Raw genomic sequence first — 131,446 nt, 5'->3', positions numbered from 1 at the left:
CGATGTTTCTAACTCTCTATCCCTAACCCTTCCTCTCTGTAAAAAACCAGTAAAATATATTTTAAAAAAATAGAACATGTGTATGCTCCCACCCATTTTAAGAAATTGAATCTTGGTGCCCCTTATATGCTCCTGTCATAGCAGGGCCTTCTCTCTTCCCCGGGGGTTTCTTGGTGATGTCCCTTTGTTGTTGTTGTTAATCCTCACTCAAGGATATGTTTTCCATTGATTTTTTTTTCCTTTTTAGAGAGTGGAAAGGAGGCAGGGCAGAGAGAGAGAGAGAGAGAGAGACATCAATGGGTTGCCTCCTGTACAGAAAAAAATCTCAAGTTCCATCACCAAGAAACTAATATTGGCAGTTAGCAAACATAATTCCAGATATTTCATCAAAGGTTGAGTGTTTGATCCCCAACCAGGGATCAAATCCTCAACCTTTTGGTGTATAAGACAATGCTGCAACCAACTGAGCCACCCAGCCAGGCACTATAGTTTTTATTTATTTGAACTTTTTAAAATATATATTTTATTGATTTTTTACGGAGAGGAGGGGGAGAGGGATAGAGAGTTAGAAACATCAATGAGAGAGAAACAGATCAGCTGCCTCCTGTACACCCCCTAGTGAGGATGTGCCCGCAACCAAGGTACCTGTCCTTGACCGGAATCGAACCTGGGACCCTTGAGCCCACAGGCCGACGCTCTATCCACTGAGCCAAACCGGTTACAGCAAGGCACTATAGTTTTTAAACAAACTTTTATCGAGTTAGGGAAGTACTCTTACCTTACTATGAATTAATATCAAATTTTATGAAACGTTTTTTCTCCAGGGCCTTGATAGCCTCAGAAGTGTTTGAGATTATTCCCTCATTTTCTGTTTGTTTTTTTCAAAGTATGAGATTACCTATTCTCCAAATACTAGTATTTGGCAGCACTCACCTGAACTGGACAGGGCAAGATGCTAGGTGTTTTCTTTGTAGGAAGATAGTTATGTACTGATTCAGATCCTTAATTAATTATAGGACTTCTATTTCTCCTTGACTTAGTTTTAGTAAATAGTATTTTCATAGAAACTTATTTTCAAATAAAGGTATTCATAATATCTTATTTTTATGATTTGTTTAATGTCCGCCATTTCTGGAGTTATGTCACCATTTTGTCTCCTCTGTTTTTAATATGCATATATTTATGTTTTTATTGATTTCAGAGAAAGGAAGGGAGAGGGAGAGAGGGATAGAAACATCAATGATGGGAATCTTTGATCGGCTGCCTCTTGCACGCCCTCTACTGGGGATCGAGCCACAACCCGCTGGGCTTCTCTATTGGTTATTTGTGCTCTAGCCAACTTGCCGTAAGGTTGTCACTTTTTCACTTTTTAAAAACTTTATCTTTATAGTTGAAAGCATTACAGACGTCCCCTTCTTTTTCCTCCCATTGACCCTCTCCCCCCGGGTCCTCTCCCCCCCTCCGCCCCCCCGCCACAGGCATCACTTTTTCACTTTTAAATGAACTTCTGGCTTTATTGATTGTATTATGTTTGAATCCTAATTAATTCCTGTTCTTAGCTATATTGTTTCCTGACTTTCTAGTTTCTTTGGGGTTTATTTTGCTATTCTTTTAATGGTTTCATTAGCTTTTTATTTATTTCTTAAAACATATTTATCTTGATTTCAGAGTGGAAGGGAGAGGGAAAGAGAGATAGAAACATCAATAATGAGAATCACTGATCAGCTGCCTCCTGCACGCCCCCCACTGGGGATCGAGCCCGCAACCTGGGCATGTGCCCTTGACCGGAATAGAGCCTAGGATATTTTAGTCCGCAGGCAAAAGCTCCATCCACTGAGCCAAATCGGCTAAGCTAGCCGCTAGGGTACTCATTAGCCTTTTAGCTGTAAACACATACATTGTATTTTTTTTAAGTACGAGGAAAATAGTCTTTTATATTTGCTTAGATATTGAGCATTTTCTATGCTCTCCTTCCTTCCTGAAAGTGATTTTTCCCTCTAGCATCATTTCCCTTCAGCCTGAAGAACTTCCTTTAGCGTCTCTCATAGAGCAGTGCTGCTGGTGACACGTGACCACAGTCCTCTGCCCTCACTTCTGAAGGGTCGCTTCACTGTATATAAGATTCTGCTGTGACAGGTTTGTTGTTCTTCTAGCACTTTCAAGATGTCCGACTAATCTCCCGGCCTTCGCAGTTTCTGATAAGTTTGCAGCCTTGTGTGATTTTTCTCTGGTTGCTTTCCAGATTTTTTTTTAATCTTTGCTTTTGTTGTTAGTCCTCAAGGATATTTTTCCATTGATTTTTAGAAAGAGTGGAAGGAGAGGGAGAGACAGAGAGAGGCATGGATGTGAGAGAGACACATCGATTGGTTGCCTCCTGCACGCACCCCAACTAGGGCCAGGGAACCTGCATCCAAGGTATGTGCCCTTGACCAGAATTGAACCCAGGACCCTTCAGTCCATGGGCCGACGCTTTATCCACTGAGCCACACCGGCCAGGGCTGTCTTTGCTTTTCAATAGTTTGGCTTTTATATTCCGAGGGATCGTTTTCTTATTTATCCTGCTTGGGTTTCCCTGAGATTTCTGATTTTGTAAGTTTATGTCTTTTTTTAATGATTGTTTTCTCTTTTTAAATGTTATTACTGATTTCAGTGAAAGAGGAAAAGAGAGGGAAAAGAGAGAGAGAGCGAGAGCAAGAGAAAGAGAGAGAGAGAGAGAGAGAGAGAGAGAGAGAGAGAGAGAGACATTGATCGGTTGTCTCCCAAACATACCCCAACTGGGATCAAACCCAAAATCTGGGTATGTTCCCCGACTGGGAATCGGACCGGCGACCTTTCAGTGCACAGGACAAAGCTCACCACTGAGCCACACCAGCCAGGCCGTTATTCTTTAAAATATTTTTTTCTGCCCCATTGTTCCCTCTCCTGGCAGTCAGTAACGTGGGTTAGATTTTTTTTACTTTGCCCTATGCCTGAGGCTTTTCATCCAATCTCCTCCCCCACTTTTCCTCTTCTTTATATCATTTCTATTGATCTATCTTCAAGTTCACTGAGATTTTTTCCCCTCCTGTCATCTACTAGTATATTCTGCTATTAAGCCTATCCAGTGACCTTTTACTTATTTTTATTTTAAAAAATATGTTTTTTATTGCCCCAGTAGCCTAGCCGGTTTGGTCCAGTGGATCGAGTGTTGGCTTGAGGACTGAAGGGACCTGGGTTGGACTCCTGTCAAGAGCACGTACCTCGGTTGTAAACTCGAACCCTGGCCCTGGTCAGGGCGTTCAGGAGGCAACCAATCAATGTGTCTTTCTCACATCGATGTTTCTCTCCCTTCCCTTTCACTTTCTCTAAAAACCAATGGAAAAATATCCTCAGGGTGAGCATTTATAGCAGCAACAACAACAACAAATATATACTTATATGTTTTTATTGATTTCAGAGAGAGGAATGGAGAGGGAGAGAGAGATGGAAACATCAATGATGAGAGAGAATCATCATCTATCTGCTGCCTCTTGTACCCCCACTACTGGGGATCGAGCCACAACCGGGGCATGTGCCCTGACCAGGAATCAAACCTGAGACCTCTTGTATCCTGGCTGATGCTCAACCACTGAGTCACACCAGCCGGGCTATGTGTTTCTGTATAAAGACACCTGATTTAATATAGTATATTGTTGATTCATTATAATTAAACTCACTGTCAAAAGCATTATAACTCATGCTTTAATGAAACTTATCTAACACATATTTTCTTTTTTTAAAAAAAATATATATGTATTTTTTTACAGAGAGGAAGGGAAAGGGATAGAGAGTTAGAAACATCGATGAGAGAGAAAGATCAATTCAGCTGCCAGATGTGCCTGCAACCAAGGTACATGCCCTTGACTGGAATTGAACCTGGGACCCTTCAGCCTGCAGGCTGACACTCTATCCACTTAACCAAATCGGTTAGGGCCTAACACATATTTTCTCCATAAGATACATCACAGCCGCCCTAACCGGTTTGGTTCAGTGGATAGAGCGTCTGCCTGCGGACTGAAGGGTCCCAGGTTCGATTCCGGTCAGTGGCATGTACCTTGGTTGCGGGCACACCCCCAGTGGGGGATGTGCAGGAGGCGGCTGATCGATGTTTCTCTCTCATCGATGTTTCTAACGCTCTATCCGTCTCCCTTCCTCTCTGTAAAAAATCAATAAAATATATTTAAAAAAAAAAAAAAGGATACATCACAGCCTTCTTTCAATTAAGAACAGACAGCAGTACTTCAGTACTCCATTTGGGGACCTTTTTTTTTTTTTTTTTTTTGAAGCGCTGAGTGTTTTATTTATTTATTTTTCTCCCTTTACTTTATTTTATTATTTTTTTCCATCACCGTTTATCCATCCATATGTCCTCTTTCACCACCACCACTCCCAGTCACCACATCATTTGGGGACCATTTTCAACATCACAAACAAAAAGCAGAAAAATGTGTTCCTAAATATACCTCAAAAAGGACACGTAAGTAAGTATTAAAGCCAAAACAAGAAGGCAGAGTGTTGCCTTCTTCAACCTCAGCCTGAAAGTGAACATTGGGTGATTGAATTTTCATCAGTTTACCTGTCATGCAAATGACCGTGAAAGCATCATGAGTACTGATTTTGGCCTTACAAATAAATTTTTGGCAAGAAGGCAAATTTGAATATAGAATCAGCAAACAATAGCAGCAACTCTGTGTGTATCATGTTTATCTTTCATTCTTTTTCTGTTGAAATTTCATATCTTTTTACTCATTTTAGAAATCTATTTTTTGCCCAGCCGGTGTGGCTCAATGGTTGAGCGTCAACCTATAAACCAGCAGGTCATGGTTTGATTTCTAGTCAGGGGCACATGCCCAGGTTTCCAGCTGGATCCCCAGTAGGGGGCGTGCAGGAGGCAACTGATCAATGATTCTCTCTCATCATTGAGGTTTCTATCTCTCCCTCTCCCTTCCTCTCTGAAATCAATAAAAAAAGATTTTTTTAAAAGTATATATTTTTAGGAAAGAATATATATTTTTAAAAAGTCTTTTTTTATTGATTTTAGAGAGAGAGGAAGGGAGAGGCAGATAAACATCGACGTGAGAGAGAAACATCCATCGGGTGCCTCCCTTACGCACCCTGAGTGGGACTGAACCGGGAACCTGGGCATGTGCCGTGACTGGGATTGAACCTGCAACCTTCGTTGCACTGGACGGTGCTCAACCAACTGAGCCACACTGGCCAGGGCAAGAGTATATTTCTTTGCCTCATTGAGCGTAGTTGCAATAGCTGTTTTAAGTCTTTTTATAATAATACCAACCTTTTTCTCAAGAGAGACCTCTGTTGATTTTTCTTTTCCCTTTGAATTGTCATATTTCCTTGGTTCTATGTATGTAAAGTGATTTTGGATTGTATTTGTACATTATTTTTTTAAAATATATTTTATTGATTTTTTACAGTACATAGAGGAAAGGAGAGGGATAGAGAGTTAGAAACATGGATCAGCTGCCTCCTGCACACCTCTTACTGAGGATATGCCTGCAACCAAGGTACATGCCCTTGACCGGAATCGAACCTGGGACCTTTCAGTCCACAGGCTGGCGCTCTATCCACTGAGCCAAACCAGTCAGGGCTATTTGTACATTATTTTTTTTAAATATATTTTATTGATTTTTTACAGTACAGAGAGGAAAGGAGAGGGATAGAGAGTTAGAAACATGGATCAGCTGCCTCCTGCACACCTCTTACTGGGGATATGCCTGCAACCAAGGTACATGCCCTTGACTGGAATCGAACCTGGGACCTTTCAGTCCACAGGCCGGCGCTCTATCCACTGAGCCAAACCAGTCAGGGCTATTTGTACATTATTAATGTTATATTATGGTGACTCTGGATTCTGTAATCTATACTAATAAAAGCATAATATGCTAATTAGACCGGACGTCCTTCCAGACAACCTTCCGGCTGAAGCTGGGGCTGCGAGGGAAGCCTGGGTCCTGGGTGCCAGAGGGAATCTGGTGCTGGCAGCCGGGGGAAGGAAGGCCTACTCTTGCACGAATTTTGTGCATTGGGCCTCTAGTCTTACTCTAAAGACTGTGTACTTTTGTTTTATTAGGCAATTGACTTGGTGAGACCCAACTGCAAATATTGTCTCATCTGTGGTGGAAGGCAGAAGGAATTTTTGAGGCCAGTTATTTCAGCTTTGTTCTCACCCCAAGAGAACTCTTAGCTGTACCCCCTGCTCCCCCGATCCTCTCTGGTGAACCAGCTGACCTATGGTTTAACTTACTGCTTTTAATTACGAGGAACTACCAGCCTCCTCTTATTTGCTTACAAAATCTTCATTGTTTTAGAGAGCACCCTTAGACTTGAACTTCTCTGCACTGTTTCGAATAAAGTCAGTTCCTTTGGAGAGAGTGTCAGATCTCTCTGTTTTTATGAACGGCCTTGTCCCCTGGGGAAAATCTCTTAGCCAGTACCCTGGGTGCTGGGTTGGAGTGGTAGGTAGCCTCTGATCTTCTCAGCTGGCCTCTCCCCAGAAGGGAGCCTCTGTCCTGAGTGAGCTGAGGCGTGGACAATTGGGGCTCCGGTGTTCTTGGCCAGCCACACCTGGGATAAAGCCTCTGTCCATTGTACCTGTCCCTTGATTGGGAGCTGAGAGGAGAGGAGGTCTTGTCTTCTTGGCCACACCTGCCCAGAGCTTCCATCAAAGTGGGCTGGGGATGGAGGGGGGCGGGGTGCGGATACAGAGAGGGAGCAGCAGGTTGTGGTGCAAATGCTGTAGATCCTCACTGTTCTTACTAAGTTTTAGCAGGTTTTCTTGAATAAATGTTTCCTCACCTCTGGAATCCTCGTATGACAATCACCAGACTTTTAAACCATAATTGAAATAGCTTTCACCAGTTATATCTGTTTCACTTGGGAAGTGGTCCATAGAATTCCTCATGCTGCCATCCTGGAGGTGAAACGTCACCTTTCTTCTTGTCTTCTCCCTCTCTCTTTAAAAGTTAATAACAACTTCATTGGGATATCATTTACACATCATACACTTCTCCCATTTCAAGCGTACAATTCAATGGCTTTAGTTATATTCATAGGTATGTGCAACCATCACAATCAATTTTGGAACATTTTTATCACTTGAGAAAAAGAAACCCCATACTCTTTAGCTATTGCCCTACCCCCCTCCATCTCTAAACAACCATTTATCTGCTTTCTGTCTGAATAGGATTGCTCATTCTGAAGATCTGATATAAATGGAATCATAGAATGTGTTCATTTGGGATTGGTTTCTTTTTACCTTTTTTCTTGAAAGATAGTGTTGCTGATTTTTCAAAAATGTTTCTGTAGCCCTAGCGGGTTTGGCTTAGTGGACAGAGCGTCAGCCTGCTGACCGAAGGATCGGGTTCGATTCCGGCCAAGGGCACGTCCCTCTGTTACAGGCTCTTCCCGGGCCTTGGTTGGGGCACATGCATGATGCAACCAATCGATGTGTTTCTCTCACACAATATTTCTCTCTGTTTTTCCCTCTCTTCCACTCTCCCTAAAGGTCAATGGAAAAATACCCTTGGGTGAGGGTTAAAGTGATGTTTTTGTAGATTGCTCATGTTTTTCACATGTAAAGTTGGTATGCCTGATTTTATTTTTTAATCCTTACTCCAGGATATGTTTCTATGTTTCTTGATTCTCTCTCTCTCTCTCTCTCTCTCTCTCTCTCTCTCTCTCTCTTTCTTTTTTAGAGGGAGAGAGAAACATCAATCGATCAATTGATGGATCGCTTGCCTCTTGTATGCAGCCCAATTGGAGATCCTACTCGCAACCTAGGTATATGCCCTGACTGGGAATCGAACCCGCCACCTTTTTGGTATACGGGGTGATGCTCCAACTAACTGAGCCACCTGGCCAGGTTGCTGATTATTGAACTCTAGGTTGACAGTTATTTTCTCTCAGAACATTAAAGATTGTTCTTTTTGTCTCCTGGGTTTACCTTTTTTGCTGTTGAAAATCTAGTCATCAATCCAATTGCTTTTCCTTTGTAGGAAATCTGTCTTTTCTCTTCGGCTGTTGTAGGATTTCCGTGCCTTGGTGCGTCACAATTTCACTATGACATGTCTCAATGTGGCTTCCTTTCTATTTCTCGTGGCCCTCCTGTAATGTTGTAAGCTTTCTAGCTATGAAGATTGATATCTTTCAATAATTCTGGATAATATTACCTTTTTTTTCATTCTCTCTACTTTCTCCATCTGAAATTTGGTTAGATATATGTTAGACCTTCTTACTCTAATTGTCCATGCCACTTAATCTCTCTCTTTTTTGTTTTCTGTCACTTTATCTCTCTTGAATGCATCCTGGACAATTTCTTCAGATTTATCCTTTGATTCACTATTTTCTTTAGTTAAGCCTATTCTGTTTATTTCATTCTATTGAGTTCATTTTTATAACATATAATTTTTATGTATTTTTTCCTTTCTAGAAGTTCTGTATGGTTCTCTTTTCAAACCTTCTTATCTGCTCGGTCATTCTTATGATCAATTGATCCATTCTTATCTCTTGTTCAAATTTCCAGGCATCGTTTTCATTCCTGTAGACATATCAGTCAGGTGAAGCTAGGTTACGCTGTGGTAACAAACAACCCGAACGCCTGATTGGCTTCCAACAGCAAAGCTCTTTCCCCGCTGCAGTTTGGCTGGGCCTGTGTCCTATGTCGTTGTCCTCACTCTGGGGCCGAGGCTGATGGGGGGCCCGGCCCGGAACTTCGTTGGTTGCAGTGGCAGAGGAAGAAAGAAACTGGTGACACATGATTTGAAAAGCTTCTGTCAAAATGTGACACTTCTCTCTCAATCACATTTCACTGTGAGTCATGACTAACTCTCAGCGGGTGGCAAAGTGTAACTGGCATGCAGGGAGAGGAAGAGGTATCCGTGAATCGTAAAAATGCCCCTCATGGTGAAGAGTGTTCACTGGTCTTTCATTTCTGGGAATTATAATGAGGGAAGTCGTTGCCAGGGCTAGACCTAAGGTGAGGCAAGCAAGACACACGCACAAAATTTAAGGGGAACAAAAATCTCCTAATTAAAAATATAATTACTATTTTAAAGCAATATTTTTAAAAGCAAAATTAGTATAAAAACCCATGATGAATGAAATATCAACATTTTAAATTTACAAAGGATCAACATTAGTAACTGTTTCCCCTTTGCCTCTGCCCCAATGTTGCTCAGCACGACACTGGTCTGTAGGTGTAATTCTGCCCTCTTCCTGGCACCCCTTTGCTTGTGTGTTTTATAGCTATCGATTGTGCGTTGCTCTTTTCCCTTGGAACTTTATCTGTGCGAGAACTTTGAGTCCTTGATTGAGGGGGTGAACCGAACCTCTAGAACGAACCTGTGTCTGCTTGTGCTGGGTCCCTGGGTGCACTGCCAACAGGGAAGCCCTTTGCGTCCTGCTGTAGGTTTTCTTGGGCTCTGACGCAGTGGGCACTGGAGCACAGACCACGAAAAGGCTGGATCGTGATTTCAGGTTCTCAAGGGAGACTGCTTTTTTCTTCTGCTGAAGGTGAAGGCAGCAAGTTCCCAGGGTCCTTCCTTCCCGGAAAGGCGTTCTGGCTGCTTTTGTACGTCTTTAGACAGAGGCTGTAGGAAGTCCCGACCACATGCACAAACCTCCCACTCTCTTGGTAGGGAGAGCCCTGAGTTTTATCTCCTGCCCCCCGCATCCCAGAAAACAAGCCGTGCAAAACTCAAGGTCTCTTCTGTGGAACAGAAAGCCTTGGGAGCAAAGTGACTTTGGAACTCCCTTATCTCTTAGGCTTCCTGACTTCGCTTCGTTTTCGGCCTCTGTAGGAATACTTTTTGTGCCAGCTCAGCAGTGATTTGTTTGTTTGGTTTTCTTAATATGTTTTTATTGATTTTTACAGGGAGAGGGGAAGGGAGAGGGAGAGAGAGACAGAAACATGCAGAATTGGTTGCCTACTTACTGGCTCCATGCATGTCTCTGAGGAGTCAAACTCCGCACAGCTGCTATAGGATTTGAGCCCCCACTGCCGGCTTCCTGGGGCCCCTGGAAAGGGGGTGTTGGTTTTGCCTGCAGGAGCCCCTTTGTGGGGTGACTGACTCACCCGTTTACCTGGGACTGCAAGTCCAGGGTCCCGTAAAGGACCTCAATCCCAGGCAACCTGGAAGCGGTTACCCTGCCATCGGTGCTCGAGGACAGGCTTGGGGCAGGGGCTCTGAGTCTCTATCTTGTCCCCCCCCCCCGCCCCCCCGCCCCCAAGCCTGTGGATCTTAGCCCTTCCCCGTGCCTATAGGGGGCAGACTCTGTGCTCTGCCAGCCATGGATCTTCCTGAGCCCCTACGGCAGTGGTTCTCAACCTTCCTAATGCCGCGACCCTTTCATACAGCTCCTCATGTTGTGGTGACCCCCAATTTCATTGTTACAAATTGAACATAATTAAAGCATAGTGATTCATCACAAAAACAATATGTAATTATATATGTGTTTTCCGATGGTCTTAGGCGACCCCTGTGAAAGGGTCGTTCGACCCCCAAAGGGGTCGCGACCCACAGGTTGAGAACCGCTGCCCTGCGGCCACCTCATGGCCACCCATCAGGCTGGAAGCCAGGTGAGAGGACCGTGGTCAGGGAGCGGGACTCCTTGCTCCGCCCTTCCGAAGGCGCTTGCTGTCCTCAGACTTAGGCCGGGCCAAGCTGCAGACGCAGAGGACTGCCCTGGAGGTCAGAGCTTATCGCCAACCTTCAGAGCTGCCTTCACCCAAGTGCACCTCAGCCAGGCTGCCGCCCGCGTGCACGGCGGTCTTTCTGAGCCATGCTCTGTGCCTGTTGCTCTCAAAACATTGTGAGAAGATTAGTCTTTACCCCACCCTTTTATTTATTTATTTTTATTATTATATTTTTAGATATATTTTTATTGATTTTTTTTTTTTTTTTTACAGAGAGGAAGGGAGAGGGAGAGGGATAGAGAGTTAGAAACATCGATGAGAGAGAAACATTGATCAGCTGCCTCCTGCACACTCCCTGCTGGGGATGAGCCTGCAACCAAGCACATGCCCTTGACCGGAATCGAACCTGAGACCCTTCAGTCCGCAGGCTGATGCTCTATATCCCCTGAACCAAACCGGTCAGGGCTACCCCACCCGTTAGCAGATTCTCCGGAGAAATGCCGCCATGCAATTCATCTTAATACCAAGAGTAGGAGTTTCCCCGAGCAATCGCTTTGTTGTTAATCTCGGGGACTCTTGAAACTGTTATTGAGAAAGTCACTCTTTCTACAGTAACTGCGGGGACATCCAGGGAAGACTGGTGCCTCCCACACGAAGCAAAAGGGCATCACCAGTCTGCATTTCAGAGGTGTTTCTGGTTTGTGATGGCCCCACCTTGCTTTTTCATTCTTCTTCCTTGTTCTTTTCTTTACTGAGGGAAACTTAAATCCAATTAAGTACACAAGTCTTAAGTATACAATTGGATGAGTTTAGACAACACAAATGTCGACACCGTGTACCTTTCAAACTAACTCTGGAGGCTTTGGCTAGAAATAAATGATTAAGATCTAAAGGGTCTCAGTGTTTGCAAAGCAGAAACAGAACCAGGCAATACCCAGAGTGTTCAAAAAACGAAAGAAAGGTATGAGTTCTGACAGTGACAACAACGCTGTTGAGAAGAATCCGTCCTGCATGCTTCCCTCTGGAGCGGCCCAAGGTGTCCATCCTGCAGGTGACGGGGCCTGGATAATGGGTGTCTGGTGGTCCCAGCGCACGGACATTCCCTCCTCAGCCCTTCGGGGTAACTCGCGGGTTATCTGGGGGTTTGAGGTATATGCAGGCTTTGTTGAAGGACTGGAAAGTTCCAAAGCTTAGGTTCAACAGCTAGGGTCACAGACTAGATGAAGAGGCAAACACCAATTTGACTCATAATTGGGAGCGAAGTATCTAGTTAAAATAATAGGATCGGTTCCTCATACCTCAGCCCACTTGGTTTTAGTACTTCAGCAGCTTGATTATAATGACTCCATTTTATGTCTTCACTCTGTTCCTCAGACCTAACACCCAAATCAAAAGAAAGACCATTTCTCCCTCCCAGAAGGTTCCCTCCCTCATAGTCCTTGACAGTCAGCCCCACACCCTGAAACCGCTCTCCCCTGCTTCTGAAGTATTCTCTTACTGTTTTCCACACATTCTTTCAAATATCTTCTTCTTTTTTTTTTTTTTTTTTACATTTTTATTGATTTCAGAGAGAAAGGGAAAGGGAGAGAGTTAGAAACACCAATGATGAGAGAGAATCATTGATTGGATGCCTCCTGCACGCCCCCTACTGGGGGATCAAGCCCACAACCTGGGCATGTGCCCTTGATCGGAATCGAACCTGGGACCCTTTAGTCCGCAGGCCGACGCTCTATCCACTGAGCCGAACCAGTTAGGGTTCTTTCAAATATCTTACCTCTTCTCTTGGGCGGTGAAGGACAGCAATAACTAGGCTATTAACTTCTGGAGAAGCCCCAGCCGCGGCTCATTCCCTTACAGAGCTTACCTCCCCGTCGGGAGAATGACAGCCACAGAGCAGGGGATGCTGGGGGAGCGCCGAGGGCGGATGCCACCCTCTCTGGCCTTCGGACCAGGCCCCGCTCCCCCTCAGGTCTGGAAACGTCCTCCACCTCTTACAGTCCAGCCTGAGTGCTTCCCAGGACACCAGCTTATGGATGACTCTCGTCTTTGTTTCATCGGTCCCTCTCCATCTCTAATCATATGGACCTTCCACCTCCTTCAACCCATCCCCAAACTCAGTCTCCACAGTTCATCCAGTCAACCCTCCTTGCTATGTGCCTGTCACTGTGCCAGGTGAAGGGGGGGCCCCGAGGACTCTGTTAAATGCGGGGCTTGCTGACCCACACGTGTAAAAGTCACCTCTCACTACACCTCTCAGAAGATGACTATCACCCTAAACCTCTGCACACCAGCCTCAACCGGGGCCCCCGGGAATGTAGCAATCTGTGCTCCTCTAGTTTATTGAGCAACTCATACTATTTAGTTTATGGCTATCAGGTGCCCGGTTCCGACACTTGGGATACATCAGTAAACAAAGCAGTAAGGCCCTTGCCCTGGGAGCTCACATTTTAACGGTAGAAGACACATAATAATTGTAATAAATCGGTAAATCCGGTGGCCTGTGAGAACGCGACAATTCTATGGCAAAAAGAGAAAGAACAGGCCCAGGGGGCTGGGAGTTCGGGGCTGGGGGCCAGGATTACCTGGAGTGGCCAGGGCAGGCCTTGAGCAGGTGCTGTTGGAGCAAAGGCTTGAAGGCGGGAGGGAGAACTGCCATGGATCTCCAGGGACGGCTCATTCTAGGCCAGCGGTTCTTAACCACTGTGATTCCTCCTCTTATCCAGAGGCCTTTTGCCAGGTTAGAGATATTTTTACTCGTCACAAGTGTGTAAGTGTGTGTGTGTGTGTGTGTGTGTGTGTGTGTGTGTGTGTGTGTGTGTGTTGGGGCATCTAGTAGGGAAAGGCCTAACAGTCAATGGTGCTGGAGGTGAGAAACCCTGGTCTCGCGGAGGGAAAAGCCAGTGTGAGGACCTGCAGCAGATGTGCGCTTGGTGCTCACAGAACTGCTCAGAGCCACGGGCGGCTGGAGGGCTGGGAGCCAGGGGAGGGGGGCACTGAGGACTGCACTCCAGTGTCGTGAGGTGAGGAGCCGCTGCAGCATTTGAAGTGGGAGTGTGACATCATCTCACTGACTGTGTTAGAGGCTCCGTGGGGCTGCTGGGCACAGGCCGGGGGCGGGGTGGGAGGTTGGGGGGGTGTCAGTAGAAGCTGGAGCCACAGGAGAGCAGTGCAGTGACCCCGGGAGCCAGCTCGGCCTCCTGCTCGGGCTTCCTCCTCTCCTTAAAGCTCTGACCCGTTCCTCTCCTCCGCTCTCAGCCGATGGCCTGACCACAGACTTCATGGCAAAAGCAGAAGCTGCCAGAGGGGACTCCCACTTCACACCGCAGCTCCAGCCCTCCTCTCCCGGCCCCCCCGAGCCAGGGCGAGGGCCCAGGACCCCCCCCCCCCCCGGGGCCGTTCCCTTCTGCACTCAGGTGTGCTCTGGCATCTCCCAGGTGAAGACCAAAAATCAAATAGACAAGGCTCTCCCGCGACACAGGAAACTCAGGACGGGGCCACCACCGTGCCAACCTCCTGAAGCATGGAGGTCCTTTACTATGAAGGGCCCTAGGGGGCCCACGGATGCCGCTGTAATCACCGATTGTCATTGAATGGGAAAGGAGGAGAGGAAAGACGAGATCTGGGCATGCCATGCACACAGCTTTGCATGTAACACTCTCCAAGTCTGTCCCCACTGATTGGTGGGGGAAGGGACTAGACAGAGGCCGTTGAGACGCATGCCCAGTAAGGTCTGAGTGACATGGGAAGGTGCCTACCTGTCTGCCAGTCATACCTGAGAACAAATTAGTGGCCAGGATGGGCGTGGCCACTGCCAGCGCCCATAACCTCATCTCTCTCTCTCTTTCTCTCTCTCCCTCTCTCTTCCCTCTCATGCTCAGGGTCCCTGGCTCTCCTGTGGCAGGGGATGTCCTCCCTGGTGCCCACGTGGCGCCTGGCCGTGTTGGACTCCACACATGGGCTAATGGACTTGAGCTGGTGCTGAACTTCACCGGCTGCAACATGGAACGGCAGCCCTGGACACTGGCCCTGCCGCACGCCCAGCTGCCCCTCTTTCAGGACTGGCCTGGGGGGCCATGGGACAGTGGACACTGAGGAATGTAACTCCTCGCCAATAAAATCTTCTACCACCTCGCATCCTCCCGTCGGGCTTCTGAAACTCTTTTTCCAGGGGCACCCCCACAACCCCACTCTCATGAACAGTAGAGGTTTCCCACTCGCACACTCCGCCGGCAGCACCACCCCCTTGCTGTGTGAATTCTTATCAGGACCATGAACTTTTTCAAATAAAACAGAAAGGGCCGGGCCGGCGTGGCTCGGTGGTTGAGCGTTGACCTATGAACCAGGAGGTCACGGTTCGATTCTTGGTCAGGGTACATGCCCGGGTTGCGGGCTCGATCCCCAGTGTGGGGCCTGCAGGAGGCAGCCAATCAATGATCCTCTCTCATCAATGATGTGTCTGTCTCTCTCTCCCTCTTCCTTCCTCTCTGAAATCAATTTAAAAAAAAAAAACAGAAAGGGGAAAATTAAACATTTAACAAAAATGATTAAATGCTGTCAGGGAGGGGGAGAATTCTCCCTTCTACCTTCTTTAGTTCTGATGGTGGGACTGATACTAAAATAAAAGAATTGACACAGGCTAGATTAAGAGGCAAACACCAAGTGGATACAGGCACATGGGAGACCACATGGTGCTCACGTCATAAAATGAGGCTGAAAGAAATGATGAACTAGGCACCTTTTTATACTTTTAGACAAAGAAACAATACATTTGTGCGAAACTGATAGAACAAAGAAAGTTAGTGTTCACCCGAAAGGAATCTAAGCGAGTTTGGGGCTTGGGCGGTAAATCAGTGAAGGCCGTGCAGGGTTTGTCTGCACAGGCTGTTCGGCTCTGGGTTTTACAGCTCTGGTGATGAAGTTGTCGCAGCCCTCGAGCCGGGTGGGCACGGACATTCATTCTCTGCTTCTAGAGAGAGAGATGAGAGTCGGAGCTAGTGCTGCCTCTCACACGATTTCAGTTGGAAATAATCACCGTGCCAGTGTGAGATAACTTGGGGTGGCCTGCCCTGGGCCCCGACAGTACACTCCCTCCATCCCTGAGGGCCCCCTTCAGCGACCCGCCCTCCACACACACACACACACACACACACACACACACCCCTTGGCAGCCAAACTTCACCTTCACCCGCTGCAGCCTGGTTTCTGCCTCCATCTCCACGGAATCTATGCTCATCTCCGTGTTACGTCAGCACAGCTGGCCCCGCTCTGAGGGGGTCCTGAAGCCATGGGGCCGAGGTCCCAGCCAGCAGCGGAGGTGTCGCCTGAAATGCAGATTCTCCCTGGCAGAACCAGAAAGCCTGAGGATGGGCCCCAGCAACTGGTGTTTTTTGTTTGTTTGTTTTAAGAAGCTTAAAGAGAGGAGGGGAGGGGGGGAGAAACATCAGGTGGATGCCTCCCGTACCTGCCTCGACCAGGAATCGAACTTGCCGCCTTTTGGTAAACAGGATGATGCTCCAATCAACCACGCCACTTGGCCAGGGCGCCACGGGTGTTTTGACAAGTCCTCTAGGTCAGCGGTCGCCAACCGGTGGTCCGTGAGGTCCGAAAGGCTGGCAACCGCTGCTCTAGGTGACTCAGATGCACCCTAAAATCTGCTCTGTCACTTTAAGGAAGAGCCATGTGCAGCAGAAAAGGCAACAGGCAGAAACCAGACTCTGAGTTAGCCCTGGATTTTGTACGCTTTTGCTTTACCTCCCGAGTCTAGGTGTTTCCCCGTCTATAACATGGGGATTCTAGCACCACAGAGGTTGGTTGTGAGGATTAAGGTAAGGAACGCTGCGCATCCACGTGCCGACCGCGGCTCCTGGCGCACCACTCGGCCCGAACAGCAGCGCGCCGTTAGCATTGGGAGCGATGAGTCCTCTCGGTGGGCAGCTGTGCAAATGTGGGCGCGGCCCGGGCTCTCAGGCTCGCTGTTTTTCCTCTGTGACACGCAGATAACAACCTCCACCTCCCAGGCTTGCTTGGAGAATCAAAGACGATAAAACAGGAAAGCAGCATTTTATCTGAGCTGAAACATGAGACGATGACAGCACGAACTAAAACGCCAGATGAAAAATGTGCAACCTAAACGCCAGCACAAGACGTGACGGGGCTCGCGTGCGGGCGCGCACCCGCGGCCCCTGGGCTCCCCCGTGGGCAGGCGCCGCGTTCGGCTGTGGGGACCCAGCAGGGACCAGGCCTTTGAAGTTGCGCATAATTTAACGTTCAACTCAATTAGACCAGTGTACACTGCTCATATTTCTACAGGGAAACATATAGAATTGTGTGTGTGTGTGTGTGTGTGTGTATAACATATAATTATCTACATTTATTAAAATATAAAAATTATATTTGTATTTCTATTCATACATATATAACTACAAAATTCTCTTTACATATCTTTAATATATAAAACTTTATCTCCTCGTCGGCCTGCGGACTGAAGGGTCCCAGGTTTGCTTCTGGTCCAGGGCACATGCCCTGGTTGCGGGCTTGATCCCCAGTGTAGGGCATGCAGGAGGCAGCCGATCAATGATTCTCTCTCATCATTGATGTTTCCATTTCTCTCTCCTTCTCCCTTTCTTTCTGAAATCAATAAAAATATATTTTAAAAAAACTTTATAAGTGTGTGTTAAATAGGTGTGTATATATAGTTGCATAGATCTGAATTAGATCTAGAGTGAGGTTAGTTTTGAAAATGTACATTTAACACTAGAAAGACTGAAATTTAGTATATACCTATATTGCCCAAAAGCAGTCAAAATGACTGCATCGTGAAAGAATAATATCGGAGCACTCTTCACTTACGTTCCTTAGCTTTTCCAATAACTCACTTCTATTCGACATTTCTTTCATGAATTTAGGGCGCAAAAGAAATAAAATAAACAACTTATTAGAATAAGTATCACTGCATAAAGATTCGAATAACAAGTACTAGTTTAGCTTATTGAGCAACTGCAACTTATCAAGTATCGACAATTTATCATGTACTTGTATGTTATCATGTGACGGTAATCGAAAAAAAATGAAAACTGTTATTTCAATACAGAGCCGAACTGGTCATATAAGAAATTTACTCAATTCAATAATAAGAGTCTGAAATTTCCCCAAGCAGTCAAAATGACTGCTTTTGGGCAATATAGGTATAACACATATATATATACCGGAAATGAAGGAGGGGGAGGTAACTACAATTATTAATAAACGCATTTATATGTTGTACAAAAAGTCACAAAATTCTAAGACATTGTGTCCTTATATACATAATTGTTTTTCTAATTGAAATTAAAAAGCAGTCAAAATGACTTCCTTGGGCAATCTAGTGTTAAGAAATGTGTTGCCTGGCCAGCATGGCTCAGTGGTTGAGCATCGACCTATGAACCAGGAGGTCATGGTTTGATTCCTGGTCAAGACATACTAGTATGCCTGGGCTGCAGGCTGGATCATCGGTGTGGGGCGTGCAGGAGGCAGCCGATCAATGATTCTCTCTTATCTTTGAGGTTTCTATCTATCTCTCCCTCTCCCTTCCTCTCTGAAATAAAAAAATATATCTATTTAAAATAAATAAATAAAATAAAATGGGTGACATCAGTGTAAATATTAAAAACAAATAAACAAACAAAAGTTGTTGATAATTTCCTTCTTTTGAACAGTTAATTATTTACTTATTTAGAACAGATGAGACGTGCGTATGGAGGGAAAGTCCTTCACCACAAACCCCAGATGCCCAGTTCCTTTCTGCAGAGGAAACTGCTATTACTAATTTGTGTTTCAATCCAGGAACACAGGTTTTTGCATATACAAGATGTGTGTGTGTGTGTGTGTTACATTTTTGGGTTTTTTCCCCTTAACTTGCTTCTATGCGGTAGGTTTTGTCCATTATTTTTCTGCCACAAGCAATTCCACAATGACAAATACGCAGCTTTAAATGTGCCATGATGTGACCCCAACTCTCCACGCCAACAGAACCCCCCACACACACCCAGGCCGAAGTTCTTTTCAGCCCATTTTCCCACTTGAGAACCAGAGAGTTGGGTGGTGTTACCAAAGGCCTGAAGCCAGTGGAGACCAGAATGCAGGCTCCCCATTTCCGGACCCACCTCTGGACAAGGCCTTAGTGACTGTTGGCGGACACAGTGTATTTTTTTTTGACTGATTTCTGCATTCCTATTTGACTTCCCCAAAGGGTCTGAAGTGGCTGCCATTGAGGTCTCAGGACTTGTGTTTGCTTTCAGCACATTCTCTCCTGCTTGGAGGAAGTCCAGATGGCCTGGCCTATCACAGCCAGGCCAGAACCAAGTTAAGCTGTAGCTCAGGGCCAAGGCTGAGGCAGGTGGCAAGGGCCGGGCCAAACCCGATCGATCACATAACCGTCAGGCAATGCACCGTGTTGCCAACACAGCGAAGTCTGAGCTCAGGCCAGACAGCCAGGCCCAGGAGCGGGGTCCAGTGCGCACAGCACCTGGAAATCTGGCACCGGCTGAACTCGGGACCTGTCTGGGCCATCAGACTTCGAGGCAGATATAAAATGGATGGAGAGCTGGGAATAACAGTCTTCAAGACCAGGTCCTCGTTTCCTCTTCCAGGAAGTCATGGAACATGTGGGGAGAGAGGAGGCTGGGCATGCCCTGGAGCCCTCCCACAATCCCTCCCCCGCCCTGATGGTGCCCTGGTGGGGTCCCTAGGCCTGGCCTGCGGGGATCCGGCCGAAATGGGCTCTCCGACATCCCCCGACGGGTCCTGGATTGCGAGAGGGCGCAGGTCAGGCCGAGGGACCCCACCGGTGCACGTGCACTGGGCCTCTAGTCAATAATAAGAGAGAATTATTGATCAACTGCTTCCTGTATGTCCCCTACTGGGGATAGAGCCCCCATCTGGGCATGTGCCCTGACCAGGAATCAAACTGTGACCTCCTGGTTCAAAGGTCAACGCTCAACCACTGAGCCACGCCATGTTTTGAAATCAACATAGTAGATATTGGTTCAGGCAAGAGTCATTAATGGATGCTAACATCTTTAGGTGAAAGTTGCAGAAAACAAAGTATTTACAGAGTCTCAAAGTGTTTTTCCACAGACTATTTGTTCATTACAAAGATAAAAGAGGTAACTTTAGAGTAGAAAGCCTGGCACATGTGACCTTAACCAGGGGTCACAGTTAACATCACCAGTAATGGGATGACTTGACGTATTGTACCTCCTGATGTGAGAGGCACCAAGAAGGACCACAAAGCGTTTCTATGGCTTTCCTCACCAAAAATGCGCAACCCAAGTTTAATCATGAGAAAAAACTAAGGGACATTCTGTGATATTGTGATTCATAATAAGAAATATATATATTTTTGCCCTGGCCGGTTTTGCTCAGTGGATAGAGCGTCAGCCTGCGGACTGAAGGGTCCCGGGTTCCATTCCGGTCAGGGGCACATGCCCTGGTTGCGGGCTGGGTCCCCAGTGGGGGGCGTGCAGGAGGCAGCCGATCAATGATTCTCTCTCATCATTGATGTTTCTATCTCTCCCTCTCCCTTCCTCTCTGAAATCAATAAAAATATATTTTTTAAAAAAAGAAATATGTATTTCTGTCTTCGTCCCCAGTTCTGGCGCAGAGCTCCTAAACCCGTGGAATTTCCCAAGTGAAAAAGAGCAATCTGGGCATCTTCTACTATAATATTTGGTCTTTTGTTCTCGGTTCCTGAAAGAGCTGTGGAGCCTAAAGGTGAAAGGACTGTCTTGTGTCATAACAAGCCCCTTCCAACCACAGCTGAGTTTATGTTCATGGGGTGACTTTTGAAAAGCCTCTAAGGGTGGGGGCTGGTTGCCAGGGAAACCAACCAAGTGATTAGAGCAGGGGTGGGCAAACTTTTTGACTCAAGGGCCACAATGGGTTCTTAAACTGGACCGGAGGGCCGGAACAAAAGCATGGACGGAGTGTTTGTGTGAACTAATATAAATTCAAAGTAAACATCATTACATAAAAGGGTACGGTCTTTTATTTTTTTAGTTTTATTCATTTCAAACGGGCCAGATCCGGCCCGCGGGCCGTAGTTTGCCCACGGCTGGATTAGAGGGTTTGAACTTTCAGCCCACTCCACCCCTCCTCCAGGTGGGGAGAGGGTCTAGACCAGTGGTTCTCAACCTTGGCTGCATATTAGAATCACCTGGGACTCTTTTTAACATCCTGATTTCTGGGCCTCAATCTCCGGAAATTCTGTTTCTTTGTTATGGGGCGGTGCCACAACATTAGTAACAAAGAAACAGCATTTCCGGAGGATGAGGCCCAGAAATCAGGATGTTAAAAAGATTCCCAGGTGATTCTAATGTGCAGCCAAGGTTGAGAACCACTGGTCTAGAGATTGAGCTCAATCACCAATGGTTGATGATTTAGTCAGCTGTGCCTACCTAATGACGACTCTGCAAAAACCCGAAATGACCAGGTTCAGAAAGCTCCTGGATTGGTGAGCATGTGGAGGTGCAGGGGGACGGGGTGGGGGATGGGGGGGTGCCTGGAGAATGTGCAGAAGCTCCACGCCCCTTCCCGCACACCTTGCCCTGTGCATCTTGTCCGCCTGGCTGTTCCTGAGCTGTGTCACTTTGTAATAAACTGGCAATCTAGTAAATAAACATGGAGCTCCGTAAGCCAATCTAGCAAACGAATCAAACCTGAGGAGGAATTCGCAAGAAGCTCTGATTTATAGCGGGTTCGGGGAAGCACAGGTGACCTGGATTTGCGACTGGCACCTGAAGTCGGGAAGAGGAACAGTCTTGTAGGCCTGAGCCCTTCCCTGTGGGATTTGACCCAATCTGCAGGTAGATGGTGCTCAAGTTAAGTTAAACTGTAGGACAGGACATCCAGTTGGTGTCACGGAATTGCTCCATGTTCGGAACACCCACACAGAAGCCAAGTAGTCGGAGAGTACTGAAGAGCAGAGGAGACAGACAGAGGAAGTGAGCTTTTCTTGCACACATTCTGTAAAACAACTGGCCTGCATTCAAAAATATCCGTGTCATGATGGACAAAGAAAGGCCTAGGAACAGTTTTCAACAAAGGAGCCTAAAGGCATACTTCTACGTGTGATCCTAACTTAGAAGAAACAGTTGCCATACAGGATGTTTTTGGGACAATGGGGGACATTTGAATATCTATATTAGATGATGGTATTGTATAGATCAGGGGTCCTCAAACTTTTTAAACAGGGGGCCAGTTCACTGTCCCTCAGACCGTTGGAGGGCCGGACTATAATTTAAAAAAAAAACTATGAACAAATTCCTATGCACACTGCACATATCTTATTTTGAAGTAAAAAAAACAAAACGGGAACAAATACAATATTTGTATTTGCATGTGGCCCGCGGGCTGTAGTTTGAGGACCCCTGGTATAGATATCAAATATCCAGAATTTGGTAGTTATATTGCAGGTAAAGAAGAGATGGCCAGCAAAGCATACACAATCCCCACCCTTATAGACCATGTAAAATTCCTTTCAATGATAGTAATCAGATTGGATCTCTAAAGGAAACTCAAAAAACTTTATTTTTCCTCATTGTAATGGTAGAACATTCTAGAAGAAAAGCGTAAGAAGGCAGAGAAAAAAAAAATCACACTGGCAGACTTCCTTTCAGTATTTTTCCTACACATTTCCCAAGTCACTTCCGATCAGCATCAAAAAAATACAATTTAATTTTAATTTTGGCCGCAAACCAAGAACAAAAAAGGATAAGTGTATTGAATTAATTTTTCAAAGCCAAAGTTAAAGGTTCTGAGGGTGACCCGCTGTCTCCAAGGGTCAATCCTGTATTTTTCCATGAGCAGGTGTGAGCACAGGCCAGGCCTCGGTGGGTAAGGACTTTCCCTCTCCTCAGCAAGGCTTCCTGCTTTACACATTTTTGCTCTTTACAAATTAAAATGCTGCATTCACTTGATAACACGTGGAGTAGAACAAAGATTATGATGAAAAACAACAGAGCCTCACCCCTTCCCATCCTGTTCCACCCCCCGAATGCCTGCAGCCTAGGAGCAACCTCTTTCACAGTTTCTGTTTGTTGTTTTTATAATATGTTTTTATTGATTTCAGAGAGGAAGGGGGAGGGCTAGAGAGATAGAAACATCAACGATGAGAGAGAATTATTGATTGGCTGCCTCCTGCACACCCCACGCTGGGGATCGAGCCCGCAACCTGGGTGCCACCTGGGCATATGCCCTGAACGGGAATCGAACCGTGACTTCCTGGTTCATAGGTTGACGCTCAACCACTGAGCCACACCGGCCGGGCAACAGTTTCTGTTTTTTGTTCTCCTGAAAGTTATTTCCAAAACCCTAGCTAAAATACTCAGACTTCTATTTCTTTAGATATCAGCTTTAGTGAACATTGACTTTCCAGTATAAAGCAGGAGGCATTTAACTCACACTGCCTCTTCCTCTCCTCTCCCCAAGGATGACTAATTATTTAAGTAGTTTTGTTTTTATAGTAATTATTTCGGTTGTATAAGCAGGCCTCCATTGTTCCCTGTAGCTTTGTCAGTGTCTCTGGGGAAGGAGGCCAGCTTATAACGCCTCTTTTTCTCCACATTTCCACCTGCAGCCTTTTCTCAGCCTCACATTTACAAAGATTTTGAGTCATTACAGTCTTTTCTTTTTTTTTTTTTTAAATATATTTTATTGATTTTTTACAGAGAGGAAGGGAGAGAGAGGAAGGGAGAGAGGTAGAGAGTTAGAAACATCCATGAGAGAGAAACATCGATCAGCCACCTCCTGCACATCTCCTACTGGGGATGTGCCCGCAACCCAGGTACATGCCCCTGACCGGAATCGAACCCGGGACCCCTCAATCCGCAGGCCGACGCTCTATCCACTGAGCCAAACCGGTTTTGGCCATTACAGTCTTTTCTGCAACCACAGCCAAGTCTTCAGGATTTTTCTACGGGCGATTCTAAAAGTTGAGCCCACTGAGCAGTACTTGTATTGTGATGGCGATGTGAGTATTGGTCTAGCTCAGGCAAAACACTGGGCTGGCTTCCAGCCACTTCTCTATACACTCAATTCCACCATCCAGGAGAACGTTTCAAGCATTAAGGTCATTAATTGATACTATGTTTTGTCATATAAACTTTACTGTAATTTATTTATTCGTTTTTAATATATATTTTTATTGATTTCAGAGAAGAAGGGAGAGGGAGAGAGAAACCTCAATGATGAGAGAGAGCCATCCATGGGCTACCTCCTACAACCCCCCCTACTGGGGATCGAGTCTGAAACCCGGGCATGTTCCCTGACCTGGAATCAAAGCGTGACCTCCTGGTCCCATGCATGGGTCAGTGGTCAACCACTAAGCCACACCTGCCGGGCATTTATTTTATTTTATTTTATTGTATTGTATTTTATTTTATTTATTTTATTTTTGTTAATCCTCACCTGAGGGTATTTTCCATTGATTTTTTAGAGTGAAAGGGAGGGGAGAGAGAGGGAGAGAAACATCGATGTGAGAGAGACACATTGGTTGCCTCCAGCATGGCCCCGACGGGGGCCAGGGATCGAGCCTGCAACTGAGGTGCATGCCCTTGACCAGAATCTAATCCGAGTCTGCCAGCCAACGCTCTATCCACTGAGCCAATCCGGCTGGGCAGAATTTTTTTTTTTGTTTTTAGAAATTTTAAACATCTTCTCTCTTTTCTTTTTTTTAAAATATCTTTTTATTGATTTCAGAGAGGAAGGGAGAGGGAGAGAGGGTTAGAAACATCCATGATGAGAGAGAACCATCGATCGGCTGCCTCCTGCACACCCCCAACTGGGGACTGAGCCCGCAACCTGGGCATGTGCCCCGGACCAGAATCGAACCTGGGACCCTTCAGTCTGCAGGCCGATGCTCTATCCACTGAGCCAAGCCAACTCGGGTGTTTCCTCTATGCTTGATGTTCTAAAACTTTGTAAGGAAGAATCTAGAAGTAGATGATTTTTTTATTCCTTATCTGGAGCACGTCTCGTGTCGATTTATTTTGGTCTTTCTTTGCATGCTGCTGATTCTCCTCATATGCATGGTGGTCATTGGTAATATTTAATAAAGAATACCTAGATATCCTGGATTTCTTCTGCTGGTGTGTAAATCATACTCTTTTTCCTCTAAGTTTTTCTCTGGTGGGAATTCTGCCTAGAAATTCTTTGTGGGTCAGTTAGGACGTCAAATGGAAGGCTTCAAAATTCGATAGGAAGGGCGGATGGTCAGCGGTCAGACTGTGGGTCATCCCGGATGCTAGAATGGAAACATTTGTTCTGGACCACCAACATTACTACAGAAGCTTAACTTCCCTCAGATAATGGATTTAATTACTTTTGAGACAAGATGTCTGACACTTTGCCTGAGGGAAAATACCTTCTGGGTGAGGAAAGGCTATGAGGTCCTCAGTGGAGGCTGCTGGCCTATCTTGCAGGCTTTCAACTCCAAGTTCAGCCCTACCTCTCCCACTTCCTTTGCCGCTGACCAAGGATATTGCCTGTCCTTGGCAACCGAAATGACCAGGCTTGGCTGGCACAAGCCCCTCCATCTTTGCTTTCTTTCTCTTTTTTTTTTTTCTTCTCTACTTTTATTTCAATGGGATCTAGGAGGAGTTAGAGACAAAGGTGTGTGCCTGGCCTGGAATCAGGAACCTTGTTTTATTCTTTAAAAAAAAATTTTTGTATTCCTCACCTGAAGAGTGAGATATTTTTTGGAGAGAGTAGAAGGGAGGGGGAGGGGGGAAGAGAAACATGGATGTAACAGAGACATATCAATTGGTTGCCTCCCACAAGCAACAAAGGAGGGGTGGGCGGGGAATCCAACTTGCAGCCCAGGTAAGGGCTCCTGACCAGAATCGAACCCATGACCCTCCAGTACACAGGCTGATGCTCTAACCACTTGGCATGCTGGCCAGGGCTATTTTTTTCTACACATTCAGTACCCAGATTGATAGAGGCCCGTGGTAATGGCTCGTTCATAAAGCTCGGTAAATTTGAAGAGTTATTTACTGAATATCAGGGTCATGTTGCAAACATAGGACTTGCATGTGTATCTCAGAGTTCTGGCTTCAAGGCCCCTGGCCTTGGAGCGGAGGAGAGAGCTGGTAAACTGAGGAAGGAAACTGAATTACTTTAAGAAAGCACAGGTGTTGGCCTAACCGGTTTGGCTCAGTGGATAGAGCATCGGCCTGCGGACTCAAGGGTCCCAGGTTTGATTCCGGTCAAGGGCATGTACCTGGGTTGCGGGCACATCCCCAGTAGGGGAGTGTGCAGGAGGCAGCTGATCGATGCTTCTCTCTCATCGATGTTTCTAACTCTCTATCCCTCTCCCTTCCTCTCTGTAAAAAATCAATAAAATATATTTAAGAAAAAAAAAAAAGAAAGCACACATGTCGCCTAGCCAGTACGGCTCAGTGGCTGAGCACTGACCTATGAGCTAGGTCACGGTTCGATTCCCAGTCAGGGCACATGCCCGGGTTGCAGGCTCAGTCGCCAGTGTGGGGTGTGCAGGAGACGGCCAATCGATGATCCTATCTCATTGTTGATGTTTCTATCGCTCTCTCCCTCTCCCTTCCTCTCTAAGATAAAAAAATAAAAATAAAAAAACCACAGGTGTCACAGTTGTGTGGGTCAGATTTTTTCACCTGGATCTTTTTAATCGCCCGAAGGAAGGGAGTTAATGGCAGGCACAGACCCCCGTGATTGAAAAAACCAGGACCTTCCTCCACCCTAGGTCTGAGGACAAGAGCCAGCCTCCCTCCAGGCTGCGTACAAACTCCCTTTGTTGTGCTTTAGCTCTTCACCTGGCTCAGACAAGAGTCTCTGCCGGAGTCCATGTATTGTCTTCACTAGCTGAGTATAGACAGAGACCCCCAAAAGTTAGTAACCTTGAAGCCCTAGCAAAGGTCAGGGCTGTGTACCATCCAGTTAACCTAGATAATGGTAGCTGAAGCCACCTCCCTACCTTTAGTCATGTAAATAGCCTACGGGTCATGCTACGACAGGGGTGAGCAAACTTTTTGACTCGAGGGCCACAATGGGTTCTTAAACTGGACCGGAGGGCCGGAACAAAAGCATGGATGGAGTGTTTGTGTGAACTAATATAAATTCAAAGTAAATATCATTACATAAAAGGGTACGGTCTTTTTTTTTTTTTTAGTTTTATTCATTTCAAACGGGCGGGATCTGGCCCACGGGCCGTAGTTTGCCCACGGCTGTTTATGACCTAGTCTGTGTGTCATTGAAACCTCCTAAATAAAAGGTTGGAGCGGATGGGGGGAAGTCTCTCTCCTTGAGTCAGACTTGCCCGCCTGGTCCCCCAATATTGCAAAATTATCTCGTGTCTTTTTCTCTCATTTGTGTGCGGCCCCTCTTTCAGATACCGAACCCTACTCCACACAGAACGCGGAGGAAACTAACTCAGCAGCCTCCAGTACCAATTTGCATCTCCCTCTTCTTTCCTTGATTTTGCTCGCTCTTGCTCACTAACGTTAGGAAACTCCTTTCAACTCCATCTTCCCTTTCTTCATATCATTTGGGATGCAGCCAAATAACGCTAACCAAAGTGTGGTAAATGGGACCGTGGGCCCCTTTCCGAGCTCCCACTCCCCTCCTCCCACTCCCCCCCACCCGTGGGAGCTACAGTGAAGACCATCAGTCAGCAGACGTGAGGCCTCGGGAGGCCGGCCAGCTCCTCTCACACAGCCCGCCCCCTCCCCCGCATGCCTTGTGTTGCTCTGTTTTCTGCACTCTGTTAGAAAACCCTGTGTTGGGAAAGTCTGGGGGTGGGGGAACAATAGCACCAGCTGACCACTGCCAGTGCGGCTGGCCCACAGGCCAGATGGAACTTAGCGGTTCGACTTCACCAGTGACAGCCCGTGCGGCGGTGAACTTACCCGATTGGCCGCCACTGGTGCACATGTAAGTGCTAGTAAACCCATGTCCTTCACAGCCAGTTCTCCGGGTTATTTATGTGGAATCCACGACCAATATGGTGAGGTTTCCTGGGACCTCAGTCCTTCCATAACACTGTATCTATTAAGCACAGAATAATGACAAAGAGGCCCTTCCATCAAGGGAAAAAGAGGAGTCACAAGTTTGAAGTAAAAGTAAATTTAAATCAGTGCCATTGAGTTATATAGATCCAGAAAATGACCAGAATTCCTTCTGGGCTTTTCACCAAAATCTCCTGTGCGTCTTCTTTCCCCCTATGTTAAATGTCAACGCACTAAAATCCATTTGTCCATTCATTCATTCATTTATTCTTTTAAGAAATATTACTGAGCTCTCTCAACCATCCTGGAGTCTGTGGAGGCCTTCTGGGAATAGGACTAATAAAATATGCCTGGAGCCGAACCGGTTTGGCTCAGTGGATAGAGCGTCGGCCTGCGGACTCAAGGGTCCCGGGTTCGATTCTGGTCAAGGGCATGTACCTTGGTTGCAGGCACGTCCCCACTGGGGGGGGCATGCAGGAGGCAGCTGATCGATCTCTCTCATTGATGTTTCTGACTTTCTATCCCTCTCCCTTCTTCTCTGTAAAAAATCAATAAAATATATTTTTTTAAAAATTAAAAAAAAATGCCTGGAAAGCTATGGTTCAAGGCCATTTCTGCTGGCTTTATTTTATTATTATTTTTTAAATATATTTTTATTGATTTCAGAGAGGAAGGAAGAGGGAGAGAGAGAGAGAAAGAAATATCCATCATGAAAGAGAATCATGGTGGATCAGCTGCCTCCTGCAAGTCCCCCACTGGGGATCGAACCCACAACCCTGGCATGTGCCCTTGACCGGAATTGAACCTGGGACCTTTCAGTTCACAGGACGACGCTTTATCCACTGAGCCAAACCGGCTAGGGCTCTGCTGGCTTTAAGTGGGGTCTCTGGAACCAGAGGTTGCACACAGTTCTTAAAATTGAAGGTGCTTATTGTCAACAGGAACCTGAATTCTATCTAGGCAAGAGATGTGCTTATACGTACAAGGGAAAGAACAACACAGTGACTCCAGGTGGCAAACTGAACAAAACCTGGGGAAAGGTAACTCGTGTTCGTGGAAACAGTGGCATGGTTCATGCCGAATTCCAAAGCAACCCTCCTGCGAAGGCCATGGACACAGAGTCCATGTAGTGCTGTACCCCTCAAGGATTTAAACTTATTGAAAAGTAAATAAATAATTGGCTACATACTCACACAATCCCAATTTCTAGGAATAGATTTGTAAAAAAAAAAAAAAAAAAGAGAGAGAGAGAGAGAGATTCATTGAATGCTCGACACTGCACTAGTCATGGAGTATAAACAGAGGAAAAGACATATGTAATCCCTGTCCCCTTGGATCTTTCTGTTCAATCAACCAACAATGTTTATTAAACATCTATTATGTCCAAGGCACTGCAGTAGGTTGAAAACTGAAACCTACACTCACACAACTTATATCTATAGTAACACGGCTGTTCCATTCTCTTCATGGGCATAACTATTATTGCAAGACTTTTACATTTAAGATGAATGTTGAAAATTAATGTTATTGTTTATTCCAGGAACTTCCTGAATAGACGGCATCAACTGACCGTTTGCACTGTTAGACTGAATCCCTCACCTCAAAATCTTCATTTCTCTGTGTTCATCTTAATGATTACGCTATGACTCTGAAGCAGCCCCAAACAACCCTTTGAAGACCCCCAGCCTTTGCATATGCCCAGATCTTTGCAAATCTCCAGCCCGTATTACCTATAAAACAGTCAGACTGTTAAGGGATAAGTAATAAACTTGGTCTTGTCAACGGGTTGTTCTAGTGCTACTCAGAGAGCCAACATTTGACAAGGTTCTGGGGCTATCGTAATGAATAACGTCATCATAAAGTTTACATTCTAGAGACAGACAATGAGCACACAAACCAATAAATATGTAATTTTATATTTTACAATGTGGATGGATAGATAGTAGTCAAATCGGTCATTATAAATTGTGGTAAGTAAGAAAGAAAGGGCACCGGAATAGAGAATGAGGGAGTTGAGATCCTAATTAGAAAAGATGATCTGAAAAATTCTCAAAAGTGACTTCAGCCAGGGGTGGAGGTGGTCTGATTGCTCAGGTTCCTGAGACCCTGAAGCAGGAAAGCAGTTCAGCAGGTTCCAGAACAGAAAGGGAACCAGCAAGAGAGGAGTGTAGGGGGGAGAGGGCAGGACTGAGCAGGGGCACCGGGCACGAGGCTTCCACATTATGCAGAACCACTGCTTACGCTATTGTTTAATCATCTCTCTTGCACCAGAATTGTTTGTTTGCTTGTTTTTTTATCAGAGAGGAAGGGAAAGGGAGAGAGGGATAGAAACATCAATGGTGAGAGAGAATCATTGATTGGCTGCCTCCTGCATGTCCCCTACTGGGGATCAAGCCCACAACTGGGGCATGTGCCCTGACCGGGAATCGAACCGTGACCTCCTGGTTCCTAGATAAGCACTCAACCACAGAACCATACTAGCCAGGCCAGTGTTTTCTAATACTTCTCACTGCAAATGTGCAGAAGTGAACAGTACAGGTTAAATGAACTTGTGAGGGCCTTACTGATCACAACAGTGTTTCCATGGCAAAAAGGGTCCATCTCTTACTAAATCCCTTTACGGAGCTCTTGCGCTCCACATCGAGCTCCGGCGAGCCCTGTTACTAGCTCGTGGCCCTTGTGTTTCCAGATGTGCCTTTGGAGAACACTGACTGGGGGTGGGGGTGGTGGGGGTGGTGAGGGGGGATCTGGCATCTTTAGAGAAGTTCGCTCAACCTAGTTGCAGGACACTCAGGTTGAAATCAACTACCAATTGATTTATTGGAAGAAGTGAAAACAGGACCCATGTTAATGATGTTCTCAGGCTCTTTCCTTGTTACTTGCAGGAAAGTACTTTAGGTGCCGCTGATACAATCCCAATGTGCTTTGGTCCTCACCATGTTGACTGAGGGAATTGAAAGGGTTCACCGGAGAACACAAGGCTTGAGTCTTACAAAAATCTAACAAATGTCAAAGGGAAACTCATTCTGGAAGCCTGAGCCTTGTAAAAACATGTTCCTCTTGAGCGAATATCTTACAGGAACTTCTGAGACCACAACTCTTGCACCGACCAGATATGTGCTCAGCAGAAGCCGCCTGCAGCCCAGTCCAGATACGTACGTGCGTCAACAGAAGCCGCCTGCAGCACGGCCCCCATACAAATGTCAGCTGAAGCCTGCAGCTTTCCCCAGGCCCATAAAAAGCTTTCTCCTCCCCCCCCCATTTCGGAATTGACTCCTTTCTCAGAAGCCGCCTGACTCAGTCCACCTGCATCCAGGTGCCTTGAATAAATATCATTTTGATTACACTGAGCCTTGAGTCGGTTCTGTGCAACCCTGGCCCAACCCGGAACCTTTTAGGAATAAAAATGTAACTGGACAATCAATGGGTCCGGGCTGCTGTCACTACTTGAGCCAATTCAGCAGAGACAGGGCTGAACCTATATGAGCGTTTATCCCAGTACTACTGGTAGTGTGGGAGAGCAGCAGGTCATCCACGAAAATCTGCTCTTCCCCCCACCCCCCACCATAAGCCAGCTGCTTATATTGGGTAGAAGGACAAAGATTACCTGGGGAAGTGGGCAAAAGAAAGTTCCAAATGGGCAGTTTTACAGGTAATGCGGGCTGGAGATTTGCAAAGGCTGGGGGTCTTCAAAGGGCTGGCAGCTCTGGTTTCTGCAACAAAGTTGTTCATCTTTCCATGGAAATAGGCAGCTCCTGGGTGGGGAGGGAATGGGGAGGATGGGCCGCATTTCCAGGTGAGCTCCCAGGTCCCACGTGCAACTCCCAGCCAGGTTAGAATGTGCCGTCTTTAATCAGAACAAAACAATCACGGCTAACAGAGCATGACTAATATTTCTTACCATGATAGCTGGTCCCCAATATTCTATTTCCGCCCCGTCAATAAGACCAGCCACACACTGCCTGGTCACCTCGGTCTGGGAGCCCTAAATTAACCATCCGCTTGGGCAGGAGTTGCAGGGGTCTCGCGGCATGGCCATCTGGACAGGGACCTGGGTGGAGTTTCTGCTCATTTCAGCCTTCACTCCCTCTGGCCATCCGCCTGGAGAGCCATTGGCTACACACTCACACAAACATCACCCCTGCTTTTACACGCCCGGCCCAGGCGGTGTGTGCCTCTTCCCGGGGACTCCTCTATGGGCTCTGAGTTGAATCACCCAGAGTCCAGCTTCCTGTCCTCCTCCCTGCCCTGGGTGGTTTCTCTTGCCCCTCCTTCTGCAGCCCGGCACCCCCACCCCCAATCCCAGAGGTCCAGGATTAGAGGGGGCAGTGAAGCAGTCACTTCTTCCTATAACATTTCTAGGGAGGCAAGCAGCCCTGTAATCCCTCGGATTGGAGCCGAGATGTCCTTCGTTTCTACCACTCATTTACGGCCTTTTTGAAGTCTATCGTTGGGCTCAACAGGCCTTCCAGCTGGGTGATCAGGAATGTAAACAAGGCTGCGGTAACTAAAGAAAAAAAATGCCACTTTAAAACCTTCGGCGGCCGAAACCGGTTTGGCTCAGTGGATAGAGCGTCGGCCTGCGGACTGAAAGGTCCCAGGTTCGATTCCGGTTAAGGGCATGTGCCTTGGTTTGCGGGCACATCCCCAGTAGGAGGTGTGCAGGAGGCAGCTACAGTAGGAGGTGTGCAGGAGGCAGCTGGTCGACGTTTCTCTCTCATCGATGTTTCTAACTATCTCTCTCCCTTCCTCTCTGTAAAAAATCAATAAAATATAAAAAAAAATAATAATAATAAAACCTTCAGCGGCTGAAGTTGCCCCTGCCAGATATTCCCCTCCTCTTCCAGCCTTCATCAAAGTTATCGAAAGCAAATGAAAAAAATCTTGTGCCTTCTCTATAAAAATCGGTCATTTGGATTATGTGTATGGTCTTTATGTGATATGTGTTTGTCTGTGTATGATATGTGGTGTGTTTTTTGCCTCTAGATGGCACAACTAGGGTGTTCCTCACCTGAGGACATTTTCATTGATATTTGGAGAGAAGAAAAGAGAGAGAGAAACATCAATGATTGATCAGTTGCATGCCTCGACTGGGGCTGGGGATCAAACCCCCAACCTAAGTATGTGTCCTTACTGGGAATCAAAACCATGACCTTTGTGATGACTCTACTACTAACTGGGCCACACCGGCTAGGGGTAGGGTATAATATTTTATTGGCCTAAAGAGATTAAATACGTATATAAATTAAGCAGGACCCTGTGGTCTGGGCAAAATAATTGATATTAGAACCGGTTTAAACCATAGCTGGTTTGGCTCAGTGGATAGAGTGTCAGCCTGCGGACTGAAGGGTCCCGGGTTTGATTCTGGTCAAGGGCACATGCCCAGGTTGCGGGCTCGGTCCCCAGTGAGGAGTGTGTGGGAGGCAGCCGATCAATGATTCTCACTCATCATTGATGTTTCTATCTCTCTCTCCCTCCCTCTCTGAAATCAATAAAATATATTAAAAAAAACTGGTTTAAGTTTGATTGATGTATTTTAGAGTTATTACCATAAAATGTGTTTTACCTGGACTTACAAGAAGTTTATGTTACGATCTTTTGGTTAAGTTTGTTTGACAACCTTCCCGAAGTTTAAATTTTAAGAGACTTTTTTTTTTAACCGAGAAATTGAAACAAGTTCATTGGTCCTCACCATGTTGACTGAGGGAATAATAATGTAACTGGACAATCAATGGGTCTGGGCTGCCTGTGTTGTAATGTACCCCACGAATCACAGAAGGACGCCTCAAGAAGTCGAATTAAAGAGTCACATTTATTGCAATCCGGGACTACGAGGGGGCCTTTTGCTCTCCCAAATCTCGCAGTGCCCTCCCCAGCCCCAACACCAGATTTATACAGGCAAAGAGCATAGAGGTATTGATTACATCCCAGGGTTTGAATGAGGACCCTGGTTTGCACAAAGCAGTTACAGAAGCGAGATGGAGCCAATTAGTTATCTACATAGATTAATTATAGCTTTGGGTCTTCGGACCACTGAGTTGACAGGGACACATTATCTGGAACCCTCGGGTCTTGGGATAATTGTGCTGTCCTGGTTCCCAGGTACAGAGGAATGTGCTTTCTAAAACCAGTAAGATCACAATCAATGGGATATTCACTTTACAATCAATAAGGCATTCAATCTAATGGGATGATTTATGTAATTCAGAAAATCAAAATAACTTTTCTATTGGTAAGCCAAACAGCAGGGTTAAACTACAGTTTCTACCTGAGATGATTGCTACCCTACTTCACCTGTCACAGAGATTACTTGGGGAAGTAGGCAAAAAAGGAAAAGAATGGGTATGCAAAATGGACAGTTTACAGGCAATGCGGGCTGGGGGTCTGCAAATGCCTGGGAGTACGTAAAAGGCTGGTGCCTCAGGTTTCTGCAACAAGGTTGTTAATCTTTCCACGACAATAGGCAGCTCCGGGGTGTAGAGGATGTAGAACTCCCAGGTCCCTGTTGAGCTTCCAGGTCCCAAGCGCCACTCCCAGCCTGGTTAGAATGTGCAGAACAAAACAAGCACGGTTAACAGAGCATGATTAATGTTTCTTACAGTTATAGCTGGTCCCCAATATTCTATTTCCGCCCCTAACAAAGTGACTTTGAGTTATTCCAATAGACCCCTGGAACGCCTCAAGGATTTGTTCTCTCTCCTTATAAAAGAAGTTTTTGAACTAATTAGGCCTATTTTGATATACTTGAAATTAGAAGCATTTGGAAAGTCTACATGGGAAGATTTGCCAAATAAAATAATAGCTATGTTCTATTTGAATACATACATTTTAATTAAACTGTTCCATTATATACATATATTTTTATTCAAATGGATGTTCTAGAAATTTCAGCCTGCCTTAGCAAGGAACTTGCAAAGATTCAGAGCCAAGTTCAAACAGGGAGCTCTCAGGGGTAGAGGTGTCCTGTCAGTGCACTGGGTAAGCTGCTTCAGCAGTGAGATCTTAGAATATACCCCCTTACTCTAATTTAGAATATACCCCCCCTCCCCGCCTTTCCCTCCTCCCTCTTTTTCCCCCCACAGGCCTGTGCGCCCTAAACTCTAATGGTCCCCAGGAGACTTGCAACCAGGAAGCCAAGGGCAGCAGCAGCAGCTGGTCTGGGGCTCACCCCCTGACCCTGTCTCCAAGCCCCCCTTTTCTCTGACTTCCCAGTGAGCTAAAGCAGCCCCGCCCCGCTCACTTCTCTCTAGAACCTTCTCAGAGAACCGAAGCAGCTCAGCCTAAGGCTCTCTGGTTGCCTGTCCTTGCTATCCTCATCATCACCTGACCGTGTGTTGTTAAATCTTTCCTGCAGGAAGTCAAGAGCCCGCACAGTACTGGCTGGCCCTAGGCAGCCCCGCTCCGGCCAGGCCCCCGGCCCGGGAACAGGCAGGGCAGGTGTCTGGTAGCATGACCACCCTCACCCGGACCTGGGTGGCGTTTCTGCTCATTTCTGCCTTCATTCACTCCCTCTGCCCTCGGCCAGGAGAGCCATGGGCTGCACACCCATCTCGGACGGCTGCACACTCACAAACCTCGCCCTGCTTCTAGGCGCCCAGGCGGAGTGCGCCCGTTCGCAGGGAATCGCTCTGTGCTGAGCAGAGCGCAGTCCGCTCCGTGAGCAGCTCGAGGCAACCACACAAACAGTGTCCGGCTTCCTGTCCTCATCCCCGCCCTCCCGCCTGGTTTCCCTTGCCCCTCCCTCTCCCCAGCCCGATCCTCCCGCCGGCTCCCCCTCCCCCGATCCCTCGGGTCCCGGGATGGGGGGGCGGTGAGGCAGGAACAGCCCCCGCCCCCATGGCTGCCCGTCGGAGCCTGAGGCAGAGGGGGCGCACGGGGGAGCCGGGCACCGCCCTGCTGGCCCCACTCATGCTGGGCCTGGGCCTGGCGCTGGCCTGCCTTGGCCTCCTGCTGGCCGTGGTCAGCCTGGGGGGCCGGGCATCGTCATCTGCTCAGGTGAGGCCCTGCTGCACACCCCTCCCGGGGCGATGAGGAGCAAAATCTGCAGAGCAGTTTATGAGGCTGCGTGGGCTGAGGACAAGGGGCCAGGGAGATGGGTGGAGGGCGAGCTGTCAGGTGGAGGAGGACAGGGTGACCCTACCTCCTTCCCAGCAGGAGCCTGCCCAGGGGGAGCTGGTAGCAGAAGAGGACCAGGACCCTCTGGTGAGTGGCTGTGGGTGCTGATGGCAGGCTGCTGGGCATGGGAAGTGTGTGTGAGCTGAGGGTGCAGGGAGTGCCCTGGCTGTGTCGCCCGTTCGTAGGTCTATGGGCAAGAGAGGGTGACAGCTGTGTGGTGCTGGGTTTGTGTCAGCGGAGTGAACGTGCTATTGGCTGACCGTGAAGTGGGAGTGTGAGATACGGTGGAGGAGGGATGCTGGTTGTCTGTGTAGGGTGCTTACCCACCGTGTATTCTGAGTGTGGGCATGTGTGCAATGGGCCCATCGCTTGCAGGGTCTGCACTTGGTTGTGGGGTTGGGGAAGTGTGGCTGGTCTCTGAGAGGCGTGAGGGCTGAGACCTGACCCCAGAAACTTGCCTCCCCTTGGCCTCAGCCACTGTTGGCTGAGAGCTCCGTCCCTCCCTAAGACTCCTGTGCCCGTCTGTGCCTCTCCGAACGGCCTCTGTCGATCTCAGTTTTTGTCTCTGGGAATCCCTGGCAAGGCTCTGAGTCAGCCCTGCCCTCACTTCCCCCAGGAACTGAGTCCCCAGTCGGAGGAGGGCCAGGACCCTGTGCCTTTCCTGAATCAGCTGGTTCGGCCTCGCCGAAGTGGTGAGCATCTCTTTATCCCAACCTTAGTGGCTTCTGAATTCATTATTGCTTTTGTTCATCATAACAGCCGTATGAGTGGGCAGAGCAAAAACCATTATCCTCTTTATGAATGGAGAAACGGAGACACGGAGAATAAAGGGGGAGGAGGGTCAGAGTCACGATGTAGAGACAAAGTGGGGAAGTCAGAAGCCTAGGCCCCAGCAAGCAAAAACTTATGAATGGGATAACCATGTGACCGTATATCCAGGTTTGCGGGGGGACTGTCCTGGCTTACACCTGTTAGCTCAGTGTGATTAATAATAGCACCCTTTCTGCTCTCAGAAGCACCCAATTTGGATGATAAATTATATAGTCGCTCTGCTTATGTAGGAAGATAAGGCATGAGGTTCTGAGGCCAGAAATCTGGACAAAAATGAGGATGCCAGGGTTCTTAGAAGGGACTGGGGCTGGGGGAGTCGCTCCTGGCCCCCAGATATGTGGGGGCTGCTTCGCCCACCTGTCTTTCCTTGATTCTCAGCATCTAAAGGCCGGAAAACACGGGCTCGCAGAGTGGTTGCAGCCCACTATGAAGGTGGGTGACGGGTGAGCCGTGCCCGGGGAGGAGGGGTGAGGGGCAGGGCAGGTCGCACCAACCCTTCCTGTGTTTTACAGTTCACCCACAGCCTGGACAGGATGGAGCACAAGCAGGTAAGACGCTATCTCCACCTCTGTGCTTTTCCCTGACCCCCACAGCGCTGGCCTCCTGGAAAAGGGGCCCCTCAAAACTTTGACCACCCCCATCCCTGCCTTCAGCCTCAGAACCCCAGAAGCCAGTTCGGGAAAGTCCTCAGGGTTCGGTTCTCTCAGCCCCCAGACTTGGACTTTCTCTGGGATCCAGGCACGGGACCCCAGGGAGACTCCTTCCGCTCCCAGAACCCAGGCAGAGTCTCCCACCAAACCACCAGCCCACCTTCTCACTCTTCTTCACCTTGGATTTTTTCCTGTCCTTCCCCTCCATATCTTCATGCGCGGACCATTTTTCTCAAAATGCTTCTAGTTTCTGTTCTTCTTTTCTCTTTTGGTTGCTTTCAGAGAGGAAAGGAGAGGAAGAGAGAGATAGAAACATCAATGATGAGAGAGAATCATTGATTGGCTGCCTCCTGCAAGCCCCACACTGGGGATCGAGCCCGCAACCCAGGCACGTGCCCTGACTGGGAATCGAACTGTGACCTGGATCATAGTCAACACTCAACCACTGAGCCACGCTGGCCGGGCACTGTTCTTTTTTTCCAGCCCTACCGTACCCCCTACCTCAGCACCTTGACATTGGAATCTCAAACCCAGTCTACATCTTTCCCCATTCCAAACTCTCCTACCCCCTACTCTGTCCCACCTGTGTTGCCAAGCTAAGCGCACCCCCCCCCCCCCGCCATCTTCATTATTCCATTGTTCTCTGCCTGGCTTCCAGGCTTTCATGGTCTCAACCTCCTTTCCCTGCACATCCTTATGAATTCTCCACACGTGTTGGGCTGACTCCCCTTCCCCACCAATGTTCCTCTTCTGGACTTTGCGCATGTTGTTCCCTGACTTGGAATGCCCTTCCATGTGACAGGCCAGGAGGCAAGACATAAGGGTGAGTTGGTCTAGAGAGGTTGGCAGCTGAGGTGGAGAGCAGTAAGCATGTGGCTTGAAGATATGGCTTGCTTGTTGGTTGGCTGTGTAGGATAGGGGAAAGGGAGGAATCAGAAATGACTTCTAGATTTTTAAGTTGGGCATCTTTGGGAAGAATGATGCCATTTGCTAAGATGGGGATAATCAGGGAAGAAATAGGTTGGGAGGCATGCATATTAATAATTAAATTTGAAATCTAATACTAAACAAGCAGATAGATAATAATAAAAAGTGAGTTCCACAAATAGATGGCTGGACGTAGTAGACAAACTCGGGCTAGGCCAGGGCCAATAAAGTCAGGAGTCATTGCTATGTGGATGGTATTTAAAGCTATAGGACTGGATGAGACACCAGTGGAAAAAAGAGCCCCATGAGTGAGGCCCTTGGACACCGAGAAGTGGAGCAAAGGAGGAGAACCAGCAGAGTCTGAGAAGCGGCCAGAGAGAGGAAGAAACCCCGGGAGGGTAGTGTCATGGAACCTGAGATAAGACACGGTTTCGCCCTGGCCAGTTTGGGTCAGTGGATAGAGCGTTGGCCTGTGGACCGAAGAGTCCTGGGTTCGATTCTGGTCAAGGGCACGTACCTCGGTTGCAGGCTCCTCCCTGACCCAGGCCCTGGTCGGGGTGCATCCAGGAGGCAACCAGTTGATGTGTTTCTCTCACATTAATGTTTCTGTCTTTCCCTCTCTCTTCCACACTCTCTAAAAACCAATGGAAAAAATATCCTTGGGTGAGGATTAAAAAATAATAATAATGAAAAAAAAATGCTCTTCAAACTTAAAAAAAAAGACACCGTCTCAAGAAGGATGTGGCTGTCTGTGTTGAAGGCAGCTGAGAGGTCACATGAGATGAGAACAGAGAAATGACTGCGGGTTTGCTGATATAAAAAGTCAGCTGGTGACCTTGACCAGGGCAGTTCTGTGGCATAGTTAGGATGGAAGCCAGCATGTACTGGGTTAAGAAAAAATCTGAAGTAGGAATTGGAGACAGTGGCAACCCTTTCCAGAAGTTTCTCTGTAACAGGAGCAGAGAAATGGGCCAGTAGGTGGAGGGGGATGTGGCTGAAGGAAAGTTCCATCCTTTCAGTGGTAAGGAATACTACATGACTCTTAGTTACAGATAGTCTGATCATTTTATAGATGGAGGTCACTTAACTTGTCTGAGGTCATGACGATACGAAGTGGTGGAGCTGGGATTTGGACCCAGCTAGCGTGTGCTTGTGTGCTGGACATGGTGCATGTGAGCAAGCAAGGCTGGAAACGGAGTCACTCGGAAAGAAGAGGCTGAGAAGACTCTCTGTGAGATGTGGCCAGGGCCAGACTGGAAGGGAGATGGGACAGAGCTATTTAAGTGGCAGAGTTGCTAGCAACTGGTGATGATGGGGGAATAAAGTTGGTGAAGGAGAGGGAGACATGTACCTGGTGGGAGGTAGAACCATGAGCCAAACGTGGAATAAAGACAGTAAAGCAAGTTTGGAGTTGGGGTGCCCAGCCAGTGTGGCTCAGTGGTTGAGTGTCAACTCATGAACCAGGAACTCAGGTTCGGTTCGATTCCGATCAGGGCACATGCCTGGGCTGTGGGCTCGATCCCCAGTAGCGGGCGCGCAGGAGGCAGCCTACCAATGATTCTCATCATTGATGTTTCTATCTCTCTCTCCCTCTCCCTTCCTCTCTGAAATCAATAAAAACATTTTTTACAACCCAGGCATGTGCCCTTAACCAGAATTGAACCCCGGACCCTTCAGTCCTCAGGCCGACGCTCTATCCACTGAGCCACACCAGCATGGGCAATACAAACATTTTTTTTTTTTAAGTTTGGGGTGGCAGGCCAAGCTCAGTTTGGTTAAGATGAGTTTGGGGTGCCTGGGGCAAGTTGAGAAGGGGCTGGAGACGCAGATCCGAGTCTGTACAATAAAGGCCACAGTAACCCATAGGTGAGGGTGAAAATGCCCAGAGCGCATTACATTTTCCTTGAGACGGTAATAAGGATGTGGCGCTGGGGCTAGCAGAGGATGAGGGGTTGAGGAAGGCAGCTGCTGAGGCTGCAGAGATCAGCCATTGCGGTCCAGGAGACTGGCCTGTGGACTCAAACAAAGAGCTATCGTCCATGTTTATCTCCTTCCCTCTGTCTTCCCACCAGTGTTTGCTGGGCACCCACTCAGAGCAGGCCAAGGTCCTGGTGCAAGGACACAGTGGTGAATAGGACCGTTGTCCCTGCTCTTTTAGGGAAGTCGGACTCCAAACTGTCACATATATAAATAAACCAGATGAGCCCTAACCGTAGGCTCAGTGGAAAGAGCGTGGGCCCTCGGACTGAAGGGTCCGGGGTTCTATTCCGGTCAAGGGCATGTATTTTGGTTGTGGGCTAGATCCCCAGTAGGAGGCGTGTAGGAGGCAGCCAATCAATGACTCTCATCTATGTTTCTCTCTCTCTATCCCTCTCCCTTCCTCTCTCTAAAAAATAAATAAAAATTAAAATAAAATAAGCCAGATGGTTTCCCATGTTGGCAACTGCTATGAAAGAAACAGGGTGATGTGGTGAAGAGATTAACGGAGGCAGGGCCGAGTCTGGCTGTTTTAACCTGGGTGGCCTGGGAAGGCCTCTCAGATGGGTTGAGACCTGACCGACAGAAGATGCCGGGCAGGGCAGGGTTCTGAGAAGAGGGAAGGACAGTACAAAGCCCTGCAGCGACAAGGAACTTGGTTCTCAGCAGGAACAGAAAGAAGGCAGAGTGGGTGGAGTCTTGTGAATGGGCGGTGCCTGTGAGATTAGATTGGAGAGGGAGGTGGCGGGGCTGTGGAGAGCCTGGGAAGCCACTTGAGGTCCTGTTCTATCACTTTATTATTTATCTTCTTTGCACTTTTCTATTATCCTAGCTCTAGATTTTAAAAAAAGGTTTTTGTTAATCCTCACTCAAGGATATTTTTTCCATTGCTTTTCAGAGAGAGTGGAAGGGAGGGTGGGAGGGGAAGAAGAAGGGAGAAAGAGAGAGAGAGAGAGAGAGAGAGAGAGAGAGAGAGAGAGAGAGAGAGAGAGAGATCCCCTTGAGACACATCAACTGGTTGCTTCCTGCACCTGCCTGACCAGGGCGGGGAGTGAACCTGCAACCCAGGTATGTGCCCTTGACCAGGAATCGAACCCTGGGCCGTGCACCGACTGATGCTCTAACCACTGATCCACACGAGTCAGGGCTAGATTTTTTTTTTTTTTTGTAATGGCTTTATTGAGATAAAGGTGTTCTCACATACCATACCATTCACCCATTTAAAGTATACAATGAAATGGTTTTGAGTATATTTACACAGCTGTGCAACCATCACTACAGAAATTTTAGAACATTTTCATTTCCTCAAAAAGAAAACCTGTACCTTGTAGCCATGATCCCCTATTTCTCCGATCCCACAGGCTGCCAGTGCTAAGCAAACACTAATCTACTTTCTGTCTCTCCATGTTTGTATATTTGGATATTTCATAGAAATCATATACTATGTTGTTCTTTATGACTGAAAGCATTTAGCATAATGTTTTCATAGTTCGTAGCATTTCTTTTTAAGGCTGAATAATATCCCATTGTATGGATATATACAGTTTTCCTTATCAATGCATCCGTTGATGAATATTTGGGTACCATTTTTGAAAAAATTTTAATAATCCAAGTAATGTGTGATTCAAGTAATGTATGTGTGTACATCCTCAAAGTAAAAGAGGTGAACACTATAGACCAGGGGTGAGCAAGCTTTTTGACTCGAGGGCCACAATGGGTTCTTAAACTGGACCGGAGGGCCGGAACAAAAGCATGGATGGAGTGTTTGTGTGAACTAATATAAATTCAAAGTAAACATCATTACATAAAAGGGTACGGTCTTTTTTTTTTTTTTTTTTTTTAGTTTTATTCATTTCAAACGGGCCGTCGTTTGCCCGCGGCTGCTCTAGACTCAAAACATAAAGGCCCCCACGCTTCTCCCTCAGCCCTGCTCTTCTCCCCACAAGTGGCTGGTGACACCCTGCTGTGTATGGTTCTGGTTACCTAGGTCAGGTTTCCTCACGTAACTTCCCATGACACGATGGGCCCCCAAGGCCATGGGTCCTCCCTTGTCCTGGGCCATCTGTGGATCTTCTGGGTCAGGTGGGCCCTCAGGGTTCACAACCCGGAGGGTGCCTGGGGACCGCGCGAGCCCTGTGCGGGGACCTGCCCCTCTTTGAACGTCTGCGTTCAGGTGTGGACGGGACGGTGAGTGGCTGGGAGGAGGCCAAGATCAACAGCTCCAACCCGCTGCGCTATGACGGCCGGAGCGGGGCGTTCACAGTCACCCGGGCTGGGCTCTACTACCTGTACTGCCAGGTAAGCCCCACCTGGCTCCACGGGTGAAGCAGGAACTGAGGACGAAGGGTTGGGTGGGAGAGGGGGGCAAGCTAAAAGCGGGGTGGGGCAGTTTGGGGTTTGGGCCGGGGGTGGGGCGGGGGGGGGCATTTGGGTCTCCAAGGAAATGTGAAATGGAGACGAGGGCAAGCGAGGCCTGGACTCCGCCACCCCCTCCCCGCCCCCAGGTGCACTTTGACGAGGGAAAGGCTGTCTACCTGAAGCTGGACCTGCTCGTGGATGACACGCTGGCCCTGCGATGCCTGGAAGAGTTCTCTGCCACTGCGAGTTCCCACGGGTCTCAGCTCCGTCTCTGCCAGGTGTCTGGGCTGTTGCCCCTGCGGCCTGGGTCCTCCCTACGGATCCGAACCCTCCCCTGGGCCCATCTCAAGGCTGCCCCTTTCCTTACCTACTTTGGACTCTTCCAAGTTCACTGAGGGGCCCTGGTCTCGCAGTGGTTTTCCCAGGCTGCTGGCTCCCCACAACAACTCTCTGAGCACCCCAGTCCCCTTGGCCCCACCCCAAGCTGCTCCTCCCCTCAGACTTGCCTCTCCCTGGGTACGTTGCCAGGGCTTGTTCACGTGTTTTCCATGCAACATAAATATTCCCGTTCGTCTCTGAAGAGCCCTCCCCCCCCCCACCACCACCTCTGGTTCTCCACCTCGCTAGCTCCCAAACCCCTGATCTTCGACACCCCCATTTATCTCCTGACTCCCCACCCTGGCTGCCACCCCCCGGTACACTGTTTACTATACTCTGGGTGAGGATGGGTCCCCAGTACCCCTCTCAGGCACTAGGAGAAGCTGGATACCAGAGAGACTGGGACGAGGCCAAGAGTTCCCCGATGTGAGGGCTAAGGGACCAAGACAAGTTCCTCCCCTGATGGTTCCCTGTGGATTTTTAAAACAGATATTATTTTTATTATTATTGTGACAAAATGTTGATAAGTAGAAATTAAAGAGAATAAGTCACGGTTGCTCTCTTTATTGGGTGTGTAGGGGGCCTCCTCGGGGGAACTGCAAGCCCTGAGAAGGGGGTCTGGGCACTGGGGAGTGGGGTGCAGGACACCTGGGACTCCAGGTCCGCACGCAGGCTTGCCAGTGGGGACCCACAGGCCTCCGGCCCCCGAGGTGTGAGCAGAGCGTGGAAGGGCAAAGTGCCAGGGAACAGAATCAACCCTCTGCCCAAGGTCCAGCAGAAGTGGCCTCATTTACCTAGGAGGCGGGCTTCCTCCCGCGGGGAATCCCTGGCGGGCGGAACAGGGGCCCTTCCTCTTGGCAGCCTCGGGGCATGGGCAGGTGCTGGCACAGGGCCCCGGCTCCATGTGGGGTGGGAGCGGGCCTCAAGGAGGCTTCAGGGTCGGTCAGCAGGACACTGGGGCCCAGGAACATGGGAACCTCGACCCCGGGCTCCCGGGAGGAACCCGACCATGGCGGGGCGCTTGGGGCCGTCTCTTCTCGCTTCACCCAGAGCCTTATGTAAGAGCTTTTCTCGGGAAACAGGAAGTCGTGTTTGCCAAGTTCAGCACAGAGAGATGTGCCGGCCGTATTCCAGCACACCCGGCCCGGCCTTAACCCCAGAGCCCGGCCCGTTTCTTGCTTCAGAGACCCTGGATCTCCCCGCTGGCCTCTCCCCCCCCTTCTTGCCTTCAGTCAGTCCTAGCAAACTCCCCCAGAGATCGCTCCTCGGCCTGAGCCAGGGGGTCTTCCACCCTCATCCCTTGACCCTCCACACTGCCCAGCTTGTCCCTTCATCCCTGCTCCTGGCACCATGCCCCACCGCCAGCCAACCTTCCCTCCCCCACTGCTGGGGCCGCCCCAGGTTCCTGTGCTTTGGCCGCTCCTTCTGGGCGCCTCCTGGGTGCCACCGCAGCCCTGTGCTTCCTCGAGGGACGGGCACCACATTCTCCGGAGGCTGCAGGGTGGGGGTCTCAGCAACACTGGCCCCACAGCAGCGTGCCAGGAGCACCCAGTGCCCTAGCTTGCTTTCCTCCTCCCTCCTTTTTATTCTCAAGTTCCTTTTTATTTCTCCCTTGCGTAACGCCCTTCTCCCTTCTGCACCACTGCCTGCACCTCCTTGCCACCCACTCCTGAAGCCACCGCTGTTGGCAGGGTCCCCAGCTCATGCCAGCCTCATCTCCTTCCTTTCTAGCCCCCAAAGGGCCCCCGGGAGACATGGGGGGCCGGGGCCGAGAGCCGGCACTCTCAGTTGCCCTCTGGTTGAGTTGGGGGGCGGCTTTGGGGGCTGTGGCTTGTGCCATGGCTCTGCTGATCCAACAAACAGAGCTGCAAATCCTACGAAGAGAGGTGACCCAGCTGCAGAGGACTGGAGGGCCCTCTGGAAAGGGGGAAGGGTCCCCATGGCTGAGCCTCCAGGAGCAGGTGAGTGAGGGGAGGAGGGTGGCGGGCCAGAGGGCTTGGTGGCAGGGTTGTCTCTGGCACCCTGGGTTCCAGCCTCCGGGTCTGCAGTGTCTCCAGTGGGTACATGAGAGGGTCCCGGGTTTGGAGGTCAAGAGAGCAGCCATTCCAGTAAAGGAAATTGTTAAAGATTAATGCTTCTTGTACCTACCAGATCCTGGAGGACAGCCAGCACCAAGCCTCAGGCTGCTGGGGAAAGGTGCCCGAGAGATGTGGGCACTCCTGGGCAGGGGAGGGCCGGGGAGGGCCGGGGAGAAAGGCTGACTGGGGACCTTGCATCTTGGCCTAACCCTGACCCTCTTCCCACAAGCAGAGCCCTGACAGCCCGGGAGCCCTGGAGAACGGGGAGAGGTCCCGGAGAAAGAGAGCAGTGCTCGCCCATAAGCAGAAGAGTGAGGCCTTCGGGGTGCCGCGGGGTGGGAGGTGATTAAGCGGCATGAAGACACGGAGGTGGTCACCCCGAGTCGGGGTGAGGGTGGAGGGCCGACAGCAGGGCAAGTGGGGTAGTGGGCATTGCTGAGGTCTCCTCCTTCTTTCCTCAGGGAAGCACTCGGTTCTGCACCTTGTTCCCCTTAACATGACCTCCAAGGGTGAGCACTATTTTAAATGGCTTTTGGGGAGAGGCGAGACCTGGGAACTCTGGGGCTGGTCCCCGGCCTGAGAGAATCGTAGAGGTGAACAGTAAGGACGCACAGAAACCCTGACTGCCGCACCCCTCACCTCCAGCGGACTCTGATGTGACAGAGTTGATGTGGCAACCGGCTCTTAGGCGTGGGAGAGGTCTGGAGGCCCAAGGATACGTAGTTCGAGTCTGGGATGCTGGAGTGTATCTGCTCTATAGCCAGGTAACCCCAAACGAACGCCGAGCCCCCCACGGGGGCCTGGAAGCCTGCTCTCCCGGAGCCTGATGCTCCAATACCGAGGGCTCTCAACCCTCTTCACACCAAACTTGGGAGACCCTCCTTCATTCCTTGGCGGGGCCCTGAGGCCTCTCAGAACTGAGCCCTCCCACCCCGCTTTCCTCAGCGTCTCCCCCCTTCCCTGCCAGGTCCTGTTTCACGATGTGACTTTCACCATGGGTCAAGTGGTGTCTCGGGAGGGCCAGGGGAAGCAGGAGACCCTATTCCGCTGTATACGAAGCATGCCCTCCAACCCAGACTGGGCCTACAATAGCTGCTACAGCGCAGGTAACAGCTCTGTGGGCAGTGGGGAGAGGGAGCTGAGAGGAGCAGGGCAGATCTGCCTGGGGGCCGTGGTGGGAGGGCGATGACAGGGGGTTGTGCATGTCGAGGTGGACCTAAGCAACGAAGGAGAGAATACCGACATCCTCACAGGAAGCAGAAAAAGGTTGAGCTGGGGGAGGGCAAAACGTCGGAGCCTCTGCACAGCTGTCCTCACTGAGCACCTGCTTCCTCTGTTCTCAGGCGTCTTCCATTTACACCACGGGGACGTTCTGAGCGTCACAGTCCCCCGCGCAAGGGCCAAGCTTAGCCTCTCTCCACACGGAACCTTCCTGGGGTTCGTGAAACTGTGATTGTTACAGAAGGTGGTCCTGGGCTTGGAGGACCAGCGCGGGTCGGGTACAGCTGGGAGAAGCCAGAAGCTGACTAGACAAAGGGCAGGGAACGCGAAGCAACAGAGGTTTCTTCTGGGTTTAACTGGAACCCTCAGTTGGACAACTCATGACTCTCTGTTCCTCCCTTTTCCCTTTCCACTCCAACCCCTAGACTGTGATTTCAGGAATACAAAGGAGGGAGACTATCTTGCTTTTGTCTCTGATCTAGCCCCAGATTCTTGGGGCTGTGGAGGGCGAGGAGAGAATGCCAGGCATTGTCTCCCTGCTCCGGGCCCTGGAAGGCTTCCAGGACGGCACCGCCACCTAGCGGCGGCCCGGGAGAACCGCCCGCCGGCGGGAGTGCACAAAGCCGCCCCGCGCGAGGAAACTCCCGGCTCCTGCGCCGCACCTTCCTCGAGGCGTCCATCCTGTCTCTTCGCCGCACCCTCGCTTCCCTCCATCCACTGCGCCTTGGCTTCCATCACGAGAGGACTATTTATTACGGGACTCGGCAGGGGATGCCCGACGACGACGACGGTCCCCGTGCAGCCACGTTCCTCTTTGGGTCCCAGGTTTTGCCTTTCATGCTCGGCATCCCCCGGCGGGGCAGGCCGCTCCAAGCCCCTCTGGGCTGAGACGGGTCGCCGGGGAGCCTTGGATGAATCCACCGCACGTCTTGATGCTGGTCTTGCCTCACGCCTGAGCTCTTTGTTCTACTCAAAGTTAATAAAAGAGAATAAGTGATACCTCGGACCCATTCCCCCACCGCCTTCCCTCAGCCCCGGCTCGGGACCTCCTGCCTCCAGCACTCCCCTGGCGCCCCACGACACGAAAGGGCTCGGCCCGGGCGCTCCAGGCTGAAAGGACCGTGCCCGGCGGCGGTCGGGGCGCGCAGGCGCAACAGGGAGCGGTGGGGCGCGCGCAGCCTGGTCAGCGGGCGCGCGGAGGCGTGGGCTCGGGGGCGGGCCCGGCCCGTGGCGGCTACGTCCGTGGGGGGCGGGGCTAGGCGCGCGGGGACCGCGCCGGCGCTGTTCGCCGTGTGACGTAGTAATCGTGCGCCGCCACCGCCGGTGGGCCTGGGGCTCGCGGGAGGGGAACCAGGCGGAGGAGGGGGAGGCGGTGGAGGTGGAAGCTGAAGCAGAGCGAGAGGCGGCCGCGGCGGGGCGGCGCGCGGCCCAGAGCCGTTGGGAGCCTGGATTGAGGCGGCGGCGCCTGAGGACAGCAGGAGTGGCGGGGCCGCCGCCGTCACCGGAGAGATGAGCCGGGAAGCCTGAGGCCGGAGACGCCCGCCCTCGGGCCCGTCAGTCCGGCTTCACCGCTCCCGGTGAGGACGCCCCTGCCCTTCCCCCCCAGCCCTGCCCGGCCCTTCCTGGACCTCACTCCCACCTCACCCGGGCTCAGGGGGCCCTGGAAGGGGTTTCTCCAGGCCCCCGCGCTCCGAGAGTCCGAGCCTGTAGGACGGTGCCGCTGCTGGGACGCGTTCTGCTCCCCGGGGACCGCGGAGCGGGGGCTGGGCCAGCCTGGCCGCTCGGCTCCGTTTTTCCCCGGCGCCCGGATTCAGGTGCTTCGGCAGCCCCTGGCCCTCCTCCGGCTGCCTGTGCCATGCTTCCCTTGGCATCAGATCTACCACCTGCACCACAGCTCCGGCCTCCCGTTCCCTCCCGAGGCGGTCTGAGCATGCTCCCGCTCCCCCACTTCTTCCCTCTCTAGACCACCGTTTCCTTTTGGAAGTTGCGTTCTCATGTACCATGTCAGTGTTCCCCGGCTGAGCCATATCCTTCAGTACCACTCCTGGTGGTATTAAAACAGCGAAATAGAGCCTGAAAATTTTGGGTTTGACCAAATAAGATCCCTAAGGCCTTCTGCTTTAGCCATTCTCCTTTGCCTCTGTCTGGGAAGGGGAGAGATGATGGCACAGTTGGTAGAGGGTCCCTTGTGGACCATGTTAACCAGGAAGATCTGAAGTTAGTTTTGTGTCCCCACCCCCACTCCCACCCCCCTTCCCGTTTTGCATTTCTCTGAATCCTAGTTTATTTGTATCTGACTCCAGAACAGGCATGTTGAGGAAGAAAGGCAGGATCCGGGGTACAGGTACAGAATGTTTAGATTCTGACACTCCTTTGTTTTACAGGCTATTGGAAGATGAAAGAGACTATACAAGGGACCGGGTCTTGGGGGCCTGAGCCTTCAGGACCTGGCATAGCTCCAGCTTACTCAAGCCCTAGGCGAGAGCGTCTTCGTTGGCCCCCACCCCCCAAACCTCGACTCAAATCAGGTGGCGGGTTTGGGCCAGATCCTGGGTCAGGGAACACAGTGCCAGCCAGACGCCTCCCTGTCCCTCGGCCTTCTTTTGATGCCTCAGCTAGTGAAGAGGAAGAAGAGGAGGAGGAGGAAGATGAGGAAGACGAAGTGGCAGCTTGGAGGCTGCCCCCCAGATGGGGTCAGCTGGGAGCCATTCAGCGCCCTCGCCCTCCCCGCCCTACTCATCGAAAAACCTGCTCACAGCGCCGTCGTAGAGCTATGAGAGCCTTCCAGATGCTGCTCTACTCAAAAAGCACCTCGCTGACATTCCACTGGAAGATTTGGGGGCGCCACCGGGGCCGGCGGCGGAGCCTTGCACACCCCAAGAACCATCTTTCACCCCAGGAAGGGGGTGCGACACCACAGGTGCCATCCCCCTGCTGTCGTTTTGACTCCCCCAGGGGGCCACCTCCCCCTCGGCTGGGTCTGCTAGGTGCTCTCATGGCTGAGGATGGGGTGAGAGGGTCTCCACCAGTGCCCTCTGGGCCCCCCATGGAGGAAGATGGATTAAGGTGGACTCCAAAGTCTCCTCTGGACCCTAACTCGGGTAAGGTGGGAATGGGTGGAGGAAGGGTTGGGGTGGGCTCAGATTCTAGAGAACCAGGAGCCTCTGGCTGTGATGAAAACGGCCTAAGGAAAGTAGGGTGGCAGAGTGAGGGCGAGGGTAGTGGTGGTGGTGGTGTCCAGAATAGCTGTGAAATGTCTTAAGCCCCACTTTCAAAAGGAACTAAGGGGAGGTAGTCAAGGCTGGGATACAGAATCCTTAGATAGGTGTTCATTCTGTGCAGAGATGAAAAGGGAGACATGGTTTAGAAAGGTCAGTCTTGTCCACTTGAAATCCCTCTTCTTCATTCAGTCTTTGAGGATAAAGGCCCTGCGGGTGCATCTCCAGAGGGTGCCGTTCTCATAGTGGTGGGATGGGAGCTCAGCTGTGGAGTATACATCACCTGTATGGTTGTGTGTGGCATTCTCATTCAGAATATTTCTCTTTAGGAGAATCACACTAAACAATTTGGGCTGTGTTTTTACTAATTGTTTATTGAGAGCCTTTGCTATATATGTCAGGTACTGTGCTAGGTGCATCTCTCCGACTCCCTAGTCTTGCTTTTCTCCTATGAGTATGGTTAACCCTTAATACAGATTTTAACAGTGTGAGTCCACTTATATTTGAAGTTGGCCCTCCATGTCTGTGAGTTTCACATCTGGGGATTCAAACATTCATGAATCAAAGACCTTTTTTTGTTTTGTTTATCCTCACCTGAGGATATTTTTTAAAAAATTTTGTTGTTGAGAGAATGAAAGGGAGAGGGAGAGACAGAAGCATCAATGTGAGAGAGACATATTGATTGGTTGCCTCCCACTTGTGCCCCCCAACCGGGTCCTGGGGCTGAATTTGCATCTGCAATCGAATTAAGTGCTCTTGACCAGAATCAAACCACAACCCTTCAGTCCTCAAGCCAATGCTCTAACCACTGAGCTAATGGCTAGAGTTCAGAGACTATTTTCAGTACGCAGTTGGGAATCCACAGATGCAAAAGCCTGATTATATGCATTGTGCTCTACCATTTTACATAAGGGGTTTGAGCATATGTGAATTTTAAATTTTTTTTTTAAATATATGTTTTATTGATTTTTTACAGAGAGGAAGGGAGAGAGATAGTCAGAAACATCAATGAAAGAGAAACATCGATCAGCTGCCTCCTGCACAACCTCCCACTGGGGACGTGCCCGCAACCCAGGTACATGCCCTTGACCAGAATCAAACCCGGGACCCTTCAGTCCGCAGGCCGATGCTCTATCCACTGAGCCAAACCGGTTTCGGCCACATATGTGAATTTTAGTATCCACAGAGATCCTGGGATCAATCCCCCATAGATACTGTGGGACAGCTGAGTTTTGGGGGGAGTTAAAAGTTATACATGTGTGAGGGGGATGTAGTCTCCTTAACCCCCACATAGTTCAAAGGTTAACTAGTAACTCTTCCTCTCTATCCCTATGTAACCTCTTGGACATGCTTATCTCATGCTTTAGGTTCTCCTTAAGAGTTTATATTGACTTCCCATTGTCCTTTGATCTGAACCAGTTTTTCATCCCCATCCTGTTCCCCTGCCCTACAGGCCTCCTCTCTTGTACCCTGCCCAACGGCTTTGGAGGATCATCTGGGCCAGAAGGGGACCGAAGTCTGGCACCCCCTGATGCCAGCATCCTCATCAGTAATGTGTGCAGCATCGGGGACCATGTGGCCCAGGAGCTTTTTCAGGGCTCAGATGTGGACACTGCAGAAGAGGCAGAGCGGCCCGGGGAGAAAACTGGCCAGCATAGCCCCCTACGGGAGGAGCATGTGACCTGCGTGCAGAGTAAGGAACCCTAGGGGACCTAGTCTCTTCCCTAACAGACTCCTAGATCAGAGTCTGGAAGTCTTACCCTAGACTCTTTCCCTCCTGCATTCAGGCATCTTAGATGAATTCCTTCAAACTTACGGCAGCCTCATCCCCCTTAGCACTGATGAGGTGGTAGAGAAATTGGAGGACATTTTCCAGCAGGAGTTTTCTACGCCTTCCAGGTGAGGCATCAAAGCGATGCCCTTTAGAAGAGGGCTGGGATTTAGGGGGTGGGCAGAGAACGCTGCTTTTTCCGTCAGAGGGATGTACTTGGGAAGGAGGAGGAAGCTAGAACTAAAGCAGGGTAATGTGCAGGCAAAGTGCCTGGGAGGGTCTTTACCTGGAATCCTGAAATACTGTGTATACCTGAGTATTCATGTGCTTCTTTCTGAGGAGTGGGCCTTTAGCAGGTCTCAAAAGGGACCCATGACCCAGAAAAGGGGGGAAGATTAGACTCTTATCCTAGACAACAGAAGGGACTTCTGTGTGCCCTAGCCCCCTTGTCTTTTGAGTGACTCCATCCTTGGCCTACTCAGGAAGGGCCTGGTGCTACAGCTGATCCAGTCCTACCAGCGGATGCCAGGCAATGCCATGGTGAGGGGCTTCCGAGTGGCTTATAAGCGGCATGTGCTGACCATGGATGACTTGGGGACCTTGTATGGACAGAACTGGCTCAATGACCAGGTGAGGAGGAGAGAAACAGGCCCAAGAGGGGGCAGGGTGTCTGGGGCCCTCTTCATGGGAAGACCCCTGTACCCATATCACACCCTCCATGGCAAGTTGCCTCCCATCTTTTCCCCAGGTGATGAACATGTATGGAGACCTGGTCATGGACACAGTCCCTGAAAAGGTAGGCCTAACCAGGTACTTCAGTTCCCAGGGGAATTTCCACAGTTCTGAGCAGCTTCTCAGTCCCTTTCATCTCCCATTTTACATAAAGAGGGTCCTAGTTTCTGGGTAGAAGGTAATCTGTTAAATTCAAATCTATAGTCTTGGTCCTGAATTGAACAAGTCTATTTCTTTCCCCCAGTCTTTAGTGTTTTTCCCCTATGGCTAACCCACAAATTGGGATAGGAAGCTCTAAGATAAAGGTACAAACATGTTTGGGGTTTTTTCTCTCTCTGGCAATTGGGATACAGGTTGTTGAAAGCAGTCTTTAGAGCCATAATGAAAGGAGAGGACACTGGAGGCCTGAGGTTTTTAATTCCATCCAGCTCTTTTCTATCATTGGCACAGGTGCATTTCTTCAACAGTTTCTTTTACGATAAACTCCGCACCAAGGGTTATGATGGGGTGAAAAGGTGGACCAAAAACGTGAGTTATGAATTTACATCTACTTATGTTAACACCTTGCCTTTAAAGAATTAGAGTTCTATTTTTATGAACTCTTTCCTCAACCTGTTTATTCAATCTTTCAATATTTATCAAATGTCTTCTGTGTGCTAGGTACCATTCCAGGCACTGAGGATACAGTGTTAAGGAAAACTTCATTGCCTTTATAGGGTGAGAATAAATAAGCAAGTTAAGTTTCAGCTGGTGCTAAATGCTATAAACAGATTAAAACAGAGTAACGTAGTAGCGTGGGAAGTGGGAACTTCATATTGGGTTATCTGGGAAGGCCTCCATTAGCTGGACTTGATGACCCAGCCAAGTGCAGATTTGGGGGAAGAGTGTTCTAGGCAAAGGGAACAGCAAGTACATGGGATACAGAGTGAGAGAGAACATTTGAGGACCAGGGCCTGTGTGGTTGAAACAGCAAGGGAAAATGATACAAAATTTGGTTAGAGAATAGATCATGTAAGGCATGGAGGATAGGGTGGATTTTATTCCATGTATACTGAGAAGCCATTGAAGAGTTTTAAGCAGGCTGTGAAGTGCTTCATGTTTTGAACTCTTATTTCAATGATGAGATGAAAGGGAGCAAGAGTGGAAGCAGGCAGATTAACTTAGAGAGTAGCACAGAAGCCCACCTGAGAAACGGAGCAGTGTGGTAATGGTAGAAATAGAAGTAGTTTTATCTAGGATAAAGTTTTGTAAGTAGAACCAATAGGACTTTCTGACAGATTGGATGTGGGAAGTGAAGAAAAGAGGGAAGTCAAGGATGATGCCTGTTACGGGGAAAGTATTATCTGCCTGTATTTGAGTCCCACCTCTACATTTTTTTCTGTGACCTTGGGCGAGTTACTTTACTTTTTCAAGCTGCAGTTATCTCGTTGTTCGGTTGAACAGAACATCCTTGAAGGATTGTTGTGTTAACTGATGAACATTTACTAGGTGCCATACATTGTTTTTAGTGCATTATGGATATTTAGTTTAATCCTCATAACAAATAGGTGATATAGGTGCTGTTATTTTCACCCCAGATAAGGGAACTGAGGTATAAAGAGTTACTCCCCCTGTCCCATAATAATAGTAGCAGTTAATGAATATAATTTGTCCCATAATAGTAGCAAAAGAAAATATAGAATGCAACATTTATTATCAAAAAACTATATTACATTAAACAATAATTTAAAAATAGTAGTCCTAACTTTTATTTTGAGTGTTCAGATAGTTTCTGGATTTTTCTATAATTTCGTTACTGCATTTTAAACTTGTAGGGAGGACCCCTTGGCTGCGAAGCTCTGCTTTCCCTGTGTGCGTGAGCTTAAAGTTATTGGAGCCACCGTTCTTCATTGCTTCCAGCATAACTTGTTGAAGTGACAGAAACGTATTATCCAGTGTTTCGGGAAAAATATTATCAAAGGCTAATATGGTGCCTCTTCTGCTAAGAGGAATATGTCTAAGTTTTTCAAGTTTTTCTCCATAATCTTTGCATTGATGTCCACAGTTTTGTTTTTTCAAAGAATCAACATTAGCATAAGATTCTCCTTGAAAATTATTTTTGGAAGCACGTTTCCAAATTCTTTTTTTTAATATATTTTATTGATTTTTTACAGAGAGGAAGGGAGAGAGATAGAGAGAAACATCGATGAGAGAGAAACATTGATGAGAGAGAAACATTGATGAGCCGCCTCCTGCACATCTCCTACTGGGGATGTGCCCGTAACCCAGGTACATGCCCTTGACCGGAATCGAACCTGGGACCTTTCAGTTCACAGACCGACGCTCTATCCACTGAGCCAAACCGGTTATGGCTCCAAATTCTTGATGTGGTCATTCTGTTGCACTTAAATTGTTTTGCAGCTAATGTAATTGCACCTTTCTGCAACTTTCCCTTTTTCTTTTGATGCACCAAGAACTGGACAATCGCAACTCCATCTTTGCTTGAAAACTCTTTTTTTCATCTTTTACAATGGGTTGATATTCAACTGAAATAAAACAATTGATTTCGATCAGCGGATGAAATAAGAAAAATAGTAATAATTCGTAATAATTAAATTAACCTAAAAATTGAAAGATGCGTCAAAACAAATGACAGATGTCATGAAACATTGATTTTGATTGAAGGCTTCGCAATTTTGCACTACAACATAACTTACAGCTGCATTCGCCAGTAATTCCCGTTTAAATATTCACTTGCTGCTATTATTATGGGACAGAGGGAATATTAAGTAGCTTGCCAAGGTCACAAGCTAGTAAATGGAGAAGTGGATTTGAACCCTGGCAGTCTGGTTCTAGAACCCTGAGCCTGGGTGTTTAGCTACTAAGCACTTGTACCTTTAACATGTGAAAAATAACTGGCCATTCTGGGCTGCTGAGTGTTTGTTCTGATACCACTTTCTCTGTCTTGCTTTCCTCCCTAAGCCAAGAATCTAGACATCAGACGTTGAGCCTTGCCTCGCACTCCAGGGACAGTCTTGTGTTCCCCCATGTGGCTCCTCGCCTGTTCCTCCATTCTTTTTCTTTTTCTTCTCTTTAAATTTAATATCTTTTTATTGATTTCAGAGAGGAAAGAAGAGGGAGGGAGAAACATCAATGATGAGAGAATCAGAGGTCAGCTGCCTCCTACATGCCCCCCCACTAGGGACTGAGCCTGCAAGGTGGGCATGTGTCCTGACCGGGAATTGAACTGTGACCTCCTGGTTCATAGGTCGACACTCAGCCCCTGAGACATGCCAGCCAGGTTCTCCATTCTTTAGAACCTCATGGCAGTAGGCAGGACTCATGTGCTGTCTGATCTGATCTCTGACACTGCCTCCTTAGGTGGACATCTTTAATAAGGAGCTGCTGCTAATCCCCATCCACCTGGAGGTGCATTGGTCCCTCATCTCTGTTGATGTGAGGCGACGCACCATCACCTATTTTGACTCGCAGCGCACCCTAAACCGCCGCTGCCCTAAGGTTTGTGAGGGAAGGGGATAGATGGGTAGAATTGGGAAGGACATCCAGTGGCAAGGCATTCCAGGCAGACAGGCGGGTTTGGAGGTCTCTGGAGAAGCAACCTGGGCTTGGTGCCTGACCACCACACCATGAGTTCAACTTCTTCTATTTCTCTATGTGCATAGCATATTGCCAAGTATCTACAGGCAGAGGCAGTGAAGAAAGACCGGCTGGATTTCCATCAAGGTTGGAAAGGTTACTTCAAAATGGTAAGTTTCTAGAGGAAGGGGCATGGAGTTAATGATGGGGATAGTGGTAGGAGGCAGAAGTTGAAGTCACATCCCTAGCAGTCACCAGGTAAAGGCCCTACCTTCTTTCTGTTCTCTAGAACGTGGCCAGGCAGAATAATGACAGTGATTGTGGCGCCTTTGTGTTGCAGGTAAGCAGATGACAGTTGGATTAAAGGGTTGGGAGGGAGATGGGAGGCTCTTCTACATCCCTTACTTGTCTCACAGCCACTTGTGGAGCAGGGCGTAATCTTGTGTGTTCGAATGCAGAAATCCTGGTTTCATTGGTTCTTTTCTGGCTTCACATCCCACACTGGCCTCATCCTTGGTCTCTGGCATATACCTGCTTTCTCACCCCCATTGCAAAGTGTTTTCTTTTTAATACTAGGTATGTCATGTACCAAATAAGCATCTTGGATTTAGAGTCAGACTTTTTCTGAGTCCCAGGCTATAGGGCCTTGGATTCTTCTATTTGTGAAATGTTCTCTGAGAGATCAAATGAGATACATGTCATGTGAAATGTGTAGCACAGGTCCTGACTTAGGGCGATACTCAGGAGGTGGTTCTCACGGCCTGCTTTGTTAACACCTAGTACTGCAAGCACCTGGCCCTGTCTCAGCCATTCAGCTTCACCCAGCAGGACATGCCCAAACTTCGTCGGCAGATCTACAAGGAGCTGTGTCACTGCAAACTCACTGTGTGAGCCTCGTATCCCAGGCCTCAAGCCCATTCGTTAATGGGCAGGGGGACATGGGAGGCCCTTCTTCCCAAGAAACTTCAATTCCTTTCCTCTCCTGCCTCTCCCACCCAATTCCCTTTGGTTTTTCATATTTAAATGTTTTAATTGATTTCTGTATTTTTTTTTTCTTTGAGAGAATACTTGTTGTTTTCTGACGTCAGGGGGTGGCCGTGGAAAAGCCCCTTTTCCCCTCCTCTGCAGCGGACTATTGTGGCCTGGGTGGGGCAGTGATCCTCCTTCCATGTGTATGGGTGGGCCCAGGAAAATCTGCTGGGGTGGCGGGCGGGCAAAGGGATTCCTGCCTGCCAGATCTTCAAACTTTTTTTTACATATATATATAAACGCCACGGTCCTGCTCTGGTCAATAAAGGATCCTTTGGAGATACATGGTGGTGGTCTTCCTTCAGGGATATGCTCTACCTCAGGCTTTCCTCCCGCTGGTGCTGTCAGCTACCCTTTTGTGGGTCTTGAGACTGAAGGGGCCAGTTTGCCATCCCTGGCTCAGACAGTGCCAGCACCACGTCTTAGTCACCACAAAGAACCCCCACCCAGAGGAGCAAAGGATGGAAGAAGGAGCATAGGTAATCCTCAAAAATAGGGGAGCCTGAGAGGTCCTGAAGTTGGGGAACAGGACACTTAAGGGAAGGGAGCAGCCAGGATTCGAGACAGCAACCCCAGTGCTCTTAAGCCCGGAAGTCAGTTATCCCATCCCTCCCCCTCCAGCCAGGGGAGCCCTCCCAGCCGCCGGGGTATGGCTCCTGATCCCATCCTCCCTGCACACTTGGAACACATCCGGTTTGTCCAGTCTCTGCTGGAGAACAAAATATGGGTCCAGAGAACACCTGGGGCAGGAGGCCAAGGGAAGTGGTAGTCCCGGGAGCCCGGAAGTCCCCAGAGGCAGAAACCTCGCCCCCTTTACATGATAGGGTCTACGAGGCCACATGACAGGCACTAGCACCTCCGCACGTGTTGAGGTGCAGGGCCCCAAGATGGCTGCCTGGCCTCGAGGCCAGAGTCCTGTATGTCACTTCCGTACCGGTGAGAAGGGCGGGCCCAGTAGCCAATGAGGCTGTGGGGCGGGTCACCAACTTGATAGGCGCTCCAATTACCCAATGGTGGCTACGTGCCAGAGCGCCTACAAACTAACGTCACGCCGAGTTGCTAAACGCCGGCAGGCGGGGCCCAGGCGGCCAAGCCAATGCGATGGCTGGGGCGGGGTCGGGCGCTCTATAAGTTGTCGATAGGCGGGCACTCCGCCCTAGTTTCTAAGGATCATGTCTGCGAGTCAAGATCCCCGGTAAGGAAGGCGTTTGCTCGAGCTGGGGGCTACTTACCCTGCCGTTCCCTTCCGAGGCCCCCGCGGTGGGGCGGGGAGAGCTGAGGCCCACCGGGTGCGGGGAACCAAGCCAGGAAGACCGGTCCTGGGGGGGACGGGGCAGATCCACGGCGGAGGGCGAACACCGCCTGGCTGTCGGGGCCTGGAGTGGAGGTTTGTTAGGCCTCGACCCGAGAGGGTGCCGAGCCCTGGCGCGGAGTGGCGGCGCGAGGTCGCGACCCAGCGTGAGAAAGGGAGGCGGAGGCGGTCGCCGCCGCGCGTGGCCCGGAGCCGGGCGGCCCGGTGGCTTCTGCCGGAGGGAGGTCTGGCGCGCGCTGGATTCCGCCGGATTCTGGCGGAACCACTGGCCAAGGCGGGGGAGGGCCCGGGTCCTCAGTCCAGTCGTGGCGTCGCGTTGAGACACCGGTCGGGGGGAAAGCAGCCGGCCGTTCAATGCTGGTTTTCTTGGCGGCCCGGATTGAGCCTCAGCCCGGGGAGCAGCCGCGTGAGCCGCCAGGAGCCCACCCGGCACCGGGCGGGCGGGTCCATTTTGCCGCACAAGCCGGGCAATTGGCAAACTGCGGATGGGCAGGTCCACTTTCCTTCGGGGGTGAGCGCCCTGAAGTATGGGGAGGGCGACGCCATTTCGCGACGGGGGTGGGCAGGGTGTGGGTGGTTCCATGGTGGGGGGGTTACGCCGCCGGGTGGTCGAGGGAGCGAGCACATGGCGGCCTGATGTCCTCCCCTCCCCCAGCCCGCTTCGCCTTTAAGTGTTGTGCAATCTCCCCATTAGCTAGCTCGGCTGGGGCTCATTGTGCGCGAGGCCGCCACCGCCCGCGGCCTCCCACATCCGGGCACCGCGAGGGAGGGGGGAGATGGGCTGCAGGGGGTGGGGGAGGGCGCCAACGCAGTGACGTGGGGGGAAGGGGATGTCCTACTCAACTGGGAGGTGAAGGGCGGGACTTCCGGATCGTCGGGGCGGTGGTGGGAGGTGCACCAGCTTGGCCTCGGAGCGGCCCGGCCCGAAGCACGTGGGCCCGGCGGCAACCACCACCTCCAGGCCTCCGGGTTTCTCTAGGCGAGTTAGCCCATCATGTCGGAATGGCATGCCCTGAGCCGCTCCTGGGAAGGGGCGGAGGCCTGATGCAGTTACAGATGTAACTGCTGTGTCTCTAGGAACTAGTAGGGGTTGGGTGAGGGAGCGAAGATGGCATCATGCAAGGTGGGTTGCTGGTAGGAAGAGCCGGCTACCAAGATTTGTCTGGTGCCTCAGTCAGTATACTCATATTTTAAACCAACAGATCCAGAGACAATGGCCCCGATGGAATGGAGCCTGAAGGCGTCATCGAGGTGAGAACAGAGCCCTATCACCATTATCCTTCGTTTGGGGGAGCGGCAGTGTTCCCTGGTGTCTGGACCATACCCCGGGATTCGTCTTTAATGCATAGCCTAACTCTGAGTAGTTAAGCTCTTCTCACTGGGAGTCTTAATTTTTATATATAATTTGTTTAAAATATTTGTGTCCCTGAGAATATGTGTGAAATGTCATTCAAATTGGTCCTGTTATCCCTTCTACAAGCACCAGCCTCACAGTTTTCAAGTGGACTGGTCCCTAGAGTGATTTCCTAGGCAATGTAGAATCATCTGGCTTCCCTGGAGGGGGTGGGAGGAGGTTGTTGACTCTGAAGCTTTGAGGGCACAAGCTCCTATTTGCTCCAGTGTAGAGCCCTGTTTATACTACTTTAATCCCTTTCCATCCTACAGAGTAACTGGAATGAGATCGTTGACAGCTTTGATGACATGAACCTCTCAGAGTCCCTCCTCCGCGGCATCTACGCCTATGGTTTTGAGAAGCCCTCTGCCATCCAGCAGCGAGCCATTCTTCCTTGTATCAAGGGTAAGATCTCTGCTCCAGAACATGTTCTGAACTGTCCCTGGGTAGAGTTGCACGTGTTTGGTGGTGCTTGTCTCATTAGCCAGGGACAAAATAACTCCTTTATTTACACTAGCTTGGCTTTTGGTCTGTGCTGTAAGAGGGGTAGTATTTTAGCCAGCTCATAACTTTCTCTTTGCAGCTATATTTCTAGCCTATTTCAAATGCAGTACTAAATGAGTTAACCAGATCTGTTCCCGTTAGAGTACTGGTTGTGGTAGAATAAAGTCTGAAGTGCTTTGTGCTTGGCACATAGCTCTCTTCGGTGCTTATTGATAGTGTTTTGCAAGACCTTGAATGTCTCATGATCCCAGAGTGTATGCTCTCTACCATAGCGAGTCTTTCTCCTGATTTTAGGTTATGATGTGATCGCTCAAGCCCAATCTGGGACAGGAAAAACAGCCACTTTTGCCATATCGATTCTGCAACAGATTGAATTGGATCTAAAGGCCACTCAGGCCTTGGTCCTGGCACCTACTAGAGAATTGGCACAGCAGGTGAGCGTGTAGTTTATTTCTCCTCCCCTGAAAGACTGATTTAGAAATAATTAGCACAATCCAAAAATCTGAGTATGCTCCCCAACCACTACCACTACCACCACCACCTTGGAAGAAGTGAGGTATCTACCCAAACCCAATAAACATCATTTCCTCCTCCCATTTCCTGAGTCAAATGGGAAGGCTCCTGGGTGGAGCCTAGCTGGCTGAGCAAGTCTGGCAGCTGTTTTATGGACAAACCCCCTGGCAATGGGCAAGGAGACACCTGATTGGTGGTGTTGCTCTTATATCAGTCAGGGGCAAAGCAGATGTACAGTCCTTAGTTCATCCTAGCTTGATGCCTGTGTCGGTGGCCAGAGCTGTTTCATGCCTGAGGCACATAAAATGATAATTGCTAGGTCTTAGAGGGGAAAAGATCAGAAACACTGGTCTCAAGTAAATTACTAATATTAACAGGCTTAGGGGTGTAGTTTTATTAAAGTTTGTGGAGCTGTGATTGCTCTAGTAACTTGTAGATTAACAGTAAGCAGGTAGTTCTAGTACAACTCCATTAAGAGTGAACATGCCACATAACAGTTCTAGTGGCGTGGATATATGTTATTCTGCACATAAAACTGGGTGCTATGAGAATAATAAGTGGGTCACTATTTGCTTCCAGAAAATTGGGTGGGGATCTAGTATGGTGATATTGGAATTATTTCAGAGGGCAGTTACTGTGGATCATGTATTCTCAGGAGCCAGAATGTTCAATCCTGAGTCTCTGCCACTTAACTGTCAGTGTGATCTTAGATGCATTTAACCTGCCTGTTTCTCGCCTGAAAAGTGAGTTTTAATAATAGTGCATATAAGTTGGAAAAAAAATAAAACATGAGAAGCACTTAAAATGGAGCCTGGCACAGTTGTAGCTAATAATAATAATATATGAGCACCTATCTTTTTCTGGGTTCAGATACAGAAGGTAGTCATGGCTTTAGGAGATTACATGGGTGCCTCCTGCCATGCCTGCATTGGTGGTACCAACGTGCGTGCAGAGGTGCAGAAGCTGCAGATGGAAGCTCCCCATATCATCGTGGGCACCCCAGGACGTGTGTTTGACATGCTTAATCGCAGATACCTGTGTGAGTATCTTAATTTTCTGGTCCTCTAGGTCACTTGCCTCTTCTGCATGCTTCCCCAGTCTTTCCACTGGCCACAGTCTTGTTGCCAGTGAAGCTCGTTTTCCCCTGAAAGAGTTGCTCTATGATGAACCCCATGCGTGTCATCTGAGCCTGGCTTCCCTGTCTCAGCCCAGGTAGTGTTCTACTTCCCAGGGCTATTGTCTGGCCTGGCAAGGGGGGTCCCTGGCAAAGGATCAGAATTTGAATTCTGAGAGCAGACCACCTATCCATTTCTGGTTCTTCATTGGGAGAGTTAAGCATATATCACGTTTCCCTCATTACCACTTGTCTTTCCCTCCCTCCCCCCGTTCTGTAGCTCCCAAATACATCAAGATGTTTGTACTGGATGAAGCTGATGAAATGTTAAGCCGTGGGTTCAAGGACCAGATCTATGACATATTCCAAAAGCTCAACAGCAACACCCAGGTGAGAGACATTTAGTGTTGCCTTTATGGCTGATCCTTCATAGGTTGGCACCTTGAGACTAGAATTCTCTGGCACCTCATTCTTGTTCTACCACCCCAACCCCAGAGAATTCTAGTCTCGAACCTTTTTATGCACTAGCTTGTTTTAGGCGGCATGGAGTAGCTCCTATCCTAGACTTGCTATTTTTTCCCCCTTAGGTGGTATTGCTGTCGGCTACAATGCCTTCCGATGTGCTTGAGGTGACCAAGAAGTTCATGAGGGACCCCATTCGGATTCTTGTCAAGAAGGAAGAGTTGACTCTGGAGGGTATCCGTCAATTCTACATCAATGTGGAAAGAGAGGTGGGGCCCAGTGCAGGAGGCGGACCTGGTAGTAAGTTGTTGGGTATAGCCCCCTGACTGATTTTTCTTCGACTTCACCCCCAGGAGTGGAAGCTGGACACATTGTGTGACTTATATGAAACCCTCACCATCACCCAGGCAGTCATCTTCATCAACACGCGAAGAAAGGTTGATTGGCTCACTGAGAAGATGCACGCCCGAGACTTCACCGTCTCTGCCATGGTGAGATTGCCCCTCTTACCGACCAGCCGTGTGTAGCCCACTTAAGCCAGTTTTCAGAACCAATGTGCCTACACTCCTCTTTCCCATCCTAGCATGGAGATATGGACCAAAAGGAACGAGATGTAATCATGAGGGAGTTCCGCTCTGGCTCTAGCAGAGTATTGATTACCACTGACCTGCTGGTAAGTAAGGGGAGGATTTAGACAAAACAGAAGGGAGAAACCAAGGTGATTCCCTCTCCAAGGGGACTAATAGTGCCCCCTTCAGGAAAGTAGCAACTTGGAATAGAATCTGGCGTGCCTCAGGTTTTCAGGGGAGGTGATACATCATTTCCTTGGCCTTCCTTTGGCTGCCTACATGTATACTCAGGTCCCAAGTTCCTTCTGGGTGGCTTATGCCCTCTTCTCACTCACGTGCTGAAGCTGTCTTGTTTTCTTGCCATAGGCCAGAGGCATTGATGTGCAGCAGGTTTCTTTAGTCATCAACTATGACCTTCCCACCAACAGGGAAAACTATATCCACAGGTGAGTGTGTTTACCCAGCCCCTCGTGCCCAGTCCTCGCTGGGCTGAAGCTTGCTTTCTCTTTACTGCGTCCCCGTGTATCCTGAGGTGTCCTTCTTTTCCAGAATCGGTCGGGGTGGACGTTTTGGCCGTAAGGGTGTGGCTATTAACATGGTGACAGAAGAAGACAAGAGGACTCTTCGAGACATTGAGACCTTCTACAACACCTCCATCGAGGAGATGCCCCTCAATGTTGCTGACCTCATCTGAGGGGGGCTGGCCTGCTGCCTCATCCCAGCCAGGGTTCTCAGTCCTGGGCAGGCTGAGGAGGAGCAGGAGGGGGGAGGGAAGGGAGCCAAGGGATGGACATCTTGTCAATTTTTTTTCTTTTTTCTTTTTTTCCCTTTGAATAAATGTCACTTTTTGAGGCAAAGAAGGAACCGTGAACAATTTAGATACCCTTTTCTTTGGGGTAGGCTCATGCCCCAGGCGCCGTCTCTTCTCCCAAAAACACTAATCCACTTCCCTAACCTAGTCAACCTCCAAACCCAAGACTCCCTGCTCCAGCCAAATTCCTCTGAAAATGATTCTTCAAGGGGGCTATGTCACTCAACCTCATTTACTGGACCAAATCTGGAGGGAGAACCCTTGAGTTAGGTGGCCCAGGGGATTGTCCCCATGTGGGGGGAGCAGGGGAGAAAAAATAGTAGCCATTTTTACATTGTTTTGTATAGTATTTATTGATTCAGGAAACAAAATTCTGAATAAAATTACTTGGAAACTGCCTGTTTGGGCTTCTCATTTCTTCCCCTTCCCACCTGCTATGGGGTATATATCCCCTCCCCCAAGCTGACATTTTACCCCAGTGGTTCTCAACCTTCTGGCCCTTTAAATAACAGTTCCTCATGTTGTGACCCAACCATAAAATTATTTTCATCACTACATAACTGTAATGTTGCTACTGTTGTGAATCGTAATGTAAAGATGTAATAAGCAAGATGGTCTTAGGCGACCCTTATGAAAGGGTCATTCGACCACCAAAGGGGTCGCGACCCACAGGTTGAACCGCCGTTTTACCCTTCTGTGATACGTCATTAACAGTGTGACCCTTCTGTAGGGTTGGGCAATCCCCATCACAAGTGCCTCACATGTCTCAGTCAAGAGGAAGTGATGGAGGGAGGGGGAAATGGGACTGGTAACCTGATTTTTACATTGTTTTCTGGGAAACGTTTTCTTTGGAAATCAGAGAGGGGCTGCATTTCAACTGGTTCCATAATCATTTGCCAGAACTGTTGGGTTTTGTTGAGGTAGACAAATGGGTCCCCAAGGATCAACACTTATTCTCCCCACATGATGGTCTTGACTCTGACGACTCCCACTTCGGTGAAGCCAGGGCCAATCATAGAGTGACAGAAACTTAATGACTAAGTGGTTGGGGCTGAGGTGCCTGAGTCAGGTTGTGGGGCAGGGCTATCTTAGTTACAGGAAGTTAAGACTTTCATTTCCTCCTTTTCCAAAAGGAGGCAGGGAATAGGGTAGACTTGGGTGAGCAGCTGATACTGACACTACAAAGAACTTGGGCTGTTCCGCCATGAAGGTTGCTGTGCTTTTCCTGGGGGCCGTGCTGGGACTACTAGCAGGTAAGGACAAAGGGGGCTAAAGGAGAGAGAGCCCCCCCCCCCCCCCGCGCCCCCAGGAAGGAGCCTGTCCCTGGGTTGCTAACCAGTCTTTCTTCCGCTGAAAGCCCAGGGGACGGGGAATGACTGTCCTCATAAGAAGTCTGCCACTCTGGTACCATCCTTCACGGTGACACCTACAGCTACAGAAAGCACAACAAGCCCTGGAACAACCAGCCACAGAACTACCAGGAGCCACAGAACCACCAGGAGCCACAGAACCACCACCACAAGCACCAGCCACGGACCCACAACAGCCACTCACAATCCTGTCAGCACGACGAGCCACGGAAATACCACAGTTCATCCAACGAGCAACAGCACTGCCACCAGCCCAACGAGCAACAGCACTGCCACCAGCCCAGGATCCTTCACCAGCTCACCCCACCCAGGACCACCTACACCCTCGCCAAGTCCTAGCCCAGGCTCCAAGGCAGCTGTAGGAGACTACATTTGGACTAATGGTTCCCTGCCCTGTGTCCATCTCCAAGCCCAGATTCAGATTCGAATTCTGTACCCAACCCAAGGTGGAAGACAGGTAAAGCTAAAAGGGGTGGGGGGATATGACTGGTTCAGAAGGGAAGAAGGAAGAGTGGAGAAGGGGACCAACACAAGGTGGGGTTGAAAAAAAGGTATTTTATTTATTTTTTATAATTAAAAATTTTTTTAAAATTGATTTTAGAGAAGGGAGAGGGAGAGAGAGACAAAAACATCAATAATGAAAATCACTGGGGCCGGTGGGTGACGCCGGGAGAGCGCATGGGCAAACTGTACGTCCGTTTGTCCGGAGTGGAGGGTTAAGTTGCTTTTACAGAATTAACAGGTCTCCAAGAAATAATAAAAAGCATACTATCTTCTAGATCTATCCAAGTTGTCACAAATGGCTTTAGAAAAAAAGACCAAAAGCACTAAGGAGAAAAGGGCCAAAGAAGCAATGCAGCTCTAATTGGACAACTTCTGACAAGTTAACCTGTGTCTTGAAACCTAAATAAATATAAGTGAAAGTGGGGGAAAAAAATAATAATGAAAATCACTGATGGGCTGCCTCCTGCATGCCCCCAACTGGAGATGGAGCCTGCAACCCAGGCATGTGCCCTTGACCAGAATCGAACCTGGGACTCTAGTCTGCAGGCCAACACTCTATCCACTGAGCCAAACCAGCTAGGGCGAAAGAAACGGTATTTTAGATGGCACAGCTGTGTAGCCTTATGACTTACTTTTCTTTAACTTCCACAGGCCTGGGGCATCTCTGTACTGAACCCTAACAAAACCACGCCCCAGAGAGGCTGTGAGGGTGCCCATCCCCACTTGCTTCTCTCATTCCCCTATGGACAGCTCAGCTTCGGATTCAAGCAGGTACCTCACCCCTCATCCCTCACTCTCCAAGTGCCCTTTCCCTATTGATCGCTTGCCACATCCCTCCTCTGTGGCCATGAACACCACTCTCCCCCGTTACCCTGAGCTTTCCTGGTCACCTCCGCAGGAACCACTGCAGAGCACTGTGTACCTGAACTACGTGGCTGTGGAGTACAATGTGTCCTTCCCGCAAGCAACACGTGAGTTAACCTTCCCTTTCTCGTCACTGCAGTAGATGTCTGGACTCCTGAAGGGACCTAAGCCGGGGGCTGGGGATGTGGATGTAGAGCTGATCCTTCCTCACTCTTAGAATGGACATTCTCGGTTCAAAATTCATCTCTTCGAGAACTCCAAGCCCCGTTGGGCCAGAGCTTCAGTTGCAGAAATGCAAGCATCATTCTTTCACCGGCTTTCCACCTCGACCTGCTCTTCCTGAAGCTACAAGCTGCTCGCCTACCCCCTACAGGGGCCTTTGGGCCAAGTAAGACTGACTTCTTGCCTCCTCAAACTCTCCCACCGCATTAAAGCCCCACTCCCGGCGACTCCCTCCCTTCCTCTACATTACCCATTCTGCCTTCATTTACTGCTGTCATCTAGGCGAGTTTCTCACCAACTGCCTACTTCCTAACATCCCCATGTTCCTTCCTCCCACCTGTATCCCACCACCATCATTGTGATACTTGCCTTGTCTTTCTGCCAGGTTTTTCTTGTCCCAGTGACCAGTCCATATTGCTGCCCCTTATCATCGGCCTGATCGCCCTCGGCCTCCTCACCTTGGTGCTTGTTATCTTTTGCATCTCCCGGAGACGCGCACCCGCCTACCAGCCCCTCTGAGCCTTTGTCCCAACGCCCAGGGCACCACTCAACTGACTCAGAGACAAAGTTATCTTCCTTCCCTCTCTGTCTTGAAGAAGAAAATCAAAGATAATGCCACTGGGAGAACCGAAGGGAGGTGTTTATTAAATAGGACATTCTCCCTCTCCCTCCCCCAATGGGAGAATAGTAAAGCCTACTTAAATCTTTGTCTTTGGTTTTCCTTGTCCTTCCTGCCAGGATTAAAAGCCGTTGAGTTTCTTGCCATAATGCTTTCTGTGCCTTACATGGCTGAGTCTAAGGGAGCTGGTGAGGAGGGGTGAAAATGTCAACGTGCAGCCAGATATCCTCATGGGTTCATCCCCCAAAGCCTGGTGCAGCTGGTGTTGAATCTGCTCACCTCCCTTCCTCATTCTGGGGCCCTTGGCCCCAGCTCCTCCTCGCCAATCCAGTAGTCACCCAACCTGGAGGCCTTCCTGACCCTTACATGCAATTACAGGTGAAGCAGGCGGCGATAGCAGTGAGTGTGGGTGGGAAGGTCACACCTGTGTCATTTTGTTTCCAAAGGATGTGCTAGTGGCTCCTTAGCAACAGAATGCCTGCCCCGCCCACCTTGTTGATGAAACCCTTACTGCACCTAGGATGCTAGCAAAGGGTTTCATCAACAATGGGAGCAGTGGGTACACAGCCTCCACATACAATTAACCTCTGTGCTCCCGGGAACAACATCCCTCCAGCGGGGGCCACCCAGGGAGCCAACCCTGATGTTCCAAGTGATGGTGTACTTGGTGGTGGTGGGTGGCAGCCCCAGGGCAGCCAGTCTAGAAAGGGCCTGCCAGACAGCCTGCACCATCACTCAGTGCCACTCCCTTCACAGTGCAATTGCTGGGGGCCAGAATAGGACCCTCACGCTACAGAAAGTAGCCCCTGGGACCTAGAGACCCACCCCATTGTGGGCAGCCCCCATGTGGCAGCGTCCCAACAGCCCCACCCTGGCCTCACAGACATGCCCTCCCACCGTGCAGACTGTGGCCTGAGAGTCACTGAAGGGCTGCAAGACAGTGTGGTTGGTGCTAGTAGCCGGGCATGAAGGCCAGTCCCACCACCGGGATGGCCAAGAGCAGCGGCTCTCAACCCTGGCTGCACGTTAGAATCACCTGGGAATCTTTAAAATCCTGGTTTCTGGGCCTCAGACTCCAGAATTTGTTTCTTTGTTATGGGGCGGGGCCACACTAGTAACAAAGAAACAATTTCCGGAGAATGAGGCCCAGAAATCAGGATTTTAAAAAGATTCCCAGGTGATTCGAATGTGCAGCCAAGGTTGAGAACCACCGGCCAAGAGTTAGTGTCCCGGCGCTGGGTGGCCGAGGGCATCACCCGCCAGGTAGTCCGGGTGCCGTTTCCCAACAGGAGCTGCTGGGCGGTTGGCCTGGCTTCAGCCCTTGCTCGGGATGTGGTCACAAAAGGCCGGCGCGGTGGAGGGGAACTCACGGGGCCCCGCCGGGGCTTCTGGGGGCCTGCCAGGGCTGGGCTCCGCAGGGGCAGGGGTGCCATTCCCTGAACATGGACTCGTCTTCCCCGCCTCCGCCTCCCGCTTCCCTGTCCCGGGCCAGCAGCGGCTGGCGCACCCATTCGCCCGGGCCCGGGTTCACAAGCGGGGAGGGAAGCTCCCGCCAGCGCCGTTCCCACTGGAGACGCCGAGAGAACTAAAGTGAGAGAAGGCACAGCGCCCCCACCCAACGCCATTTTGGAGACTCGGCTCCTCTCTTCAATTTTGAACAGTCGAGTCAGCAGAGAGGAGAAGATGGCGCCGAGCGGGAGAAGCGGTGAAAAGCAGGACGATAAATCCTGCTTCCAAACTGGAAGGGTAAACAACGGTGCGAAACAAGGAAGTGCGCAGGCGTACAGCTTTCGCTGCTTTAAAACTCAAACAGCAGGGAGGGTGGGCCCACACCGTGGTCGCGGGACGAGACCTATTTTACGCTGAGAAGGCGCGGAGCGGAGCGGCGGGGCGGCTCGGGCGCGGGAGGCGGGAGTCCAGGGCGCGCATGCGCACCGCAGGTCACTGAGGCTCCGAAGGAACTGGCGGAAACGACCTTTACAAGATGGCGGCCAAGGCGGACGGGCTGCTCAAACGGGTGCTGGTGCCGATTCTTTTACCTGAGAAATGCTACGACCAATTTTTCGTCCAGTGGGATTTGCTTCACGGTGAGTCTTGTTCGGCATCTGGTCAGAGTCCTGCTGGAGCGCCAAAGTGGGGCGTGACTGCGGATAAGTGATGGCGGTGACCACTGCATGGCTCGCTGGGCGGAAATTACTGCGGAGAGGGGCGGAAGTGTCTCGGACTCCGTACAGAGAGTGCGCCATTTTGGGGTGGGAGAACGGGGGGCGGGGGCAGGGGGTCGCCGGGTGGAAGTAATTCTCTGTGAAGTTTATGCTTTAGAAAACGGAAAGCCAAACGACTCAAATTTTATAAAACAAAGTTAAAATATAACCCAGTAGTTCCCACCTTTAAGAGGTCGCTATACCTTCAGGAGCAAGGCCAAATTTGATCGCAGGCCTCATGAATCCAGGCCGTCAGCCGCACCCCCAAAGGTTTCTGCCGCCCTGACGATGCTTTCCCTCCGGCCTCCACGTTTGTTCGCGGTCTGATGTCGGAATCACTTGACTTCCTTCCACGTTCTACGCGGCAGTCGCACCGCGAGGCCCCTCTGAGACCCAGACGCGCCGGGAAGCGTTCCCAGCCTGCCCCTCGGGTCGCGGCACCCACGGTGCTGCTGAAACACTTCGTTTTAGCCGCTTTCATGACCCGTGAGGACCTTGCCACCCACTGGGCCGAGCTCCTTGAGGAGAACACTTCCAGGCTGGAGAAGACGTGGGCGCCCTGGGAGGGCAGGGCCAGGGCCGGCGGGTGCGGAATGAGTGGCAAAGACGAGGCCCAAGCGGAGCGGATCGCCAGGTGCCTATGAGGGGGAATAAGGGAGCAGAGAACCCTCGGGCATCGTGCAGCTTGATACAGGGAGAGCTTTGGAAGTAAGACCACGGAGTGTATTTAATTCTCACCTGAGGACATGCTTAGAGAGAGGACGGAAGAGAGAGAGACATCGGTCAGTTGCCTTCACTATGCTCCCCGACTGGGGACCAAACCCGAAACCCAGGCATGTGCCCTGGCCCGGAATCAGATCGGCACCAACACTCAACCAACGGAGCCACGCATGGCTGGCAGGACCAAGGAGCGTGGAGGTCATCTTCAGGGAGTGGAAAATGGGGTTGGAGAGAAGGAATGGTGAAAGCTGTTTTGGAGAAGTTACCTCATCTGAGCATGACATAATCTGGCAGGGAAGGGCCAGGCCTTGTCCGCCTGCCTCCGGACACCCGGCTTCCTTGTGTGGGTGCGTGCCAGTCTTGCGGAGCAGTGGCAGCCGCAGGAGGCTGTAAGTCTGTAGGCCTGGACCGGCGCCGGGAAGCGCTGGCCTGGGTTCCTGAGACCCCCTCTCTGCTTCTCCCTTTTTCTCTCCTCAGTCCCCTGCCTGAAGATTCTCCTCAGCAAAGGCCTGGGGCTGGGCATTGTAGCTGGGTCGCTGCTGGGTATGTATTTCATCTTCCTTTTCCTGCTGTTGGGGGGATGGGGATTGAGTACGAAAATGCCACGAAGGGGATGGGTCCCTTAACCAGAAGCGGGGTAACATGCTTCCAAGGGATAGCAGCTCTTCAACCCTGCCCTTCTCGTCCTTTCTCAGTGAAACTGCCTCAGGTGTTAAAAATCCTCGGAGCCAAGAGTGCGGAAGGGCTGAGTCTGCAGTCAGTCATGCTGGAGCTGGTGGCATTGACTGGGACCATGGTCTACAGCATTGTCAACCACTTCCCCTTCAGGTGAGGGGCTTGCCCTTTGTCCCGAAGGGTAAATACCCACAACTCTAGTGGGGTCGGGTGAGGGAGGTGAAAGGGCAGGAAAGGCTTAGCCCTTTTGGAAACAGTCACCACCTACGGAGCTGATGAGGAGGCGAGCATCCCGTGAGTGCTCAAGATTCAGAGTGAGTCCATCAGAGGTGGAGGCAGTGGTGCTGGGAGGCAGGAGGCAGGAACCAGTAGGGCCCTGGAGGACAGGGAGTAACCAGATCATTGTGTCTCCAGATGGACGGGCTATGGAGGCTTTTCCTGCCTCTTTCCAGGCCCGCCTTTCTTCCTTCCAACTCTTGACTCTGCAGCTCTTGGGGTGAAGCACTATTCCTGATGCTCCAGACAGTCACCATCTGCTTCCTGGTCCTGCACTACAGAGGACAAACTGCGAAAGGTGCTGGGATTTACCCAAGAGCAGGCTGTGGCTCTGGAGAGCCCTGCCGGGTGGAACTCCACGTGGGGAAGCCAGAGGACTCCTGAGGTTGATGAGGACTCCTCGTCTCTCACTCCTAGGTGTGGCTTTCCTAGTGTGTTACGCTCTGGTCCTGCTGATACTGCTTTCACCACTGATGCCCCTGGGCGTGATCACCATACTCCAGGCCTCCAATATGCCTTCTGTGGTGGTGGGGAAGGTGGGTACTGGGAGCAAGGAAAGGAATATTGGGAGGAGGGACTCGGTGAGGAGCAGACTGGAAGCTGTGTATGGGAATATTAGACTGGGGGGAATCTGATGGGAACATGGGAAGAATTCAGATGATAGAACAAAGGGTCTCAACTCCTGTTCTAGCTGCTCCAAGCAGCCACCAACTACCGCAATGGGCACACGGGCCAGCTCTCAGCCATCACAGTCCTTTTGCTCTTTGGGGGCTCCCTGGCCCGAATCTTCACCTCCATTCAGGTGAGTTCACCTGCTCCCCTCTAGGGGGCACTAAAACATCTTACCTCCCACCTGAGGACTTAAAGCTGTCTGGTCTCTGGAACCTTTTGGGGGGGTGGGGGTGGGGGTAGGGGGGCGTTTAAGAGTGACCCTAGTTCTGTTTCTTGCATTTAGGAAACTGGAGATCCTCTCATGGCTGGAACCTTTGTGGTCTCTTCCCTCTGTAACGGCCTTATTGCTGCCCAGCTTCTCTTCTACTGGAATGTAAAGGCTCCTCACAAGAAGAAAAAAGAGTAGTAGGGCTGATCCAGCTACTAGAGTCCATTCCATGTTTCTATTCATCCACCTAATCTCAGGGTCCTTCTGAGCCAGCCTGCTGGTGTGACTTTTAATCATTCCCCATTTCTCTGCAGATGCAACTTTTTGAGCCAGCATTTGTGTTTCCGTGGAAAGGCATAGAGCAGGGGTCTTCAAACTACGGCCCATGAGCCACATGCAAATACAAATATTGTATTTGTTCCCGTTTTGTTTTTTTACTTCAAAATAAGATATGTGCAGTGTGCATAGGAATTTGTTCATAGTTTTTTTTTTAAACTATAGTCCGGCCCTCCAACGGTCAGAGGGACAGTGAACTGGCCCCCTGTTTAAAAAGTTTGAGGACCCCCGGCATAGATGGTAGACCCAATCCTTAGAAAGGAAATGGGGTAGAGATTTTCAGGCTGACATGATATTAATTGTGCACTGTCCTGTGTGTGCACTATTAACTAATTTAACCATTTGCTGAACTTCTTTTAGCAATTTCTAGCTACTTACCTCTCCTGGGCAAAAGTCTTGCCTGCCCTCCCATCTCCCCACTTTCCTTTTGGCTTTAAGAGGACAAAGCCTGGACAGTGCAAGGGACTAGGGGCTTATGGCTGCCTCCCTCCCCCAGCCTGGCTGGGACTGTCTCCTGGACCCCAGTGCTGGGTGGGAGGCAGGGGAAGGGGGATGGAGAATGACTCAGTCAGGGCCCCAGGGTGGGGTGAGGAGGTTCCTGCTCTGGCAGGTCCAGGCAAAAGGGAGTGGAGATGATGCTGGTTCCTGTTGTAGTGAGGGGGAACAGAGATGGGGCAATAAAGACGCAGAGACATGGCTTAATTGTACAAAACCGTGTTTGTCCTACAAAAAATATAAAAAGTTATGTTGCTCCCTCTGGATGGGGGTGGGGGGAGAGGGCTGGACTGCAGGCCTCCTCTAACCTGTGGTCCAACAGTGCAAAAGGAGGGTTTGCCGTTTGGAAGTAAGGGGATAGTTCTGGGTGAAAAAGAGGTTGGAGCCCTTCCTGGGAGGTCTATACCCATGATTATTAGAGGTGGGCCAGGGGCATGGGGGCCCCTGAGAGGGGAGGGTTGTAGGGAGTAGGAGAGCCTGGGGGTGGATAGGGATTGTAGTGGGGGAGCAGTTCCCCCTGGAGCCTAGGGTTACTCTGATGGAGGGAGCACGTTGAGGCCTCTGGTTTAGAGTGGGAAGAGCTGCAAAGAGAGAAATACGGGTTAGAAGGCACTTTCCTAGGTTGGTGATGCCAGGCAGGGTCCCCAGTGTGCATGTGAGGGCAGGTCTGACCGGTTCTGGGTAGACAAATAGAACCTAGCCATCCGTGGCTATTTGGGCCCATTAGGTACTGCAGGTCCAGAACCAGACCCAAGGCTAGCTTAGAGAGCAGGGCAGCCTTGTTGGGGCAGGCTCACCAGCGAGCTTGCGTGCTGTGCGCCTGTTTTCCTCTTTCGGGGCAGCAGGCCAGAAAGGGGCAGAATTGGGATTAGCCTCTCCTTGCCCTGGGGGCTGAGAGGAAGTCAGGTCACACCAGGGCCAGAAGCCGGTGGGGGGCGGGGGGTGGGGGGTGGAGGGCAATGGCAGGAAATCCAGATCGGTAAGTGGGACAAGGGCAACATCTAGGGACCTGTAGTCTGCCCCTCTCCGGGCCCCCACTGCCAGGTTGGTGGGAAAGCCCTCCAGGAAAACCCTGGGCCACCAGAACCCTCCCAAAAGAGCTGCGAGTGCTGGTAATGGTGCTGCCCAAATCGTCGCGGCAGTCCCTAAACCCCAAGGGGGTGACCTCAGCTTTGTTGGGTTCAGGCCCCTTGTCAGCCAGGCCCTCTGGTATGCGTCCCATCCAGGCTCAGGGAGGGAGGACGGCCTCTCCTTCCTCACCCCCCTCCCAGCCACTTACCTGAAACCGCGAGGCAAGTAGGATGTCGAGTAGTTGGGGGGCTGGTACCCAAAGCCTCTGCTCCCCTGGGTGGTCACGTATCCTGGTCCCCAGACCGGCCCGCTGACAGCCACACAGCCGCTTCCCTGGCCGAAATGGGGCAGCCCAGCTGCCGCGCTTTTAGTCTTGCGCCGTGGCCGGTACTTGTAATCGGGGTAGTCGCGCAGGTGTCGGGCCCGCAGCCGCTTGGCCTCCTCCACGAATGGCCGCTTCTCGTCCTCGCCCAGCAGCTTCCACTGCGCGCCCAGGCGCTTGGAGATCTCCGAGTTGTGCATCTTTGGGTTTTGCTGCGCCATCTGGCGGCGCTGAGCGGAGCTCCACACCATGAAGGCGTTCATGGGTCGCTTCACCTTCTCCAGGGGAAGGCCCCCGGAGACCACGGGGCTCTCGGCGTCCTCCCGCTCCTGGGAGCCCGAGGATGAGGAGGCAGGGGCCGTGGGAGTAGGCGGTTCCAGGCTCCAAGCCTGGTCTTGTGAGAGGCCTGGTAGCGCCATGGGGATGGAGGGAAGCCTTGAAGAGGGCGCCTACACGCCCTCTCCTCTAAAGCGAAACGTTGATCTCCAAACCCGGTATCCTTAAAATGTAAGTGTCTTCCTAGTATGGAGTCGTTCTAGAGAATCTCGTGTCCTTAGAAAGTATATATCTCGTCCCCGAGTTCAGAGTCCTTATTCTGGAGCCCCGCTCGCTACCGGATCGATCCTGCACCCTGAAGGAGAGTGGAGTGCAAAATCTGTACAGGGCGGGCTGCTTTCTCCTTTCCTGGCTGCGGTGCAGCGTCGGACCCAGTCCCGCTCCTACCTTTGGCTGGTCGGTCTTTGGTGGAGGCCGTAAACTTCCTGCTCAGACTCCAGTATTGGAGCAGCCGGCGGGGCAGCGCAGCCCGGGTACCACAGCACTCGCACCTGGCCTTCGCGGGTGAGTCAGGGCCCGGAACAGCTTTTAACGACTGACTCCTCCCCACTCCCTCCCAGCAGGCCGCGCCTCCTTAAGAGCGCCAGCATCACCTAGGCTAGGGCCTCGTAGGCAGACCCAGGGATCCTGCTCTTCCCAGCCCCCAACACCCCCTCAGGGCACCACGCCCCCTCCCCACCCAAGACCCAGATGTCAAGCCTCCCAGCCCCTGTAGCTCTTCGAGTCTTCCCCTCCCTTCTTAAGCTTTGGCAATTTAAAGTCAATTCCTTTGCACAATGGAAGCAAACACCCAAATCAAAAGCCCTCAGGGTCAATTGTGCTAGGACAAACTGGAATACCCCACACCCACCCCAAACCCTTTTCTTGTGCCCAGTGCCCCTCAAAACCCAGTCTGCCCCTGGGGCAAGAAGTCAGGGCAGTTACAGGGAGGCAGGCCATTCTTGTTGCCTGAGTCATCCCAGCAGGTGCTTGGGTGGTGATTCAACACCACTCCAGGTGAGAAAACTTAAACTCTCCCAACTCCAGCCCCCAAACAAAGGTTTCTCCACACACATTTTATCTTCAAACTTTGTCAGAGTCTGAAGGCAGGGAGCCAGGAACCCCAGGACAGCTCCCCTGGGGTTGAGAGATCAGTGACATGGATGCTGGAAGAAAAAAAAGGTCTGATTCCAGGGCAGGAAATGAGGGCTGGACATCAAGGTCCCACTCTGCCCAAGACCCAGCCCAAGCCCCAGGCCTCAGGTAATCCGATTAAGCTGCCAGTCTTGGCTCTTGGCTCTTGGCAGGAACAGTTCCAGCTTGGGCAGCCCTACCTAGCCAGCTGTGACTCAGGTACAGGAGTGGCCCAGCTCCCTCCAGCAGCAAACTTGGGGGGAGGAGAGAAGCAGCAAGACAAAAGCCACTCTCCTCGACCAGGAGGGTACCTGGGCCTAGGGAACTTAAGACTGTCCAGAATTCCCAAAGTAGACCATCTTTGGAACACTAGAGCCAGATGCTGAGAAACAGAAGGTAAGGTCCAGGAACCAGGACGGATCAGTCTTAGGAAAACAGCTGGACCAAACTGGGCACAAGGAAGACACAAGAACCAGAGAGCCGTTTGGATTTTTTAATTCTCTTTTTAAATACTGTACAGTGAAAAATAAATACGCCTTCTCATCCACCAGATAAGGTTGGTCCCCCTTCCCCTGGGGGACCTTGTCACCCCCTTCATACACACCCCTGGTTCTACTCCAAAACCTTCCCCATGCCTCCCACCCACTTAAACCCTTACTATCCCCGTCTTCCACAGTGATGAGGCCCCAGAAATCGGGGGTACAGGATGGTAGGAGGGATAGCAGGGGAACCCCCCTGAACTGTCAAATCTGGGTGGGTCAAGAAGCACCCCGCACCAAAGGCGGAGAATGGGGGTGTTCAGAGAGAGATTGGGGCTTTAGAGGATAAAGGCACATCCAGTCTGATGGGGAAGGAAAGGCTCCCCTCACCCTGGGGTAGGGTGGACAAGAGGGAGGTGGGTATGACCCTGTTACACACCCTCCACTAGCTCCTGGAGGTTGGGGGGGGGGACCCAAGCTTCTGTGCCACCCCCCTCCCCCCTAGATAAGAGCAGCTCCAGCGCAGGTCAGTCGGGCCTGTGAGGGCCATGGTGTTGGGCAGCAAGCGAGATGGAGAAGGGAGGGATGCAGGCTGGAGGTTTTATGAAACCCCATTCACCAAACTACCCAACTCCAGGGGAACGGAGAGCTCCCCATTCTCTGAGGGGCCCTTAGGAAGCTTGCTGACAGAGTCACCCTGAGGGGAAAGTGGGAAAGAAAATGGAGAGGAAAAAGTGGTCAGTAGAAATTCAGGGAATGACATTCCCTACCATCCTAGCACTCCTGGCATCTGGTGACCCAGGGATTGGTCCTTGAACTAAGTCACTCTCAGTGGGACCCATAAAATATGAACCAATCTTTCCTGGAAACTTATTTCAAATTTTCCACTATTCTAAATATAGTCTAAACTCCATCAGACATAGTCTTCTCTGCCATTTAGCAAGAGATTTCTTTGTGCAATTTCTTGTGTCCCTTGCCCCTAAAGAACAAAAAAGGGGGGAGGAGTAAATTACATCTTGCTTGCCTACCTTCTTCTGTCCTGAAAGAGAGTCCTCTAAGGGTTTAGTGCGCTCCAGGGTTGGCCGCTGGCGGCTCTGAGACTCTGCTCGGGAGATATAGTCAGCCACAGTCACTGGGGAAGGCAGAGGACCAAGAGTTTCAGAAGGAACCCAGGTATCCAGCCCCTAGATACCCAATGAACCCCAATCCCTGGCTATAGGGTAGGAGGCATCCCATTCTCTCAGCTCTAAGAAAAGATGCTGGTACCCAGTGTTAGCTGACCTGGTTGGCGGTCTCCACTGACAGAACCATCAGTACGGTTACCGCGGTTACGGCGGCGGCGGCTCCTATTTCGACGCTGAGGTCTGGACTCATCTTCTGTGGGGCAGGGGAAAATTCAAACTATGCATCCAAACTCCCATCCCTCAGTTCTTGCCCAGCTCTAATTTTAAACACCCCTTACCCAAGCCATTTTCTGTCGTGCTAAGCCCATCAGATTCCAGGCCTCCATCCATGATAGTCCTGTCTTCATCAGTGCGCCGGCGGCGGGAGCGGCGCCGCCTGGCACTTGCTGGGGGGGGTTCCCCAGGCTCTGAATCAATTGGAGGCTCTGGTTCAGATGTGTCCAGTAGGCTGTAGGGATTACTGTCTGGATCCTTCAGCACTGGTTAGAGAAGGAACAATTGGGAGTCAGGTGCCCACCAACTTTCCCTTTGTCCTACATTCACAAACCCAGCTGTCTGGTACTAGTACCTGAGCTAATAGATGAAGAGTTGTATCTCGAAGTAGGCCGGGGAGCAGGTGGAGGTCCCCTACCCCGGCCCCCAATTGGCCGCCTCCGGCTTTCTTCCCCCCGGGTTGGGGGATCTCGATCTCCTGTCCCAGCTCGGATAGGCTCTTCCCTCTTCTCAGACTCGGTCTCAGAAGCTGTAGATGGGTCTGAGCTGGGGCCTAAAGAACACAGGGAGTTGAATCAAGTCACTCCCCCCACCCAGTCCCAGGGTCCATCACTGTCCCCAAACTGGAAGACTTCTCACTCACCAGTCCCCCAGCCACTGTCATCTCCATCACCCTTTCCTCAATCTTCCACTCAGACCTTTGCCTCTCCTCGCAAGCCCCACCACTGTTCGCCTCCCTCTCCCATAGCTTTCTTACCATAGGCAGGACCACCTGTCCTCCGGCCCCGGCCACGGCCCCCATAGCTGCCCCCATAGGTTCGGGTCGTATGCAGGGAGGAGGAGCTCTCATCCGTGGTATATCCAGCTTTGTCGCTGCCTCCGGTGCCCCGCCCACTCCCAGGAGGGCGGAAGCCCAGCCCAATCTGCCGAAGTTGTTCATCAATTTGTAGCCTCTCTAAGCGAAGTTGTTCCACCTCCTGGTTGGGTAAAAAATAAAGGAAGATATGGAAGGAAGAATAAGTTTAAGATCAATGAACAGTTTCCTTTCATGTTTCTCTGCCCCAACCATCCCTACATATCTTGACTCTCAGGAATGTAAGAGGCAGGCATTGGTTAAATCAAAAATATTCTGGGATCCAACCCCACAGCCCCAAATTCCCACCCAGTAGTTTCTATTCTACTCAGAGACAAACTGGGCACAATCCTAACTTGATCCACCAGCAGTCTTCGCCCCTTGCTAGACTCAGATCTTTGCTCTCCCAGGTTTCTAGCTTGGGTACCTGCAGGTAGGAGAGGTGATATTCCAGCAGAGCCTGAGCATTGCTGATATTCTCTCGAGTGCCAACAAATATGAAGGGAACCATTCCCTGGAGAATAGAGGGAAAGGCAGATGGATTAGAAGGAGAGTCAAATGGGAGTATTAACTCTACCCTATCTCCCCTAGAAGCCCAACCAATGGGATTATTCACACACACACACACACACACAGAGGGAGGGAGAGAGAAAGAGAAAGAAAGAGGAAGAAACACCAATTTTGCTGTTCCACTTACTTATCACTCCTTGGTTGATTCTTGTACGTGCCCTGACCGGGGATCCAACCCACAACCTTGGCATATGGGGATGACTCTCTAACCAACTGAGCTACCAGGCCAGGGCCCAGTGCAATCTTTCTGGCTCTACATTGAGGGGGAAACAAATGCTCTACCACCCCCCCCCCACCCCTAGAAATCCCAGCCCTCAGAGAATGGCTTTGGGAGCAATCCCATCTCCTTCTGGACACCCATCTCTAGGCATAGTTGCCCATACCTCCTCCCTGGGGTTCTTCTTGTCATTATCACCTTCTACTCGAACCCTCACCACACCAGATTTATCCACGATCTCCTGGATTACTTTTCCATTCTTTCCAATCACTTTGCCTGAATGGGTGAAGGAGAATTTAGACCTTTTTTTTTTTTTTTTAAGGAGAGAAAGAAGAGTCAAAACAGTTAAGATAAACAGTCTTTCAGCTTCTGTATATAGATTTTGTTTAATACTCTATTGTATCTAGTTTCCTATTGAGTTTTCACAGGACAAAATATTACAATCCCTAGAAATCTGTTCTTCCATTTTTGTCACTCCTAGTATAGATCATTCTGTCCTTATGAAACTAAAGTCCATAGGGAGGTGCCAAGCCCAGAATCACTTAAGAGAATTTCACTTCTGGCCCCCCACTGTATTCTCTTTTATAATATATACACACCCCCAACTCACCAACCAGGTTCCTAGGCACTTGCACAGAGTCCTCAGAAAACTCAAGGTAGCTTCGGGCCTGTCGGCATGCCTCTGGAGTCTAAGAAGAGTGGGGAGTCATTACTAAAACAGAGAACGTGGATCTCAAACAATAATCTTTCTGCCACTCTTCATCTTTGGAAAAATTACTACCACCAAAGTCAGGGAGGGATATCAACATGACTCAGGTTTCCTTTCTACTTCACCCTCTCTTTTCTGTATCCCCTGAGAGATCTAGAAAACAGACATCTTTTGCTGACCTCCCCGTAGATGCGGAAAGTACAGGTCTCTTCACCCAACTCAATGGCCGTCACCCCAGGTACTTTTCGGGCCTGCTGGATGTTGGCACCATGAGTCCCAATTGCCAGTCCCATCAGGTCTTCTCGCACTGTGAACTCCTCTTGGAATGCTGCTGCCAACTGCTTACTGGTCTGAAAGGAAAAGGCACTGTAGGAATCATAATGGCGGAATCTCAGAAGACCTGTCCCAGGCACCTGATGCTTTGCAAGCCAGAACCACCCTGGAGTGTGCTGCCATCAGAACCTGTGTGGAAAATTCAGGAACTTTAAATTCCACTCCTACCTTCCAAATACCAATGGCTTAGGGGAAAGGGGAGAAAATGAGAGCAGAGTTTGGGCTTGGAGCCACCAAAGTTCTAGATTTAGCTCTACCACTATCTGGTTGTGTGACCCTAAACAAAACACACACACTGTGCCTCCATTCTATCATCTGCTAGATGATTACACCTGGCCCACCCCATCCCCAAACAATCGAGAAGGTTAAATAAGACTGGTGAGAGATAACTTTTCACAAGGTAAATGCAAGTATAAGAAACTATGACTATTACTTAACCAAACTAATATCAATTCCCAAAATAAAAACTGAAAAGTTGAGCAGAAAGCAACAGGTCAAGAAAAGCATAAAAGGAGCCTATGGAACACCATACTACTTCACTTTTTTTTTTTTTTTTCCAGACAAAAAATTTTAATTTAATTTTATTATTATTATTATTTTTTTCAGTTGATCAGTAGCCTAGCCAGGTTCTCTAGCCAAGTTCTAGCCAGGATCTCCAGCCAGGTTCTCTACTTCACTTCTTAACCAGTCCTTTGTGGGATCCCTGGGTACAAAAGACAGGAAGGCAGGAAAGATTCTAGAAGAGCCCTAACCGGTTTAGCCCAGTGGATAGAGCGTCGGCCTGCAGACTGAAAGGTCCCAGGTTCGATTCCGGTCAAGGGCATGTACCTTGGATGCGGGCAACATCCCCAGTAGGGAGTGTGCAGGAGGCAGCTGATCCATGTTTCTCTCTCATCAATGTTTCTAACTTTCTATCCCTCTCCCTTCCTCTCTGTAAAAAATCAATAAAATATAAATTAAAAAAAAGATTCTAGAAGAGAGAGTCTTAGGTAAAAAGCACCAAATAGGAAAGATATCTAAAGGGGACATTCCCAAATTACAATCCATGACTTCCTGCTTCCAAAACAGATGAGATTGAGTTATAGCAAGGATTTACACTAGACAAGAAGAAAAGGCTGGATAAAATAACTAAGTTGGGTGTTCAAAATAACTTGGGGAGGGAGAGGAAAGGATCTAACTGGATTTACAAGTATCTTCTAGAGAAGTATACCAAGGGTGTTATATTATTTTATCATCCTTTATATCAACACTAATAAAAGAGAAAAATGGTAATTGGCATACTACGATACCCTTTTCATTGGCTAATCAGGGCTATATGCAAATTAACTGCCAACTAAGATTGGCAGTTAACTGCCAACAAGATGGCGGTTAATTTGCATATGTAGGCACAATGCAGGGAGGCGAAAGGGAAAGCAGGAAGAAGCCCCCTGCCACTGACAGTGATCGGAAGCCCAGGGGGGAGCTAAGAGCTGGGGGGCAGGGCAAAGGCGGCCCTGGGGCGGCCTTTGCCCTGCCCCCCAGCCATAATCGGAGAATCAGGCGCCTTTTCCGCCCTGGCCAGTGATAGCAGGAAGTAGGGGTGGAGCCAGCGATGGGAGCTGGGCACGGTCGAAGCTGGCAGTCCCAGGAGCTAGGGGCCCCTTGCCTGGGCCTAAAGCGAAGCCCACGATCGTGGGGCTGCTGCAGCTGTGGGTCCCCGCTGCCCGGGCCGGACGCCTAGGCCAGAGGCATCAGGCCTGGGCAAGGGGGCGATCCTGCGATTGGAGGGTGATGGGGGTCAACGCCTGAGGGCTCCCAGTATGTGAGAGGGGGCAGGCTGGGCTGAGGGACACTCCCCCACACACACACCCAGTGCACGAATTTCGTGCACCGGGCCCCTAGTATTCAATATTTTAATAATAATTTTAAAAAACAAAACACAAGCCATGGCTGGTTTGGCTCAGCGGATAGAGCATCAGCCTGCGGATTGAAGGGTCCCAGGTTCGATTCTGGTAAGGGCACATGCCTGGGTTGCAGGCTCAATACCCAGTAGGGTGTGCAGGAGGCAGCCCATCAGTGATTCTATCTCATCATTGATGCTTCTCTCTCTCCCCACCCCCTCTCCCTTCCTCTCTGCAATCAATAAAAAATATATTAAAAAAAACACAAGATTTCTCAAAACCAAGAGCATGTCCTGATTCTTAAGACCTTGCACCTATGGTTAACTTAGCTATCTGGTACACTTTATCATACAGATCAACACAGCCAAGTCCTAGAGGAGTTAAACATTCTACCTTTGTCACCAGGAAACCTGTTCATGGAGAAATGAAGCAGATGTAGTTTTTATTATCTGGAGGTAATGGTGAATTTTTATTTACTTATTTTTAAATATATTTTTATTGATTTTTAGAGAGAGAAGAAAAGAGAGGGAGAGAGAGATAGAAACACCAATAATGAGAGAGAATCAGCTGCCTCCTGCACACCCCCTACTGGGGATCAGCCTTGCAACTCGGGCATGTGCCCTGGCCGGGAATCAAACCAGCAACCTCTTGGTTTCTGGATCGATGCTCCACTGCTGAGCCACACCGACCAGGCAAAATTTTAACTGCAGTGCCCTGAATAACATCCCTAGAGAAGTGAAAGATTACCATGATCCAGAATTTGCACAGGCTCAGAGAAAAGCTCCCAAAAAGACCAGTTTACTTGATAAATGGAAATGCATATTCAAATACAAACACATACCCTACTCATTTAGAATGGAATAATACCTAAGAAAAGGAAACGTAACCATCATAAGATGTGAGAGCTAAATTCTCAGAAATACACTGGTGGGCAAAAGATTTACAGTTGCAATACAAATAATATGAATAACTTTTGCATAGTCACAACTGTAAACCTACTTTTGCCCACCCCTGTATTTTAGTCTAACCTCATTGTCACAAATGAAGATAAAAGTTCAGTAAAATAGGACTCTCATTGCCAGTTAGCCTGGAGGTCAAATCACCCCCGGTATTGCCATCAACAATCAAGGCTTAACTACAACAAGACTGCACACAAAGACCACTAGGGGGTGTACCAAGAAAGCATAAAAAATGCAGAGACAAAGAAACAGGACAAAACTGTCAATGGAGGATATTGAGTTCAGAACCACACTTTTAAGATCTCTTAAGAACTGTCTAGAAGCCGCCAATAAATGTAGTGAGATCCTCAAGAAAACTAATGAGACCCTCGATGTTATGATAAAGAACCAACTAGAAATTAAGCATACACGGACTGAAATAAGGAATACTATACAGACTCCCAACAGCAGACCAAAGGAGCGCAAGAATCAAGGCAAAGATTTGAAATGCGAAGAAGCAAAAAACACCCAACCAGAAAAGCAAAATGAAAAAAGAATCCGAATATACGAAGATAGTGTAAGGAGCCTCTGGAACAGCTTCAAGCGTAACAACATCAGAATTATAGGGGTGCCAGAAGATGAGAGAGAGCAAGATATTGAAAACCTATTTGAAGAAATAATGACAGAAAACTTCCCCCACCTGGTGAAAGAAATAGACTTACAGGTCCAGGAAGTGCAGAGAACCCCAAACAAAAGGAATCCAAAGAGGACCACACCAAGACACATCATAATTAAAATGCCAAGAGCAAAAGACAAAGAGAGAATCTTAAAAGCAGCAAGAGAAAGAAACCCAGTTACCTACAAGGGAATACCCATATGGCTGTCAGCTGATTTCTCAACAGAAACTTTGCAGGCCAGAAGGGAATGGCAAGAAATATTCAAAGTGATGAATACCAAGAACCTAGAACCAAGATTACTTTATCCAGCAAAGCTATCATTCAGAACTGAAGGTCAGATAAAGAGCTTCACAGATAAGGAAAAGCTAAAGGAGTTCATCACCACTAAACCAGGATTATATGAAATGCTGAAAGGTATCCTTTAAGAAGAGGAAGAAGAAGAAAAAGGTAAAGATACAAATTATGAACAACAAACATGCATCTATCAACAAGTGAATCTAAGAATCAAGTGAATAAATAATCTGGTGATCGTAATAGAATCAGGGACATAGAAAGGGAATGGACTGACTATTCTTGGGGGGGAAAGGGGTGTGGGAGATGCGGGAAGAGACTGGACAAAAATCGTGCACCTATGGATGAGGACAGTGGGTGGGGAGTGAGGGCGGAGGGTGGGGCGGGAACTGGGAGGAGGGGAGTTATGGGGGGGAAAAAGAGGAACAAATGTAATAATCTGAACAATAAAGATTTAATTAAAAAAAAAAAAGTTCAGTAAAATAAAATGATTTGCCAAAGGTCAATTATTTGACAAAGCAAGACTTAGGATCCCAAGTTCAGTTGTCTTTCCAGAGTACAAATGGTTCTCAAATATATCCCTCAAAGTGTTTTGGTTCTGAGGTAATTTGAGGGATGCCAGCAGAAGAAAACACCCGCTCCACTGCTCTGATTGATGTTTTATGCCCTGTGCTTTCAAGTAAGTATATTTCACTTAATCAGAGTCCCATGGCTCAAAAAGAGTTTGTAAACAACTGTACTATAACATGATGGAGCTCTGCCATCTGGAGGAGTCTGGGATAAAATAGCAGATCAGGTATAATGGCCCACAAAGGCCTTCGTCTTTGTGTTCTGTAAACATAAGAACATGGGTAAAGGATGGGACAAGGGAGGAGGACAATAATCCTATCCTATGTAATAAAAGACAAAAAGGGGAATTAACCGTACCTCCGCTACGCTTCCCATTGGCTAATCAGTGAGATATGCAAAGTAACTGCCAACAAAGATGGCGGTCGGCAGCCACGCAGCTGAAGTGAGCAGGAGGTTTGCTTGCTCCAGTGATGGAGGAAGCCAAGGTTCTCCGCCTGCCATGGCCTGGCTCTGAGCTCCAAAAGCAACAGCTCCAAAAGCAACAAAGTTTCGATTATAGAAGCTAAACAAACCCCAGATACCTGCTTTCAGCCAGCCGCGGCCTCAGAGCTGGGAGCGCCAGTGACGGCAACAGAGTTTCAATTATAGAAGATAAATAAATCCCAGAATAAAAAAAAAAAAGAAAAAAAGGAGAGGCTGGGAGCTTCAGTCACAGGCCAGCCTGAAAACGGCCCTCAGCCCCTCACCATGACTGGCCAGGCACCCCAGTGGGGACCCCCACCCTGAAGGGGGTGTGGCCAGCCTGAAAAGAGCCATCAGCCCCTCATCCAGGCTGGCCAGGCACCCAAGCGGGACCCCCACCCTGATCCGGGACACCCTTCAGGGCAAACCAGCCGGCCCCCACCTGTGCACCAGGCCTCTATCCTATATAGTAAAAGGGTAATATGCAAACTGACTCTAACAGCAGAAAGACTGCGAATGACTGGTCACTATGACACACACTGACCATCAGGGGGCAGACGCTCAATGCAGAAGCTGCCCTCTGGTGGTCAGTGCACTCCCACATGGGGTAGCTCTGCTCAGCCACAAGCCAGGCTGATGGCTGCCAGTATAGTGGTGGTGGTGGGAGCCTCTCCTGCCTCCTCAGCAGTGCTAAGGATGTCTGACTGCAGCTTAGGTCTGCTCCCCACTGGCAAGTGGACATCCCCCAGGGGCTGCCAGGCTGCCAGAGGGATGTCTGATTGCCAGCTTAGGCCCAATCCCCCCAGGGAGCAGGCCTAAGCCAGCAGGTGGTCATCCCCTGAGGGGTGCCAGACTGTGAGAGGGCACAGGCCGGGCTGAGGGACCTCCGCCCCCCCCCCCCAGTGCACAAATTTTTGTGCACCGGGCCTCTAGTCCTATATAATAAAAGGCTAATACGCAAATTATCCAATCAGGAGTTTGACTGCTTGCTATGATGTGCACTGACCACCAGGGGTGGCGCAGAATGAAGGAAGGCCCCAGCCGGCAGCCAGCAGCCGGGGGAAGGCAGGCTCCAATCAGCCCTGATCACCGGCCAGGCCTAGGGACCCAACCTGTGCACAGATTTCATGCACTGAGCCTCTAGTACCAATATAACAGCAGTAAAGAGTAAAGCCAAAATCTACCTCTAGGTGTTTCGTAGCTTCTTCATTTCGAGACATGAGTAGCAGTTTAGTGCGCAGGCTTCGAAAATGCATATCACCCAGGAGGGATGCACGCTTCACAGGGGCTTCTGAGGTTGACTGGGAATAAACCAACGAAGTCATTAAAATTGACTCTAAGGCCCTAGCTGGTTTGGCTCAGTAGATAGAGTGTCGGTCTGCGGACTAAAGGGTCCTGGGTTCAATTATGGTCAAGGGCACATGCCTGGGTTGTGGGCTTGATCCCCAGTAGGGGGCATGCAGGAGGCAGCCAATAGATGATTCTCTCTCATCATTGATGTTTCTCTCTCTCTCCCTCTCCCTTCCTCTCTGAAATAATTAAAAATATGTATTTTTTAAAAACTGACTTTGAATAAATACTCGGGGAGAGCCAGCAACTGGGAATCAGGATGTCTGGTCTCTGGACAAGGGTGGAAGTTAAAAAATAAAGCTAGGGAAGAGGAAAATCATTGTTAGCCTCACAGGGTGTACTCTCTGGGTGCCTAAGGGGAGAGATTTTAGCCAGCAGACACAGGTGAGAACTGTACAGTCTATTTTTTAGAGTTTAAATATACAAGAGAGGGTCCTAGCCCAGACTGCAATATAAGGACCAGGTTTAAAAAAAAAAATTTTTGCCCTAGCCAGTTTGGTTCAGTGGATAAAGCGTTGGCCTGCGGACCCAAGGGTCCCGGGTTAGATTGCGGTCAAGGGCACGTACCTCAGTTGCAGGCTCCTCCCCGGTTCAGGCCCTGGTCAGGGACGTTAGGAGGCAACCAATCGATGTGTTTCTCTCACATTGATATTTCTCTGTCTTTCCCTCTTTCTCCTGCTCTAAAAATCAATGGAAAAATATCCCCTGGTGAGGAATAAAAAAAATTTTTTAATTCAAGGTCTGACATAAGGAAGACTAAGGAAAGGTAGGGCTACCTGGGCACACAGAGGTCAGGAGCAATAAAGTCCTCTCTGACAAATAAATATAAGCACATGCTCCTCCATTTCTACAAAGAAGTTAAAACGGGAGAAGGAAAAATTGCTGAAAGGGTTTACACGAATAAACTCACCAGGATGAAAAGCTCACTATTTGTAATGTTGAGAAAGATGCAGTTCGCTCCCAATGCTTTCTTAAACTCTTTATGAACATTTTCATTGGAACAGCTGCAGAGAAAGAGAAGTGTTCAGAGGGCAGAGTGTAGAGTGCAGGCAAAGGTTCAGGAGAGCCCTGGTTGGTGGTTCAATGGTTAGAGCGCACCAAAGCATCAGGGGTTTAATTCCCGGTCAAGGGCATATACTTAGGTTGCAGGTTCATCCCCAGCCCCATTCGGGGCATGAGCAGGAGGCAACTAATCGATGTGTCTTGTTTTTATATTTATTTATTTATTTCTCTCTCTCTCCCCCCGCCCCACACCAACCCTCCCTTCACTCTCTCTAAAAAAAAAAAAAATCAATGGAAAAAATATCCTCAGGTAAGGATTAAAAAAAAGAGGGGGGGGGTGCGTTTTAAGGGATGAAGAAAAACAAGAACTGGGAGCAAGAAGGGCTCTAGAGGGCCAAGAAAACAATAGACAAGACTGAAACTGGGAGAAATAGGGCAGAAATGAGGGCTGTAAAGAGAGCCTGGGCCCACCACTACTCCCTACATCCCTAACACTTACGCTTCTCTCAGATCCTCAGGAACAGCCATGGTAACCTTGAAGAAGCTGCCTTTGGTTGCAAGGGGATTGGGATTAACTGGCCGAAGTCGTTCCAGGGTGACAATCTCATTGTAAGTGGCATCACAGGCAGCATATTCAATGACATAGAACTGACCAAAGGAAAGAAAGGAGAAGTTGTTGGATGACCTGAGTTTCTACCTCCCACCTTTCAATAACTAAAATATTTGTTTCAGCAGTTCTCCAAGGGCCTTCACAATCACTCACATCTCCCTTCATCATCCGCACCCGGGCCAGCCACCAGCCACAAGGCTCTTGCTCATTGGCTCGAGAATAAACCTGAAGGGAAGATAAAAATAAAAAAGACACTGAAGACCATCCACAAACATCAAGAATGGAATAAGCATTAAAATACTTGGGAGGTATCCTTAAACCAAGATAAAAGAAACTGGAGGAAGGAGCTGCTAATTAGAAATCAGAGAGCATTAGAATTTACATGCCGCTATAATAAATGAAAGGTAAATAATCCTCTGAAACTAGGAAACTCCCTGAGAGTTTGGTTGTTCACAACAGAAACGGGCAGGGAACTGCTGCATTTCACTTGTCCATAGGCTACCTGGCTGGATGTAGTAGCTTAGCTTGGGGAGTAAGGAGAGTAAACCAACCAGGAAGGAGCCTAGGATACTGATATCAGGGTAAGGGTGATGCAGTGAGAAAAATGAAAGTTAGAAAGGGTGGACTCCATGGGCCTTACCTCCACCTCATCCCCTTCTGTGATCTCCTTATTATAGTCAGCTGGAGGTGGTAGCCGCACATCCCCAAAAGGAATTTGTCTCTCACTCTGCCAGCTGCAAATGAAACGGTGATATGAAAGCTATTCAGGCTAATGTGGTTGCCCATTTCTTCAGGATTAGGTTATTGCCTCAAATTGCTGGGCAATTTCTACCTTCCCTGGTGATGAGAAGCTAAACCCCAGGCCTTGCTCCATAATGGTAGCTTCCATCTCTTGCTACCATCTAAATACTGGATCAAATGCTCCCCTGCCCTCACTAAATTTTAGCCCTTTCCTCTCCTTCGATCCATATAAAGTTGCCCACCCAAACCCTTGGCTATCCCCTACCTATTTGCCTCATGGGATTCAGCCACGCCCTCTTCAGGAGAGCCCTGGTTGGTGGTTCTCCTTCTAGGACCTAATATGCTAGATTCTCTATTCCCGAGGTCTTACTTGTTTTCAAAGAAGATGGTGACAGAGTCTTCATGGACATCCTTCACAAAGCCCTAGAATAAATTTTAAAACAAAGTAAAAAAAAAAAAAAGAAAATAACAATTTACCACTATCTTAGCCATTAAGGGAACAAAGACATTGAGAGGCCCTTAAAAATACAGTTTTAGATGGGGACACAAGCAATCTAAAGACAGGCCAGAAAAGAGCTGTACTGGAGAAAGAATATGAATATTGAGGTAGAGATAAAGGAGTGATATCAGCATGGAAAGAGATGTGGCAAAATCCACAAATAAGATGAGACAGAAAGTAGAGGGGGGCAAATCACTTGTATCAAAACAGCCTGGAAGCCCTAGCTGGTTTAGCTCAGTGGATAGAGCATCAGCAGTTCTATTCTGATAGATAAAGGGTTTGGTTGCAGGCTCCTCCCCGACCTGGGCCCTGGTTGGGTCGTGTGTGGGAGGCAACCAATTGATGTGTTTCCCTCACATAGAAGTTTCTCTCTGGCCGGAACCGGTTTGGCTCAGTGGATAGAGCGTCGACCTGCGGACTGAAAGGTCCCAGGTTCGATTCCGGTCAAGGGCATGTACCTTGGTTGCGGGCACATCCCCAGTGGGGGATGTGCAGGAGGCAGCTGATCGATGTTTCTCTCTCGTTGATGTTTCTGGCTCTCTATCTCTCTTCCTTCCACTCTGTAAAAAATCAATAAAATATATTTAAAAAAAAAAAAAAAAAAAAGAGGTTTCTCTCTGTCTTTCCCTTTCTCTTCCACTCTGCCTAAAAATCAATAGAAAAATATCCTCAGGTGAGGATTAACAAAAACAACAACAAACAAAAACTAGCCTGGAAACTGGTGGTCTACTATGGCTACCACAGGGGACTTCCTATCTGTCTGATTTCTGTTGTGCTGAGTAGCTTGCCAGAATTCAATTAAAATACCAACAACATTCAGCAAGGCTAAGAATATCCCATGAGACAGCGTGAGGCTGTCCTGGAACACCTAGAGGACATCAGGATCTGCCAAGAAGAGAGAAGGGTCTAGCTCCCCCATAGAGCAAGAGACCTGAGCACAATTGGTGCCTTGATGCCCAGGTCTTAATAAACAGAACATTGGAAAAATTAAAAATGATAACCACAATTTACAGAAGAAAAAATTAGAACTTGAGATGTGAGATTTCTGAATGCTAGACTGTAATACTGCTAAGCATTTGAAAAGAATAATAAAATTTGTAGAAGACCCTAATCTTAAGATCATGATAAGGGAGAACAGGGATGAGTAAATAGCTGGTCTACCTCCTACTTTCTATGTCCTCACTGCAGATGCCAAAGCTATGTGTCCTATGCTCCCAATTTCTGTACCTTCTCTTCCTATTTTCACATACTCAAAATTAAGGACAGTTAATTTTTATAGTCCAATTCATTAATTTTTAATTTTATGACTGAGCTTTTGGTTTCATGTCTAAGAAATCTTTGTCTAATCTAAGACCACAAAGGTATATGTTTATGTCTTCTAGAAGTTTTATAGTTTTTATTTTACATTTAGGTTTATCATCTATTTTGAGTTAAATTTTGTATATGATGCAAGATTATTAATAACAAAGTTCATTTTTACTTAAAGATATCCAGTTGTTTAAAAGACTATCCTTTCTATAGTGAATTGCCTTTAACTTCTGTGAAAAATCAGGAAATGTGCCCTAGCCAGTGTGGCTCAGTTGGTTGAGCATCATTCCATGCTCACTGGTTCGATTCCCAGTCAGGCATATGCCAGGTTGCAGGTTCGATCCCCAGTAGAGAGCGTACAGGAGGCGAATCAATGTTTCTCTCTTTGATGTTTCTCTCTCTAAACTCAATAAAAAACATTAAAATTTTTTTTTAATAAAAAAATAATCAGGAAATGCAATTAATGTATGACAGAAAGTAGATGAGTGATTGGTGGAAGACTTGTGGGAGTGACAGGAACTGTTCATTATCCTGATTGTAGAAATGGATTATTATCCTATCTAATAAAAGAGAAACATAGTAATTGGCGTACGACCGCTACGCTTCCCATTGGCTAATCAGGGCAATATGCAAATTAACTGCCAGCCAAGATGGTGGCCGGCAGCCAGGCAGCTTAAAGTGAACATGAGGCTTGCTTGCTTCAGTGATGGAGGACTGCAATGTTCCCCGCCTGCGGCTGCCGGCCTCTGAGCTGCAACTCTAAGCAACTATGTTACAAATATAGAAGCTAAACAAAACCCCAGAAACCTGCTTTAGTCGCCGGGCTTCATCCAGCAGGATTGCAACATTGTTTCGAATAAGAGCTGGAGACAAGCCTCAGGGCTAAAGCTGGCCCAGAATAAAAAGAAAAAAGAAAAAAAGGAGCGGTTGGGAGCTTCCGTCACCTGCCAGCCTGAAAACAGCCCTCAGCCCTTCACCCAGACTGGCCAGGCACCCCAGTGGGGACCCCCACCCTGAAGGGGGTGTGACCAGCTGCAAACAGCCATCATCCCCTCATCCAGGCTAGCCAGGCACCCCAGTGGGGATCCCCACCCTGATCCGGGACACCCTTCAGGGCAAACCAGCCGGCCCCTACCCATGCACCAGGCCTCTATCCTATATAGTAAAAGGGTAATATGCCTCCCAGCACCGGGATCAGCGGAGCCGTGAGGCCTCCCGGCACCAGGATCAGCGTGACAGGGGGCAGCGCCAAAACCCCCTGATCGCCCTGCAGCTGTGTGTGTGACAGGGGGTGGGGCCACAACCTCCCTATCGGCCCTGCTCTGTTCGTGACAGGGGAAGGCGCCCCAACCCCCTGATCAGCCCTGCTCTGTGCCTGATAGGGGGGAGCTCCCCAACCGATTGCCCTGCGGCTCTGTGTGTGACAGGCTGCGGTGCCCCAACCCCCTGATCGGCCCTGCTCTGTGTGTGACAGGGTGCGGCGCCCCAAACCCCCAATCGGCCCTACCCTGAGCATGACTGAGGGTGGCATCGCAACTTGCCGATCCGCCCTGCTCTGTGCATGACAGGGGCGGCGCCCCAACTCCCCAATCAGCCCTGCTCTGAGCCCGACCAGGGGCTGCACCTAGGGATTGGGCCTGCCCTCTGTCACCCAGGAGCAGGCCTAAGCCAGCAGGTCGTTATCTCCTGAGGGGTCCCAGACTGCGAGAGGGCACAGGCTGGGCTGAGGGACCCCCCCTTCCCCCCGAGTGCACAAATTTTTGTGCACCGGGCCTCTAGTCCTATATAATAAAAGGCTAATATGCAAATTGCCCCCACGGGCAAGAGTTTGACAGACTGGGAGTTAGACATGCGCTGACCACCAGGGGGTGGCGTGGAACATGACGGGTATCAGCAATGTGGCACCGGCAGTGGGCAGCAGTGAAGGCACTGCCAGTCCCAATGACCCCTTACGAGAGCGGGACCATGGCGGGATGATGGAGCAGGTGAGCGGGTGGCACCAGGCCAAGGCAGGTGTGAGTAGGGGCCCCGATCACCCTGCCAGTCACCCCACAGATCAGCCCTGACTGCCAGCCAGGCCTAGGGACTCTACCCGTGCACAAATTTTGTGCACCAGGCCTCTACCTCTAGGGTGTGTGTGTGTGTGTGTGTGTGTACACACACACACACATATATATGTATATATATTTGTATCTATACATATGTTAAAACCTAACAAATTGTACAATATAGATATATGTACTTCATTGTATGCCAATTACACCTCAATAAAGCAGTTAAAAAAATTAGAGGATTCGGCCTGGCTGGACTGGCTCAGTTGGTTGAATGTCCTCCTGTGCACTGAAAGATTGCCAGTTTTATTCCTGGTTGGGGCACATGCATGGGTTGCAGGTTTAACCCTCGGTCTGGGAGTATACAGAAGGCAGCTGATTGATTCTCATTCTCTCTCTCTCTCTCTCTCTTCCAATCTCTATGCATGTGTTCAGGTAAGGATTTAAAAAAAAATTTTTAGGGGGTTCCAGCTTTGGTGTGACTCAGAGCATCATCCATACACTGAAAGGACCCAGGTTCAATTCCCAGTCAGGGCACATATGCAGGTTTCAGGCTGATCAATGTTTCTCTCTCACATCAATGTTTTCCTTTCTTTCTCTCTCTAAAATCAATGAAAACATCCTCGAGTGAAATATTTTTTTCTTAATTAGAGGGTTCAAAAGGCTATTCCTAAACTTTGCAGCTAGGGACAAAAGATTAGGAGAGAAAACAACAAAAACACACATTGTATCACTCCCACCTCATAGAACTAATCAATCATAAACACTTATTATATTGCTGTTTCCTTATGGTGGGAAAATCTTAACCTAAATTTCACTTTTAAAATATATATATTTTTTATTGATTTTAGAGAAAGGGAGAGGGATAGAGATAGAAACAGCAATGAGAGAGAAACATCATTGGTTGGCTGCCTCCTGTATGCCCCCCCGCCCCACCCCAATGGGGATTGAGCCCTCAATCCAGGCATGTGCCCTAACCAGGAATCGAATGGGTGATCTCTTGGTTCCTGGGTCAATGCTCAACCGCTGAGTCACACCTGTGGGGCTAAATTTCACTCTTAATACGAGCCATCTCTCTTTTTTCAGATTGGATCTTATTATGGAACCTTACTGCTGCCCAAGGCATTAGTACTACTGGTACTATCTGGCCCCTTCCTTATCCATGCTTTAACTCTTTTCTACTCTTCATTCAGCTCCATCAATGCCCACTCCTACTATTCCCCATTCAAGTCTTCTGAAGCATTTTTATTCCTCACTACTTGCATGAGTCCCTCTTCCTTTTCAGTTCTTCTCTTAGCTCCTTAAGTTTCCTCCTCCGTCATCGACTAAAAAAAGTAGATTTTAAATAACTGTATCCCAGCCCTAACCAGTTTGGCTCAGTGGATAGAGCGTTGGCCTGCGGACTGAAAGGTCCCAGGTTCGATTCCGGCCAAGGACATGTACCTTGGTTGCAGGCACATCCCCAATAGGGAGTGTGCAACAGGCAGCTGATCGATGTTTCTCTCTCATCGATGTTTCTAACTCTCTATCCCTCTCTCTTCCTCTCTGTAAAAAATCAATAAAATATATTAAATAAATAAATAAATAAATACTGTATCCTGCCCTAGCCAGTTTGGCTCAATGGAAAGAGCGTCAACCTGCGGACTGAAGGGTCCCGGGTTCGATTCCAGTCAAGGGCACATGCCTGGGTTGTGGGTTTGATCCCCCAAGAAACATCAACCGGTCTCTTCAGCTGACTTCATTCAATTCTTTATCCAAAATGTTTATCTCCAAGCTTTAGAAATAGTTTATAAAGAGAGTTAGCTATTCTCAAAACATTTTAGGGGTGAGATAAAAGGAGTGGAAGAGATAGAAGAAAATTACTTGCCTACCTCTTTTGTAAAGAGATAACCACGCCTAGATATACCTATTCACAAAGTATATGCCTAAAGTTCTAACCCAATTCTTCTCCAACATATCAGAGTTGACCCTCAGGTGGAGGTAGCAATGACACCCTGGTTTTTCTAGCTACCATGATCCCCAAAGCCGATCAATGATTAATGTAGAAATCAGAATGGAGTTTTCCCTCACATTACTCAGCAATTCAACCAAATGCCATTTACTCTTATATTTCCAGGGTCTTTTTCCTTCAAACATTTTCCAAGTTTTTACCTTAACTCCATTCATATTTCATTCCAGTCTCTGCTCCTTAATTCCACCAACATCCCCCTAGTTTTTTCCTCCAAATATACTAGTGGTAGACAGTGAGATCCCAGTTCAGCTTAATGCATGCCCATTGGGAAGATAAGCAGGTGAGTCTCTAAAGGATAACTCAATTCAGTGGCTATGGCATATCCTGGCTTTGGTTAATAAGAGCCTAGGACTAGACAGAAGGAGAAAGAGCCCTAGGTTCTTAGGTACTTTAGTTTCCTCAACATCTAAAAGATATGAAATTGATCTTGCCTTCAACCTATCTTCTAGTCCTGGGCTCTCAAAAGAGAGGGAGTTCTAGCAGAAAAGCAGTAAGGGTCTGGATAAAAACCATGTGTTGAAGCTGAGAAAAGAATGGGAATTAGGATTTCCAGGGAAGGTCTGGAAAGTTGGATGATTGCCCTGGAAGGTGAACAGATATTTCATTTAGGAGAGCATAACTGAAAGAATAAAATACATTAAATTCTGACAGAAAAGAAAGAATTGACAAAAATAACTTAGATCCCAAACCTGACATTTTCAGTTCTTTCATGGTAGATCGAAAATAGGACCAAATTCTGAGAGCAGAAAAGGACCTTCCCAAATTTACAGTTCCAGAAGCAATATACACACTTCTTGACCCACACACTAAAGTATGCTGAGTCACGAATATTAAATCGGTAGCAAGGTCAGAATGGGTAAGTATATGGCACTGAAAGCTGAAGAAAAATTAGTCTGAATTTAGGGATTTTTTTGTTGTTTTTAACTAAGGCATGGGGCAGAAAATTCTAAAGTGGCCAGAATAAAAAAATCTGCATTACCTGGCTTTGTGTCAACTCTAATAATCTCTACTCCCTGATTCAAAGTATCCTGTCCCCCAATTCACCCAAGTCTACCATTGCCATAGCCACCAAGAGAAAAGGGAAAGATTCAGAAAAGAGATTTTCTACTGGGTACGTATGTAGACAGGGAAACATCCCCCTTCCCAGTTGTCTCACAGTTCATTTGAACTGGATACCAATCTTTCCCAGCTGTGCTTGGCTCCCATGCTTCCTAGAACAAAAGCAAACATCATATCTTGAGCTCAGACTCAATTTAAGAATCTAAGAATCTGGGGGTGGGAAAGACCTAGGTAAAAGGATAAGATACTGGGGGAAATGGGGCTAAAATCTTATGAGGAAAGGTACTATAACAAAAGTAATGCAAGTTTTGGGGAAAAGTATGAGACAAATGCACTCTCAGAATCAGAAAGGAATTAGAGATTTTGCCAAAGAAAACAGAAATGCTATGGAGGCAGCCTAGAAGAAAAAGTCCCATGAGTTAGAAAGAATGCAGAAAAAAATGACAAGAGATCAGCTGGGAGCTTCCTTCAGACACTGAATAAGGTGGTTCCTGGGGATTACACAGGAATATAGAAATATCAGGATAAAAAGGCAAAGACTTAAAGAGAGAATATGACAGATAAATATGGGTACCCACAGGCACTGAATATAAAGAAATATGGCCTGGCTGGTATAGCTCAGTGGTTGAGCATAGACCCATGCAACGAAAGGCTGCTGATTCGATTCCCGGTCAGGGGACATGCCCAGGTTGCGGACTCGATCCCCTGTGAGAGGTGTGCAGGAGGCAGCCAATCAATGTTTCATTCTCACATCAGTATTTCTCTCTCTCCCTCTCCCTCCCTCTCCCTCTCTAAAAATCAATTTTTTTAAATCTTAAAAAAAGAAATCTGGTGAGGGTAGTAAGAGAGAAATAGGCATTTGGAGTGGGTAAAGAATGACTACGCTGAACTTATCAATTGAAGCTGGGGTAGAAACCTTCCATTCCAAGGGCAAACAGGAGACCCTTTCCATGGTAAGATATGACTTCACAGGGAAGGAGTTGGAGAAAGTCATTTCCAAGGGCAGGAAGGTGGAGAGTTCTATTATGGGATAAAGGCTTAAGAGGAAGTGAAGGAAATGCAGCTCTTCTCACAAGTGATGTTATCAGGAGTTATCTCTGCTCTTGCTCCTCAGGGTAAAATAAAAGAATAAGACAGGAATCAAAAGCCTGAGCATAATTCCAAGCATAAAGTCCAAAATGTTTCAAAATAACAAGTCACACAAAGAAAAAATCCTGAGACAAGAGGAGTCTCTTTCTGGCTTAATCTAAGAGTTAAAAAAAATGTCCTAGAAAGTGGATTCAGGACAAAGAAGGTGGTAGTGAAAGAAGTTCTAAAGAACCAAAATCCTGGGAAAGGGCAAGATAGTCCCCTTCTTCAAAAAAGGCTTTATCAGTCCGGCCAGCATGGCTCAGTGAGCGCTGACCTATGAACCAGGAGGTCACGGTTCGATTCCCGGGCAGGGCAGGGCACATGCCCGGGTTGCAGGCTCGACCCCCAGTGCGTGTGCAGGAGGCAGCCAATCAATGATTCTCGCTCATCATTGATGTTTCTATCTCTCTCCCTCTCCCTTCCTCTCTGACATCAATAAAAATAAATTATTTAAAAAAACAACAACATTACATGAGATTCCCAAATGGGGAGAGTTGGCCGTAAGTCTTCTAGAAGTGGAAATCCTTAAGAAGATAAACGGAATCCTCATGAATCCCCCATCTCTTTTACAGACCTTAAATATCAAACTTACATTCCTCAAGATGAAGAAACTACATGAATGACTTCAATGTATCTGAGATCAAAGTGACATGATGAAGACAAATCCATCCTTGGCTTAGAATGGTAGACCAGCTAGCTCTCGGATAAAGGGGTGGGGTGGCATACTTGTGCAAAGATGCCACCTTCTGGCTAAGAGGCAACTTGACGGGTACAATCCACAGTTCCCGAGGTCAAAGATACCAAATGTCACAGACTTTGACAATTTACCCTTCCGTGGGTCGGGAACAGAAATGTAAGGTGAAAGTGGGGTGCCTTCCAGCGCCAGGAGGTAAAGGCCTCTGGAGGAAGATAGATAAAAGGATACAATGTAGAACGGCCTTCCCATGGGGGCTATAGAGAAAGAATAAAGAGAATTCTCCATGTGCTTGGACTGTGGGGAAATGGGATTCCGGTCTAAGGCATGTCTCCTACGAGGACACAGGTGAAGTCAGCAGACACTGGGCAAGGGGGCCTGGGGGCGGGAGGGCCAACCCAAGCGCAGCGATGGCCTGATGCCCCTTCTCTCTGGGATGGGGTGAGGCAGGTGTGACGGAAGGGCCCCAAAGAAGAGGATGGGATAAAGTTCCGGCGGTCTCCCCAGGAGGCTGCGGGTGGGAGCCGGGTCTGCGGCGCTGAGGACTCGGCTCGGCAGCTCGATCCCGCCCCCTCTTCCTCGCTCAGGCCCGGGGTGCGGGCCGAGGAAAGGTGTCCCGGGCCGGTGCGCCGTCTCACCTTGTAGAAGGCCCCGTTGGAGCCGCGCACCTCGACGGGCAGTCCTGGTTCCACGTCTCCCCCCGAGGCCAGGCTGCCCATGGCGGCGCCGCCGCCTCCGACTCCCCCGACGACGGCTGCAGCAGCGGTCTGCGGACGGGCCGGCCCAGGCCCCCGGCGCTTCCCCGGAGGAGGAGCTGGAGGGGGAGCCGCGGGGGGCGGGAGCCGGGCCGGCCCCACGGCGGCCCTGCCACAGCCAACGAGCAGGGGGCCGGAGCCGGGCCGCTCCCGGTCCGCCGCCACCGCCTTGGTCTCCGCCACCGTGAGAGAGACGGCCGCCGCCGCCGCTGCCTTCGTCACCTCAGCTTCCGCCCGCCGCCACCCCCGCTGCTGCCTCTGTCGCGGGACCCGCTTCTGCCGCTGCCGCTCCACGGCCTCCACCTCCCCCTGCCACCGCCGCCTACTGCGCAGGCGCGCGGGGCACCCGCCCGCCGCGCGCGGGGCCCTAAGGACCACGGCGCAGGCGTCAAGGCTGGCGACTCAGCTCGCGCTCACCAGCGCCTCATAGATACCACACTCCCTTCGGCTCTCTCACGCCCCCTCGCGGTCCCTGACTAGCGCTTGCGCAGAAGGAGATTGGCGCTCTTTCTTCGCCACCCCACCACTCGAACACCCCCATATCTTCCTTTCCCCGCCCCACAACACTGAGAACTAACCAATCATGGGGAGGGAGGGGCCACGCTCACTCAATTGGATTGGATTTCTGCTGCTCTGGCCAGACCACACCTACTTCACTGTGAGCTCCAACAGGCTTGGGCGCATTAGGGATGCGCATGCGTCTGAGTGGCTGCTTGGTCACTTTCCCCACCTTTGTCTTTCTTGGTGCGCACGCTCCAAAGCAAAAAAAGAGGAGGAGTCGGAAAAGCAAAAAAATAAATAAATGTAAGTGTCCCACGCGCATGCCCTGAGCTTTATATACATATCGACCCTTTTAAGCTTCAATAACTGTGCAAGCGACCTTCTTGCCTTGAGAAGATTCTGATCCGACATATAAAGAACGGTTAAAGAATAATTTCAAAACAAACCCGAAAAGCGAATGCCACCTAGCTCAGTACAAGATGTGATAAATTTAAATGCTGGGGAACTTCAAAATAGAAAGCATTGTCATGGAATAAGGATAGAAGCGTGAACATTTCAGATCCTTGAATTAAGAAATTTAGATAAAAGTGAATAAAATAGCACAGAAATTAGAATCGTGTTGTGCATTTAATCACTTACCAAATATTTATTAAGCCCACACTGTTCCAATCACTATGCTACGTGCTAGGGATACAAAGACAAGGTGTGGTCCCTGATCTCAAGGAATTTATGTATTGGGCAAGTGGCAAACAAGTTTTAACAAATAACAAATTTCATAGGTTCAACAGAAGACATGATGGTGATAAAGACTCAGCATAGAGGGAATCCCAAGGAGACAAAGATCATTGTTATTCAGAGCGATCTGGGAAGACCACTGCCCCAGAGGTGATGCAGACTGAGTTGAGGGTTCGGTAGGAGCTTGTTAGAGAAGCGCGCAGTAAGAATATTCTGGAGAAAACAAGGAATTCACGGTGCAGAGAGCAGAAAGAGCCTGTCCTTTGGGGAATGGCAACTAATTCAAATAGTATTGGCTTAAACTAAGGAGCTGCAAAAAGTTTAATTGTGCAGGATTTTAGATCAGTTTACAAAGAATGGCTTTTACTTTATCAGTAATGGAGAACCACTGAAAGATTCTAAGCCACATACACTTTATAACTGTGGAAAACAGATCGAAGAGTAAGAGTGGTCCTGAAGGTGGTGAGACCTGTAAGGAGCCATTGCAGGTAAGAAAGATGCTGTGGACCTACATGGATCAGGGATACAGGTTGATTGAAGCCTGCTAAATTTGCAGTAGAGTCAACAAGAATTGGTGATGAAGGTGGGGTGGAATGAAGTCAGAGCCAGTGAAGAAGTGGAACACAAGACAACTACCAGATTTCTACCTTGGGTTAGCGAGTGGCTGGCAATGCCAGTCATTGAAGAGAGAACACAGGAAACAAACGTTTGGAGGATCCCGGCCCATGTGGCTCAGTGGTTGAGCATCAACCCATGAACCAGAAGGTCATGGTTCCATTCACAGTCACAGCACATGCCTGGGTTTCCGGCTCTATCCCCAGTAGGGGGCATGCAGGAGGCAGCCAATCGATGATATTTCTACCTCTCTCCTTCTCCTTTCCTCTCTTTGAAATCTATCTATCTATCTATCTATCTATACACACACACACACACACACACACACACACACACACACACACATTAGAGGCCCAGTGCACGACATTCATGCACTGGGGGGGCGGGTGTCCCTCAGCCCGGCCTTTAGCAGTCCGGAAGCCCTCGGGGGATGTCCGACTGACGGCTTAGGCCCGGGCCTAAGTCATCAGTCGGACATCCTTAGCACTGCAGCAGAGGCGGGAAGAGACTCTTGCCACTGACTCTGTGCTCACCAGCTGTGAGCTTGGCTTGTGGCTGAGCGGTGCTAACCCTGTGGGAGAGCACTGACCATCAGGGGACAGCTCCTGAGTTGAGCATCTTCCCCCTGGCGGTCAGGGTGTGTCATAGCGACCAGTCGTTCCACCATTCAGTCAATTTGCATATTAGTCTTTTATTGTATAGGACTAGAGGCCCAGTGCACAAAAATTTGTGCACTGGTTGGGGGGTTTCCCTCAGCCCCACTTGTGCCCTCTCACAGTCTGGGACCCCTCAGGAGATAATGACCTGCTGGCTTAGGCCCGCTCCCAGGTGGCAGAGGGCAGGCCTAATCCCTAGGTGCAGCCCCTGGTCAAGCTCAGAGCAGGGCTGATTGGGGAGTTGGGGCACCACCCCCTGTCATGCACAGAGCAGGGCAGATCGGGAGGTTGCGATGCCACCCCCAGTCACGCTCAGGGTAGGGCCGATTGGGGGGTTGGGGCACCGCCCCCTGTCACACTCAAGGCAGGGTCGATGGGGAGGTTGCGGCGCCACCCCCTGTCATGCACAGAACAGGTCCCATCAGGGGGCTGGGGCGCTGCCCCCTGTCACGCACAGAGCAGAGCCCATCAGGGTGGTTGGGGCTCTGTACCTTGTCACACACAGAACAGAGCTGATCAGGGGGTTGGGGAGCTCCCCCCTGTCACACACAGAGCAGGGCCAATCAGGGGTTTGGGGAGCTCCCCCCTGTCACGCACAGAGTAGGGCCAATAGGGGAGTTGGGGCACCGCCCCCTGTCACCCACAGAGCAGGGCAGATCAGGGGGTTGGGGCGCTGGCCCCTGTCACGCTGCTCCAGGGGCCAGGAGGCCTCGCGGCTCTGCTGACCCCAGTGCTGGGAGGCCTCGTGGCTCTGCTTGACACAGGGGCAGTGAGGCCTCACTGCTCCGCTGATCCCGGTGCTGGGAGGCATATTACCCTTTTACTATATAGGATAGAGGCCTGGTGCACGAGTGGGTGCCAGATGGTTTGCCCTGAAGGGTGTCCTGGATCAGGGTGGGGGTCCCGCTTGGGTGCCTGGCCAGCCTGCATGAGGGGATGAGGGCTGTTTTCAGGCTGGCAGGTGACTGAAGCTCCCAACCCTTCCTTTTTTTCTTTTTTATTCTGGGATTTATTTACCTTCTATGGCTGTCACTAGAACTGAGAGCCGGCTTTAGCTCTGAGGCTCGGCTCCAGCTCTGAGTCCTCGGCTGCTGAAAGCAGGTATCTGGGTTTGTTTGGGTTCTATAATCGAAACTCTGTTGCAACTCCAGCTCAGCCGGCTGGCTGAAAGCATGGGGTTTGTTTATCATCTATAATTGCAACATAGTTGCTTAGAGTGCAAGCTCAGAGCCCAGCAGCGGCAGGCGGGGAACCTGGGCTTCCTCCTTCACTGGAGCAAGCAAGCCTCCTGTTCGCTTCAGCTGCCTGGCTGCCGGCCGCCATCTTGGTTGGCAGTTAATTTGCATATCGCCCTGATTAGCCGATGGGAAGCATGTTGGAGGTACGGTTAATTACCAGGTTTGTCTATTATTAGATAGGATATATGTATACATATATCCTATATATATATACACACATATATACATATATATATGTATATATACACATATGTATATATACACACATATGTATATATGTGTGTATATATATATAGGATATATGTATACATATATCCTATCTAATAATAGACAAACATGGTAATTAACCGTAACTTCGCTACCCTTCCCATTGGCTAATCAGTGAGATATGCAAATTAATCGCCAGCCAAGATGGCGGCTAATTTGCATATGTCATCCCCAAGCCACGGACTGAGGCTTTAGGCCTGGGTCAGGGAGGAGCCAGCCAGCAATCGTTGAGCCAGCAATCCTCGATGACGGCGGCGTCAGGGAGCTGGGGGTGCCCCGGCCCAGGCCTAAAGCCCTCTGGCCAGGGCCGGGGCAGAGCCAGCCAGCAATCATTGAGCCAGCGATCATTGATGGCAGCGGAGGCGGGGAGCTGGGGGTGCCCCAGCCAAGGCCTAACACCTTGGCCTGAGGCTTTAGGCTTGGGCCAGGGAGGAGCCAGCCAGCGATCATTGATGGCAGCGGTGGGGAACCGGGGCGGAGCCAGCCAGCTATGCTTGATGGGGGCAGCAGCAGGGAGCTGGGGGTGCCCTGGCCCAGGGCTAATGCCTCGCCAGAGGCGTTAGGCCTGGGCAGGGGCCAAACAGGCACTTGGTGTGAACTACAGAGGAAACACCTTTTCTGACTGCTGATTGGTTAAGCTCCCTGTATGCCACTGGTAATATTCTTAGTAACTTGGGTAATGAGATTCCAAATAGGTGATCTAGGGTTTTTCCACCACACTCCTGGAGAAAAAAAGGAAGGTCTGCTGCTGGAGGGTTAAGAAATATCATATCCTGCCCTAGCTGGTTTGGCTCAGTGGGTAATGCCTTGGCCTGCCCAATGCAGATTCTGGGTTCAATTCTGACCATGGGCATGTACCTAGGTTACAGGTTCCTCCCTGGCCTGGGCCCAGGTCAGGGCTCATGAAGGAGGCAACCAATCAAAGTGTTCCTTTCACTTTGATGTTTCTCTCTGTCTTTCCCTTTCTCTTCCACATTCTCTAAAAATCAATGGAAACATATCCTCAGGTGAGGAGAAAGAAAGAAAGAAAGAAAGAAAGAAAGAAAGAAAGAAAGAAAGAAAGAAAGAAAGAAAGAAAGAAAGAAAGAAAGAAAGAAAGAAAGAAAGAAAGAAAGAAAGAAAGAAAGAAAGAAAGAAGTCAAGAAAGAAAGAAAGAAAGAAGTCAAGAAAGAAAGAAAGAAATCAAGAAAGAAAGAAAAGCCGAAACCGGTTTGGCTCAGTGGATAGAGCTTCAGCCTGTGGACTGAAAGGTCCCAGGTTCGATTCCGGTCAAGGGCATGTACCTGGGTTGTGGGCACATCCCCAGTAGGAGATGTGCAGGAGGCAGCTGATCGATGTTTCTCTCTCATCGATGTTTCTAACTCTCTATCTCTCTCCCTTCCTCTCTGTAAAAAATCAATAAAATATATATTTAAAAAAAGAAAGAAAGAAAGAAATCAAGAAAGAAAGGTCATATCCTATGAAAGACACTTCTTGAAAATGCCTAAAGAAAGTTGTCATTTTTTCATGGTAAAGGGACTGGAGTCCGTGTTGATGAAAACACCTTGGTGGCTGCCATGACTGGCAGTGGCTGCAACAGTGCGGTGATGGGGCTGGTGCCTTCCCCTGATCAGCCTGGTCGACTCCCACAAAGGGAGGCCAGACTGTGGCTTAGGCCCACTCCCTAAGGGGAGCATGGAGCAGGTAGTAGGACATCCCCTAGGGCTCCCAGTATGTAATAGGGGGCAAGCTGGGCTGAGGGACCTGCCCCCCTCCAGTGCACAAATTTTTGTGCACCGGGCCTCTAGTATATACATAAAAATTTAGCTCTAGCTGGTTTTGCTCAGTGGGCAGAGCGTTGACCTGTGGATTGGAGGGTCCCAGGTCCAATTCTGCTCAAGGGCACATGCCCAGGTTATGGGCTCGATCCCCAGTAGGAGGCAGGCAGGAAGCAGCCAGTCAATGATTCTATCTCATCATTGATGCTTCTATCTCTCCCTCTCCCTTTCCCTTCCTCTCTGAAATCAATAAAAATATTTTTTAAAATTCTTTTTTAAATTGGGGACCCTGAAGTGTTCTCTTTGACTGAATCATATTTTTGTTGTTAATCGCCACAATTTTTCCCATTGATTTTTAGAGAGTGGAAGGGAGGGGGAGAAACGGAAACATCGAAGTGAGAAACAATGATTGGTTGCCTCCAGACCCAGGGATTGGGTCTGCAACTGAGGTACGTGCCCTTTACCAGAATTGAACCCATGACTGACGCTCTAATTGCTGAGCCAGACCAGCTAGGACTGAACTGTATTTTTTTAAAATATATTTTTATTGATTTCAGAGGAAGGGAGAAGGAGAGAAAGAAATATCAATGATGGGAGAGAATCATTGGTTGCCTCCTGCACGCCCTCTGCTGGGGATCAAGCCCAAAACCCAGGCATGTGCCCTTGACCGGGAATCGAACCTGGGACCCTTCAGTCCACAGGCCAATGCTTTATCCACTGAGCCAAACCAGCTAGGGCTCATTCAAATTTTTTAAGATGGATCTTCAACTTTCTAGACATTCATAGATTGTTTCTTACAATTTACACATTTAAGTGATCTGCTTGTTCCTTTCAGTGTCTAAATTATGACCATTTAACCGACTGTTCATCAACAAAGAGAATAACATGCCACCATGGAAAGTGATGATGGGTGTATAATAGCATGGGAAGATGCTCCTAATATATTAAATGAAAAAAGTTTGCAAAAAGAGTATGCTCTCATAAATCCCTACACACTTAATTATATGTATACTGGTATATACACTGAGTGTCCAGATTATTATGAACACCCCATCAGTACTTCGTTGGGCCACCTTTTGCCTTCAACACTGCGGTGATTCTTCTTGGCATTGACTCCACGAGATGTTGAAAGGTGATGCGAGGAATCTGACACCATGCCTGATGAATAGCACTGTCCAGTTCTGTGAGATTTGATGGTTGTGGAACCAGCTGCCTGATGGCTCTTTTAACTTCGTCCCACAAATGCTCCATTGGATTGAGTCTGGTGATTGTAGGGGCCATCTAAACAAGGTAAACTCTCCCTAATGTTCTTGAAATCACTCCTGCACAATATGAGCACCGTGGCATGGTGCATTGTCTTGTTGGAAGAAGCCATCTCCATTGGGATAAGCCATCAACATGATAGGATGAACTTGATCAGCAACGATACTTAGGTATGTTGTGCTATTCAGATGTTGTTCCACTCAAATTAAAGGGCCCAGATCATGCCAGGAAAACATGCCCCAAACCATAACACTGCTCCCACCAGCTTGAAGGGTTGTACTCATGCATGTGGGGTACATGCTTCCTTATGTATGAAACTTTAGCATGAAATTATAGCTAATTTGCCTACAAACGTCAGGTGGTCATAAAAATCTGGCCAGTGTATATATACATTTATTTTTGTTAACCCTCACCTGAAGATATTTTTCTATTGATTTTCAGAAAGAGTGGAAGAGAGAGGGAAAGACAGAAATATCAATGCAAGAGAAACACATTGGTTGCCTCCATGTTCCCCGGCCAGGGTCTGGGCTGGGGAAGAGCCTGCAACTGAGGTACATGTCCTTGACTGGAATTGTACCTGGGACCCTTTGGTCCACAGGCCAATGCTCTATCCACTGAGCCAAACCTTCTAGGGCCGTATATATGTACATTTTAAAAAATCTGGCGGGTAGCTTGGTTGGTAAATCATTGCCCTGATAAGCCAAGGCAGGTTCAGATCCCAGGTCAGGACACATACAAGAAGCAGCCAATAAATGTATAAATAAGTGGAACAAATCGAGTTTCATTCCCTCTCTCCTTTCTCTCTCTCTCTCAAGTAAAAATAAAATTGTTTTTAATCTGAAGAATTGATACCAAACGGCTAATATAGTTAGGTAAGTTAGGATACAGATTCTATTATTTTATATTCACATTCCAATTTTTCTACAACAACCCTACATTACTTGTGTAATAAAATGTTATGAAATTAGGATATGAGCCTATTCATTCCTCTCCATGAGTCCTAAAGGTTTGTTTTGGTTTTGCTAAACTGAAAATGAAGTCTTTGGGACTTTTTTTTCACCTCTAATCCTCATCTGAGGACATGCACATGCTTAGAGAAAGGGAGCGAGAGAACATCAATTGGCTATCCTCCGAACACTCTCAGACCAGGGATCAAACCAAACCTCAGGTACGTGCCCTGACCAGGGAATCGAATAGGCAACCTTCAGGTGCACGGGATGACGCTCCAACCGAATGAACTACTCCGGCCAGGCACTTTGTGACTTTTGAAAAAGAAAGAGCACTAACTAGCTAAGTTGATTTTTAAAATTTAGGACAGCCCTAACTGGTTTGGCTCAGTGGATAGAGCCTCGGCCTGGGGACTGAGAGGTCCCAGGTTCGATTCCAGTCAAGGGCATGTACCTTGGTTGCGGGCACATCTCCAGTGGGAGGTGTGCAGGGGGCAGCTGATCGATGTTTCTAACTCTCTATCCCTCTCACTTCCTCTCTGTAAAAAATCAACACTAATAAAAGAGAAAAATGGTAATTGGCGTACGAGCTACCCTTTTCATTGGCTAATCAGGGCTATATGCAAATTAACTGCCAACTACGATTGGCAGTTAACTGACAACTAAAATTGGCAGTTAACTGACAACTAAGATTGGCAGTTAACTGCCAACTACGATTGGCAGTTAACTGACAACAAGATGGCGGTTAATTTGCATACGTAGGCACAATGCAGGGAGGTGAAAGGGAAAGCAGGAAGAAGCCCTCTGCCACTGACAGTGGGGCCGCCTTTGCCCTGCCCCCCAGCCATGATCGGAGAATCAGGTGCCTTTTCCGCCCTGGCCAGTGATAGCAGGAAGTAGGGGTGGAGCCAGCGATGGGAGCTGGGCACGGTCGAAGCTGGCAGTCCCGGGAGCTAGGGGTCCCTTGCCTGGGCCTAAAGCGGAGCCCACGATCGCGGGGCCGCTGCAACTGTGGGTCCCCGCTGCCCGGGCCGGACGCCTAGGCCAGAGGCGTCAGGCCTGGGCAAGGGGCCGATCCTGTGATTGGAGGGTGATGGGGGTCAACGCCTGAGGGCTCCCAGTATGTGAGAGGGGGCAGGCTGGGCTGAGGGACACTCCCCCCCAACACACACCCAGTGCACGAATTTCGTGCACCGGGCCCCTAGTCAATAATAATAATAATAAAATTTAGGACAGCTGGCCACCGGGTGGTTCAGTTGGTTAGAACACTATACCAAGATTGCAGGCTCGATTCCCCAGTCAGGGAATATGGATGTTTCTTTCTCTTCCTCTAAATAAATAAAAAATAAATAAATATTCAGTTAGGGCAACTGGGCCTTCCCAGTGCCCCTGAAATGCTACCACCAGGTGGCAGCCTGCTCCCTGGGCCTGCCTCAAGTCTTGGATCTCACGCAGCTCATGCAGACATCGGAGGACTTTGTCTGGGTCCCCAGTGTGACCAATAAGCCTGATGTGCTGAGCTGGCCCCTTGCTCTTAATTTCTCTATTTCTTGCCAGAGCCAAGAAATCTGGCCCACTGATGGTGAAAGTCATCTTGGTCCCACTTTTACCCCCAGGAGCAACATCCAGTAACCAGAGGAAATTTATTCAAGTGGCTGAAGCATATCAAGTCAACAACTCCTCTACTCAACGCATCAAGAGATAGTAATTATCATTTATTTTTCATCCTCAGTAAGGAGGTGGAAAGACCTTTCCCTCAATTCTAGCTCTTTATGAGCTTCAGGAATATGCACTCCTAACTCTCCTTTCGGAAGGCTTTTGGACCTGGAGATGCTCAGTACTTGAACTGGTGGGGAAGGAGAAGCTCAAATAGAGCCAGATCCCCAAGGGGTGAAGTCACTTTCCTGCCAACTTCCTCATCACCTCTCCTTCGAAGCGAAAGGAGTGCCAGCCCTCAGCTTCCGTCAGATCTTGGGCTCCTAGGGCCTTGTACAAGTCCATGGCCCTCTTGTTCCAGTCCAGGACTGACAGGCGGAACTGGGAACAGCCCTTGTCCAAGGCCACCTGTGGGAAGAGACATCACTAACTTTCCTGGGAAAGGCCTTCTCACCCTCCATTCCAGCTGCCTGCCTCCCATACACCGTTGCCTTTCCAGGGCCCCTGGCCTGTAGCCTCCTCTTCCTCCTCACCTCAGCCACCTTTTTGATAATTTTGGAACCAATCCCCTGACCTGATATGGGAGGAGGAAGACAAAAAGAGGGATGGTGTGAGTTGAAGGGGATCAGAAAAGGCCATAGGCTGGGATTAGGTGGTGGGCAGGTCTATAGGGTCGCTTTCCTCCCACCCCAGCCTGGGCCTCTGCCCTGTACCCTGGTATTCCGGCTTAACATAGATGTCTTCCAGATAAACGTTGCGCCCCTTCCAGGTGCTGTAGATGAAGTAGTACAGCCCGTAGCCCACCACACAGGGCCCTGAAAAAGAGAGAGTAAGGAGAGGTGAGGTCACTGGGTGCCATGGGAGACACCCCCGAGGCTGACTGGAGAGGAGACCTCTCCGGGGGAGGTGTGTTCTTACCCTGTGATTCCCCGGGGCCCGGAAGGCTCTCGGCTACCAAACAGTGATAGAAAGGATTCTCTCCGAAGCCATCTGCCCTCAAGTCTGCACCGATCGATCGTAATTGCGACAGAGAGAGAAAAGGGGCCTGGGTGTGTGCCCAGCCTGGAGCTAATGCCTAGGGAACCCATCCCTCGCTTCCTCCCGGCCTCCGTCAGGACCCAGGTGCTGAGCCCCAACCTTCTTCACGGATCTTCACCTGATCCGAAAGTTTCTCGAACTCGGCTAGTTCCTACGGCGGGGGACAAAGCCGGGTTAGCGCAGGAGGCCCCGCTGCTCCGCGGGGACCCAGGGCGCGCTCCTCCCGTCCCCCTGCCCCCCTCCCGGCTTCCACTCATCCCACCCCGCTGCCACCTCCTCCCCCAACTCCCACCTCCTCCCCCCTCCCTCAAACCTCTCCCGCAGCTCCCACCTCCTCCGCACCCTCTCCGCCCCTCCAGCCCGACGTGGACCCTCTGTGAGACCCCGGTTTCTGGCTCGCAGACTTCACCCGAATCAGCCTCATAATATGTCCACAGTCTCCCTCCTTGGCCTCTCGGATCTGCACGAAAACCATCCCGATCCCCACCGTCTGGAACCGAAGTCCAGGACCCCCCCTTCCGTTCTGCAGGGCCCAGCGAAGGGCAACGGGGACCCTTTAAAGGGTTTGCAAATCCGGGTCCGGGGAGCCGGGGGAGCGAGGTGGTCGCGGGGTCCGCGGGCTGGGGAGCGGAAACCGGATTCCGGTTATGGGGGGCCGAGGGAGTGGCGGGCGGAGCGGTCTTCGCTGCTGGGGGGGGGGGGGGAGGCCCTAAATTCTGCGCCGCAGGCGCGCACCCGCCAGCCAATCAGCGTGTAGAGCAGGCACGTCCCCGCCCCCAGCCCTGCTCCCCGCGGCGGGGTCTCGTGACCGGGCGCGGGGCAGCGGTCAAGGTCTGGCTGCCAGCGCCTCCCTCGCTGCGGACACGGGCTGCCGCGTCCCCCTCGGGGCGATCCCAGGGCGGAATGATGTGGGCGCTGATGATCCGCGAAACCCTTACCGTGCAAGCCCACGCAGACCCTGGTGAGGCCTACGACCAACTCCGAAAGCTGTTCACTATGGCTCTTTTTTTTTGGCTTTTTTTTTTTAAAATATATTTTTTACAGAGAGGAAGGGAGAGGAATAGAGAGTTAGAAACATCCATGAGAGAGAAACATCGATCAGCTGCACACCCCCTACTGGGGATGTGCCCACAACCAAGGTACATGCCCTTGACGGGAATCGAACCTGGGACCCTTCAGTCCACAGGCCGCCGCTCTATCCACTGAGCCAAACCGGTTAGGTCTCACTATGGCTCTTGGGTGGCTTTTCTGAGGCCGATATATTTTTAAATGGGTCAGGGAAAGGGTGATGACTTTCTGTTGGTAGATGGCTAGGCCTTGTAATAAGTGAATAAAAGAAGATAATTTAGTAGCCACTAAATCACACTCAGGGACAAAACCTCCTTATGAGGCCAGCCTCCGAGGCCTGGGAAAACAGTGAGGGGGGCACTGAGCAGATACCAGGCACTGTGCCGGCATTATCTCCATGAATCCTCACCCACAGTGACCACATAAAGTAGGCATCATTTTGCACACTCTATAGACAAGGACACTAATGCACAACTGCAGAGTGGCCTGCCCACAGTCACTCAGCGAGGTACTTGGGATTCCGGGTCATGGCTCTAGTCCTGACTGGGGTGCTGCTTGAGGAGCAGGACGAGACTGTTTCTACCCTCAGGCCTGTCCTGGCAGCCTCCCCAGGTGGACAGCAGGCTTGGAGGACCCGGGTCAGGCTCTAGAGGACAGGGAGAATGGGATGCCATCTCCCAGCTCAAACTTTCTCCGCAGTGGGGGAGGGTAGTGGGAACTTTGTCCCTCACCCCATTTGGCCCCTCAGAAGGGTGGTAGGGTCAGTGCCCTTGTCTCCTGCCCTCCTCTTCTTCCCCCCGGAGCAACCTTTAACCTTCCACCGACCGTGGGCAAGGCTGCCAGCTCTTGCGCATTCTCACCAGAGTTGTCTGAGCCACAGAGAGGCGTCCGGCTGATTATGGAGTGCGGAGGCCCCCTGGCCAAATCGTGTTGGTTGCTGCTGCTGCTGCTGCTGCCGCCGCCGCCATCTCATAACCACCAGGGACAGGCTCTGAGACAGATCACCCCCACCCAGGTGCAGGAACAGGACAGGGTAATCAGCCCATGTGTTTAAAGGAGCCGCCCTCTTTCTATCTTTCCTCCTCTGGCCCTGTAACACTGCCTCTCCTCTGTCTGTCTCTGGCATGCCCTTATTCCAGCTTGTTTATTTTCTTTCTCTGATAGGGGATCCAGGACCCTCCTGCTGTGCACCTCAGCAATGGCCCAGGACAAGAGCCAGTCTCTGTCATGATCTTTAACCTCACCAAGATCACAAAGTATGGGGTTGACCTAGTCCCCTCACCTACCATCTCCATCAGCTCTTCTCTTTTCCCCATCTCATTGTCCTTCTCTCTCCCTTACCTCCTCACCTCCCCAAACCCCATGAAGACCTTCAAAGATACACCCCATACACAGTCCTTCCTTCTGTGTCCTTCCAGAGCCTCCTCCTCCTTTGAGTTTCGAACCTGGGATCCAGAGGGAGTGCTTTTTTATGGTGATACCAACCCAAAGGATGACTGGTTTGTGCTGGGACTTCGAGATGGCAGGCCTGAGATCCAACTGCACAACCCCTGGGCCCAGCTTACCGTGGGCGCTGGCCCCCGGCTGGATGATGGGAAATGGCACCAGGTAAGCCAGATCTGGTCCTGAGGAGTAGGGTGTCTTGAGCTGATCTGAGTAAGGGAAACAGAATCAAGTCATTGGGCATCCCATTACCATTGTCATCTAGTTTAATCTGCACAAAACCCCAATTATTTCAAAGGGGAATGCTAAAGCTGAGTCAGTATATAAGTAACAAGTCCTAAGTGAGCCAAGGATGCTAGCAGACTCTTCAAGTGCATGTTCTTTCCACTGCACTTGGCTGACGCTGAAGAAATCAGTGGAGACGGGCCTCAGGGGTTTCCGATTTGGCTTCTCCCCTCCTTTCTGCAGGTAGAAGTGAAGATCCTTGGGGACTCAGTGCTGCTGGAGGTGGATAAGGAAAAGGTGCTGCACCTGAGACAGGTCGCTGGGCCTCTGGCCAAAAAGCCCCAGCCCGTCATGAGGATTGCACTTGGGGGACTGCTGTTCCCCGCCTCCAACCTCCGGCTGCCGGTAACTGCATCACAGGGGTGGGAACCATGACCCAAGCCGGTAAAGCACTGCTGACAGGGTGGCCACGGGGATTTAAGTCCACCCTTTTGAGAAGAGGGGATGGGATGAGAGTTGCCTGGGGGAGGCCAAACGCTTGTGTATTGGAGGGGAATGTACTGAGAGTGGGGAGGCTGGGACCGGGCTCAGGTGTCCTAATTCTGACTTCGTGTCTTCCCTTCCCACCACGGGCTCCAGCTCGTACCTGCCCTGGATGCCTGCCTGCGCAGGGATAGCTGGCTGGACCCACAGGCCCAGATTTCAGTGTCTGCCCCCACTAGCCTCAGAAACTGTACTGTAGAGTCCCAACCTGGGATATTCTTCCCTCCAGGAACTCATGCAGAGTTCAGTCTCCAAGGTAAAGGCTGTTTTCCCCCTCCCTGGCCATCTCTGTATTTGCCTTCCTCCATCTCCTTCCACCGCTATTCCCCCTTCCTCCATGAATCCCTGGCCTTGAGGCCTCAGGGGGATCGTTTCTCCCCCCAGATATTCCTCAGCCTCACGTAGAGCCCTGGGCCTTCTCTGTGGACCTGGGACTCCAGCTGGCAGCGGGCTCTGGCCACCTCCTTGCCCTGGGGACCCCAGAAAACCCTTCTTGGCTCAGCCTCCAACTCCAAGATCAAGTAAGAAGGGGCACTGCCTGTCGTGGCACCTGGTAGCAGTGGAGGGAAGGGGACGTCAAAATGTCAATATTAAGAAGGCTTAAGGGAGCCAGGGACACACTGTAAGGTTGGGAACACCAAGCAGACAGCTTTTATTTATTTTTTAAAAAAATTGTATTGATTGATTTTTTTTAGAGAGGGAAATTATTGATTTGTTGTTCCACTTACGCATGGATTCATTGGTTGTTTCTTTTCATTTATTATTGACTTTTTTTAGAGAGAGAGAGAGGAAGGGGTGGAGAGAGAGAGATAGAAAGAGAAACATCGATTTGTTTGTGCATTCACTGGTTGATTCTTGCACTGACCGGGTATTGAACCCACAACCTTGGTGGTGCCCTGACCAACTGAGCACCCAGCCAGGGCCACAAACAGCTTTTATTTAGATTGTATTATTTACTTGGGGTGGGTGTGGCTTTATGGAAGGTCAAGCCGGGAGAATTGAGGCTGGATTTGGGAGGAGGGAATGGCCAGGAGATAGGAAGTGTGGCTAAGAGGCAGAATGAAGGCAGTTAGGAGGTGGGGCCACAGGAGTAGATGTGGCTCATTCTCTCCTCCCTCACTTCTGTCCCTGTCCCACACACTCTGCAGAAGGTGGTGCTGTCTTATGGGTCCGGGCCAGGCCTGGATCTGCCCCTGGTCTTGGGACTCCCTCTTCAGCTGAAGCTGAATGTGTCCAAAGTGCTCTTGAGCCAGGGGCCAAAGAAGATCCTCGCTCTGCCTCCGGGGGGCCTTGACTCCCTCCTCCGCCTCTGGGCCCACCCCCAGGGGCGTCTCTTCCTGGGGACTTTGCCAGGTAAGAGAGAGTGCTGTTCAAGTTCCTCACACCATTGGAAACAGCTAAAGGCAGGGGAGAAGATAAGAAAGGGGCTCATTGTTAGGGGAAAGAAACCTTTTCACAAGATGAGAGAGGACAGGGGGCAGTGGGAGGAAGTGCTTTAAAAAACTCAGTTTGGGGAAAAGAAGAAGAGTGGGGAGGAGCTTCAGTACCCGAACCGCCCTAATGCCCCCTCCGTGCCACCTCCCTCTAGGAGAGGCCTCTTCTGCCTCCTTTTGCTTGGACGGCCTTTGGGCACAAGACCAGAGGCTAGACATGGATCGGGCCCTGAGCAGAAGCCAGGACATCTGGACTCACAGCTGTCCCCAGAGCCCAGGCAATGCCACTACCACCACCCATTAAATCCCCACCTAAGAACTCCCTTTGAATGTCACTCATTTATTTATTCAACAAATATTTATTGTACAGCCGCAATGTACCAGTCATGTTGTATTGATGAGTACAAACAACCCTGGTTTCTGCCCTCTTGGTGCTCATGGTCCCCTGGGGAAGGCATGTATTCATCGAAGACTGACAAATAAGTGGATAATTAGAAACTCTGATAGTGCCATAAAGGAGCAGTCGGGGAGTTAAGAAAGCTTGTAGACCAGGAGCCTTAACCCAGACTGGGGCTGAAAGAAGCTTCTTGAGGAAGCAGTGACTTCTCAGGCTGAGGTCCCCGCAACAGCACCCGCGGACACACACACCAGCTAGAGATCACTTCCTGGGAACCAGGAACCCACCTCCTTCTCCAGCAGATATCTACTCCCTTCCCTTTGTTTTTATTTTTAAGGTGGAATTTAATTATTATTTTAAAATATATTTGTATTGATTTCAGAGAGGAAGGAAGAGGGAGATAACAACATCAGTGATGAGAGAGAATCATCCATCGGCTGCCTCCTGTATGCCCCTCACTGGGGGATCAAGCCTGCAACCTGGGCATGTGCCCTTGACCGAATCGAACCCGGGACCCTTCAGTCGACAAGCTGACGCTCTATCCACAGAGCCAAACCGGCTAAGGCTACTCCCTTCCCTTTGGGACTTTAGCTGCCCCTCTCTAAGGATGGTCCTAAGGGGTTGGTCCGGCAGGAGGAAAGGGAAGAGATTGAATTCTGTTGTCCTTTAGACTGGCCATTGCTGTTCAAGGAAGGAGCAGCAGGGGGCATGAGAGGGTCATAGAGAGATGGGGGCAGGGATTTGGGGAAAAGGGATGGAGGCTGTAGGGAGAAAGAAGAGGGAGGAGAGCACTGGGAGGAGGCCGCCTCTATCTCTCCTAGTCTTGGTCACTTGCATTCTACTCTATTAAGCAAGAACTGGCTTATGCTGGTCATAGCTGGGAAAAACGGACAGATTCAGGAGCATCTCTGCCCTGCAGCGGTTCTCCACCTTATGGCCCTTTAAATACCATTCCTCATGTTGGGACCCAACCATAACATTATTTCCGTTGCTACTTCATAACTGTAATGTGGCTATTGTTACGAATCGTCATGTAAATATCTGATACGCAGGATGGTCTTAGGCGACCCCTGTAAAAGGGTCGTTCGACCTCCAAAGGGGTCGCGACCCACAGGTTGAGAACCGCTGCTAAGGCATGATGTTAAAGCCCCCAGATATTTGGAGAATCCTGGTGCCTCAGCACCTCCCAGGTGCACCCTCCTGCTTCAAGCCTCTGCTCCCCAGGAAACCCTCATGCCCACGCCCCCAGCGCCTAGCTCCATCTCCCAGTCTTTAGCCCTCTTGGAAATCCTTGTGTCCTAGCCCAAAGCTCCCAACTCCCTAGGGAGCCCTGGGACTGCAACCCTGGGTCCCAACCTCTCAGTCCTCCTCCCTCTCAAGAACTGTTAACCCCAAAAAGGGCTTCTGTCATGAGTGGCACACATAGGGCAGCTTGATTGCTTTATGTGTGGAATCGACATCAAGAGATTTTGGAAGCATAATTTTTTGGGAGCTGGGCGGCTGGTAATCATTGGTCCTGGTGCCCATTAAAAAAAAAAAAAAAAGAATTGTTAACCCATTCCCCATTTCCAGACCCCATAGTATCCTAGCCTCCTTGCTTAATAAGGATTTTCCTCCCAGTAATGCAGGCTACAGGGTGAGTTACTTGCTGGTCCTGCTGGCCCCTTCTGCGGGGATCAGCTAAGACCTATTTATATGAGTCCAGGGTAAGGAGGCTCCAGGAGCGTCTGTAGGGTAGAAGACACAAATCCTAGGCCCCTCCTTGGACCCTCCCAATCTCGAGTTTGCAGGGTCTTACAGCTACCTGCACCCAGTCACGGTGTTGTTTTGTAGGCGAGGCCTCAGCATGGACAGGGAATCCAGATTCAATTCTGGTTGGTTCCTGTGCAATGTTCAGGGTCAGCCTGGGTCACTTGAATATGTCTATTAAACTGATATTTATTGAGCAGCTGCAGACACTGCGGATGCATTGATGACAAGGAGAGACACAATCTGCTCTTAATGAAGCTCACAAAATAGGGCAGGGGTGGCCAGACAGCCCATCAACAAGGGAAATAAATAAGATGATTTCAGATAGTGGTTAGCTCTATAGAAGGAATAAAATAAAATAATGTAATAGGTGGTAGGGGAGAGGCAGCATTAGCTGGGTGGTCAGGGAAGCCCTCTCTGAGGCAATGTCACTTGAGCAAAGACCTGAATAATGAAAAGAAGCCGGTCCCCGTGCCTCCAGTGTGAGCCAGTTAACAGAGAGGGTAAAGGGCCTGGCACACCTGAGTCCCCGTCAACGGGGTGGTTCTGAGTGGCAGCTTGCTGACCTTGTGCCATGAGGCTGGCTTTTCTCTCGTCCCTCCACCCGACCTGTTCAGGACACCATGCCCCCAACCTCTTTCTGCAGCCTGCCCTAGATTCCAAGATTCCTGATTACCATTCAGAGCTGTCTACACCCTTTCATTAAGACTGACTTTGCTGTGACACAGCGTCTGCCAGGCCCCCACCAAGGGCACCTACAATGCCTGCCCAGTGTCCCCTGCCTCTTGCACACCCCTAACAATTTTTCCGGACTTTGGCAGCATACCCTGCAGTCTCCAGGCCTGGTTTACCCACTCACTCCACCTTCCTTTCTGCCTCTCTTCTTTTCCCTCCCTCCCTTCCTCCTCCCCTCCTTCCCTCTGAACCTCCCTCCCTCTGTCCCTCATTCCTCCCTCCTTACCTCTCTTTTTGTTTCTTTCCACAAACATTTATTGGCTACTGACAATATGCCAAGTGCTGTGTTAGGTGGTCCACAGGGTCTCTAAATAAAAATGAGTAAGACTTGGTCCTGGCCCTGGAGAACCAGGGTCTTGGAAGATAGATAGACATGTTAAATCTTTAGTAGAGATCTCTATGACGTGCCAAGGAACCTGTTTGCAAGTTCTCTTAAAGATCATCAAAGAGGTAAGTTATGGGAGGTCCAAACTTGAACAAATTATTAAATATCTTTAAATTCCCGTTCCCCCATCTACAAAACAGGCAAGTTATCCTACTCATAGGCTTGCTGTGAGGATTTGATGACATCATGTAGGTCAAGTGCTCAAGCCCTGGCCTGTGTTTCTAAGTGGTTAGAGCGTTGGCCCGAGCACTGAAGGGTCTCGGGTTCGATTCCCGGTCAAGGGCATGTACCTGGGGTTGCAGGGTCAATCCCCGGTCCCCTCATCTGGGCATCTGTGGGAGACAACCAATAGATGCATTTCTCTCAGAGAAATGCTTCTCTCTCCCTCCCTCCTTTCTACTCTCTCTCTAAAAAAAAAAAAAAAAAAAAGTAGCCCTAATTGGTTTTGCTCAGTGGATAGAGTGTGTCGGCCTGTGGATTGAAGGGCCCTGGGTTTGATTCCAGTCAAGGGCATATGCCTGGGTTGCAGGGTCGATCATGCAGCAGGCAGCCAATCAATGATTCTTTCCCATCACTGAAATTTCTATCTCTCTCCCTTCCTCTCTGAGATCAATAAAAAAAATATTAAACAAACAAACAATGGAGCCCAGCCAGCATGGCTCAGTGGTTGAATGTCAACCTATGAATCAGGAGGTCAGAGTTCGATTCCCAGTTAGGGCACATGCCGGGTTTCAGGCTTGAGCCCCAGTGTGGGGCATGCAAGAGGCAGCTGATCAATGATTCTCTCTCATTATTGATGTTTCTATCTCTCTATACCTCTCCCTTCTCTGAGATCAATAAAAATATATAAACATGAATTAATTAAGTAAACAAAACAATGGGGGGAAAAATCCTCGGGTGAGGATTAACAACAACAAAAAAGTGTTCAATATATGGGAGATGTTGCTCTTGTTGATATTAGCCTTGTGCATATTTCTTTAAAAAATATTTTTATTGATTTTTAGAGAGAGGAATAAAAAGAGAAATATATATATATATATTTTTAAATATATATTTTATTGATCTTTTACAGAGAGGAAGGGAGAGGGACAGAGAGTCAGAAACATCAATGAGAGAGAAACATCGATCAGCTGCCTCCTGCACACCTCCTACTGGGGATGTGCCCGCAACCAAGGTACATGCCCTTAACCGGCATCGAACCCGGGACCCTTCAGTCCGCAGGCCGACGCTCTATCCACTGAGCCAAACCGGTTTCGGCAAAAAAGAGAAATATTGATGTGAGAGTGAGACACTGGTAGGTTGCCTCCTGCAGGTCCTCCACCAGGGATCCAACCAGCGACCCTTCAGTGCATGGGATGACACCCAACCAACTGAGCCGTACTGGCCAGGGCCTTGTGCATATTTCTTGAAATACAAGTCTGAGCCTGCAGGTTTATAAAAGATGAGGAACAGTGTGTGATGTGGCTGAACCAGGGTCAGTAGAGATAGAAGGGTAAACTGGGCATGTTCCATGGTCTTCATTGTGAGAGGCCTTGTACGTCCTGATAAAGAATTGGAGCTTGATCTGTTCAGCGAGGGAACAGCTGTTTTTCTTTCTATTTACTTATTTTCTAAACTGTAGTAAAATACAACAAAATTGGCCATCTTAACCATTTTTTAAAATATATTTATTGATTTCAGAGAGAGAGGAAGGGAGAGGGAGAGACAGATAGAAACATTGATAAGAGAGCTGCCTTCTGCACACCCCACACTAGGGATCAAGGCCTGTAACCCAGGCATGTGCCCTGACCAGGAATTAAGCCAATGACCTCTTGGTGCGTGGATCCACGCTGAGCCGCTGAGCTGCACCAGCTGGGCCATGTTAACCATTGTTAACGGTACAATGCAGTGGCATTAAGTATATTTACAGTTTTGTGCAGCCATTACCACCACCCATCTCTAGAACTCTTTTTCCCCCTTTAAATTATAAGAGACAGTTTACTTAGAAAGTTACAAGGCGGTTGAAGTGAGCCAGCAGGGCTGCATAGGCTCCGAAAACAAGTTACAGAGGCAGAAGGGCCCTGGAGCTTAGGAGAGGGAAGGGCAAAGTTAACACACGTTGGGGGCGGGGTGGGGGCGGGGGGCAGAGGAAGGAAAGGCAGGCATGGGCTTGCTCTGGAGAGGGAGAGCGTGCCCACCTCCAGAACCCTTTATTTCAAAAATGTGAAACTCTGTCCCCATTAAATAACACTCCCCACTTTCCCTCTCCCCATATCTATGCGTCAGAACTCTCTTCTTTCCTTATTCTTGTTTCTGCAAAGACCCATGTTGTTGGAACCCAGACAGCTGAGTCCCTGGGATTGTGTGGGTTTGGGGGGTGGGCGGTGGGGGTAGAATGATCAAGGGCATAGACTTCCTAACTGGCTCTGGACATGGGAGAGGGGGTACGGGCGTTCCTATTCCCTTTTTGGAGATGCGGGAGGGAGGGCAGTGTTCCAGGAAGAGTTTCGAGATCTAGAATGACTCTTTGCCCTGCCAGCCCGTTCTCAGCTTTTTTCTCCTGTGAACAGCAATGGAGCATTTGGTAGCGTGCACCCTCCTCCCACCCCCCACCCTCCTCGTGGTGGTCCTGATTTCCAGGAGAAGGAGGTATAGACAGAAGTAAAGGCTTCTCGCCCTCACCCCAGGGCCCAGCTAAACGCACAGAGACATTCCTTCTTTCTTTTCCAAGCGATCCTGAGGTCAGGGCAGAGACAGCCAGCAGCCTGGAGGCCACAACCAGGCCTGCGTTAGCCAGACTATGTACACCGAGGGTAGGGTCCCGGCCTCATCTCTCCAGACTGAGGCTGTCCCTTTTTCATGCTCCTTGCCCGGCGAAGGAACGGACAAGTAGTTTTCCGGAGGTTTCTTGTAGAAGAAGCCATTCCATGTTTAAGCCCATTCAGCAGCCAGACATTATATTCGGTAGCTCTGTGGAGACTCAGATTTAGAGGATATACGCAAAGTCTAAGACAAAGGCCTGCTTTCAAAGAGCTTACCGTCTGGTTAAGAAGGCAAAATACACACAAGAGTTTTCAGCCCAACTGCTCAAAACAAAACCTAAGCATTAGCCTTGGTTTCTCTTTCTGTCATCCCCACTGTTCATGTCACTGCATTTTCAAAGTAGATCCTGAACCCAGCCTCTTCTCTCCATCTGCAACCCTGCTGACCTGGTCCAAGCCATCCATACTCTTCCCCCTGGACTGCTGCAAAGCCTTCCTAACTGGTATCCTTGCACCTCATGGTGATTTTCATTAAATTTAGTCATGTCACTCCCCTGCTTAAAACACTAGAATTGCTTCTGTGTTGGTTGGATTAAAATCCAAACTACTCCCTTTGGCCTACAAGGACCTGTATGATTTGGTTCCTGCCTACCTCTCGGGTCTCTTGTGGGTCTCTCTCTCTCTCTCTCTCTCTCTCTCTCTCTCTCTCTCTATATATATATATATATATATAATTTCTCTCTCTCTCTCTATATATATATATAATTTCAGAGAGAGGAAAGGAGAGGGAGATATATATATATATATATATATATATATATATATATATATAGAGAGAGAGAGAGAGAGAGAGAGAGAGAGAGGAAAGGAGAGGGAGAGAGAGAGATTGTACTATACGCCCCCCACTGGGGATTGTGCTCACAACCCAGGCATGAGCCCTTGACTGGAATCGAACCCAGGACCTTTTAGTCCGCAGGCCAACACTCTACCCACTGAGCCAAACCAGCCAGGGCTCTCATGGTATTTTTATTTGCTATTTAATGTTGTTCAATTACCGCTTTAAAAAATATATTTATTGATTTTAGAGAGGGAGGTAGGGAGAGGGAGAGAGAGAAACACTGATGTGAGAGAGAAACATCAATCGGTTGGCACAGGATGATGCTCAACTAACTGGGCTACAACGGCCTGGGCATCTCTCTCTCTAAAATCAATCAATGAGCCGAAACCGGTTTGGCTCAGTTGATAGAGCGTCGGCCTGCGGACTGAAAGGTCCCAGGTTCGATTCCGGTCAAGGGCATGTACTGGGTTGCTGGCACATCCCCAGTAGGGGGTGTGCAGGAGGCAGCTGATCGATGTTTCTCTCCCATCGATGTTTCTAACTCTCTATATCTCTCCCTTCCTCTCTGTAAAAACTCAATAAAATATATTTTAAAAATAAATAAATTAAATCAAATCAATCAATGAGCCCTAACCGGTTCGGCTCAGTGGATGGAGCATCGGCTTGCGGACTGAAGGGTCCCAGGTTCGATTCCGGTCAAGGGTATGTACCTTGGTTGCAGGCACATCCCCAGTAGGGGGTGTGCAGGAGGCAGCTGATCGATGTTTCTCTCTCATGGATGTTTCTAACTCTCTATCCCTCTCCCTTCCTTTCTGTAAAAAAATCAATAAAATATATTTAAAATAAAATAAAATCAATCAATGAATAAAAATTAAAAAAGAAGTGCTAGCTAAATCAGGGAAGTAGTATGATTGAGAAAGAACATATAATGTCTTGTGCATCCATGTCTCCTAGAAGAACATTGCCTTCTTCCTGTTTTCAAAGAAAGTTCTGCTCGAAAGGAAAGTTTGGCCCTTCAGCTCTCAGCATTTCCACGTATTCAGGTGTAGACATAACACTTACCTTGTCCTCACTTCGAGTCTTCCTGAACTCCCATGCATGGTGGCTACATTGGCGTTCTGTGCTCATGGAGCATCACGATGGCATATTGTGCACACTGTCTCTGCTCACACTCATGCTCCATTGTTCCATTGGACTTCCTTTACAAATGAAAAATTCAAAGACAAAATTATGAAGAATTGCCCCGCCAGTTGCTCAGTGATTAGAGTGTCAGTCCTCAGACCCAAGGGTAGTGGGTTCAATTTCTGGTCAAGGGAATGTACCTGGGTTGTGGGAGGCAACCAGTTGATGTGTCTCTCTCATGTCAATGTTTCTCTCTCCCCCTCCTCCCTCCCTTCCACTGTCTCTAGAAATCAATGGGGGGAAAAAGTCCTCGGGTAAGGATTAAAAAAAAATTATGAAGAATTTAAAGATGGTGAGAGCAGAGCCTAAACTAAGCACAAAGCCACTCTGAGCACGGGCTTTGTTTGAGCAGATCCCAAGTCCATGAAGCTGACCCCTAAACTGGAGGGACAGAGTGTGAGGGGAAGATGAGACCTGTTGAGGACTAGAGCCAAGGATTTAGAATGAGAGTTGAGAGAAAAACCTCTCCAAAGAAAACTGACAAGATTCAAAGAGAGATAAAAAGATAATTATTCTTTTTAATAAAAATCAATATATTTTTATTGATTTCAGAGAGGAAGGGAGAGGGAGAGAACTTCAACCTTACCTCTCCAGGGCTACATTGCACAAGGTCTCGAATAGGTGCCCAGTAAATGTTTGTTGACTCAAGTGGGCAAATGATGAGGGGAGTTAAGACATGGGGGTTGTGGGGGTCAATGGTAGCCACCATGCATGGGAGTTCTGGGAGACTCAGAGTGAGGACAAGGTAAGTGTGTCCTTACACAAAAAGGAGACATATGTAATACTTTAAACAATTAAAAAAAAAAAAAAAAGACATGAGGGTGGGAGGAGGCAGAACACCTAAGCGGACCAGCAGACCTGGCTCCAGGGCTGGGTTCTCAGGGCAGTGCTGGGGCTGGGATGTGGTGTGAGAGGGATTCAGTAACAGGTGTGGGGGGAGCCCCGGAAGCCCGGAGACTTGGGGATAAACAGGTGGTGGGAGGAGGGGCTGTGGGACTGGAAAAGGAGGCATGGGGGGCGGGACACACACCTGGTGGCAGCTCCCACTGAGGACTTTCCCCCTGTGGTGGCCTCTCCATCTCCATGTGCCCCGTTCCAGCTCCCATCCTGCTGGTCTAGCGCCTGACTAGTCTCCTTTATCTCCTTTTCTTGGTTTCTGGCTCTTTCTCTAGTCCTTCCACATTCTGCCTTGTGTATCTCCTGGGTCTTGGTCTCTTTTTAACGCCCTGCCTGGGTCCCCCACCTCAGCATGTGTTTGCTTCCCTCCCAGCCTCTGTGTCTCTCCGGGGCTCTCTCTCCGCATCCTGCCCAGACATGGCCTCTATCCTCCTACCCACTCGGATCCAGTCCAGTACCTGGGGGGCTGTAAGGGCGAGACCTCCTGGCCCTGAAGAGGCTGCAGGGGGCGGGCCCGACATCTCCATGTTTGCATATGCATGAGGTGCCCGGGCCAGCGGCGAGGAGGCGGGGTTTCTGGGGGCGGGAAGGGGCGGGCAGCCCCAAAGCTGCTGACTATAAAGACTGCGCTCTGCGCCCGCCGGCTCGCACTGCTGAGGAGCGGAGCCTGGGGCCGGGGTCTCCTCTCCCGGGCTGACCCCCCCAACTGCGCGTCTGCACCCCACCCGGCGGCTGATCCCCGCTGGCGCGGCGGTCTCTGCTCGGCGGAAGAATCTCCGGTGGTCACCCAAACCCCGCGCCACAGGCTCTTTGAATCTCGGAATTCGGGGCGGCCCCCTCCCCCACTTCTCTCTCTGCTTCTTTGCACCCCGATTTGTACTGCGTTTCGCTCCGGTTTGGCTGCCGTCTATTTTTGCATCCCTTTTCCTTTGGCTTCTAGGAGGTGGGGTGAAGCGGCACTCGTACCCCTTCCCTTTTTCATCCTCCCCTGCTCTGACAACCCCCCCTTTTTATCGCAGTTGGGGGGGCCTAGGATCTGTGCATCCCACGCCGCGTTGCCAGCAACCCGCAGCGCGTGGCCGTGCACCCCGGAATTCGCAGCAGCTGCATAGCTGAAGGGGGTCTCCCTCGCTCCGGCTGCCTTTGCTCCCGGAGCATTCCGGTACGTGGGAGGGGGGCTACAGCGCACCGCACCCCAGCTTCTCCGTAGCCCCCCGCCCCGCGCGGTCCTCGTCCCCCGCCGCCAAGATGGTCATCCAGAAAGAGAAGAAGAGCTGCGGGCAGGTGGTTGAGGAGTGGAAGGAGTTCGTGTGGAACCCGCGGACGCACCAGTTCATGGGCCGCACCGGGACCAGCTGGGGTACGCGGGGCAGCAGCGCCAGGGGCGGGGGGTGGGGGTGTGGGGAGTCCGCTTGGTGATGCCCCGGGGGCACGAGGTCCCGTTGGCGTCACCCCAGCTCCTTTCCCGGTCCCCGGCGTCCGACCCCCCTGCGGTGCTCTGGGCTGGGAGGGGACCAAATCGCTGGTCTAATCTCCTTGGCCGGCGCTGCGGAGGCGGAGAAAGTAGGTCACGGCCGCCTGCCCGCCCCCCGTGGAGCCCCCTCGGGCGGGGGGTCGCGGGCTCTGCGCGCGTGTCCGCACCGCGGCGCTCGCACTCGCTCTCGGGGGCTGGCCGGCCCCGCACAGGGGCCCTCCTTCCCCAGAAGACGCCCCTTCCCTCCCCGTGGCTCCCAACCCGCTAGCCAAACACGTCTATTTTTAGTTCGCGCCCACCCCTGGACCCTGGGAACAGGCGTGAGAGGGCGGGTCTTGGAGAGGTGGGGATGTGCGCTGGAAGGAGGGGGATCCTTCACAGCGGAAGTTGTCTGTGGCCCACTGTGGGGCACTCGGAGCCATCTGTGGCTGCTCTGTGGGTGGGGGCTGCTGGGGAGGAGGGTCACTGTGAGAATTTTGAGGCTGGATGCTTGTCTCAGATGTCGCAGGGGCAGGGAGAGTTGGTCTGGTGGTGAGATGTGTACATCATTTGGCCTAGTGTGGCTTGGGGTTGGGGTGGCAGGACTCAGGGGGTGTGGAGGGAGCTGTGTCTGGTTGAGGGTCCGGTGCTGGGCATGGGTGCAGGTGAGGGGTGGAATTCTTCCAAAAGGGACAAACTGGGGAATCTGAGCAGCGGGTACAGGGTGTGACCCAACTGACACTTCATCTACACTGGCCGAAGGACGTCCCCAGCAGCCCATCCACCTGGGGCCCCTGAGGTAGGTCCAACGCAGTCCTTGCCCGGAGGGACCTGAAGTCCACTCGTTGGGATTGGAGAGTCCCTGAGTACTTGGGAGAATCTGAGGAAGCTTCCTGGGGGAAGTGTCTTTTGCAACCTGTGGGGTCGCGGCCATCAGAAAACACAGATAGCCTATCAGATATTGACATGACGATCCATAACAGTAGCAACATTACAGTTATGAGGTAGCAACGAAAATAATTTTGTGGTTGGGGGTCACCACAGCATGAGGAACTGTGTTAAAGGGTCGCGGCATCAGGAAGGTTGAGAACCACTGGGTCATTAGGGGCTCCCCGTGGTGGGAACAGCAGGTACCCATACTCAGCTGAGCAGCGACCTAGAGCCACCTCAAACCCACCAAAGACCTGCTCTCAGCTGGGAAGGCGGCGGGGGATTCGCCTGAGTGTTTCGTGTGTGAGTTGGGGGTGGGGTGACTGTTGACAGTTCTGGACATCTGTCTCTGAGAGATGTTGTAGTTAGGAAGGAGCTGTGTTCAGATTTGGCTTCTGTGGGGCGCCAGGAGAGAGAGAGGGAAGATGTTGCTATCTGAGTGTGAGGGTCGACACTCTGAGGATGGGATGAGAGTTTTGGTGGTGAACCGGTAGCCAGTGCCAGCTTCAGAAGTTGTGTGCTGTACAACTTAAAGCAAGAGTACCGATACAGCAGTAACAGATGTGCTTTTTCGGGGGGGGCACGAATGGTTGAGAAGTTGGGAATGTAATTTGAAGCAAAATCGTTGTGGCCTATACTTGGGGTTGTCTCAGCAACGAGAGTTCAGGTCTCTTGCGGCCTCCGCAAGGTCAGGCCTCGCTGTGCCCCAGGACCAGGAGGGGGCTGGGAGTCATGGCTGGACGCCAGGCACAACTGCCTGCTTCCAGCTTGTCTCATCTCACTCCCCCGGGGCAGGCCCTGAGATGTCCCCGAGGCTCTGTGACCTGTCCCAGAGCAGAGCCTCTGAGTGGGAAAGGGGTGTGTGGGATAGGTGAGGTCGTGGCAGGATAACCTGCTGACCCCGTTTCCTCCTCCCTAGCCTTTATCCTCCTCTTCTACTTCGTCTTCTATGGCTTCCTCACGGCCATGTTCACCCTCACCATGTGGGTGATGCTGCAGACGGTCTCTGACCATACCCCCAAGTACCAGGACCGACTGGCCACACCAGGTGAGTGATGAGACTCTACTTCCAGCCACTCTAACTGCTCTTTTGCCCCTCAGCCTCCCAGAGGAACTCCAAGGCTGAGAAGAACTCAGAATTCTCAGAGGTGTGGTTCTGATGACCCAATCACCATGTGCTGGGAAGTCCGCTTTCCTTTCCCATTTCCCACAGCTGAGAGCTATGTGACCCGGGGATCTCTTCCTCCCATGAAGAGGATCTTAGATCTTCATCCCATCCCGCACCCTGGCGTTCCCTATATCTGCCTTCTGCCCTCTGTGCATGGCCCCACATCGTATATACAGCCCGCACTCCTGCCCTTGTCTGGCTATAGGCTTGATGATTCGCCCCAAGACTGAGAACCTTGATGTTGTCGTCAATGTCAGTGACACTGAAAGCTGGGACCAGCATGTTCAGAAGCTCAACAAGTTCTTGGAGCGTGAGTGTGGGGCTGGAGATGTGGCTGTGCAGGACCTTGGGCAGGGGTTGGGGACCCTAGAAGTGGAACATCAGGCCCACGCTCTCTCTCCCCCACCTCCTTAGCTTACAACGACTCCATCCAAGCCCAAAAGAATGATGTCTGCCGCCCTGGGCGCTATTACGAACAGCCAGATAACGGAGTCCTCAACTACCCGAAACGTGCCTGCCAGTTCAACCGGACCCAGCTGGGTGACTGCTCTGGCATCGGGGACCCCACCCACTATGGTTATAGCACTGGGCAGCCCTGTGTCTTCATTAAGATGAACCGGGTAACCATGACCTTGGTCCCTAGGGAGAATGGAGGAGGGAATTGGGGCCACCATCTACTGACAGTTGCTTCCTGATGGGCATTAGAGAGATTTTTGGATGTTTGAGTCGCTGAGAGAACAAGGAAGATAGGGCCATTGGAGGCTGAGGTCCATGTCTGGAAGTTGTGTCTTTGACAACTTCTTTTTCTAACTCTCACCACTCTCCTCACTCCAGGTCATCAACTTCTATGCAGGAGCAAACCAGAGCATGAATGTTACCTGTGCGGGGAAGGTGAGCTTTTTGGACCTTGTCCACCTGCCCACCTGTTTGTATATCATGGTTTCCATGTAATTCGCTCATCTCTTCCAATCTCCTTTGCTCCCAGAGGCCCCATCACTATAGGGATAAGGGGGTAAGAGAGGGCTCCAAGATGGATCAAACTCCAAGGGGATCCTATTCCTCTTGCTTCTCTCTAGGGTGCAGAAGCCAGCTCTTATGTGGATAGACACCCCCTTTCCTGACTCCACCCAAGCCCTGGCCTCTGGCTTCTCTCCTTAACCTTCCACCTTCTTCTCTATTCCCTGATAACCACGTCTTCTGCTCTCCCTCCCACAGCTCACCTGCCCTTCAGTTCTTTTTAGGGATCTGGTAGCTGCTGATCTGTTAGCACCATCTGCTACCACTAAGGTGTCCTTGGAGACCCACTGTCTCCACCTCTGTCCTGTCTAGAAACTTCCTGCCATCTCTTCCCTCAACCCCTCTCCTTGCTTTCTACTGAGCCTAACTCATTTATCAGTTCTCTCTTGGCTCTGCTCTAGAAACCGATTCCTGAGGATGGGGTAAGAACTTGAGGTGGGAGTGGAGTAGGAGGTTTCAGTATCGTTAGCGCTCTTTTTTTTTAAAAAAAAAAAATATATATATTTTATTGATTTTTATACAGAGAGGAAGGGAGAGGGATAGAGAGTTAGAAATATCAATTAGAGAGAAACATCGATCAGCTGCCTCCTGCACACTCCCCACTGGGGATGTGCCCGCAACCAAGGCACATGCCCTTGACCGGAATCGAACCTGGGATCCTTCAGTCCGCAGGCCGACCCTCTACCCACTGAGCCAAACTGGTTAGGGCTCGTTAGTGCTCTTTAGGACTTCCCAACCTATTGAGAGAGATGGGATACCTCCTCCTGCTCACACTCAAGACACACACAGACTCACAGCTCAAGGGAAACAGATTTGAGACAGAATAATCCGGGGTGAAAAAAACAAAGGGAAGTCTAGTGAGCTTCCGGGTTCCTTCCATCCCTAACAAGCTCTCCCTTCTACCCTCCTGTGCCCCCACAGCGAGATGAAGATGCCGAGAATCTGGGTAGCTTTGTCATGTTCCCTGCCAATGGCAACATCGACCTCATGTACTTCCCCTACTATGGCAAAAAGTTCCACGTAAGTTCTCCGGGAGGCCCTGGGGCGGTGGCTCCTCAAGGGAGCAAACTCCTTGAGGAGGAGGCCAAGTTGCCCTGGGCCTGGTCCCTCACTCTCCTCCTTTGACCCAGGTGAACTACACACAGCCCCTCGTGGCCGTGAAGTTCCTGAATGTGACCCCCAACGTGGAGGTGAACGTGGAATGCCGAATCAACGCCGTCAACATCGCCACAGATGATGAGCGAGACAAGTTTGCGGGCCGAGTGGCCTTCAAACTCCGCATCAACAAAACCTGAGACCCCCCCCTTTCTCCTGTCCCCCCCCTCTTTCCTGTGGATGCTTCTGGAATGTCCCTTTTCCTTTACCTCTGAACCCAGCCTGATTGATGTCCGTTGTGATTTCCCCACTTTCACACATTTTCCACCATCTTCTCCCAACCCCACTCAGTCAAAGATAGAAAGGTGGGATCCCAAGATGGTCATGTTCTGGTTCTGGTTTAGCTGTGAGTGGGGTGTCCCCACAGCTATCCGCCTATCCCCTGAGAGATATAGAAAATGCCTCCCCATCTTCACACGCACATAAACGCAATCTCATGTCACCCCTTAGCTTCCAGACAGGAATGGGGCACTCCACTCTCCCAGTCCTGATGCAGCCGCTGTCACCTTCCCCTATGTCCCACACTCCCCTACTATATACACTTTTGCTGTCTTGGTGGCTTTTAATTTATCTGGTTTCTCTGGTAGGTCTTTCTCCACCTCCTCTCCATCCCCATTCTCTTTTCAGGACAGTTGGCTCCGTAGTCTTTTCCCTGTTTCCTGGTACATCCATCCCACTTATCATCCTAAGGTGACAGTGTGAGCTGGGAGTGAGGGTTTGGAAGTCTGTATTGGTCTCTCTTCCTGGTCTCTATCGCCCAAATAGGCACCGCTCAGAGGGGCAGGGTTGACCTAGGCTGAATATCCACTTTGTTTTTTGCAGATGGCTCCCTTACCCCTGTCGGCTTTCCCAGGATATCCTTCAAGTTCCACTTCCCAAGAGCCCTGGGGGAGGGGCGGCCGTTTTGGATCTGTCCCCAGTGGCCACCTTGGGAACGTCAGCAGCTCTGGGACTATTCCACCAGCTTCCCTGGGCCCAGATCTGCCCCCACCGTCCTCTTGCTGGTTCCTCTTAGCAATTTATCAACTAATCACTAACGCCTACCGTTTCCTCTGCATTTTAGCCTGAAACTTGCAAATACCCCCTCCATTTAGGCCCTGAATTGCCTGGCTCTGTCTCCTTCAGATCTCTTTGCAGTTTCAAACAACCCCCTAGTGCCCATAGAATTGTAAAAGAGGGACCTTCTGTATTCTTGCTTTACAGAGGCCTTTTACTGTCTCCTCCAGTGCCATTTGTTCACTTCCTCACCTCTCTAATCTCCCCCCACCCCTTTTTTTTTTGATGCTGCAGCCTCCACACCCCACCCACAGATGGACCCTCCCCTTTTTTCTCTTGCTGGATCTGTTTCTTCACTTTGGGTCCCCATGTTTTCCTGCACTTTCTCACCCCAGTGGTCTCTCTCCGCAGTTATTTAATGCCTGTGTCAGATCTACTGTAAAAAGAGAATTAAGTACAATAAAATGAGAGCAATTATATATATAAATATATATCATACATGGAGGCCTGTGTGCGGGTGGTTCCTTTCTGAGCTTTTGTTAGAGCCCTGGGAAGAGGGTGGAGGGCGGGTTTGGTTGATCCGAGGGATACCCAGGCCTGGGCCTGCTCTTCAGATATGACCCCTGCTGTGCAGTGTCTCAGCATCTACCTCCTAGGGCACTCCTTCGCCTATACCAGTGATGGCGAACCTATGACACGCGTGTCAGAGGTGACACGCGAACTTATTTTTTTTGGTTGATTTTTCTTTGTTAAATGGCATTTAAATATATAAAATAAATATCAAAAATATAAGTCTTTGTTTCACTATGATTGCAAAGATCAAAAAATTTCTATATGTGACACAGCACCAGAGTTAAGTGAGGGTTTTTCAAAATGCTGACACGCCCAGCTCAAAAGGTTCGCCATCACTGACCTATACTATCTTGAAATCACGTAATACCAGAGACGGGAAGCCTATGTCCCTTTTGTACAACCATACTTAAGAAGTGCCTACTATGTGCATTTTAGGCACCTTGAGGACACTTATGAAAGAGGCAATGTTCCTGCCCCCAAGGAGCTCCCCAGTTTAACAGGAGAGGTGAGGAGCACACAAACTCACACCAGGTAGACCTAAACGTGCCTCGAGGAAGGGGAGAGAGCTGGTGAGGATAAAATTCAGAGTGGCCAACCACTCTCTGTTGGGGGCTGCGAATGGAAGGTTTTTTAAAGGACGGGGCAGTTTGGGGTGAGAATAGCATCAGCAAATGTCTAGAAAGATGAGAAAAATCGACTAGAAGAGACAGATCTCAACACAGTATGAGCCATATGATCTTAATTTTGTGTAAAAAGAAAAGAATGCACAAGCATAGAAAAAGGGATGGGTGGGTCTACACAATGTTTATTGCAATATATGGGATGGGTTTATAGCTAATTTTTTTTCTTGGGTCTTATTTGCTTCTGTTTGAGATCCATTGGTCTTAGTATTTGCCTTGAAAAATCGCTTTATTACACATGCATGCATTTATGCAATTTTACCCTGAATGCGTAGTAGAAACAACATGGATCAGTGGGTTTTGATTATTGTTATTTCAAAATTGGATAATATTATGCACTTTGGTGCATCTCACTTTCTTCACTCAATAAATTTGTCACTACTTCACCTGGTAGGGCTCTAATCATTTTTAAATGGTGGCATATGTTTTTCTATTGGTTCATTCTTCTCTTAATTTATTAAAGCTTTTTTTTATTTTTAAATTTTTTTATTGTTTTATTGCTTAAAGTATTACAAAGAGTATTACATATGTCTCCTTTTTCCCCCCAGCTTTAACAATCCCCCAGCCTCCCCTACCCCCCAGTGTCTTATGTCCATTGGTTATGCTTATATGCAATATTAAAGCTTCTTGACAGGAGCAGAATTAACTGTTTTTCACGTTGTAAAATTCCCCCCAACTGACAGTTTGCCTCTTGAGTTTGTGCCTGCTTTTACTGTTCAAGGGTTGGGTTTTCAATAGTCAAATACCAGGGTGTTTTGTTTTTTTTTTTTTTTGTAGTTTCTGGGTTTCCAGACACTAGAGTATACACATTATTTTCTAGATTTTTTTGGGGGCGGGGGGCAGGATTTTTATTTTTTGTTGTTGTTGTGAATTCTCAGCTGAGGATATTTTCTCCATTGATTTTTAGAGTGGGAAGGAGGGGGAGAGAGAGAGAGAGAGAGAGAGAAGCATCAATGTGAGACACATTGATTGGTTGCCTCCTGCACATACCCCAACCAGGGCGTGGGTTGGAACCTGCAACCCCGGTATAGGCCATTGACCAGGAATCGAACCAAAGATGCTTCGGTGCACAGGCAGATGCTGTAACCATTGAGCCCACGGGCCAGGGCAGGATTTAAATTTCATTTAAAATTGACATTCTCTTTAATTCATCTGGTTTATTTTTGTTTTTATAAATTAGGAGTCCAATTTTATTTTTCCAGTTGTGTCAACTTCATTTAAAAAAATCCGTAATTTATTCCCACTAAATTGAAAAACTTTGGCCATATAATAACATTTCCTATATATTGAGGTCTACCTCTGGATCCACTCCTTGCTACCCTGCCCCTGGACTGTTTACCACTCC

General features: G+C 49.7%; 12 protein-coding genes, 1 long non-coding RNA gene, 3 other non-coding genes and 1 pseudogene across 28 annotated transcripts; 12 read left to right on the top strand and 5 right to left on the bottom strand.

Moving 5' to 3' along the window:
- Nucleotides 1-33,486: 33,486 nt before the first annotated feature.
- LOC132218068 (uncharacterized) lies at nucleotides 33,487-42,860 on the bottom strand. The gene is made up of 4 exons (XR_009449079.1): nucleotides 42,722-42,860; nucleotides 42,171-42,520; nucleotides 37,462-37,558; nucleotides 33,487-34,225 (listed from the first exon to the last, which is right to left on the bottom strand). It is a non-coding gene; the product is annotated as an uncharacterized LOC132218068 (long non-coding RNA).
- TNFSF12 (TNF superfamily member 12) lies at nucleotides 35,395-43,474 on the top strand. Of its 2 annotated transcripts, none has more exons than XM_059668762.1 (7): nucleotides 35,395-35,682; nucleotides 35,839-35,889; nucleotides 36,419-36,494; nucleotides 37,012-37,065; nucleotides 37,146-37,181; nucleotides 42,361-42,485; nucleotides 42,692-43,474. In XM_059668762.1, the coding sequence occupies exons 1-7, from the start codon at nucleotides 35,524-35,526 to the stop codon at nucleotides 42,938-42,940; spliced, it is 750 nt and encodes a 249-aa protein (XP_059524745.1). In that variant the 5' UTR covers nucleotides 35,395-35,523; the 3' UTR covers nucleotides 42,941-43,474. The 2 variants fall into 2 exon arrangements, with proteins under 2 accessions (XP_059524745.1, XP_059524747.1); XM_059668764.1 differs by having other exon boundaries at nucleotides 35,397-35,682; nucleotides 35,842-35,889.
- A 391-nt stretch (nucleotides 43,475-43,865) lies between these two features.
- Nucleotides 43,866-47,221, top strand: TNFSF13 (TNF superfamily member 13). Of its 2 annotated transcripts, XM_059668760.1 has the most exons (7): nucleotides 43,866-44,884; nucleotides 45,075-45,119; nucleotides 45,234-45,312; nucleotides 45,463-45,510; nucleotides 45,647-45,765; nucleotides 45,969-46,107; nucleotides 46,345-47,221. In XM_059668760.1, exons 1-7 carry the CDS (start codon nucleotides 44,627-44,629, stop codon nucleotides 46,452-46,454), a joined length of 798 nt encoding a protein of 265 aa, XP_059524743.1. In that variant the 5' UTR covers nucleotides 43,866-44,626; the 3' UTR covers nucleotides 46,455-47,221. The 2 variants fall into 2 exon arrangements, with proteins under 2 accessions (XP_059524743.1, XP_059524744.1); XM_059668761.1 differs by lacking the exon at nucleotides 45,075-45,119.
- Nucleotides 46,679-48,093, bottom strand: LOC132219270 (atherin-like). The gene is made up of 3 exons (XM_059671648.1): nucleotides 47,867-48,093; nucleotides 47,269-47,785; nucleotides 46,679-47,188 (listed from the first exon to the last, which is right to left on the bottom strand). The coding sequence occupies exons 1-3, from the start codon at nucleotides 48,091-48,093 to the stop codon at nucleotides 46,679-46,681; spliced, it is 1,254 nt and encodes a 417-aa protein (XP_059527631.1).
- Nucleotides 47,584-56,831, top strand: SENP3 (SUMO specific peptidase 3). Its single transcript, XM_059668756.1, has 11 exons — nucleotides 47,584-47,799; nucleotides 48,607-49,323; nucleotides 50,894-51,133; nucleotides 51,228-51,339; nucleotides 51,694-51,841; nucleotides 51,960-52,007; nucleotides 52,394-52,471; nucleotides 55,304-55,441; nucleotides 55,606-55,689; nucleotides 55,809-55,859; nucleotides 56,300-56,831. The coding sequence occupies exons 2-11, from the start codon at nucleotides 48,618-48,620 to the stop codon at nucleotides 56,408-56,410; spliced, it is 1,716 nt and encodes a 571-aa protein (XP_059524739.1). The 5' UTR covers nucleotides 47,584-47,799; nucleotides 48,607-48,617; the 3' UTR covers nucleotides 56,411-56,831.
- Nucleotides 56,832-57,629: 798 nt separating this feature from the next.
- EIF4A1 (eukaryotic translation initiation factor 4A1) lies at nucleotides 57,630-63,625 on the top strand. 3 transcript variants are annotated; one of them, XM_059668757.1, is made up of 11 exons: nucleotides 57,630-57,748; nucleotides 59,063-59,111; nucleotides 59,526-59,658; nucleotides 60,052-60,191; nucleotides 61,141-61,309; nucleotides 61,665-61,774; nucleotides 61,972-62,115; nucleotides 62,200-62,337; nucleotides 62,430-62,519; nucleotides 62,782-62,861; nucleotides 62,965-63,625. In XM_059668757.1, the coding sequence occupies exons 1-11, from the start codon at nucleotides 57,645-57,647 to the stop codon at nucleotides 63,107-63,109; spliced, it is 1,302 nt and encodes a 433-aa protein (XP_059524740.1). In that variant the 5' UTR covers nucleotides 57,630-57,644; the 3' UTR covers nucleotides 63,110-63,625. The 3 variants fall into 3 exon arrangements, with proteins under 3 accessions (XP_059524740.1, XP_059524742.1, XP_059524741.1); XM_059668759.1 differs by having other exon boundaries at nucleotides 57,677-57,743; XM_059668758.1 differs by lacking the exon at nucleotides 57,630-57,748 and adding an exon at nucleotides 58,331-58,371.
- Nucleotides 60,430-60,574, top strand: LOC132219465 (small nucleolar RNA SNORA48; annotated as a pseudogene).
- On the top strand, nucleotides 61,426-61,564 carry LOC132219483 (small nucleolar RNA SNORD10). Its single transcript, XR_009449484.1, has one exon. It is a non-coding gene; the product is annotated as a small nucleolar RNA SNORD10 (small nucleolar RNA).
- LOC132219438 (small nucleolar RNA SNORA67) lies at nucleotides 62,558-62,698 on the top strand. Its single transcript, XR_009449449.1, has one exon. It is a non-coding gene; the product is annotated as a small nucleolar RNA SNORA67 (small nucleolar RNA).
- A 388-nt stretch (nucleotides 63,626-64,013) lies between the features above and the next one.
- Nucleotides 64,014-66,893, top strand: CD68 (CD68 molecule). Its single transcript, XM_059668755.1, has 6 exons — nucleotides 64,014-64,479; nucleotides 64,584-65,053; nucleotides 65,752-65,871; nucleotides 65,999-66,071; nucleotides 66,182-66,352; nucleotides 66,572-66,893. Exons 1-6 carry the CDS (start codon nucleotides 64,431-64,433, stop codon nucleotides 66,703-66,705), a joined length of 1,017 nt encoding a protein of 338 aa, XP_059524738.1. The 5' UTR covers nucleotides 64,014-64,430; the 3' UTR covers nucleotides 66,706-66,893.
- Nucleotides 66,894-68,718: 1,825 nt separating this feature from the next.
- On the top strand, nucleotides 68,719-72,593 carry MPDU1 (mannose-P-dolichol utilization defect 1). Of its 3 annotated transcripts, none has more exons than XM_059668768.1 (8): nucleotides 68,735-68,892; nucleotides 70,207-70,272; nucleotides 70,425-70,557; nucleotides 70,893-70,978; nucleotides 71,098-71,216; nucleotides 71,372-71,482; nucleotides 71,636-71,906; nucleotides 72,120-72,593. In XM_059668768.1, exons 1-7 carry the CDS (start codon nucleotides 68,790-68,792, stop codon nucleotides 71,756-71,758), a joined length of 741 nt encoding a protein of 246 aa, XP_059524751.1. In that variant the 5' UTR covers nucleotides 68,735-68,789; the 3' UTR covers nucleotides 71,759-71,906; nucleotides 72,120-72,593. The 3 variants fall into 3 exon arrangements, with proteins under 3 accessions (XP_059524752.1, XP_059524751.1, XP_059524750.1); XM_059668767.1 differs by having other exon boundaries at nucleotides 71,636-71,927; nucleotides 72,141-72,593; XM_059668769.1 differs by lacking the exons at nucleotides 71,098-71,216; nucleotides 71,636-71,906; nucleotides 72,120-72,593 and having other exon boundaries at nucleotides 68,719-68,892; nucleotides 70,893-71,028; nucleotides 71,352-71,486.
- Nucleotide 72,594: 1 nt separating this feature from the next.
- Nucleotides 72,595-74,671, bottom strand: SOX15 (SRY-box transcription factor 15). The gene is made up of 2 exons (XM_059668771.1): nucleotides 73,671-74,671; nucleotides 72,595-72,972 (listed from the first exon to the last, which is right to left on the bottom strand). Exons 1-2 carry the CDS (start codon nucleotides 74,201-74,203, stop codon nucleotides 72,807-72,809), a joined length of 699 nt encoding a protein of 232 aa, XP_059524754.1. The 5' UTR covers nucleotides 74,204-74,671; the 3' UTR covers nucleotides 72,595-72,806.
- A 1,041-nt stretch (nucleotides 74,672-75,712) lies between these two features.
- On the bottom strand, nucleotides 75,713-98,164 carry FXR2 (FMR1 autosomal homolog 2). 2 transcript variants are annotated; one of them, XM_059668765.1, is made up of 17 exons: nucleotides 97,704-98,164; nucleotides 88,683-88,735; nucleotides 88,212-88,305; nucleotides 87,725-87,796; nucleotides 87,461-87,609; nucleotides 86,870-86,963; nucleotides 85,794-85,910; nucleotides 79,638-79,808; nucleotides 79,360-79,438; nucleotides 78,916-79,025; nucleotides 78,390-78,476; nucleotides 77,867-78,086; nucleotides 77,465-77,662; nucleotides 77,175-77,375; nucleotides 76,994-77,089; nucleotides 76,741-76,844; nucleotides 75,713-76,409 (listed from the first exon to the last, which is right to left on the bottom strand). In XM_059668765.1, the coding sequence occupies exons 1-17, from the start codon at nucleotides 97,782-97,784 to the stop codon at nucleotides 76,314-76,316; spliced, it is 2,022 nt and encodes a 673-aa protein (XP_059524748.1). In that variant the 5' UTR covers nucleotides 97,785-98,164; the 3' UTR covers nucleotides 75,713-76,313. The 2 variants fall into 2 exon arrangements, with proteins under 2 accessions (XP_059524748.1, XP_059524749.1); XM_059668766.1 differs by lacking the exons at nucleotides 88,212-88,305; nucleotides 97,704-98,164.
- A 9,329-nt stretch (nucleotides 98,165-107,493) lies between these two features.
- Nucleotides 107,494-109,207, bottom strand: SAT2 (spermidine/spermine N1-acetyltransferase family member 2). Its single transcript, XM_059668754.1, has 6 exons — nucleotides 108,903-109,207; nucleotides 108,593-108,644; nucleotides 108,374-108,457; nucleotides 108,169-108,270; nucleotides 107,989-108,029; nucleotides 107,494-107,863 (listed from the first exon to the last, which is right to left on the bottom strand). The coding sequence occupies exons 1-6, from the start codon at nucleotides 108,966-108,968 to the stop codon at nucleotides 107,696-107,698; spliced, it is 513 nt and encodes a 170-aa protein (XP_059524737.1). The 5' UTR covers nucleotides 108,969-109,207; the 3' UTR covers nucleotides 107,494-107,695.
- Nucleotides 109,208-109,556: 349 nt separating this feature from the next.
- On the top strand, nucleotides 109,557-113,524 carry SHBG (sex hormone binding globulin). Of its 5 annotated transcripts, none has more exons than XM_059668751.1 (8): nucleotides 109,557-109,632; nucleotides 110,726-110,817; nucleotides 110,980-111,169; nucleotides 111,473-111,634; nucleotides 111,869-112,028; nucleotides 112,157-112,293; nucleotides 112,921-113,125; nucleotides 113,361-113,524. In XM_059668751.1, the coding sequence occupies exons 2-8, from the start codon at nucleotides 110,789-110,791 to the stop codon at nucleotides 113,507-113,509; spliced, it is 1,032 nt and encodes a 343-aa protein (XP_059524734.1). In that variant the 5' UTR covers nucleotides 109,557-109,632; nucleotides 110,726-110,788; the 3' UTR covers nucleotides 113,510-113,524. The 5 variants fall into 5 exon arrangements, with proteins under 5 accessions (XP_059524734.1, XP_059524732.1, XP_059524731.1 ...); XM_059668749.1 differs by lacking the exon at nucleotides 109,557-109,632 and adding an exon at nucleotides 109,674-110,576; XM_059668748.1 differs by lacking the exon at nucleotides 109,557-109,632 and adding an exon at nucleotides 109,674-110,594.
- A 1,471-nt stretch (nucleotides 113,525-114,995) lies between these two features.
- Nucleotides 114,996-115,129, top strand: LOC132219464 (U11 spliceosomal RNA). The gene has a single exon (XR_009449471.1). It is a non-coding gene; the product is annotated as a U11 spliceosomal RNA (small nuclear RNA).
- A 7,604-nt stretch (nucleotides 115,130-122,733) lies between these two features.
- Nucleotides 122,734-129,352, top strand: ATP1B2 (ATPase Na+/K+ transporting subunit beta 2). Of its 2 annotated transcripts, none has more exons than XM_059668746.1 (7): nucleotides 122,734-123,489; nucleotides 125,432-125,560; nucleotides 125,886-125,990; nucleotides 126,095-126,300; nucleotides 126,515-126,571; nucleotides 127,619-127,717; nucleotides 127,828-129,352. In XM_059668746.1, exons 1-7 carry the CDS (start codon nucleotides 123,378-123,380, stop codon nucleotides 127,990-127,992), a joined length of 873 nt encoding a protein of 290 aa, XP_059524729.1. In that variant the 5' UTR covers nucleotides 122,734-123,377; the 3' UTR covers nucleotides 127,993-129,352. The 2 variants fall into 2 exon arrangements, with proteins under 2 accessions (XP_059524729.1, XP_059524730.1); XM_059668747.1 differs by lacking the exon at nucleotides 122,734-123,489 and adding an exon at nucleotides 124,263-124,381.
- The last annotated feature ends 2,094 nt before the right edge of the window (nucleotides 129,353-131,446 follow it).

The sequence above is a fragment of the Myotis daubentonii genome, chromosome 16 (genome assembly GCF_963259705.1).
Source record: "Myotis daubentonii chromosome 16, mMyoDau2.1, whole genome shotgun sequence".
Taxonomy (NCBI): domain Eukaryota; kingdom Metazoa; phylum Chordata; class Mammalia; order Chiroptera; family Vespertilionidae; genus Myotis; species Myotis daubentonii.
Note: the sequence above shows the minus strand (reverse complement) of the source record. Positions and strands in the feature narration are given on the sequence as shown.

What these genes read in the sequence shown, in the direction of transcription:
- SENP3 (XM_059668756.1), top strand. Translation starts at nt 48,618, where the DNA reads ATGAAAGAGACTATACAAGGGACCGGGTCTTGGGGGCCTGAGCCTTCA. An exon ending in TCCTCTGGACCCTAACTCGG is followed by an intron (nt 49,324 to 50,893) that starts GTAAGGTGGGAA and finishes CCTGCCCTACAG; the next exon opens with GCCTCCTCTCTTGTACCCTG. An exon ending in GCATGTGACCTGCGTGCAGA is followed by an intron (nt 51,134 to 51,227) that starts GTAAGGAACCCT and finishes TCCTGCATTCAG; the next exon opens with GCATCTTAGATGAATTCCTT.
- ATP1B2 (XM_059668746.1), top strand. Translation starts at nt 123,378, where the DNA reads ATGGTCATCCAGAAAGAGAAGAAGAGCTGCGGGCAGGTGGTTGAGGAG. An exon ending in CCGCACCGGGACCAGCTGGG is followed by an intron (nt 123,490 to 125,431) that starts GTACGCGGGGCA and finishes CCTCCTCCCTAG; the next exon opens with CCTTTATCCTCCTCTTCTAC. An exon ending in GCTCAACAAGTTCTTGGAGC is followed by an intron (nt 125,991 to 126,094) that starts GTGAGTGTGGGG and finishes CCACCTCCTTAG; the next exon opens with CTTACAACGACTCCATCCAA.
- TNFSF13 (XM_059668760.1), top strand. Translation starts at nt 44,627, where the DNA reads ATGCCAGCCTCATCTCCTTCCTTTCTAGCCCCCAAAGGGCCCCCGGGA. An exon ending in CCTCAGGCTGCTGGGGAAAG is followed by an intron (nt 45,120 to 45,233) that starts GTGCCCGAGAGA and finishes TCCCACAAGCAG; the next exon opens with AGCCCTGACAGCCCGGGAGC. An exon ending in TGTATCTGCTCTATAGCCAG is followed by an intron (nt 45,766 to 45,968) that starts GTAACCCCAAAC and finishes CTTCCCTGCCAG; the next exon opens with GTCCTGTTTCACGATGTGAC.
- TNFSF12 (XM_059668762.1), top strand. Translation starts at nt 35,524, where the DNA reads ATGGCTGCCCGTCGGAGCCTGAGGCAGAGGGGGCGCACGGGGGAGCCG. An exon ending in GGTTGCAGCCCACTATGAAG is followed by an intron (nt 37,066 to 37,145) that starts GTGGGTGACGGG and finishes TGTGTTTTACAG; the next exon opens with TTCACCCACAGCCTGGACAG. An exon ending in ACAGGATGGAGCACAAGCAG is followed by an intron (nt 37,182 to 42,360) that starts GTAAGACGCTAT and finishes GTCTGCGTTCAG; the next exon opens with GTGTGGACGGGACGGTGAGT.
- SAT2 (XM_059668754.1), bottom strand. Translation starts at nt 108,968, where the DNA reads ATGGTTTTCGTGCAGATCCGAGAGGCCAAGGAGGGAGACTGTGGACAT. An exon ending in ATATTATGAGGCTGATTCGG is followed by an intron (nt 108,645 to 108,902) that starts GTGAAGTCTGCG and finishes CCCCCGCCGTAG; the next exon opens with GAACTAGCCGAGTTCGAGAA. An exon ending in GGGCCCCGGGGAATCACAGG is followed by an intron (nt 108,271 to 108,373) that starts GTAAGAACACAC and finishes TCTCTTTTTCAG; the next exon opens with GGCCCTGTGTGGTGGGCTAC.
- LOC132219270 (XM_059671648.1), bottom strand. Translation starts at nt 48,093, where the DNA reads ATGCCAAGGGAAGCATGGCACAGGCAGCCGGAGGAGGGCCAGGGGCTG. An exon ending in CCAGGGCCCCCTGAGCCCGG is followed by an intron (nt 47,786 to 47,866) that starts GTGAGGTGGGAG and finishes GGAGCGGTGAAG; the next exon opens with CCGGACTGACGGGCCCGAGG. An exon ending in GGGAGTGCTGGAGGCAGGAG is followed by an intron (nt 47,189 to 47,268) that starts GTCCCGAGCCGG and finishes AACTTTGAGTAG; the next exon opens with AACAAAGAGCTCAGGCGTGA.
- CD68 (XM_059668755.1), top strand. Translation starts at nt 64,431, where the DNA reads ATGAAGGTTGCTGTGCTTTTCCTGGGGGCCGTGCTGGGACTACTAGCA. An exon ending in CAACCCAAGGTGGAAGACAG is followed by an intron (nt 65,054 to 65,751) that starts GTAAAGCTAAAA and finishes TAACTTCCACAG; the next exon opens with GCCTGGGGCATCTCTGTACT. An exon ending in GTCCTTCCCGCAAGCAACAC is followed by an intron (nt 66,072 to 66,181) that starts GTGAGTTAACCT and finishes CCTCACTCTTAG; the next exon opens with AATGGACATTCTCGGTTCAA.
- EIF4A1 (XM_059668757.1), top strand. Translation starts at nt 57,645, where the DNA reads ATGCGATGGCTGGGGCGGGGTCGGGCGCTCTATAAGTTGTCGATAGGC. An exon ending in GAGTCAAGATCCCCGGTAAG is followed by an intron (nt 57,749 to 59,062) that starts GAAGGCGTTTGC and finishes TTAAACCAACAG; the next exon opens with ATCCAGAGACAATGGCCCCG. An exon ending in ACATCAATGTGGAAAGAGAG is followed by an intron (nt 62,116 to 62,199) that starts GTGGGGCCCAGT and finishes CTTCACCCCCAG; the next exon opens with GAGTGGAAGCTGGACACATT.
- FXR2 (XM_059668765.1), bottom strand. Translation starts at nt 97,784, where the DNA reads ATGGGCAGCCTGGCCTCGGGGGGAGACGTGGAACCAGGACTGCCCGTC. An exon ending in AAGCTACGAAACACCTAGAG is followed by an intron (nt 79,809 to 85,793) that starts GTAGATTTTGGC and finishes TTTTCCTTTCAG; the next exon opens with ACCAGTAAGCAGTTGGCAGC. An exon ending in AGTGCCTAGGAACCTGGTTG is followed by an intron (nt 79,026 to 79,359) that starts GTGAGTTGGGGG and finishes TCACCCATTCAG; the next exon opens with GCAAAGTGATTGGAAAGAAT.
- SOX15 (XM_059668771.1), bottom strand. Translation starts at nt 74,203, where the DNA reads ATGGCGCTACCAGGCCTCTCACAAGACCAGGCTTGGAGCCTGGAACCG. An exon ending in TACTTGCCTCGCGGTTTCAG is followed by an intron (nt 72,973 to 73,670) that starts GTAAGTGGCTGG and finishes CTCTCTTTGCAG; the next exon opens with CTCTTCCCACTCTAAACCAG.
- MPDU1 (XM_059668768.1), top strand. Translation starts at nt 68,790, where the DNA reads ATGGCGGCCAAGGCGGACGGGCTGCTCAAACGGGTGCTGGTGCCGATT. An exon ending in TGTAGCTGGGTCGCTGCTGG is followed by an intron (nt 70,273 to 70,424) that starts GTATGTATTTCA and finishes GTCCTTTCTCAG; the next exon opens with TGAAACTGCCTCAGGTGTTA. An exon ending in CTTCTGTGGTGGTGGGGAAG is followed by an intron (nt 71,217 to 71,371) that starts GTGGGTACTGGG and finishes CTCCTGTTCTAG; the next exon opens with CTGCTCCAAGCAGCCACCAA.
- SHBG (XM_059668748.1), top strand. Translation starts at nt 110,460, where the DNA reads ATGGAGTGCGGAGGCCCCCTGGCCAAATCGTGTTGGTTGCTGCTGCTG. An exon ending in AACCTCACCAAGATCACAAA is followed by an intron (nt 110,818 to 110,979) that starts GTATGGGGTTGA and finishes GTGTCCTTCCAG; the next exon opens with AGCCTCCTCCTCCTTTGAGT. An exon ending in GCCTCCAACTCCAAGATCAA is followed by an intron (nt 112,294 to 112,920) that starts GTAAGAAGGGGC and finishes CACACTCTGCAG; the next exon opens with AAGGTGGTGCTGTCTTATGG.